This window comes from Eutrigla gurnardus (genome assembly GCF_963514095.1).
Source record: "Eutrigla gurnardus genome assembly, chromosome: 5".
Classification (NCBI taxonomy): domain Eukaryota; kingdom Metazoa; phylum Chordata; class Actinopteri; order Perciformes; family Triglidae; genus Eutrigla; species Eutrigla gurnardus.
The window spans coordinates 27,616,057-27,750,714 of record NC_139919.1 but is presented as its reverse complement, the minus strand read 5'-3'; the positions used below and the strand labels follow the sequence as shown (position 1 = coordinate 27,750,714).

The 134,658-nt window shown below is 44.1% G+C and overlaps 7 protein-coding genes and 1 long non-coding RNA gene across 18 annotated transcripts in view; 5 read left to right on the top strand and 3 right to left on the bottom strand.

Moving 5' to 3' along the window:
- Positions 1-16,380: 16,380 nt before the first annotated feature.
- On the top strand, positions 16,381-58,063 carry LOC311013898 (rho guanine nucleotide exchange factor 9). 9 transcript variants are annotated; one of them, XM_084010183.1, is made up of 16 exons: positions 16,381-16,615; positions 17,912-19,605; positions 20,657-20,995; positions 21,740-21,866; positions 21,958-22,064; positions 40,087-40,266; positions 40,903-40,992; positions 42,093-42,293; positions 44,812-44,991; positions 45,377-45,609; positions 46,666-46,795; positions 48,170-48,301; positions 50,126-50,369; positions 51,167-51,235; positions 52,685-52,752; positions 53,660-53,775. In XM_084010183.1, exons 2-16 carry the CDS (start codon positions 17,989-17,991, stop codon positions 53,663-53,665), a joined length of 3,723 nt encoding a protein of 1,240 aa, XP_083866309.1. In that variant the 5' UTR covers positions 16,381-16,615; positions 17,912-17,988; the 3' UTR covers positions 53,666-53,775. The 9 variants fall into 9 exon arrangements, with proteins under 9 accessions (XP_083866309.1, XP_083866307.1, XP_083866311.1 ...); XM_084010181.1 differs by lacking the exon at positions 52,685-52,752 and having other exon boundaries at positions 16,382-16,615; positions 53,660-58,063; XM_084010184.1 differs by lacking the exon at positions 52,685-52,752 and having other exon boundaries at positions 16,385-16,615; positions 51,167-51,258; positions 53,660-58,063.
- A 522-nt stretch (positions 58,064-58,585) lies between these two features.
- Positions 58,586-61,101, bottom strand: asb12a (ankyrin repeat and SOCS box-containing 12a). Its single transcript, XM_084010194.1, has 4 exons — positions 60,938-61,101; positions 59,771-60,094; positions 58,863-59,391; positions 58,586-58,763 (listed from the first exon to the last, which is right to left on the bottom strand). Exons 2-4 carry the CDS (start codon positions 60,053-60,055, stop codon positions 58,618-58,620), a joined length of 960 nt encoding a protein of 319 aa, XP_083866320.1. The 5' UTR covers positions 60,056-60,094; positions 60,938-61,101; the 3' UTR covers positions 58,586-58,617.
- An 8,122-nt stretch (positions 61,102-69,223) lies between these two features.
- LOC311013881 (uncharacterized protein) lies at positions 69,224-70,245 on the top strand. Of its 2 annotated transcripts, none has more exons than XM_084010164.1 (3): positions 69,224-69,655; positions 69,773-69,927; positions 70,037-70,245. In XM_084010164.1, the coding sequence occupies exons 1-3, from the start codon at positions 69,392-69,394 to the stop codon at positions 70,188-70,190; spliced, it is 573 nt and encodes a 190-aa protein (XP_083866290.1). In that variant the 5' UTR covers positions 69,224-69,391; the 3' UTR covers positions 70,191-70,245. The 2 variants fall into 2 exon arrangements, with proteins under 2 accessions (XP_083866290.1, XP_083866289.1); XM_084010163.1 differs by having other exon boundaries at positions 70,034-70,245.
- A 137-nt stretch (positions 70,246-70,382) lies between these two features.
- On the bottom strand, positions 70,383-76,847 carry zc4h2 (zinc finger, C4H2 domain containing). Its single transcript, XM_084010162.1, has 5 exons — positions 76,691-76,847; positions 75,941-76,112; positions 75,379-75,551; positions 71,593-71,755; positions 70,383-71,318 (listed from the first exon to the last, which is right to left on the bottom strand). The coding sequence occupies exons 1-5, from the start codon at positions 76,741-76,743 to the stop codon at positions 71,205-71,207; spliced, it is 675 nt and encodes a 224-aa protein (XP_083866288.1). The 5' UTR covers positions 76,744-76,847; the 3' UTR covers positions 70,383-71,204.
- Positions 76,848-78,375: 1,528 nt separating this feature from the next.
- LOC311013879 (moesin-like) lies at positions 78,376-85,553 on the top strand. Of its 2 annotated transcripts, XM_084010160.1 has the most exons (15): positions 78,391-78,501; positions 79,078-79,125; positions 79,335-79,418; positions 79,526-79,621; positions 79,739-79,861; positions 80,384-80,535; positions 80,638-80,721; positions 80,815-80,961; positions 81,320-81,416; positions 82,026-82,189; positions 82,323-82,453; positions 82,587-82,747; positions 83,053-83,145; positions 84,134-84,367; positions 85,304-85,553. In XM_084010160.1, the coding sequence occupies exons 1-15, from the start codon at positions 78,418-78,420 to the stop codon at positions 85,466-85,468; spliced, it is 1,863 nt and encodes a 620-aa protein (XP_083866286.1). In that variant the 5' UTR covers positions 78,391-78,417; the 3' UTR covers positions 85,469-85,553. The 2 variants fall into 2 exon arrangements, with proteins under 2 accessions (XP_083866287.1, XP_083866286.1); XM_084010161.1 differs by lacking the exon at positions 79,078-79,125 and having other exon boundaries at positions 78,376-78,501.
- Positions 85,554-86,368: 815 nt separating this feature from the next.
- On the top strand, positions 86,369-95,819 carry LOC311013836 (progesterone receptor-like). Its single transcript, XM_084010075.1, has 9 exons — positions 86,369-87,435; positions 88,079-88,215; positions 88,493-88,609; positions 88,994-89,104; positions 89,188-89,394; positions 91,331-91,475; positions 92,405-92,535; positions 92,691-92,842; positions 94,603-95,819. Exons 1-9 carry the CDS (start codon positions 86,633-86,635, stop codon positions 94,765-94,767), a joined length of 1,968 nt encoding a protein of 655 aa, XP_083866201.1. The 5' UTR covers positions 86,369-86,632; the 3' UTR covers positions 94,768-95,819.
- Positions 95,820-127,587: 31,768 nt separating this feature from the next.
- Positions 127,588-128,908, top strand: LOC311014110. Its single transcript, XR_014597226.1, has 2 exons — positions 127,588-127,878; positions 127,914-128,908. It is a non-coding gene; the product is annotated as an uncharacterized lncRNA (long non-coding RNA).
- Positions 128,909-131,322: 2,414 nt separating this feature from the next.
- Positions 131,323-134,658, bottom strand: part of efnb1 (ephrin-B1) — a 66,843-nt gene continuing 63,507 nt past the window's right edge. Inside the window, exons 4-5 of the mRNA XM_084010510.1 lie at positions 134,603-134,658; positions 131,323-131,726 (exon numbers count right to left, since the gene is read on the bottom strand). The exon at positions 134,603-134,658 is cut by the window's right edge and continues 61 nt beyond it. Coding sequence (XP_083866636.1) covers positions 131,332-131,726; positions 134,603-134,658 — 451 coding nt within the window. The 3' untranslated portion in view covers positions 131,323-131,331. The remainder of the gene's footprint in view (positions 131,727-134,602) is intronic.

Sequence of the window (134,658 nt, the reverse complement as noted above, 5' to 3'; positions counted from 1 at the left end):
TGTGCATTTATATAAAAGTGATGTTATTTATTATTATTATTATTTTAATTTTGCCTGAACTTACTATGTAAGAACTATTTTTTTAAGAATATATTTTATGTAGAAATCAGTGTTGTGACCTGTAGGAAGGAAACTGCGACCACACAGACGAGAAATATCTGTTTATTGTATATTAATGTTATGAATTGTGTCAATTAACATGATAAAGCAGAGAAATCGCAGGGATTTTGCAAAAAATAAAAAATCACGATCCTGAGCTGCACTGATAAAGTACAACTCTTCTTTCTGCACCTGATCATGACACGGATTATATTTTATTTACTGAAAGGGAAAGCGTGCAAAGGCGCGAGGTTAGACGACAACAAGCCAACAGTGGCTGACCTCGGGGTCACTGCCGTGTCGCCGTCGTCGAGGTTACGAGCTTCACTTTCTTTGTCGTGGAACGTCGGCTCGCTGCATGACTCGAGATATCATGAAAATGTGATTCAAGGAGTGAAGACGAGCAACTGTGCTTATTTACCTTTCACCATTTTAACGTGAGAAAGTGGATCATACCATTCCATGACGCGGTTGGGGGTGTGCGTTGTATTTTCTTTGTTGAAATATTACGTTTAAAGTAAAGCATATGGGTTTTTTTTACCATGTTTAAGCTTGTCAAACACATGACTGTTATTTTTGTATTGCATTTATATATGCAATATTTTTTAGGGGTGCTGGGACTCGATTTTGCTAAAGCACCCCTAAAAACATACTAAATAAACAGAACTAGATACACCTATGATGACTTATATGTTTCACTAACAGATGATAAGGGTCCAAACTCATCTGTTCTCCCTCGTGGAGTCTAAGTCAGTCAGATATATATTTTTTTTAATATATTTTTTATATGACATTTGCAGACTGGAACTGGAACACGTCGTTCTGGTTTATCTGGATAATGGATGTGACTGTTTCTTAGAAAATCGTGCAAAAAAAAAAAACTCATGTGAAAATAATCTGCACACCACTGAAGAAAAAGTTTTTGGTGAAATGCCCCTTTAAGCTCTACATCCACAGCATAGCAGAGAGTAGAGCGGTGGCCTGTGTTCCCCTACAGGGGGATCGCCTGTGAAGAAGATAATGAGTAAATCAATAAGGCAGGTTGTAAAACTCGCCTCAGTCATGCCTGCTCGGTTGGGGGTGAGCTGTGTCTGGCCGTCCGCCCTCCTGCAGCAGCTGAAAGCTACTGTAACTGCAATGTGCAAGTGTTTCTCGCCGTGCATCCAAATATATAAACGTGCGAACCGAGGTAGAGGAGGCTTCATGTGAAGATCTCCCCAGGAAACATAATGCAGAACTGTGACTTCAGCGTTTAAAGTTCTACAGTTTGGAAAAACACACACTTCTCCAATGCCCTTTTTTTGTTTGCATATCTTTATGGTAAATAGCCAGCTAGCTTAGCTTAGCATAATGACCAGAAAGAAGCAATAAAATCTGTCTAATTTGTTATTTCAGAGGTCAGAGGCAGCCAGGCTAGCAGTTTCCCCCTGTTTCCAGTCTTTATGCTAAGCTAAGCTAGTTTTATCTTTATTGGACAGATATCAAACTCTTGGGCAAGAGGGCAAACTGTTGATTTAAATGTATATTCATATATGAATATATCAAGATTTTTTCATTGTTTATTTTAATTTTTGTTATTTTTTTACCATGTAATTGCGTTTGTTTACCAGTATTCAAATTCTCGGTGCAAACTCAACTTTTAAAAACACCAGTAAAAGTACAAGAGTCACAAATAAAATTAAATTAAAATAAATAAAATTAAAAAATAAATAACACTACAATTAATAGTAGATTGCAAAGGATAAAAAGGACTGCGTACAGTAACACGTGTCATCGAGCTCAGAATACTCCCGAGCAACGCATGGCAAGCAACGAACGCTGAGCAACAAACGCCAAGCAACGAACGCTGAGCAACAAACGCCGAGCAACACACGCCAAGCAACGCACACCGAGCAACAAACGCTGAGCAACGCACACCGAGCTGCAAATAGAACACAATCATTTGCTCCGAGGCTCATCAGCAGGAGGTCGGCGAGGAGCCGGCGTGTGTGTCTCGTGTTATTTGACCCCAGTTACACTCTGAAAACAATGCATTCATTTAAGCAGATTGACGTTGAACAATTTACCCGCCAAAAAAAAAAAAAAAAACCACAACAATTTGACATAATTGGTCATGTTCCTGCACACACGCCACCTGCGTGTTCCCTGCAGCCGAAGCAATAATTTACTGTGTTAAGCTCTTAATTGCCAGCAAACAAGAGCAGCGAGCGGATGGAAATACATGGAGCAGAATGACTTCAGGTGCTTAAGAGACTGTTCATGCTGCTGGAAACAGAACAAAAAAAAACCTTATAGCTGATACGTTTGATCTATACCTTATATGGTCGCTACGTGAATGTTCGCTTGTGCGTTTAATATTTCGCCGTTTGATCATTAATTCTGTTTCATCATTCACACGATATCTCGTTGTGTGAAACATCGTTCCAATTCACTATTATTGTATTTTTCTGTATTTTTGTTTTCATCCGGGTTTTGTTGTTTATTTTATATGTTTACGTCTTATATCAAAAATATGTCCTGACATCCACATCTCTTTTTCCATCCCCGCTCATAAAGAAAGCCGTAAAAAATAATAAAATTGCATCCCGAATCGTGATTTCCTACTTTTGAGGTGAGAAATGTGAGCGGGCTGCACGAAGCTTGCCAAGGGTTATTCCCGTTATCTGTTCCCCTCAAAGAGACGTCCAGTAAGGATACTATAAGGATGTTAATGTCTCTCTCTCTCTCGTTTCCTATAATGGCCATTGTGCTAGAAGAGAAGAGCAGACCTTGGATGGTTTATATATTCAGGACGGAGCTTCATCTAATCCACATATACTCCAGCTCCGTCCCCCATGTGTGCCCTGCCCTTAAGAAGACAAACAATGGATATCCTTCACTCTCCTCCAGATCACCTCTCCCAACACATTACCCTTCATCTATTGGCCCTTCCTCATCTCTTTCACATACACATTATCTGTATATGTTCATGTCCAACAAAGACATGTCAATATATATTTTTTAAAGAACCACATGAAAAAGATTTTATGCAAAAACAAAAAGAAAGAAGAGGCCCTGGCTCACTTTCTGTTTGTGTAAGAGGGATTTTTTAGTTAAGCCCAATTTAACATTCAGTGAGTTTAAGCAAAGGTGCTCCACACTTTCTATTCTGCAGCATAAACACTCAATATATGCTAAGCCTCATTCTCTTGGTGTGCATAATGCTGCCTGGATCTCACCGAGCTCCCGCGGACCCCGCACACAAGCCGCCGCCCCCACACCCCCCCTTACTCCGTCTGCCAATAGCTGCCAAAGGAAAATCAATATGTCGATACACATCGCAAATGTTGGGTCTTGACTTTGCAAGGTAATGTCTGCTTGTCTCTGCAATTTTGCTCCGCATGTCGGAAGAAGAGGTAGAAGAAGAATATGGATGGATGGATGGATGGATGTTGTTTTCTGGCCTCGAACATGACAGTGACATTCTCTCACGTCGTTGACTGTGCTCAAAACTTCAGTTTGTCTCGGCTGTTTTTCTAAAAGTCTCACACCCACGGAGCTCTTCTTGGGGAATAACATCTATATCAATCTATCCCCCTTTATTTTGCAGATTTCTAACTCTTTTACTACTTTCAAAAAAAAGAGAGAGGATGATTTAAAAATGGGAACTACAACCCTGAAACCACCGTATCCAGGCTTCATCCCGAGGCCCCCCGGTGTTTTAAACGTGGCCGTTGGGAGGAGGGAGGAGGGAGGCTCGGCTCAGCACTAAGAGCCCAGAGACCCCCTCGTCTCTCCGAGAGATCGGTTCTACTCTGAAAACTCTATCGACGCTTAATCCCGTCTCACGAGGACACGCACGCCCGCACGTGCATGCCTGCATGTGCACGCCCACACGTGCACACCTGCAGATGTAAGCACAAAAAAAAAACACAAAGTGCATGCTGAATTATGCATCATCGCGATTATCCCTTAGGTCGGACTTGAAGATGCATTTAAAAGACTAGCTAAATGAAAAATAATGACATTACTCCACGATTGAGACCATTTTACACGATCACAGCCGAGCTGGGGAGCGAGGGAGGGGCTGGTCGCTTGGCAAAAGCACAAAAACAACATGAACCTTCTCACAGAAGAGTGCGACAGATGAGCACAGCCAGAACATTGTGAAACATCTTCAAGAAGTGAGGCTGCCTCACCTTTACATCTGAATATGCATGAGATTTCAAATTGCCCAACGTGCTTTTTTTTTTTTGCATTTCAAATACCCACATTCAGTTGTCACATGCTGTGCTGCTATCTGACAATAAACACACATAAAAACTTTCATCTGGCTCCGGCTTTCACATTTTATTTAGCGATCACCGTGATGCACACGGAGCACTAAGGTGAGTCTGATCTTGAGGGGTTTTTTTTAAAGAAGTTTCATGAATGAGGTTATTAGGCGGAGACCAGACAGCCCTGTCAGACTCCAGCAGTGAAAGCCATCAAAGATGTTTTCTCTCCAGGGATTGTTCCTCACAGCCACTCTCGCTCTCTTGTTGTGTTTTGATCGAGCCCAAAACCCTCAACAGCTTTATTTTTTGGATGATTTTTTTTTTTTTTTTGCTGCAAAAGGTGGTTTCGTGCATATTAATGTTTTCAAGTGAGGTAAATTAATGATTTGGCACTATGTCAATACCTCAGTTGGAATAAACACAACATTGACATGTCTCCAAATTCAGGGTGAAATTAGCATAAAGAAATGTGTTGCTGTTGGAAAATAAAAGTTTGTGAGCTATTCGTACTGACACTGGTGTGACCGCGGAAATATCATTCAATTAAAATAGATGAATAAATCAGTCGTCACAGACCATGTTTAATTATTAATTTGAGCACGTAAGAAGTGTCTGCAGACGTTAGCATCGCACCAGTTCCCGCGGCAAAATATTGCACCAGGATAAACAAGTTAATGAAAGTGTTGTGTTCAGGGAGTAACCTTCACCGGTGACGTTTTTAGGCCTATTTTAGGGGCTGGAGCTACCCTTAATTGTTCCAAAGGTTTTTAAATGTATTTATTTATTATTAGATATACATTTTCAGAATAATCTCGGGTTATACATCGCGTGTTAGGATTATAGCATCATAGTCTGTGGAAAGAATATATTTAGAAAGAAGCATTTCTGTTGTTTTTGATGATTTTACACTTTTTGACACTGTAGTAAATACAGAATAAATACATGCTAAATACATTATATTATTTGTGTAAAGTTCATATGTATGTTGTCAGATTTCACTGTGACCTTTAAAATCAGCCATGGTTTATTCTACTGATTACTTTATAGACATAAAAAATACCAAATCACTCTGATTGAACCAATCAGGACAGTAATTGGTTTAATTAAAGTAATTCTTTAGACATGCAGCTTATCTAATGGAGAGGGATTAGATACGGTATCACTTTAAGACACATTACATAATCAGGTTCTAAGCATGCAGCTTTAATGTGTCTTAAGGTTATTACAGTAACTTGTGTTCAACAGAAGAGATGGAAGAAGACCTTTAACTTGTTACTTGCTTACTTCTTCACTGGTCGTTGTGTCGTTCTAATACATTTTCAGATGTTTTAGCTCTAGTTTGGTCTCTACCAACTTCTAAGAAAGAAATCTTGGTATTTAGCAGGTTGGACGTAACAAAGTACAAATACTTAGTTGCTGTACTTAAGTAGAAGTATTTATTTTTCTGACATTTTTTTTACTTTTACTCCCTACATTTTAAAACAAATATTTATACTTTCTCCTCAAGTCACATTACAGGACTCGAAACTTTATTTTAATGCATTTGAGGGGGATTATTGATTATTTTCTTATTAATGTGACGTGAGATTCAGTTAGCTTTGCCAAAAAAAAAAAATACAGCCAAAAGAAATATCCTAGATACTTACTTTATACACGTACATTTTCAGGGTACTTTTTCACTTTTACACAATGGAACGTAGGTGCGGTTGTTTTTATCAGAGGTTGTGTTGAAAGTTTTTTTTTTTAATTGTTGCTTATTGAGCTGAATGTTGACACCGTTTCAAAATGTTAAATACATAGACATCACATTATCACCTAGATCATGGCTCACCTGGTTAACCTCTACTGTATGTATGACTCTACTGAACACCACAATAAATAGTGTTCAATAGAAACGCCCTGCCTTTCCCAAATGTACATGATTACATTATGCATCACTTGTTTGAATGAGTTGTTTCTTTAGCACCTTTTTTTAAAAGAATCCGAAAACGTCCTGAATTCAGTCGTGGGGTATTTACTTCTGTATTTCAGTCCACAGAACAAGACATAACACAAATCTCTGAAGCTTATGTTAACCACAGACATATTTCAGACACCTAACACAAAAAAAAACCCACTCAAAGAGAGAAAAAAAAGACCCTCATCGACTTTGAGAGTACAGAAACGCAAACTCATTTCAAGGCTTTCAGGACTCGTTCCGTCAGCGCTCTATTCCGGGGATTGTAACGTCAAGACAGACAGAAACTTTCATGGCGAGACTTCAGGTTATTTTTTTTCTTTGTGTAACTGTAATTCAACTTTCGGTGATATAACATCCACAATAATGACATTACAAGGACGTGTCTCTCTCTGCCTCTCTCTCTGTAAAGGCATTGATTCATGAGTCAAAATGCCTCGCATTGTGGCTCAGATAAAACAGACTCCTCACTGAAGGAAACCTTGGCAACTTTTTGCACAATTCGATTCCTGGCGGTGCGAGCTATAACCACGTTGGTGCTCGGCCACATCCAAAGATTTATTCTGGTATTGCAGGGTTATCTTTATGTATATAAGCTGTATGCATGAATACAGATATGTTCCTGCGCAGGAGTATTTTAATTTCAAGTATAATGAAGTCATCTTATTAATTCACATTATACAGAATGCAATCATGTGATGCATAGACCAGCAGTTCTAAACTCTTCCAGTGTGAAAATAAAAAGTAAAATTCTACAATTTCCTCCAGGCTCATTATTTCCCCAAAAAAGTAATTTGGCACTATTTTTATCAGAGATTCTTGGATATTAAATCGGTCTTTTTTTCACCCCTGGATTCCACTCATTGCTCCCAGGTAAGGACAAACTAATTAGTCTTAAATCCACGACGGGCTGTAATTTATTGAGATTAAGTCAAACAACAGTTCGCCTCCTCCACAGTGGCAACTGGAGAGAAACACTGCGATGCAAACAGAATAGAAAAGAAAAACCAACGATGTGCTTTCGGCATCCTTTGTTCCTTTTTTCCGCTCTGAAAATATTTTATAATTGATCATATTTGGGCATTGTTGTCCAATGTTGCCCTTTTATACAGTTTGTTTATACACTTGGCTACCGATGTTTCCCTCACAGCAAGAACACCCGGTTTGATTCAAGCGGTGAACTTCAGAAAGTCCGAAGGTTTTGACTTATGTAGTATGTATTAAAGTTGTAGTCCGTAACATTTTCAGCTATTTAATTGTCTTTTAAGTTCCTATCTATCAGAGTAAAACGATGGTGATTGATCATGTGACCCACTAATGAAAGTGTACCAGAAATAGGATCTCCGTGTCCATGGCGACATTCCCGCGCTAAATTCAAAATGAGTGACGGTTGGTCTGCCAATGCTGCGTTTACTTGTAATGGGAAATCGGTAACTTCCAACTGCTGAGTCAGGCTCCCTCTAGTCTAAAGTGTTTGATACATTTCATTACTGCTGACTAACACTGGAGGATCAACAGGCAATGAAAGGAGGCCATTCAACTTCCGGCCCTGCAGTTCCATCTACCGCCAGAGAGGCCGCTAGAAGCAACGCAGCTTACAGATTTGAGCTTTAAGGGAAATGCACATCAAATTGTTTAGTTTTTGGCGACGCCGGCGGCTAAAAAGATGGCGCACAGGGTAAAGATCACATGCTAAACACCTCAGCATGTTAGCTCAGAGCACAGCGGTCTCACAGAGCCTCTAACATGGCTGTGGATTCTGGGTCTCCTGTTTTATTCCTTAATTAGACGTTAGACAACAGTTAAAGAGCCTCCTGAGCCACAGTAATGTCTCCGTGCACTCCGTGACCAACGATTGAAAACCCGTTTACGATACAGAGCTGTAAATTTGTCGATACGTCCCTCGACGGAATCTAAATCACCATCAACCTCAGGATTTATGAATAATTTAAGTCAATTATGAAGCAAAAAAAAAGCTACTTAAATGTAATTGTTGCTTTTATGATAACAGGAAAATTTGACTGACATTCTTCCATTCCTGACATTAAAGGCTAAAGATTGAATCAGTTAATTGAAATAAATATTGATTCATATTCATCACAAATAAGCAAACATGCCTTTCAGACCTTCAAAATAAGAGACTGATGTTGTGACCCGAGTCACTGAGCCGATGACGGCTAATCCCTTCGCTGTGTAACATGGATGTCCTGCTAATTCCAGATACTTGGTTCCGTCCAATTTGCGCCCATCCAATTAAGAATGGCTGATATGTTCCCACCAAAATCATGAACATGTGGTGATTTATACGCTGTTGTTTTGAAACGTGATGTTTGTTGACTCAAAACGACAAAGTGAAGACATTAGGGCGACGACAACAAGCCGCCCAGATGGGAACTACGTTATTGTGACTGTGTGTATGAAAACATAAAAGGAAGAGTTGTGTGCCTTTCATAGCAGTTTAGAATGGCTCAGAGGGGGGAGGTGTGGGGGAGGGAGGGGGGGATGACACACCAGGGGAGAGGAGACACAAGTGTTTTGATTAGTAATACTAATTATCTTCAGACCGTTAGCAAAGAAGAGAGAGCATTAAGTTAAATGGCCTGCTCCAAATTCTCTTTCTTTCAGCAACATAAATAGCTCGCCGACGAATCGGATCTCCACGTTCTCCCTCCCTCCCCCCTCCCTCCCTTGTTCCTCTCCCTCTTAAAGGAGAGAAAAATGAGTGGAGATCCTTGTTCATTACGTTGACATCAGACAACATTAAATAGTTCTCCTTATTAAATCAGCCCTTTTGTCAGACGAGGAGCGACGTCTTCGAATGCACGGCAACAGTGTGACACACACACACACACACACACACACACACGGGTCTCTGCAGACCAATGAACGGATGCTGTCACACTTTGATGATAATTGTTGTATATATTGTCACAGTGGCTGCATCCCGACAAAACACAAACACGCCATATGCAGATTTGGCCAGTTTAACAGGCTGAGAGTGAATCAACATTTAGTGTGCATGGAGGAAGGAGGGGGGGGGGGGGGGTTTATCCTGGAGGACAAACGATTTGTGTGACAAAGCAGCCATATTGGGAGGAAGTAAATAAGGCGGATTAGGCGGTGTGGTGTTCTGGCGGTGTCGTGTTTCCCCGACATGTACTAGTAGGACAGATGGAGGCAGCGAGACAAAGCAAACCCCCTCGACGCCCTCGCCGGCGTCCCAGGCCGGGATGCGAAGCCGCGTTAGAATTAATCAAATGGAAATAAACTCGTGCGTGAGGATCTGCTTGATTACTTATCGTGCGAGGAACCGAAGAGTGACGAAGAAAAAAAACAGACTTTTCTTTCATTGTGATGCGGTTTGCGACGCCTCGTCTCGGGCGCCATCGCTCTTTGCCATACAGGTGTTTTTTTTGTAACACACACACACAGCCATGGTCTTTGTCAACAAAAATGGCGAGCTCCTCTTTTATTCCCTGTCAGACGAGACAAGTCTGATGTGGATCGGCGAGGTCCTGCCAGTCGAAGGGAAAAAGGTCAGAAAGCAGACTTTTATACTTTTTTTCCAGTAAAGCAGACAGGGTCGCCCACATGTAATCCCCGGGCGCCGCATTATCAATCCTGATGAAAAGACACGATGCAATCTTTCATCTCACCAAACTGAGAAATGTCTTCTTTCACTTGGACCTTGGACTTGGTTTTTAATTTAAAAAAACTTTTTTTTGTGTTTTTCCTCTCCTTGCAAAGCGCCGTGTTCCACCGGTTATTATTATTAACAACCTGGAAGGAGTCGAGCCTTAATCCAACCGATATTTACTCTTTAAGCGTGACTTTGAATGGCTCGGATTGATTTAGCGTTTTATCTTGTTTTCTAAGTGAATATCATATATTTCCCATAAGAAATACTGCGGAACACAATCTTGCAAAAAAACAGCATTTAGCTCATAGCAAAGATCAGAGCGAGACACGGAACAGAGGAGGAGTCTCTGGGGACGACTCTGGATCTTCATCTCTCAATAATAACAATAATGCATGCTCCTCGACTTCAATATACAGATGAAACACAACTTACTTCCTTGTACGCATATATATCTTATATATATATATATATATATATCTTTACAGGCGTGTGTTGTATACATTATCTCTCTGCCTATTTACACTGCATAATCAACGTGGAAAAAGAGCCGGGGACATCGCAATTACAATTATTATTTCCATAAAAACAATCTCCGTGTATATTCTCACACACACACACACACACACACACACACACTAGCAGGACACATCTAATTGAATCTATTTCCCCTTTTGCAGATGATGGATTCACCTTCTGTCATGGTGGATGTTGTCTGATTTCCAATGCTGCGGAAATATGGTTTTATATTTTCTGGCTTATCTCGGGCCGCCTCCACCTCATCCAGCATTACTCTCTCTCTCCCTCTCCCTCTCTGACTATCTCACTATCATTACCACCAGCAGCAGAGAAATGATGGTAATTGGCCATTTTGGGCTTGGACAGCTGCTAACATGAAAGTAAAAGTGGCTTCAGCTTGGAGTGCTGGGCTCTCACCTCTTCAACACTTTTTTCCTCCTAATAACCAGAATGTTTCTATTTTTTTCCTCCTTCCTTCACATATTCTGTCCTCACAGATAGGAAATGTACATTTGGATAAAACCCACAAACGCCGTCTCTCTCTCTCCGCCTGTCTCACCTCGCCGGGACATGATTGGTGGTGAAGATCTGAGCCGGGACGTATACGTTCATAAAGAGCCTCTTATCTCGCCTCTTAAGGCCTTTAAGTAACGGATGATGTGCTTCGCTGAATAATAAATGAGAAAGTTCCACTTAACTTGTAGCTTTCCATTTAAACCAAGCCGTTATTAAACTTGTATCAATTAGGCATCGCTGGTTTCTACGGGAACCGGTCGGCATCAGTGTGAGATCATAGCCCCGTTTTTTGTGTGAAAATGTGCGAATGAAATCATCTCACGGCGTCGTGAAATCGAAACGGAGCGATTTCCCCGCTATCGCGAGGCTTGGGCGCCGCCGCCCCACCTTGTAACGGAGATGGGATCGATGCCTGCAGCTTTAATCACATCTAACTTTAATGCTAGCCCACATCTCCAAGGTCTAATTCTTTACTTTCACACCAAATTACTTTTTAGCCCAAGGCACATTTCTCTCTCTCTCTCTTTCTCAAAAAAAAAAGAAAGTGTATCTGCGGTCACAGCTTCGGCGGCGTGACCATGGTCTCATTGATTGACACGCTGGGCTAAAGGCTGAATTCCAATGGAGTCCTGCACATGTAAGTACACCTTCATTACAGAGAGAGACAGAGAGAGGAGCCTTCAGGGTGCCTCTTCACGTTTTAATACCGCCCAAATGCAGAACCGGTGCAGAGCCACCATCACGGCGCTCTTTATCAGATTTTTGGTAGTTGGGTTTCTTATTGAACCCCGTCTAACAGCAACCAATAATTCAATGAGAGAGCGACTGCACCTCCAGAACTCGGAGCAGTTAATTAAAAATCCTCATGGCAAATTTGCTCAATTTCATTTCATCATTTTAGATCAACTCCTCGGGTTTCACTCTATCAGTTAGATTACCCAACCTCCCTTCCCTTCCCCTCCGAAACGAGGATTTGCCTGCGTGGCATCGCTCCTGAAATAGACAATATTCTCAAATGTACGCTAGATCTGATTTTTTAATAATAAAGGATTGTCTTGCAATTCCACTGGCAAAAAAAAAAAAAAAAAAAAAAGTGATGTTATTGCAAAGAGCTAGAGTGCCATCGTGTGGTGGAAATGCTCAACTGCACCTTTAGTGCACAGGAAGTTTCACACCAGACTTTGTTTTAAATATTAACATGTGGAGAGACGGCATGTTCTTACGCCTTCTCTGCAGAAATGTTTTGTTTTGTTTCTAAAAACACCATCGAATCTGACGTGTAAAATAAAAATAATATATCAATAAATGAAGGGAGGCATTTCAGCTGGTTCCTCTAGATGTCTCTCTTCACTCGAGTGTCTCTCTGCCTTTGAATCTGAATATCTGGCAACTCTAACAACCTCGACATGCAGTTACATCACCCCAACGGAGAAGATCTAAGTGTGTGTGTGTGTTTGAAGGGGCGGAGGGTTGTGAGGATGACCGGGAGGGGCTTTGGTTTTTATTCTCTCATAAAAAACAACCCCACACACACACACTGGGTCACATATTCACACACGAAAGAAAAGAAAAACCAAAAAAGCATCAGTGCAAAAACATGAAAGGAAAAGAAAAATATCCTGCTAATAGAAATTACAATTCTTCAGATTTTTGTTTTGTCTGTTCAAAAAAAAAAAATCAAGACCTCTGGGCTTTCTAAGGAGGGTTACGATGTTTTCAAGAAAAGCTATTCATGATCTGGGATTATGAATAATTTGGTTATGCTCCTACAGTGTAGCCTCTTTCTTTGTCTCCTTGTCTCTGTGATAAGACAGGATGTGCAGGGAAGGAATGGGAAGCTCGCCGTGCACGTCTCTCAGCCTCTAACTAGGACATAGTAGAGGAGCTGAGGCAGAGAGAGAGGGGGAGAGGAGGCGTTATATGCAGCTATAATTGATAGGCCTAATAATCTTCCTATTGCCTCCATTAAAAATGGAGGCAGACCAGCTATTTTCATAAAGAGCCCAGACGACACTGACCAGAGACGAGGACGTGGTCACGGGTCAGCATTCATCAAGGAGATAAAAAAGGGAACTTTCTTAATGACGAATCAGTGAGAGGAATGCCACTTTATCACGCCACTAATTGTCTACTTAGATCCCAGCCTCCTTCCATTGTGGCGAGGAGACGGGATCATCTGTGATGTTTCATGTTAGCTGTCGCTCCTCTACTCCTCCAGCTGCGATCCCTCCCTTCAGCACCCCGTCCCCTGGGGTTTTTTTGGGTTTTTTTTTTCTCCCCCCTCCCTCCAATCAGAAACTTTGCTGTGGAAGCAACCAGATGAGCAGAAATGGTGTTTTTGTCTGCTGCTGACCCACAAACACAGCCAAGGCCAGCCCCCCCTAAAATAAAATAAAATACAGAGCCAAACAATCACACAGATCCAGGATGATAAACATCTGCCTGATCACACTTTTAACAGCAAAAAAAACCCATTTAAAAAAAGATTTCCAAAACAAACAGAAGCCAATAAATAGCTCAACAAGAGCTCTTTTTATTTGCTTTACAGACGGGTCTCTTTTTTTTTTTCCGGGAGTGTCGATTCTGATTTGAATTCCTAAAAAATCTGCAGTTTCCTCCCTTGCTTTAAAACAGGAAGTAGAACTGTGGTTGTCTTCCGCTCCTCTTGTTTAATGGAACCCGCCTTCCTGTTTTCAGATTCATCCTGATTATGGCTGAAAAAAAACAAAAAACGTTCTCCCCCAGCTGAACACAAACACACAAACACACACACATACAAACACACACACACACACACACACTAGTCCTATCCCTCTCGATCTTCCCTTCCCTGTATGTCCCTCTCTCTCTCTTCTAAGACAGCTGCTGATACAAAATCACCAAAAAACGACGTTCAGGCCTTTTTGCACACATTCCGGCTATACGAGTGTGTGTGTGTGTGTGTGTGTGTGTGAGCTGGTATGCGCCCAAACTGATTGATTACCCCAATTGCGGTAAAGATCAAAGTATCTGCAAGGAGGGGGCTCAAATGTGTGTGTGTGTGTGTGTGTGTGTGTGTTTCAGGGGTTAGTGCCATGTGCAGCCAGGCCAGTGAAGTATGCAGGTCAGAGCAGAGGGGAATGTCAGGAATGTCAGGGTAATTCAAACTCTCCTCCACCAACCGGAGGCAACTATGCTACCTGGGCATATTTCAGTATAGTGGGCAGAAAAGTTTAATAAGTGTGTGTGTGTGTGTGTGTGTGTGTGTGTGTGTGTGTGTGTGTGTGCAGGTCAACGATGTGTACGGCATCATCAGCATCTCCACATCTGCACGTTAATGACATCACGCGCTACTTCTTTCTTCTGGGCGGCTGAAAAACACCTGCACTGGAAAACAAAAAAACAAAAAAAAAGTGAGCACAGCTGTCCTCACACGAGTTACACACACCTCCCCGAATCCAGTTCCCAGGCTTTGGTAAAGCCTTTCATTTGATATCACAACATATCTGCCCCCCCCTTCCCTTCCCTTCCCTTCCCTTCCCTTCCCTTCCCTTCCCTCCCTCATCTCCCTCCCCGTCTGGCCAGTTTTTTTTTTTTTTCACGGCCAGCCTGTTTTCACTCAACTGCTTTGACAAAGACTGGCGAAATAATTACAGCCGGGGTCCAAAACTTCAGCCTCCAGTAATCTCTCACCAAAAAACCAGCAGCAGGGACCGTGTCACAGGAAGAGCAGGAAGAGGTTCGATTGTTCCCCCCCTCCTCCCCCCTCCCTGAAAATGAGAAGCCAATGACATCATTTCAAAGAGCTCTGTATCCTTAGTGTTCAACACTCATGTTGAAATTAGGCAACAAAGCAAACTAATGTACACAGCACGCCAACACGTCAACAAGACTTATCATCGCAGACAAGGGCCCAGCTGGTGGAGGGCTCCATAAATCTCTAATCTGTCTCCTTCCATTCGTCACTCTCTTCTCATTTCTCTTTTTTATTTCTCGTCACACACACACACACACACACACACACACACACACACACACACACACACACACACACACACAGGGTTTACTCTCCGCAGATACTCCGCAGTTTTTAGTTAAGTTTTTAATGTTTGAGCCGGATCTGAGCTGAAAACATTTTAGCCTGTTTGAAACCAGGATGTCTTTTTTTTTTTTTCTGACGAGAGAGGGGACAACAGGAAGACTGCTTGGGGTCCTGAGGAAGTGGGTGAGGGAGGGGAGGGAATGCAGTAAGTCAATGCAAAGATTATATATATATATATACATATATATATATATATATATATATATATATATATATATATATATATATATATGCCCATTATAGATGCCACATGGACAGAGGTCACCGTTTGAAGATGAGGTCACTGTAACTCACAGATGTGTTACAGGGGGGAGGATGTGTAGCATGTAAACCACCACCACCACCACCACCACTACTACGACTACTACACTACTGGAAGACTGAAGCCACTCCAGGGAGAGGAGGAGAGCGGCTCCTCCGGGCCAGCGAAGGGAAGCGTGGACACGCTAGAGATATTTACATACAGTCAGACAGACTTCCTGGCATTGTCAGACCCCGAGAGCGTTGATGTCAGATCCACTCCTTCCTGTGCAGAAGGGAGAAACGCCATCGCCGATGACAATGGCCGCCCCCCCCCCCCCCCCCTCATCCATCCACAAAAAAACAGGACAAAGAAGGAAATGTTTAAATTTAGGTTCCCCTTCTTCCACCATCTCCTCTTTCACGGTTATGGAGCTCTGGAGCTGTTTAGTTTTTGTGAATTCCTTCGGTCCCCCCCCCTCCTCCTCCCCTCCTGAGCTCCCTCTCTCCATTGTGCCATTTCAATAGAAGGATTTTCACATTCAATGCAAATCCCAAAGGATCAGCTAGTGAGACCAGAGTTCAGTCAATCACTTGTTTATGATATAAAAACATGAAAAAAAAATGAAAAAAACATTTTTTTAAAGTGGATCCTTATAAATCTATCCAATAGAATAAAGTTAAGAAAAAAAACAGTTATGGAAAAATAGGATTTATATATATAAATCCTATTTTTCCATAACTGTTTTTTTTATATATAAAGCACTTTATATATATATATATATATATATATATATATATATATATATATATATATATATATATATATATATATATATATATATATATAAAGTGCTTTATTTGTTACAACAGACACACACTTATACTTAATAATTACATTGTCATGTGTTTCTCAGTGTGTGTGTGTGTGTGTGTGTGTGTGTGTAGGGGTGTGTATGTGTGTATGGAGGGTGTGTGTGTGTGTGTCTCTCTGTCTAGCGCGAGAGCTTTATCACGAATCAGAGTGTCGGCGTCTGCAGGAGCTTACAGGGCAAGAGTTCACCGGTCTGGAGGTAGTTTCTCTCCGTTTTTGACGGTTTAGCGGAGAAAAACAAACAAAAACACAACCTTCAAACAACACGACATCTGCGAAGGAGTCCGCGACCTTAACTTTTTTTTTTTTTTTTTAACTCACGGACATAAAGTGAAGCAGCCTTGGATGCGTTTTTTTTTTTTTTAGCCGGTGGGACAGCAAACAGCAACGATGCCCGTTTAAACACCGGAGAGGAAAGTAACGTTACAAGTAACGGGTAAGTTGACAGCTTTAACGGATAAAATGTTTTGAAAAACTATGAGAGGAGTTTATTTTTTATTTCGCGTATGTAACTGTGAGTTTAGCTGACTCAAAGTGTCAGTTTAGCTAACTCAAAGTGTCAGTTTAGCTAACTTAAAGTGTCAGTTTAGCTAACTCAAAGTGTAAATTTAGCTAACTAAGTTAACTCTGTTAAACGAAACAATTTTACAAAAGTATTAAATAAATAAAAAAACGACTTCCTGCGACGTTAATGTCCATTTAATTGACGCCATTAAATAAAAAGTCAAACAGTCTACCTGTCGCCGTTGACGTTAGCGTCCAACTGTCAGTTTTTAAAGATAGAAATCCGAGTTGCCAGGTTAGTTCGTTACCGTAAGTTTTCTAATAGTATGGCAGCCCCAAAAAAACTACTTTCTTTTTTTAAAAACATGTATTTATAGCAGCGTATGCCATTCTAGCCACCAAGCAGGCTTTTTATAAACAAATGAGCAAACTCCTATTCATGTTGACTATCAAGTAACTGGATATTAATGGACACGTTTTTAAGACGTCACGTTTTATATTTAAATTCTTAAATATGTACTTTGCTAATACGTGTGAATGGAGACTGTGCTTGTATTTTTTTCTCTCACATATTTTTGGAATGATTGAGTAACATTGCTCTCCTTTTTAAATAATAGTCATAAAAAAAGCTTATCAGTAAAAAGCTTAGGCCCATTAATTAAATTGTGACATTCTAGCGAAAAGGCCAGCTTAAATGAAACACATCGTTGGTGATGATCTCATGTAACAACATAGAGGTATGCTGGAGGCCCCAATTACACAAGATGCTTCCATACATTAAAGGGATTATGAAATGGGGGGGGGGGGGGGGTAATTAACATGTAGTAGTGTAGCCCTCACCGAGCATCCTCCTCCTCAGAAGGAGCTTATCTGAGCTGTGATGATGTCACAGCCGGAGCAGGACTGAAATAACCAGATCTCTGTCGCGAGGGTTTCCATGACAACACAGCCTCCTGGTTTAAATGGTGGAAAGGGGACTGTGTTTCAAATGATTACTTTGAGTAATATGGACTAAATATTTGTGGGCGGGAGGCTGTGATATTTGACTCATTGTACAGAAGCACTTATCTGTGAATCACTAAACGAGACCTGTCATTCTCTCATGGCGTTGTATTTGACCTCCCGACCCTCAACTGACATGTTTCATATAATGTATTTATCACGGTGCATAAGATAAGGGAGTCTAGTTTCATGTCAAACTCAAATAAAATGTGTTTTTGCCCCCCAGGTGTTTGAGAGAGAGAAAGAGGCCCAATACCATGATGTCCATCGGAGCCGATAGCTGACACTGTAGAATGAGAGAGGATGGAACAAACAGACAACGCTGCCCCTGCGAGCAACAACAGCAACCCTAATGGGTTTGTCAACCGAGTGTTTAACGTTTCTCTGGATGTCGAGAATGAGACCAGCAGTGTTTCTATTCAGGAGTCTGGGCCAGCGGAGCCGACAGAGGGGCGCGGAGAGACCCCTGCTGCTGCTATTCAGACCCCTGTCATGGACAGACAGGAGGTCAACCGGAGGCCCCGTGCCACGGGGGGCATCTGGAAGATCCTGAACCGAAAGAGAGCCGTCTCCGAGTTGGAGCGCAGACCCCACTCCATGATCCTCCCGGGGGAGGCTTCCATCCCTAAACTCTCGTTCGCGGATAAAGTTCGTTCCTTCAAGAAGCTTAAATCCCCGTCTGTGTTCAGAGGGAAGACGGGGAAACTGTCCACCGCCAGGTTCGGCAGCTCCCTGGTGGACGAGGAGTCCTTCTGCCGCGACATCGGCACTCCCCAGCAGCCCGGCAGGAGCACGCTCAGACACCGCGGCAAGAGGCACTCCTACGCCGGCTACTCGGCAGAATTCGACTGCTCGTACGAAGACCTCGACCTCACGGTTCCCGCGGACGGCCCCCAGCCCGGCGTCCCGGCAGAGGCTGTGACTCAGAACGGTTGTAAACCATCAGAAAGAGTTTGCTACACTAAAAGAAGCAACAACAATTCAACCCACTGCAACAAAACGGCCGCGGGCTGCGAGGAGCCCTGCGTTAAAGGTAGCCCGAGCTCCCACCAGGCTAGAGGAAGGAAACACAAGGATGTGTGGAGTTACCTGAGGAGGATTTCCCTTCTGGGGAAGGCCAATCCTGTCTACTCGGAGAGGAGCTTTGACTCTGAGCTTCCCTCTCTGGACAAGACCATGGACTCAGATTATGGGTCTGTAGACTTTGAGAGTGTCAGAGACTTTCAGCCGCCGCCGCCGCCACCCCAGAAACATCCTGACACTAAGGGGCACTTTGGCGGTCTGTTCAAGTTTTTCAACAGTGTAGCGGAGTCCGCCAGAAAATGGCGGACGACATCGCACTCCTTCTCTCCTCCGGAGGGAGAGAGGACGCCGATGAGCTCCCCGCTGGCCGCCCATCCCGCGGCGGACAACATTCACAGCGTGTCACTGACGATCCACAACGAAGGACTTCCAAAAACCCGGCCTATCTCATCCCCGCCAGCGACCACTAAATCCTCACACTCCAGTAGCCTTGACAGCGAGGCTCCAGCACCTGTGACAGGTGGACGATCCCCTACGGTGGTCCTGAAGGCCTTTAGGGCATGCCCAGGAGCTCGGGCTGTCAATGGCCTTCACAATATGGAGGTCAAAAACACAGTAGACGGAGAGACAAACCACATAGCCATAGTGGAGAATCACTTCTCCCAGCCAGGTCCCACCACAGAGGCTAAAACAGAAGCAGAGGTTGAAAGGGATCCATTAAACTGTGGCTGTCAGGAGGAAAAGGTAGAGGGACGGACAGGAAATGAGCAGGATTCCAGGGACGCTCCACCTTTCTCCCACCACACACAGGAAGCCAATGTCCAATCACAACACGGTGATAAAGAGAGCACGACCAATAGCGTGCCGGCGTCAGACTCCACGGAGGAAATATTTAAGGTATGTGACTTTAAATACAAAATGAGCCATGCTAATTACCCAGGCCCTGAAATTTTAATAAATATAATTTGTGTGGCTACGCAGCATTCTTGTGTATAATGTCTCTCACATTCATGCCATAACCACATTCCATTGCAGGCTTTTTTTTTTTGCGTGTGTTTTTCTTTCTCCACATCATTAACATCGGCAAAAGCATGCATAAATGCTGAATATGTCATTCACGTAACAGTTTTAACCAGTCATTCTGTTTTTGCTTCTTAAACCCGAGGCTGTAAATAGCACCAAGAGCTGCTAGTTATTTCCTCATGATAGAAGTCCTAGGTGTGGCTCATTAACTGTCAGGGAGAAACAAAAACACTGGAGACACCAGCCTGTGAGGACATGAATTTGGGCTTCTCCACAGTACAGTCCTTTTGCCCCATCTGTTGGAGAGAGGAGGAAACAGTCATTCAATGGCGGACAACAATCATGAGTTTTGTCCTTTTTTTCTGCTTAGTGCAGAAGTAAAAGCGTATTTCCCACGAAGCCGAACGCAGCAGCCCGAGAGCGCTGTGACGTCTGCGCTTCATGACGGCACCCTTCCCTTCTCACTCCAGTGGAGGCATTAGTCACCCCCCCCTTCAAGTCACACCAACGAGTCAGGACGCGTTAGCCCTAACTCCTGATGACAAAATGAGACTTGACATCTGAATACTCAGCACACTTTCATGGGGGTTTATTATGCAAGGAGCCTGTGGGAATCTGTGTTTTGGGTAGGGTGTTAATGTGCAGTCCTACAATAATTTAGGAGAACTGATGGCACCAGGAAAATCCTCCCTAATCAGCAACTGTTCACACAACAAATCCACCTGACTATTATATATATTTTTGAAGTTTAACTGCCATTCAGGCTTTTTTTCTTAGCAATTATCTTTTTTTTTTAGTCTTTTTGAAATGAAATCGGGTATATCTTGTTGAATCTATAGAGACGTTCCTCCCAATTCCCAACACAAGAAATGGATTGTTGCACCTGTATGTCGGCCAAATTGCTGAGTGTCTGTGCCAATCACAGCTGTGTGAGCAGATTGCCAGCCAGACAGGCAGCGGTGTAAGACAGCCGTGCCCAGCCGACTCTAGCACAGAGAGGACCTCTGTGGCTCACAGGGCCCCGCGCCCTCGCCCTCGTCCTCGCCCGGCCTCGGCTGTTCTGGACCCGTGGAGGCCCGGCCCGGACCGAGATCTCTACAGTCATTACGGCGAGGTGGGCTCGCTGTGCCGGCGGAGGCGCGGGCCGGCTCCCACCATGCAACGCTCCCCGGGGCAGAGGCGGACGGCTGCTCGCTCCAGGCCTTGCTCTGTCATAGAGACCAGTGTTACTAGGGAGATGCATCCCGCGGAGCTGCACCACAGAGTAAGATGTCACAGAGCAAACGCAGGCATTCATGCATGATCGTACTGACAGAACACATACAAACACGTGTATACGGTGTGAATGCACTTCTGTGTGGAAGCATTAAGGTGTTGAAACAATGATATTTGGAGGGTATAGTCTTCAATAACTGCTTGATTAATATGCATTCAGCCTGTAATGAATCAACTACAGGCTTTGAAGGGCAGTACTAACCCAGTATTTATACACCACTCACTGTTAGTAACAACAATGAATGCATGCCCTGCCCCATTTATAGAAGCCGGTATTTCTGGATGCAGCTTGTCCCTCAGCTTACCCTCTCCTTCTTCTTTTTCTTTCCCTCCCTCTCTCCCTCTCTCTCTCTCTTTGTGCCTCCTCATTCACCCTCACTCTCAGTCTCTTTCTGTCGCCAATTTTCTGCCTCATCGCTCCCATAAGCTCTACCTCTCATTGCCCTTACCCGGAGTCGGTTCATTCTAACCTGGGCGGCCGCCCCTGTTGGCATGATGTATAGTCTCTCATGGTTTGCTGCAGGGCATGCACACCGATCAAAGCACCAGAATAGACTTCCTGGATGTGAATTACTTTAATTCACTGCAAAAAAAAGAAGAAAAATGGGGGGTGGGGGGCTAGGCAGGAAAGGGTGGGAAATGAACGTGAAAGGTGTGCATTCAACCTTGTGTGTGTGTGCATCGATGTAACTGTATAGAATATAGGACGCCCTAACCACTCAGTACCCTCTAGGCCTTGTCTCGCCCCCCGGGTGTGTCGCCGTTAGAGCCCCCACTAAGGGTATCTCTCCAGAGGTGCCGCTCCCTGCCGCTGCCCCCCAGCACCCTCGCTGCCTTGGCGCTGCTCCCTCCTCAGTCAGGTACCTTTTGCATATTTTCATTTGCCAATTAATATGCAGACTGCTGATTGATGTGTGTTTTGTTAAATTGATCACCTGACCCCCCTCCCAGGCATCGGTCAGTCGTCATCGTCGGTGCGTCTCCGGTCTGGAGGCTCCGGTAGCTGCAGGAGGAGGAGGCTGTTAAGACCTGGTTCAGAACCACTGCAGGTCAACATTGTGAGTCCAACACACACTCATAAACACACAAATACAGATTAATCTAATCCCTTGTTTTACCTCTTCTTTCTGTCAGGCTTTAAAGGCTTTAAGTGTGATTTATAAAAAACACAAACACGCTATCTATACACACACATTCACGTCATGTTGAGTGTGTTCGCCCGTGACACATATGAGCAGATGTAGATGAGATAATACCCTGTATAATAGATTAGCAGTTTGACTGATAAATAACCTCTCACTGATACTGGTAATGTGGAGATGACAGATCACCGGTCGATGTTTCATCAGATAATGAAGGAACTGATCCGCGAAGATAGTGGTCATGTGGATTAATGTCATCCACTACTCTCAGGCCATTACTCATCCTGAATTGTGCAGATGTATTTTTTTATTTTTTAAATCTGAAGAGAGCACATGCAAAAAAAAAACGCAGAAAAGAGGATATCGTTTTCACACGTTCAGGAATCTACAAAAAAAAAAAAGTGTAACACATCTTTGTCGGTTGTGTAAAATTAGGTTCGGAGTACGTCGGAATAATACTACTCGGGAAGTGAAACCAGGCATTTCAGAATCGCTGCTTTGATGTGCAAGTGGCCTCGGGGGATTCTACTGGAAGGAGATGCAGAGTTTCTCTGAAACATCCTGACGGGGTAGTGAACATTTTCTGGGGCTGCGTCCAATATCTATACCTGCATAACTGGAATGCATAGGGCCCCTTAACACGATTTACACCGGCGTTTGATCATGCTAAATTGAATCTCTTCCGAGTCCCACATCTTCTTTTTCTTCTTCTTCTTTCGCTGAATGAAGAGCATCATGCACAGCACGTTTCATTCAAAACCGTTCATTCATATCCATTGCATTAGCGTGTTTTCCATCTTAAATATATAAGAAAGAGAGGAGCCGTGTGGGTAGAGCTCACAGCTTCTACAGTAGACTCAAATTCAGACTATTTTCTAGGAGTCAGTGAGGATTAACCACAACGTTTGTAGTACAATAAGCGGTCCATTTTCATGACAGATGCTGTCTTTCCCAACTGCTGAACACTGAGCCCCGGGCTTTCCGTCCTGGCACGTCTTTGCATTGAAATTTCATAATACAGAGAGGAGGGGGGGGTCTTTGATTCCATTGCATTGGGTCTTTGATTATAACTTTTTTCTCCTTGCCGGTTCTAAATAGTGTTTGTGAGCCGCTGCACGTTGTTGCCATGACACTCGCTGGCTCCTGTTCATCTTCTTGCTTCTATCTTTAGACAGCCCTTTTTAAGTGTGAGCTAAACAGAGAGAGTGTGTGGGTGAGAGAGAGAGGAGAAGAAGAAGAAGGGGGTGGGAGAGGGAAAAAGAGATGCTCCCTTTTGTGTGTGCACTTTTGTGCCGTGGCCCTCCCCCTTGGGGTTGGAAACGTGTGTTTGAATGGCGAGGGCAGTTTCGTTTTGCAGCGGGCCTCAAAATGCCGGGATTTATGGCTGCGTCTTGTGCACGGAGTTGTATATTACTGTGCATGCACGGTATGACATGTGGGAACGCAGCTGCAGTGCATCCACATGGATGGATGGTGCCTCCATGATTAAATCTGTGTGTCGCTGTCTTGTTCCTGGTAAGTCGTGCATCGTTTATAATACGGTGTGGATCTCAGGCTCGGATCAGTTGTTTGTGATACAGTGCAGCGTGTGTGTGTGTGTGTGTGTGTGTGTGTGTGTGTGTGTTACAGTCTTCCTGTTACTTCCTGACTACTGGAGCCTTGAGGCCGCAGGCAGAGAGAAAGCATTCTCACTGCAGTGGATTAACCGCTAATGCTGACGCCTCTCTTCTCCCTTTCATTTAAATGGATTTCTCCCCCCCAGTCACTGCCCTCTTTCTCCTCTCCTCTCCTCTCCTCTCCTCTCCTCTCCTCTCCTCTCCTCTAACACTTAGAAAAGGACCGTCTTTGTTAATTCCTATGCAGATGAGAGGACAGTTTCCTGTGTGTTGCTAATGCTGTGCCCGAAGCTCTGCTGTCAACTTGTCAAAAAATAAGGAGGCTGTCTCATTAAGGGCTTCACGCAGATTAGAGAGTTTGAAGAGAAATCTTTTTATGATTTATATAAAGTTTGGGGCTAACCTAAGTCTGTCTGGTCATAATCACATTATGCAATGCTATCTGTTTATTATGAACGCATGAGTCAGCGGGCAGTGGCTAGTTGGGCAAATAGTAGGGCAGTGATGGAAAAAAAACACTTATGTGCACACACCCACTTTTTTTAATTCACATGTAGGCCGCACCAGTGTTCATATGTTAATTTGACCACGCACGCATCTTTTTTTTTTCCTTCAGCATCTCTGCCTCCGAGGCCCGGAGCCCAGATACACCCTCCTCACTCTGACGCACACTTCACATGCTCTCCCGATGTATTCAGAACTCATCTGTCAGGGTGTCTGAGTCACTGCATTGACGACTTCATTATTTGGCGAGGAATGAATAGCACCGGCCAGCGATGTTTCTTGTCTGACACGCTGTGATTGTGTGGCGTTTCCTCTTCAACCCCCCGGGCTTTATTTTAGAGTCGGGAATAGGTACACTCCTCAAAATAACCCGCGTGTATGTGTGCAGGCGGCTTTTTGAGCCACGGTCGACCCAGAATCCTTTACCGGGCCTTCATTACCTCCCCACGTTACAGGCATGCATCTGCTGTGACTTACATGAGGCCTCCAGCTAACACTTTTTAGTAGGATGCATTGGACTCTGGAGCAGGTGGTTGTGTCGGAGCCTCCTGAAGCTGTCAGGTGTGTTGTTGTTGTGGTTTCATGCATAGGCGTGCGACTCCATGTGCATGTGTGTGTGTTAGAGAGAGAGAGAGAGAGATAGGCTTGGGGCCTTTTTCTTTCTTATATAACCATTGAGAGGGTTTCCTTTGCTCCCTACAAAAGCCATCTCCACTTTTACTTCACATGGCTGCGTGTTCCCGGAGAGCGGATGAGCAGTAGTGTGTTACTCACTGGTATATTCCGTTTTACAGTATCTCCGTGCTCATATTTTTGTCACATCCTTTCGTGTCCGTGCATGTGCAGATTTTGCGCTTTCTCAGAGAACATTCTGTTTTATACCTCATCAGGTCACGGTATTTATATCCTTCCATCAGCACTCCTAACTAACGCCACCGCCACCGCTACAGCAGGACGGTAGGGATATATCTGTGGATGCGATGTCACAACATGCAGTGATTTTTATTTATGGCCCGAGGCGCTCCGGTGCTTGTTAGCCGGCATCAGTTGTATGGTTTGTGAAAGTTTTTCCCAGGCTGCTCCGGTGATTTTACCCACGGTCATCAGCTTCTGCTGTTTGGATAATGCGCTGTGTGTTTTCACGGATATTTGACAGGTTTGTATTGGGGATAAAGACTTTTTTTCTGGTTTCAAGTCAACACACGAAGAATGCCACCTTGTGTTTGCTAATATCCTGATCCCTTATTATGTGACATCTCGGAGCAGACGCCCCGCAGGCTAAACGGTGTAACATGTCTTTCACAGAAAGATTTTTGTTATGTAAGTATTAATTCCACTGATAACTTGTAGCCAATGCGTTCACATATAATACAGTCTTAAACACTAACTGTGATTATGGAAACCATTAACACTTACAGAGTGTGCCAAACCGAACGCACGTTCTCTGCTCTACAGTTATAATTTAATAACACACTGCTCGCAAAACTGTAAACATTGGTGTCTACACTGCTACACTGGTTTGCTAATTGCCTTTCCATGTTGACACGTGAGAAAATCAGAGCATGAGCTCTATAAATAGGCCGCAGGTAAACATTTGGTTTCCCCCTTATTTGTATTCATACTTTTTGTGAGGGTTTGCATGAACTGTATTGATGATAATACTATTTTTTTGCAATCATTTTTTCGCTTTTGCAAGATATGTTTAATGTTTTGCTTGTTTGGCTGAAGGATTTGGGGTTAGTGTGTTGAATTTTGCAGATAGTTCCTAAGCAATCAGAAAACACCCCCCATGTCTGATTACATTCTCCTCTCACCTCTCTAGGATACATTACTTTCTAGAGAGCAGTGACCCAGCAGGAACCGCCAGTGTTTGTTTCTCAACATCGCCCCGGATCCCGGGTCTTGATGTACGTTTGCAATTTGTGGTTCGGGGGTGATACAATTAAATGCTTGCCTTGAGTCTGGTGCAATCTCTAAATGGCCCGTAGGTGTGAATGTGGGCCTGACTATAATGGATTGATGGATGACTTACCTACAAGGAAAAGTAGGAATTTTAAGGAGCACAGAATACATTCTGCATCTGCTCTCTCTTCAGCCAAAAACCTTCCACACAGCGTAGTAACCTAATTGGCAGATTGCCATTACATCTTAAGTAGGCTAATTCAATAAGCAAAGTCGTAGCAGATCATAAATATAGAGAAACAATTGATGGGATACATAAATAAAAATATTATAACAGTTTAATCCTACATACATTAAAAATGAATCTTCCATTAAGTATAATTTGGCTATTATATTCACGGTCAGCTCTCATATTCTCTAAAATTAGCTCCACAAATGTAACCAGCAGCGACATTAGAGGCAGAAAACAGAGCAAACCAGGCAGCCGATACATTATTTAGACCCGATTAGGGGTTGTCATCTTGTTGCTTTGTAAACATACAGGCTGCTGGCTGCTTTGCATAACTTGTCTGTGTCTTTTAAAACGGTGCCGACTCAATCTGCCTGAATTTCCATCAAATCACCTGTTGCTTTGAACATTTTTTTTGCAATATTGAGCAATATTGTCAGCCAGCCAGTCCAACTTCAAATGTCTGTCACATGTGATGACATATATGATGTAACAGAGAGAAGTTTTCAGTCCCTCAAATCTCCATATTTGAGGGACTGAAAACAGCATTTTCTGACATTTCTTTATGAAAAATGACTTTTGATGATGAACAGATGATGAAAATAGTTGGTGATTATATTTCTGTGGATCTGTTAGTGGAATTAGTTTTCCTTTCATTTGTGGTCCTTCTGTAAAAAGCTGTCTCCAAACATCATGTTGGTTGTTTAGAGGACAATAACATCTCATTTAATGTGATGAACAAGTGACATAATAAGTAGACTGAATACTGACCATTGGATTGATACAAATATGGAGTTTACCACAGCTGGAAGGTGCTGGAAGAGCATGGAAATGCACCTTGAAATGCTTGAAAAGTGCTTGAATTTGACTTTTGAATAGATTAGGAACCCTGTATATTGCCTGTTTCAATCGGCAACCTTCACGCATCTCTATCTGGCTTCTGGTGAAGCTGCTAACAAAGTTAGCTTCCATAATTCGAGGTAAACTTTACAGCTAAGTGTTAAATCATCTGAGTAGATAATTGCATCGGTAGTGAGGTCATGGTGGCCACGCCCTCGAGCATACCCTGTGATCTGAATACTTGAGTATTTGTACCTTGAATAGAATTTGTCCCGGTTACTTCGTCCCATGCTCTAAAATAATGAGACAGAAGCTAACTGTTCATTGCTCTGCTAGTTAGAACGTATCCCGCAGGCCTCTGTGAAAGATGGGCTGGATTTTTTTGGCAGCTGCCACTTCTTGTGTACATTATTTAGCTTAACGTTCTGCCTCTGACCTCCCTGGCTTCCTGCTACACCACATGCAGCGTCAGAGTAAAAAACCCTTCATCACATACTCATATTATGCAACCCCCCTCGCCTCCTTGCACTTCCATCCTCCTCCCTTTCTTCCTGACCTCAGTGCTCGTCATCCCTCCCTTCATCACGTCCATCACCCCCCCTCCTCCCCTTCCATCTCTCCTCAGGTCAAGTTTTCTCTCCCCCCACTGTCGTCTTCCTCGCCGCCTCACCTCGTAGTATGAGAGCGTGCAGGTTTCCATGTGTGCAGTCATAGATGGCAGGACACCAAGTCAGGTTATGGCTGGTCTGTGATGGCAGGCGCTGACCTTTCGACAAGAAGCAAGGTGCCAGGAAACACAGAATGCCAAACAAACCCCCCCTTGCACCCGAAATATCGTTTCACTGCAGAGTTTTGCATTTCAATCCGATGTTCTGCTTTTGAACTCTGGTGGCGTGGAGGCAGTGAGAATGTTAAATCCTTTTTTTACTCAGAGGACAGGTGGAGCTGCAGATATTCTTATATTCCCGACTCTATCTGCATTCTCTCTCCGAGTTATAATGGGGCATGATGGCTGATTATTACAAACCATAGCCGTTCCACTGTCTCTCAGATGATGTGACAAAAAAGTCTGAGAAACGGCACAAACATGCTAAAGCAGTTGCCAGAAAGCTCGAGGGGCGGGGGTGAGGGTGGGGAGATGGGAAGACACCGCCGCTCTTACCTCCTGGTGTTTTGGGCCGCAGGTGGCTTGACAGCGCTCTGATGAATGATGACACCAGCGAGCTCGCTCAGTACACCCGGCACGGTAATGCAGTGCCGGCTCAGGCAACCAACCAAATCCAAGCACAGGTCATTCGATTTTTATCCCTCAGCCCACAGCTGGGCTCTCCAACGGGCCGATCGTCGGGTTTTAATTAAGTAGACGCTGTCACCACGCTGAACGGACACATAAATAAATAACTGTATTTTCAACAGTGTGTTCCCTTTATAATGCTTTCTTTTTTTTGTTGCAGTTTCTGAAAAGCTACAATGCTGTCATTGGGGAGCTTGTTATAGTTTCTTTTAAGAGTGGCACTGTTTCCTCACTATGGGACATTTCAGACTGACTACACCTCCACTAAAGAGTGTCGAGCTTTAGGGATTCCAGTTTGTCTTAATGGTTATGTAAAGGAGTAAAGTTCAGCCAACTGGTAAGGCAAAAAGATAGAAATGATGTGAATATGCATCGTCCTTTTTTATTGTTTGACATTTGGGGAGACATGCCTTTTGACTTCCTTTCTGAGTTGCATGAGAAGATCATTCTCATTTGATGCTACAGACGGTAGCTTAGCTTAGCATAAGTCCTGGAAACGGTGTTTTATGCATCGATTTTTGCAGAGTAAAGAAACAAGAAAGCGAATATGTGTGTTTTCCTTTAACCTTTGCCTTAACGCCTCGTAGGAATCGTTGAGTCAAGTGTGCCAACATTGACATTTCCCCCCAGTGGTTCAATGTTTTTAATATATATTACAGTAGCTTAGTAATGAATACATTCCTGTCACAAATGTGTGGAAAACAGGTTTCTGCAAGCTCATCTCCTTTCTTCTGAAGCTGTTAAGCCTAGGAATGTTCATACCACTTGTGATGCCTTCAACCTTTATTTTTCCACCCCGCTTGGCGTGACCTACCTCTCATGTCTCATCTATCTCGCTCTTTTTCTTAAAATCCTGGATGCTCTGACCCACTGACTAACAGCCAAATTGAGCTGAAACGAATAAACAGCTGATGGTCTCAAACAATGGTGACAAAAAAACTGTGCTCAGGAAAAAGTCCAGTGATTTTTGTTTTTTTAAGGGAGCGTTTTGTGGCTGGAAGGCCTGGGAGGAAGCAGGAAGTCAGTGTGGTTGTCGTGGGGACGGGAGGGGGACAAAAGAAGTGGAGCAGACTGGAGGGGAAATGGGTGTGGTGGGCTTCGCCTCCCATTAGCCAAATACCTACTGACCACAAGCAGATCCATTCGCTAGCACTGGAAAACAGTCGTATTCAGGGGGAGACTTTCCAAAAGATGTAGCTCACGGGTTAAAGGTCAGTGGCGTAAACTCATGGCTGACACTCAGCTGTTCTCAGACCAGTAAACTCACACAAGGGAGAGCCGTTGAATTCTTCCAATTCATTACACTCTCCGGTTGTATAATGAGCGGATGTCCAGCAGGATTCATTGCATATGCAGAATTTCAAAGAAAATCTTGCGGAAAAGAAATGAGCTGAATGTGCTGGAACGTAATGTATCGCTTAAAAAAGAAATGAGGGAGGGAGTCTGGGACATTTTTAAAGTCTTTCATCCGAAGGTGAGAGGTGCAAACAGTTTTCCATCGCACGGCTGTCAGTGTGACAATGATGGATGATGTCAATATTGAAGCTTCCTGCCTATATCCTACCAGGAGATGAATAACCATTATGAGTAGATATTGCCCTGAGGCATACATTTAGAAGCAGAGCTGCCTTTTTTTTCTTTTCTTTTTGCAGCATTATCTTATTCAATGGAGGTATTGACGATGAGCAATCACATTCAACATGTGTTTGCATTGACAGGATGCATTCGAAGGCGTGGAGAGGCTCCACTTTGATGACATTAGATGGGAGGGGGGTCTTCTCCCTTTGGCTCAAATGGACCGTGGTATCCAATGTGCACTGGACTGATTCTTTCACGGGGGGGAAAGATGTCCCAATCAAGCGGGCAGCGAGCAGCTGCTCCTGTGGAAGCGGGTTCAGGGTCGTCCTCGAGGGTGTTGATCGTGGAGATTGACAGTTTTCAGTTTGGTGCAGCGGCTGCCGTGGATATTATATATATATATATATATATATTTGTGATCCTAACCTGGTTGTAAGATGAGAGTAGTGACAGAAAGTCATCTGTAAAATTATTTACAGATAATTGAGATTTTTTACTCTCCATATGGCACTGGCATGCCCGTATGTAGCGTGTAATTGTTCCTCTTGTCCACACTGACTGCAAAGCAATTTCAAAGCAAGAGAAATCGGGGACAGAGATGAATTATCAAGCGCAGCTGAAGTTAATGTAATTCTTCAGCAGTCTGAGTTTGACAAATGAAGTGCATATCTTTACAATCTTTTTTTTTTTTTTTTTTTTTTTTTTTACCAAATTACAGCATTGCATTACTCTCTCTGTCACAGCTCGGCAGGGAAACACTAAAAACACTAAGAGAGGGAATTTCATACTAAAAAGAAAAAAGGCACATACTGATTTCGCTCATTCGGCCTCGTTAGCTTCACTTTACAAATGTCAATTTACAGATGGCTAATTGAGAAGAATGATATGTATTCTAAATGATTGTATGGACCTGGAAAGCGTAATAAAAAGAGAGATAAAGACTATTAATATAAAAACTAAAACACAGCAGTAATTGTCCGTATATAGGCGAGTCAGTGTTAAATAATCAGGTGAGGAGGCCGGGGAGGATTGACCAGGTGAGGCGGGTCACCTGGATACAGTTGTGCTGCTGCTGTAAATTCGACATTTGCTTCAACTGTGTGAGAAAAGTGTCGACCCCACGACGACGGTCCTGAAAACAAGTTCTATTGATTAACCACATCTCTGCTCGTTGGGCATGAATGTCACGTACAGTACGTTCAAGTTGAGGCTTATTTAAAACACGATTGTCTGCTGCTGGGAGATACACTCTCTCTCTCCCTCTCTGTCTCTGTCTCTCTCTCTCTCTCTCTCTTGTATATGTATGAGTATATTAGCATTGGTGTCTGTGCAGATTTAGACTTTTAGATGTGACCTTTGTTGTCTAAATGTCAGGGAGATTGGAGAGGGAGCCCACAGAGGTAGGGCAGGCTTATGTAATCTGCTCACACACACACACACACACACACACACACACACACACACACACGCACGCACAGAGCAAGACAAAAAAAAAGCTTTTTTTTGAGGCCGGTTGTCATAACTCATCCGTGATGTCTCATACAGCAACTCAACTGAAAGCCCGGCTTTCAGGTGCCGTGGCTTTTATCGGCATGTATGTGCCTGAAAGTGCACCGGAAATTATTTATTAGCTTTAAAAATACGGTATTCTTTGAAACGTATTCCTCAGGTCTTTTTGATCCATCTGGAAGAAAAGCTCTCAGCCGAATGCGAAGACGAGAGTGTAGTTCTGGGAGATGGCGGTGGCTGGGACTGAGCTGAACTGATTCTCGTGTTTGAAGTCATTTGGCCGTCGTGTTTTATTTTTTATAATAATAGTCTGCAGACAATGGGAAGACGCCGGGACGAACGCCTGCAGGCCCTCGGGGGATGCGCCCGCGTGTAAGACAGTGTTCACCTTAAGTATCACTGTGAAGGCCGAAATAATGACAAACACGTGCATCAGAGTGGACTCCATTTTGTTCTGTCACTCACTTAAGAGCCTTAAAGGAATAGTGCACCAAAATAAATAATAATATAAAAACGCTGGCCTCCTGTAGGTTTGACTCTGTGGAGAAGTCAGCTGGAGTCTGCACACGAGTTACAGTGGATTCCAACAGCACAACACACTTCTCTGATATCCATCCATATGCTCAGTATGTTCCACAGTTTGGGTTTTTTTTGTGTTGCCAAAAGATATCAACAGTTTGGAGCATGCTGAGCATATTAAATGGCAAGCTGCAGGAACAGTTTGCTGCTCAAATGTATTGCAAATAGAGTCATTTCAACTCTGTCCTGCTTAAACTGACCAGGCTGCTCACAACAACACACTATTTCAGTTTGTTTTACTGTGACTGGGACGTTTCCCAGAGAAGAATATCTTCATAAAACTCATTCGTGACCTCTTAAATTAAATTGGGCAGAATTATTATTTGTTGTGGCTGTGTAGGGTGTTTTTTATTTTTATTTTTTTTATGTGTATGACGCTCAGGAAAGTCTTACTCTGCGTTACAGTTGTTTTTGTTCGCTGTGTCATAATGTCTTTCTTGGTACTCGGGGGCGTCACATGATTACCGCAGTACCCGCCCTTTTCCTGTCGACTTGGAAATGAGATTCAGTGGAAGAACGGGGCAGACCTCGGTGCTGGAGGATAGACTTTCCTGCTCCACAAACCAGTGTTTGTTTAGTTTAGAGGACTCCAGATACACACACCCTTGAGTTGAGTGTTTTTTGTACCTTTATTTGTTTATTTCAGATGAGCTCCTGCTCTGCATTTACACAGTGACGTACTTTAACATCTGGAGGTGAACCACATCTATCCGAGCAGCTCCACTAGTGCAGTTTAGGGTTAAACATGTTGTAATTGTGTAAAAACCAGGTTGTGATCTGTCACACACTGGTGAGGACCCTTTATATGTTGGAAGTTTATAAATCCAGGGTTGTGTGATTATACAAATTCAAACAGTATTAATGCATCTACAAAAAGGCTTAAAATGCACTTGATGCTCATTAGAAATGCATAATTAAACGGGAGCTCCACCGATTTCTATGCGAGATCAGTTTACGAGTCTCAGATTGTAAAAGCAGATCCTCTGTGTCTCTGGAGGAGAGTTTTATAAAATGCCTCCGGTGATGTCATTAGGGCGAGGGATTGCCCTTCTTTTTTATTCATTTTTTTCTGTAGCAGACAGCCTGCTGGCGGCGTGGAGCTTGAATGATGTGGGTATTTAACGGTTATGGAGAATCCAGCAAAAGTGACTTTATTATGGGTTTTAAAAACAAAACAATAAGTTGCAGCCACATGCGTCGATGATGTCAGTGAGCTGGAAAACACCTCGCAACCTACTCAGCTACCGTCCCTTTTTGTATTCTCAATGCATAGTATAATGCCTGCTACTTGATTTTTGATATATATATATATATTTATTTTTTTTATTTTTTTTATTTTTTTTTATTTTACTAATTTATTGTGAATTTCAACGTACCCACAGATGTGTATTTTGCCAGGAAAAAAAAGGGAAAAGGTTGACCTGTGAGTCTGAACTCTAGGTTTTATTAATACAAATAAATATGAATTTGAGCACAAACTATTTTATAAATTAAAATAAACTACTTGAACAAGCAAGGATACAGATTTTGGCCTCTCCTGTGCTCCCCTCCAGCATCCCTTTTTATTTCTTACCATACTATTATAATATGATAAATGTAATGTAGGACTTCCCGTTGTATATCATTGATAGTCTGATTTATTTTGACCATGCAGAGATACTTGTGAATGGATGTCACCACTAAGTGACTCATCATTCTGGTGTCAGTAGGGAGGTACATGTGGTTTATTTTATTTATTTATTTATTTTTATTTGTGGGGGGGTGATCAGCTGACATGTGGCCCACACAGACAAACATGACACCAATCAAACAAACAGATCCCATTGAGGAGCTGACGCGTATTCTCCGTTAATGATCACGGATAAATCACCACGGTGATATTTTTAGACGAGGGTGGGGGAGATTAATGAGGTTATGATTCTGGCCTCTGTGGTCGATGTGGTGAGCGAGGGGCTGGCTGTGCCCCTCCTCCTCCTCCCATCCCTCCCCCCCTCCCTCCCTCCCTCCCCGGCTGTAGGTGATGGCTGAAGCCGGTTGTCTCGCAGTGGAGCTCTGATCAGTATTAATACGGGACCGCCTCTCTCTCCGGTCCCCACTCACCGGAAGGCAGCTCGGCAGCTGCGGACCAGCCCTGCGCACAGCCTCTCCTCTTGTTCGCTGTGAGCATCTATTGGCTCGAGAGTCGGTCGGTTTAAAGGGGGGAAGAGGCGAAGCACCGGCAGGTGTTTGACTAGCGGGGAGAAATCGCGGTGCAGACTGATGACGATGATGATGGTGAGGAATGATGCATCTCTTCCCAGTGCCTTTATGAATTACATCGCGTGTTTGTGGAGAGGCGTATAGGGGCTTTTTTTCTTCCTATCTCCTCTTTTTTTTTTTTCTTCCTTTTTTTTTTTCATTTCTCGCCTAACTAACGGTGGATTTCTCCGTGGCTTTTGAGGGCGATACGCGTCTAAAGACGGGGGGAGCGAGCTGATTTCCGAGCCCGCCACCACACGCACCGAGTGCAGCGCATCTCCTTTAAAAAAAAAAAAAAAAAAAAAAAGCAGCAGCATCGGCCCGCAGCGCTGCGCCATCATGGCCTTGGACGTCCAGACTTGCGCGGTGTTCACGGTGATCGCGGTTCTGGTGCTCGTGAACGTGCTGTTGATGTTCATCCTCGGTACCCGTTAGATGGATCCGCGCTTGGGGCCCGGTTCGCAGCGCGCCACGCTTTCGCACAGGAGAGGAGAGAAAGGCAGTGCGCGTTGGTCGAGAGCGGGGACACCCGGCGCTCCATCACGGCTACGCGTTGAAATGAATGACGTTGGTACAACATAATGTATTTCTGTTACCCCTCCCTCCCCCCCCTCTCCCTCCCCAATCCCGTCGTTATGTCTTGTGTTCCTCTCACCGTCTGTGATAGCTATAGTGTTGTCTGGTGGTGGTGGTGGTCTGTGCGGATACAGGTCTGTGATGCTCTCCTTGTCTGTAGTGACTGGAAATCCATACCCCCCCCTCCTCCTCCTCCTCCTCCTCCTCGCATATAAACATGTCTCCCCCCTCCTTATCTCCCCCTCTCTCCTCCATGTTGTTGTATTTTGTGGATTATGCGCATGGATTAATTCTATTCTATGATAATTTGTAGATGGAGGGAAAAAATGAATTTGATGCTCTCGACTTTTTTCTTCTAACAAACAGCCTGCTGCTGCGTCAGCCCCCCCCTCTCATTGTGATCCACTGTAGCCACATCCACAATATGGCAGCTGAGCTGTGATCTCTCTCTCTCTCTACTCTCTCTCTCCTCTGAAGCAAGTGTGATATTTGTAGTGAAATAGCGGCTTGCTGCTGCTGATCGCCAGCCGGATTCATCGTAATCTCAGCTGAGCGGTAACCAATAGCAGGCAGGGCTAGGCCAAATAAAAAGGAGGGCCTCCGTCACACTAGGTTTCCCCCATTTTAGATACTAGCTAACCTCAGCTCCCATTTCATAGCCCACAATATTCACATTTATCAAGAATGTGCACCCCCACCACCCCTGTCTCTGCAGCCTATCACACTAATAGTGACACATGAAAGAAAAATCAGTGAATGCATATTTCTTACAGATGAAAAAGGCATGTCAGGTGGTGATAAATATTCCTTTTTTCCCCCCTCCACCACCCCGCATGCATAATGTCACGGTGAAATCTAATAAAGGATTGGAGGCAGGTGTCATGAATGTTGAATGAATGTCAGAAATAGATATGCTAAAATCCTATCCTCGCCGTCCACGACAGCCCTATAAATAGGTGACGATGGGCTGGCTAGGTTTTTTGAAGATACTGTATTTGCTCTCTCTCTCTCACTCTCTCACACACTCTCAAGGCTGAGTGCAGTGTGTTTTTTGTGTGTCTAGCTAAGTGGCAAATGTTGTACTGTATAGTGTGGAGCGAAGTGATTGGCGGTCATGCATTATGAACACAGATACCCTCCGTCACATGCTGTGGCATGTGGGCTGGATGTGTTTTTTTTTTTCTTTTTGCATTAAGCATCCTCTCCTGGAGGGGGAACCCCACAGGACTGTAAACACAGCATCCTCTAATATCAGCACACTGCAGTCGTTGTTGTGTGGCTCAGGTGGCTCGCGGGTGATAACGGCGCTACACTTGCAGATGTTAGCATGTGAAGTTGCATGTGTGTGTGTGTGTGTGTGATGGGTGGGTGTCATCCGGTAGTTCCCTCTTTCTGAAATCTTGAGTCCATGCACACTTCCCCGAGCGTTCACACATTTGTAATCCCTCCAGGGCAGGTGCCTTCAAATAGAGTACTGTTAACCGCTGTGCAGTCAGAAGTGTCAGTGTAGGGATGGAGTGTGTGTGTGTGTGTGTGTGTGTGTGAGAGACAACAGTTGTGTGAGGATGTGAGTGTATCTTTTAGGCAGAGCTTCTTTGATTGGCTCCCAGACTCGGGGTATAAGAGTATTACATAACAGGGTTGGCAGACACGGGGAGGACGGACCGCGAGACTCGCTCAGTGCGTCGGAAAAAAGAGAAGCCTCTTTCTGGAATCCAGCACCTCGTTACTCGACATCGCAGCAGAGTGGGAGGGAGAGGAGGGGGGGGGCAACCGTCACCTCGACTACTTCCAAAAAGAGATTTAATGATCATGAATGTGTGAGCCGGACTTCTCCATGCATACACTCTCTGAACAGTTTCATGCCACAAACATGGTAAGGCTGGCTAAAGGCATGCATGTGTGTGTGTGTGTGTGTGTGTGTGTGTGTGTGTGTGTGTGTGTGTGCTCAGGAATGCTGTAGGTGCTTCTTTTGGTGCAGATGTGCTATAGCTAGAGATAGAGGAGGACGTTGGAATGCAGTGGAGCTGCCAGTGCAGTGAATGCTGATGTGTTGTGCTGCAAAGATGATACAAGCGAGTGGATCGGCTTTTTTCTGTTTCTCGCACATTTCCACGTCAGTCTCCCATGTTTGTGCTTGAACATCAAGCGTTTTCATAATATATATATATATATGTGTGTGTGTGTGTGTGTGTGTGTTCGTCTCCATGTCTTCGGGATGGATTCCTCTGCATTCATTTGCTCTGACCCAAATACAGGTTTTGCGGTTAAAAGACAGCAGTTTCGCCCTGTGATCTTTGATGGTGTAACTGCAGTGTAACCATGATGATGACATAGGTCATTACAGCTCTTAGACTCACAGGTAAATGATGAGTTCTGTGGCAAGACCTCTCTGTGTGTTCTGTGTGTCTTTGTATACCGTATGCCATTTGATCAAGCTAGGTTGTGCTAAGGCAGGGATTGAAGATTGATTATATAAGGCTTTTTAATTTATTACGCCATGTAGAGGGAGGGGGGGGAAGGATGCGATGTATTGGGGAGAGGGCAGTGCTGATCTCATTAGGGAGATGGAGAGGGGTGGTGGGGGGGTGGATGAGGGGAGCAGGGAGGAACATTGGCTGTGAATGGATCTCTATCTGTCTCCCTCACTCTTTCTGTCTTTTGGCTATATTACAGCAGATTGATGGGGACGGGGGGGGGGGGGGGGGGATTGTGTTTGTAGTGAATGGGGCTGAGAATGGAGCGGTCCTGGAGCAGCAGGGTGGATTAGGGAAAGCAGACATCACAGTGAGGGAGCAAGAAGCAAGAGTGACCTCGGTGCCAGGGCTCATCTGTCGTATGGGTGCTGTTTCAGGCAGAGGTCCTGGTGTCAGATGGTGGCGGTAGAGCCACTTACTGTTCGTGTGTGTGTGTGTGTGTGTGTGTGTGTGTGTGTGTGTTCTCCCAGAAAAAAAAAAGCGATTCCAATTGCATCAGATGTGATTTCAATCAAATCCCCTTTCCTGAATCAATGATTTCTTTTTTAAATTTCTTCTTGAGTACTATTCATTGGCCCTGTTTCCATGGCAGCGTGACACATGTTTTTGCGGTAATCCTCCTCTCTTCCTGTAGTGGAGAGCTTTGAGATATAGGCTGGATCCATTGCTAGGCCAGCTTCCAGCCCCACATGTGATACCTGATTGAATCAAGCCTCTCGGTGACATCTTTGATGTGAAACCTGCACACAGAGGCCCGACAGGACGCACATTTGCATTTTATATTGACATGGAAATGATCACATGGCTGGGTTGCCTAATGTGATTTCATTTTAATATTTAATGATGACATGAGTGATAGCGCACATATATTGAGCGGGCGCTCTTTGTGTGTCTGCTCACACACACATACACACAAACACACTCACCTAAATTTGGAAATATTCTGGTGCCTCCTGAAGTGTCCTTGCCTCATCCCATCATCTTGTCAATACCAGTGAAGCATCCTCATCTGTCGCCATGACGACGGCTGTTCTTTCCCTTCCAGGCATGGACGTCCCTCCCTATGTTCACTCCTCTGCCCTGATTGGCTTATGTCTCCTGTAGCTGTCTCAGTAAGGCATCGGGGGGGGGGGGGGGGGGAAGTAGACTTGTCTACAGGTTGAAGGGGCAACGTTGCTGCTGAGTCTGAGAGCTTAGATCCTCGCGGGGGGGTTCGGTCGAATACAAACAAACACACACAATCTGCTGTTTTTCCCATGGAGCATCTTACAAACACACCGCATCAGCACATAGGTGGAATAGAAATATTTCTGCTGGAGTAATGAGGTGCATTTTAAGAGGTTTTCCCCATCCAGGGATTTCATTTTATTAGAGGCAGAGCAATCTTGCAAGGATGGAAGGGGGGAAAACATTAACGAGGTCCACTGACAAAGTAAGAGTAGCTCAATATTAATATGCAGAAGCCCTTCATGCAAGCGAAGAAGTAACTTAACGTCCGTCAGTGTGACATCCTGGTCTCCGGGCATTTGACAACTCCTCACCTGGAGCCTAAGCAGCTCCTGTCAGGCTTGGTTAGTGCTGGCTGCTCTGCCCACCGCAGCCTCGGGGCCCGGTCGCATGGCTGGCTCTGGACCGGAGCGTGCTGATGAACGCTGCTCTGGAACAATCGGAACAAACAGGGGCTTTAATGCATGTGAAGTTGAGAGTGTGGCTGCACACTGGGTATGTTTGTGTAGCAAAGCTACGTCCTCAGTGTGACGGATGGTTAGGATGTCAGGTCCTTCTCAGGAACATTGTCCTTTAATGAGAACAACCTTTTAGCCTCTCCAAATCCCTTTGAGAATGCTGATCACCTGACAGGCTTCCATGCCCTCTAACAGTAACGCCCGATGCACGCTCACAAAATAATCGCCTCCGCACCCAGTTGTGCAATTTAAACCGTTTATGTCAGCGTTGCATAATGTTCACATTATTTATTCATGACGCTAAAAAAAAAAATCCATAGAGAAGATTTGATGAGTCATCCTTCCATGTTGTCAAAGACGGTGCTGCTGATAACATAACAAGCATGAAGGAAGGGAGATTATCCCTTCACATTTGTTTGCTCCTCAGCATTTATATTACATTAACACATGTAATTATTCTAATGTCATAATGGGCCAATTACCGTCCCTGTGTGGAGACTGGTGCTGTGCTTTCTGAACGCTGTGTGTTGTTTCTCCTCTAATGGCTCTGCCTCTTTTTTTGTGTTGTCATATTTGTGTTGTGTTGTGCCGTGGTCTGTGTCGGCTAGTGTGTATTTGTATTTGCAATCCCCGTGCTGCCAGTGGGGGCCCTGGCTTTGAGGGGTGTGTATTTGCATCCATTAGTAATCTGAGTGGGCTTAACAACAAGGATTCACACAAATCGAGGCCAAAAAAAAAAAAAAAAAAAAACGAGGCTGTGTACTGAATTACAATCCCTTTTCAAATTTGATGTATATGCTGTTTTTAGGGGTCACACGGTTTCACGTTGATCGGTCAGCATCTTTCTTCGTGGTTGCTTCACGTTACGAGAACAAAGCCTAAAGATGTCCCTCCTCTCTGATTTCCCCTAGTTGATAAGTGGAGGTTCAATCGTCAACGCTGAGGCGGTATGGGACCATGTGACCATGGCGGACCGGGAGTTGGCGTTTAAGGCCGGCGACGTCATCAAGGTGCTGGACGCCTCCAACAAGGACTGGTGGTGGGGCCAGATTGACGAGGAGGAAGGATGGTTCCCCGCCAGCTTCGTACGGGTGAGTTAGCTGCAGCCACGGCTGGCCGGCGACCACAGACACAACACGCTCCCACACGCACAAACGGAGGAACATATGCACACGAGCTGATAAACACACACAGAGGGAGGTGCACAAAACACACACAATGATATGCCTGCTCCCTAAACACACACACGGATGTTGAATACTGCTTTATTGTGATAATACTCGAGAGATCAGAGAATAGCTAGCAAGTGCCTTTATCGGGTGTTCAGGGACAATAAAACAAAGATGCTGATGAGCCCCTTTTTTTTTGGCATCAACTTCAAACACCTAACCTTGAAATCCACTTAAATTGACAACGTCCTCACTTTACAAGGCGATTATGTAATCTCACCCATATTTGAGCTGGACTTAACCCCCCAACACTAAGGTCTGCTTGTTGTTCCATACTTCTTATACTTAACTTATTGAAGAAATTGTAGATGGAGGTATCCCCACAGCAGGGCACCACCCTCCCCCCTCCCCAGACCCTCTCACAGACACTCCTCATGGCCATTCCCACCTGTCCACCCTTCCATAATCACTCCTGAGAGGGCAGGCAGACAGGCTGACTGACTGTCAACCAAACAAAAAAAAAAGTATCTTTCTGTTCTGTCATTCTCTCTCTCCAAGGTGGAACCCCACCCTCCTCAGCCCCAAACAAAACAGGTTTTCTATATCAACCCCATAGCAACTCCACGGTTCCAAAACACCACGTCAAAGGTGCGTTTTTCCCCCAGCTTCATCCACCCACCCATCCAGCCTGCCCCCCACCCACCCACCCACCCGCCCGCCCCGCTCCAGTCTGTCCAAGCAACGTCACCCCCCTCCCCCCCGACATCACCAAACATCTAACGTTCCCCATGACGTGTTCACACCATTCTCAACGGGGGGGGTCGACAGAGAGGCAGAACTGATGAGTCAAAAGTAAAAGTAACGGCTAAATGCCTTCTTAATGGCCTGCACTCAAATTCAAGTGTATTCGCTTTGAGATGGATTTTTTTTTTTTTTTTTTTTTTTTGGGGGAATCATCAATCCTGTTAAACACTCCATGGACATTTCTATTTTAAATATTGATTATTTCTTTTTGCAGTAACCCCCATTTACTATTGACTCTGACAATTTCTCAGTCTTTATGCTGCGCTGCTGGTTCTCGTGTGCAGTCAGTGCTCCACCACCACCACCAACCACCACCTCCGTCACTCTGCTTGTCTGTGGCGCTTTACATCTCTCATCTTGTGTTTGGCATACTACCCGTCGGTTCTTTGATGTTCTCTTTGGCAAACTGTGTCATCAGGTGTTGGCTGCTGGGACATCTGAAACCACGCACATTTGGCCCCTTTCAATGAGCGATAGTGGAATACACAATGTATGTGGTCCAGTGTGTGTGTGTGTGTGTGTGTGTGTGTGCATGCATATGTGCAGGGCAGAGATTTTGTTTTTGAGTCACACACAGGGCCAAAGTTGAGCGTTTGATGTCCTCTCAGAAAGAGGCTTATTTTAAACTCACCTTTCTGACACACAACAGTCTCATGTCCAAACTCCCAGAAACCCTCTATATGAAGCTCTGTGTGTGTGAGACGTGTGTGTGAGCCGTGTGTGTGTGCGTGTGTGTGTGTGTGTGTGTGAGTGTGTGCATTCGTGCTCATGAGGAGCGAGTAGCATCAGCTTAAGATTTTGTGACATGAATACGTAAATGTGTTCAACTAATAAAGTTTTTTCATCAGATTTGGACACTCCACCGACTTAACCGAGCACACTTCTTATTCAAGTGCACGTGTGTGTGTGTGACTGTGTGTGTGTGCGAATGCGTTTGCACTCAGCTGTGGGTGAACCAGGAGGACGGGGGAGCGGAGCCGGCCGAGGGGACCAGCGAGGTGCAGAACGGGCACCTGGACCCCACCAACGACTGCCTGTGCCTGGGCTCGCCCCTCCAGAACCGAGACCAGATGAGAGCCAACGTCATCAATGAGATCATGAGCACAGAGAGACACTACATCAAACACCTCAAGGACATCTGTGAGGTAAGAAACGCGTACGCACGCCCACCGGACACACTTTATTGGCGGAGAGACATTGGAGCTTAATGAGAGAAGGAGCAGCTCGTTGATGCTACACGAGGGTCTCGTATGAATCCTTAACACTCCCACATTCACACTTTGATTCAAAGGCATATTGTTCTCTCCCTGTTGTTATCAAAACAGTCAAAAATAGCTCTCCTTATTTGTTTTCTTTATACGAAGACACAATTTGTCAATTGTGCACGGTGGCGGCGGCGGCGGCCATTCTTGGAGCGATCTAGTTCAGATTAAATTTGTCATTATATCATGATTCATGCCGAAGTGACGGGCTGCAATTCACACCTAATTCAATTAAAACGGGAGCTTTGCCATTTGTTACATTTTGGCAAGACTTGTATAAACACTCCCATCATCCTAAAATCTGGATGGATTATTTATGATCACAACATTTAAATATATTCAACCATTCATGAATTATTTGAACTCATGCTGTCATTCTTTTTAAAAGTACGATTTCTCAAGCATAGTTTGTTATGGAGCTGGTTTCTATGGCATAGTATTATTAATGACATCATTCCTATGATGTCATTCTTTAGTGGTTTATTCTGCACACATGATATTTGACACTCGGCTGAGGTTTCTTCCTTTTCCTTCCCTGTTAAACAGGTTTTTTAGGGAGTTTTCTCTTCGTCCATCGTGTCCAGGGTCAGAGGATGTTTCATTCTTTGTGATTTGAGGCTATAAATGAAATTGAGTTACAGTTTTTATTCTATAAATCATTTTATCTAACATGGGACACATTTATCTTTGGGAGTTTGACAAAAGCTAATGATAAACAGTTAAGAGAAACAAACATCTATGGGAATAGAAGATTATTGACGGTTGTAGTATGGTCTGGTCTGTAACAGGTCTGTAGTCTCAGTGGGTCCATCCACTGGTCTGTAACAGGTCTGTAGTCTCAGTGGGTCCCTCCACTGGTCTGTAACAGGTCTGTAGTCTCAGTGGGTCCCTCCACTGGTCTGTAACAGGTCTGTAGTCTCAGTGGGTCCCACCACTGGTCTGTAACAGGTCTGTAGTCTCAGTGGGTCCCTCCACTGGTCTGTAACAGGTCTGTAGTCTCAGTGGGTCCCACCACTGGTCTGTAACAGGTCTGTAGTCCTAGTGGGTCCCACCACTGGTCTGTAACAGGTCTGTAGTCTCAGTGGGTCCCACCACTGGTCTGTTATAGGTCTGTAGTCCTAGTGGGTCCCACCACTGGTCTGTAACAGGTCTGTAGTCCTAGTGGGTCCTGGTCTGTTATAGGTCTGTAGTCTCAGTGGGTCCTGGTCTGTAACAGGTCTGTAGTCTCAGTGGGTCCCACTACTGGTCTGTAACAGGTCTGTAGTCTCAGCGGGTCCATCCACTGGTCTGTAACATGTCTGTAGTCTCAGTGGGTCCTGGTCTGTAACAGGTCTGTAGTCTCAGTGGTTCCATCCACTGGTCTGTAACATGTCTGTAGTCTCAGCGGGTCCTGGTCTGTAACAGGTCTGTAGTCTCAGTGGGTGTGGCCCCCTTTAAATCCATTGGTTCACCATCAGCTGGTCTTCCTGCTGATGCTGTAAAATATAAAGACAAATAAACAAAAGTACAAGTTAACGTAAGATTGCACGTTTGTGTTTGTTTATTTTCCATGTGAAGCCTTGCATGTGTGCCGGTTACTCTGAGGTCATATGGAGGAACACAACACCTGGTCCACATGCTTTGCTTATCTCATCATCTTTCGTTAATCCTCTCGTCTCTATGCCCCCTTTGTCTGGATTCCGGGTAGAAGTGCAATGCTTAAAAATAGTTGCAGTAAAGCGTAGATTTCACCTTCTCACCTCCACACTATCATCGCCTGTGGAAACACCCAGCATGATCCAGTCTGGTGTAAACACACACACACACACACAGGCAGCCATCTTTGATGTGCTTTCTAAAGCAGATGTGGACACGCGAGTCAAAGGGTTGAACGTTCAAATTAAAAGTTAAAATCATTACAGTTATTCAAACTCTGTGTTTCACAAGTTAAAGTCAAGGATTCATTAAAACTAATTACAGTCAAATTACAACTTCTTGATGCTATCATAGCAGAAGCTTTCCAGCTTAATCATAATAATGTTTTTTAATCTCCGTCAATTCTTGTGGAAAGACATATAACACTTTCCTCGGTTTAATTTTGTTTATTATTGAACTTGCCTCTACAAATACAGAAAGGATTATCATGTGTTTTTTTTTAATAAACAGAGGGAATTCTCCGTGGCAGAGTGGGAAATAACAAAAACACACCTCTTGCGGCAAATCTTTTTCCCCAAAGTGCCGAAGCTTCGGGGCAATTTAATTAACCACAAGAAATTGCACCGACTGAAATGAAGAACCAGAGTTGGACCTGCACAACATAGAGGAGCTTCAGAGTCGTAGTTCATGTGTTTATTAACAGAAATCTATATCTATCGTCTTTAAAAGAGTGTATCTTTATATAAATATATATATGTTTTTGCAGGGCTACCTGCGCCAGTGCAGGAAGCGCGTGGACATGTTCAATGACGACCAACTGAAGGTCATCTTCGGGAACATCGAGGACATCTACCGGTTCCAGATGGGCTTCGTTAGAGACTTGGAGAAACAGTACAACACAGAGGACCCCCACCTCTCTGAGATCGGGCCCTGCTTTTTAGAACATGTGAGTTCAAGACTTGTTTCTTTTCTTTTTATAACACACTATTCGTTAAAAATTAAAAAAAAAAACTCGCTGTCCAGCTGAGAGCAGCCATAATTGCTAATAATTTTGTTTGGGCCCGTTATCTCAAGATCGGAACCTAATTATCTCGTTATCTTGAGATAACACTTAAGCCGTGGATATAATTAAGTCACCAGCAAACAGTTTATCTCGAGATAATGAGATAATTAAGTCATGATCTCGAGAAAGCAGCTCAAATAAAAAAGAGCTGTTCTTCTGTACATTGTAGCTCTGGCTCTCCTCTCCAGCGTGTTTTATTAAAAAGATAATCCGTTACGTATCTCTCCCTCTCTCTCATCGGGTCTTTCTCTGCTCCTTCGTTCCACAGCAAGATGGTTTCTGGATCTATTCAGAATACTGTAACAACCACTTGGATGCATGTATGGAGCTGAGCAAGCTGATGAGGGATGGCAGGTACCAGCACTTCTTCGAAGCCTGTCGCCTCCTCCAGCAAATGATTGACATTGCCATAGATGGCTTCTTGCTCACTCCTGTCCAGAAAATCTGCAAATATCCACTCCAGTTGGCCGAGCTTCTAAAATACACCGCGCAGGAGCACAGGTACTGTACGCTCTGGCCAAGGTCGAACTCTAGATCTACTGCTGTTAACGGTTCTTCATTTGTTTTCTTAAAAAACATAAAAAGGAAGCTTGCTGATACATCATTGTGTTGCAGATGCTTTGTGTTGCATTGCAGGTGTTTCTACTGCTGTGATTATCCGTGCTTGAAGCGAAACAAATGTCATTTGGCGCCGTTTTCCAGCTGTCTGTGAATGTTTGTGGAGGAAAACATTTCATCGAGGAATCTTCAGTTAAATCGGAAAAAAATGTCCGCCACAGCACCACCGCGACTCTTAATCACCTCAGATCACTTTCATTTTGAATACCGCGGCCGTAGGATCATCGCACAGAACTCTGAATATAAATAGATGACAGATTAAATATGAATTTAGGCTTTGGCTGGCAAACACACACACACACACACACACACATCAATAATCCCCCGCACGCCGCCGAAAAGCACAGTAAACATTTGCAGATACGCGAGCATCCAGATGTGCAAACTCATGCGTGCAAACAGCGCAGAAACATGGTGTGAGTGATTCAGCGAGTCTCAGCCAGCTCCAGGTCATTCACAAAGCAGGCGTTCTCAGCCAGATAGGGACAGGTGCCAGCTCTGCCGGCTCTGCCTGCCAGATCACAGTGTTTGACTGTTAGGAGCTGTGGAGAATCTGCCAGATATAGACCCCGCTCTCTGTCACAAACACACACACATAACACTTGTCACACACACACACAGAGGCGTTATCTTCCAAAGTGAGGATTGGATCCGTCGCACATCTAAGCCAGAGGGATAAATCCAGCCCAGTTAGAGTCGATGCAGTTGGAGGATGGAGAAAGTGGCTGATTAGTATTAAATAGAAGTATGTTACTTTGACTGTGTTCCAGCTAGACTTACTGCCTCTACTTGAGTTTATCACCAGTCCTTTTATAGGCCATTCACTACTGCAACATAACATGCTTTTTTTTTTTTTTTTTAAGCGTGGCCGAACTCCAGGAGCTATAAATTTCCAGTGTAACACCCCGAGGAGTAATTATATATACACTGTGTCCGTAGTGATTATCGATACGTGGCAGCAGCGCTGGCAGTAATGCGGAACGTCACTCAGCAGATCAACGAGAGGAAGAGGAGGCTGGAGAACATCGACAAGATCGCCCAGTGGCAAGCCTCCGTTCTGGACTGGGAGGTACGTGTGTTTGACTGTCGTTTCATTTTCCAGGGATGGAAGAACTTTAACTCCGTTTATGTCTCACTTGATTTACTTCAATCGGGAGACTTAATTTAGAGTGAACACATATATTTACACATGCTGCACGATGATAGTAGAGGACTATTTGTAGTCTGGACACACTGGTGGTGGAGAAGAGAGTTGGAGGTCTGGATGATGGGTTTTGGAGCTGGACTTCAGATGAGCTCACTGGGAGTAACCGTGGGAACTGGATGTGATGAAGACTGGAGGCGATTCAGGTGGCAGAGAGGCGGGTTAAAAGTTTGACAGCAACGATATGATTGGCTGAGGGAAATAGTGGCTAAATCTGTTTGGCACGAGAGACCAAAATATTTGATATTGATGAGAGCATAGAGAGTGTCTTCCTGACTGAACTTTGGCTCAGCTTCATTTAGTGTTTGCATGTACTTTTAAAATCCCCAAAGTCACTCCTTTAATTACCTTAATGTTACAAACTAAAAATGACATCATCTCAACTTTCTCACTTCCAGTCTTAATAGAGCAGTCCGGTCATTTAGTCTTGCACTTTCACAAAGTTGAACGGACACGAAACTGAGCCAACAGAGGCTGAGATATCCTTGCTTGGAGTCACAAATGCTGGATCCTACATTACCCATAATGCATAGCATTGCACTTTAAAACTACATGACGAATGAAGAACTTTAAATCATGTTGCACCAAACTTTAAAACTAGACTTAAAATTCAGAAAGATTCCATTTAAAACTCTTGAAATGTTAAATTTAGTTCCTTTGCACTAAAACTTTAAACTCCAATTCAAACTGTGATGAACTATAAATTTATACGTGAGGAAGTTTTAACTTTTTACCTTTTTTTTTTAGATGAATTGAGCAAAAACAGTCGAGTTCAAGCTTGAAGAAATTTAAACTGGTTATGAAAAGTCTCATTTTAAAACCGATGCCTCAGTATGACTTACATGAGTGGACAAGACCGTCGTCATGGTAACTGGAGGGACAGCCTCAACCCAATCGGGTTTTAATGATGCTGTTGAGTTTCTGCTTCAGCAAAGAAAATGTTATGGAGCTGAACGGGACGAAATGCAGCTGCACACATACGGAGCAGCCTTTCTGTTTAAAAGCCTTCGATGACATCACACGATGACATCACTATGATATCCTCAGGGTTCATTTCCTCAGACTCGGAAAAAACAAGCTGTTTTTACAGGCTGAGATCTCCTAACCACGATAAGTAAATGATGAGTTTGAAGCGTGAGTATCTCCTTTATAAACACTAATTGTGTGTGTGTGTGTGTGTGTGTGTGTGTGTGTGTGTGTGTGTGTGTGTGTGTGTGTGTGTGTGTGTGTGTGTCTTAGGGGGATGATATCTTGGACAGGAGCTCGGAGCTCATCTACACCGGGGAGTTGTCATGGATCTATCAGCCGTATGGACGCAGCCAGCAGCGAGTCTTCTTCCTCTTTGATCACCAGCTGGTCCTCTGTAAGAAGGTAGCCTCGCACTCTTTGTTCTCTTCCTCCCTTCCTTTGTTTTTTTGTTGTTGTAATGTTTTTTAAGACCTCGTAGGCTGAAAAACAAGCCGATAAGCTAAAACACACCCTCGGCCGGTGACGGGAAGAGGCTCGAGGACGTTGCGACTCGATTACATAAGACCTCATGAGACGCACCAGCCCTCGCTATTCAAATCCTCCGCACCTTCTCACAAAATGGGGCTGCGGCGCTTTTTTTTTGGGCTCTAATGCGCTCTCCTGTCAGACGGATGTTCACGCTCGGCTGGACTCAACAATACATGCCCAGGAAGGCGAACGCGGCGGCCACACGTGTGCACGCCAAGGAGCCTTTGAAACGCACGACGACGCTCTTCTATTTCGGTCCTCGCCTCCTTCGCCAGCGTTGAGATGAACTCTGGCGTTCCTGCAGATCATGTTTGTTGTTCTGCTCCGCTAAATAAAGACACACTGAATTATGAATTCTAGTTCCTTCGCGTTCTTCTTCTGCAGCATCTTAAGTACAGCACGTTTATTGGCGGCCCTCGGGGCGCGTTAGTAACACGTTGCACGTGGGCCTCCATCTTTCCCGCTCATCTCGTCCTTATCGGCACACAGGATGCTGATTAGTCTCAGTTATTAATAGATTTCCTCATCTTGTTTTTTTTCTTTTTAACCTTCCTTGACCTTGTCGTGTGACTGGATTATTCGGTCCCAAGGCGATGGTCACGGGGAAGATTTCTTATTTTGTATCTGCAAATGTTACAGGTTTAGGTTAGTCGTGGGTGATGAACTGCTGAAGGACGGAACATGATATGATGTGATCATATTCATTTGTTTGTCTCTCGTGAGACATTTGGAGACAACCTGGGAAATTAAGCTTTGCATTTTGTAGATCAAAAGTTCAAATCGATGGATGAAAATCTGAGAATATAATATACAAATTGAATATTTATAGCTTTGTTTAGTGTTTTTAGTTTTGTATATTTTTTGGCCTGAAGGAGAACATAAGAATGAGATAACCACTCTTTTGAATCCCACTGTTAGTCCCACCTTTAGCTTCCGTGCTGCGAGTATCAACCGTCCAATCAGATCATCACATCTGATTGGACCTCTAAACGTTAAGATTGACTGACGGACAGATGTTGTGATATAACTGGTTGTTTAGTTGCTACGAGCTCATGTAAACAAACTTCATATTTTGTTTTTTAATGGTTTGATTTTAACACAATACATATACAGTGATGTAATTGAACTTTCTGTGACCTTTAAGTCCTTGAGGGCAGAGGGAGGAGTGGATGTGAGTTCAGACCCAGGTTCTGGTTCGTCGTAGACTAGATGAAGGAGACAGACTCACACAAGCTGTCTTCATAATCGATTCAGGATTTTAAGGCTTTTTTTCATTCTTTTTGTTTCAGCTTCTTAAATGTAAAAATGTGCATGTTTACTGTTCAGAGTGTAAAGTGGGATTTTTTGGGATTTTGAAAAAACATACACTGCTCAAAAAACACCCGCCATAAGCTTCACCGTGAATTATCCCGGTGTGGTTGTGTATCTGACCGTACCGCTCTGCCTAATTAACCAGTAAGTGTCCTCGCCATCGTGGAATTCTACTTTTTGTGATATGGAGTACCAGATTTGCAGAGAAATCTTGGCATCCTGCAGCGTGTTTGTGTGTCTGGGCAGCAGATGGAAAGGGTTGCATAAGGCAGACGCTCAGGATACCGAGGGAAGGATGCTTGTTGACACCTCTAAGGTTCAACACACATATACACTCATTAACAGACGTCCCCCCCCCTCCTCCTCCTCCTCCTCCTCCTTCCCCAGGATCTGATACGCCGGGACATCCTGTACTATAAGGGCCGCATCGACATGGACCGCTACGATGTGCGGGACGCCATAGACGGGCGCGACGACGACTTCAACGTCAGCGTGAAGAACGCCTTCAAACTGTGCAACAAAGACAGCGAGGAGATCCACATCTTCCTGGCCAAGAAGCCGGAGGAGAAGATCCGCTGGCTCAGGGCCTTCCACGAGGAGAGGAAGATGGTGCAGGAGGACGAGAAAATCGGTTAGTCCCGCTCCGCCTTGTTTCACTTGCACAAAAATCACGCTTTCCCTGTGAAATGCACTTAACAGGAGAGCCATAATTGGCTGGTGCATGTTTATCATAGGACACATTGTTTCATTATTAGGATTAAATGGAGGTTTTGTACTTTTCTGCTTCATAGCTGTCAGTAGGGATGGGACGATATGGGGTTATATAAAAGTTGGAGTTGAATTGAATTGTAAATATCATCATGAGATGATGATTTTAATAAGAGATGTGAAAAATAGAGCCTGATTTAATAAATACAGGATACAAACATACAGGTTCACCCATAAGGTTGGAATAATTTGCAAATATCTGGTCTTTTATAGCATCAAACAAATGTTATGAATTAATTAATTCAGGACACATAATGTAATCATCTGGTTAAAAGTGATTACTGATGCATTTATATAGGAATAAACAGAGGATTGTGTCTGAAAAGTATTCAATCTTTATGGGCAACACAGTGTATATTTCTTTATCCTTTACTTATGATGTATAATCACCTTATTTCATATTATTTTATTGTTTGTCCCCGAAAAAAAGATGTGTATCTCATCTGTGATGCAATGAAAATATTTGTTTCTTAACAAAATGGAAAGTGATGATGATGATGATGATGATGATGATGATGATGTTGATGATGATGATGATGATTTTGGCCAGGATCATCGTGATATAAAGTTTTCATGCCTAGCTATAAGTTTCCGTAAAAGGCAACTCCTTCTATATGTATATATATATTTATATAACATGCCATCTTGTGTGTTGCCAAGGCTTCGAGATCTCTGAGTACCAGAAGCGGCAGGCAGCCATGACAGTGAGAAAGGTGACCAAACAGAAAGGTGAGGCAACAAGAAGATATCAGGTGATTTCCCTTTTTCTTTTCCTCGCTGATGTGCTCTGTCTTCTCATCGCTGTTTACTCTTTACTCCTTAACCTGTTCTCTCTCTTTTACTTTTCTACACCTGTTTGTTTTGTTAAAACACGCTTACTTGTGTTTATGAATGGACCGAGACTCTCTGTGTACTGAGTAAGCTAGAAAAGTCCCGCGGATTCACGTCGTCGCGCTACATTACCGGTGAAATGTCTCGTCGGGACGGAGAGCGTACGCCGAGGATGAATTGGTTGACCCGAGTTGTAAAGCAGCTGTTAAGCATCAATGAAAAGACAGAGGGCTGTTTGCATGACGTATTGAGTTTAAAGGGCGATACCGGCGTTGGTGACACGCGGGTCCTGTCTCACGCTTGTCTCGAACACGTTTCACACCTCGGACGGCTGCTTGCATTTGTTCTTTTACCGAGTTAGGGTAGTTGTTGCTGCTGGTTATCGCTATCCACTCACATCAGGAGCCAAAGAATCACACTCTTTGTCTGGTGTTTGATAGTTTATTTTATTACATCATCTAAACCAGAGGTCTTTAACTTCTTGAGGACCCATTGGCTGATAGTGACCCTATTACATATCAAATAAAATTAGGTTAAACTGATAATAATGTGTAGTAGAGCCTATGTACTGTATAAAGGTACTTTGTAATTATGTATGTTTACAATGCTAAGCCATTAAAATAATAATAATATATTTATAGAACATATTTTAATTCTATATTGGCATTTCTACATAACAATTAACAAGGAAGATTTATATTTACTTATTATATGTATTCATGTTTAATTTTTGGAAGAAAACATTTGGGATCATATAATTTCAGGGGCCCCGTGCAGTAACCCTGCGGGACGCCGCCTGTTGAAGTGCTCGGATCTAAATCGTAGAATATGGAGCGTCTTACTTGGATGTATTTTAGCAACATGACACCGTGAAGAAACATCATGGCTGTCGTGTTATTTTGTGATTTTTTGAAGCCAGATGTGTCAGAACGCCGTGAACTCTACCAACTACCTCGGTAACAGAAAAACATGTCAAGCGGGTTATTCAAGATGCCAGTTCCTCACAAAGCATCGGACACAGGACCCACGAGTCCCCCAAACCCTCCGGTATCACCCTTTAAGATTTAGCCATGTTAGCGCCAGGCTAGATGTTTGTACATTTACCATTACTGACGTTCTTGCTATTTTTGCCAGTTTTCACAATAAGCATGACCATCCATTTAAGGTAGTGATTAACCAATGATGCTGGAATGTTCTTTCTGACGTTAGGACCCCCCCCCTCCCTGTAGATGTCTGTCAAACGTACATTGTTGTGTGTTTCTAAGTGCTGTGTATGTGTATGTGTGTGTGTGTGTGTATGTGTGTGTACATGGCTGGCACAAGGTGAAGTACTCTCTTGAATTTCAGATTCATTTATAGATTTCATCTTGAGAAAGAGGGCCATGTTGTATGGACATGGTTTGAGAATGATAAAGGTAGATGCATTAGAGTTCTCCTTAGAGCTAGCACAATAAGATGCCATGGCAACTGCTAAGCAGCATTGGGAGGTGTTGTGATTATCGTTGGCATTGGAGCATGCAGTCATAGTCCAATCTGTTATCTATTATCTTGACTATCCAAGATAAACAGCTTCCTCTTAACACAAATGGATCTAAACCCTTCGAACTGCTAACAAAACAGTGTTTGGCAACAAAAAAGAAATCCCTCAAACAAAAAAAAAGACACTGTTGCTCATCTTTTCATCGTTTTTTTTTTCCTAAGATGCCATGGCAACTTTTGAATATTTCATCTCCAAATAATTGTAATTTCTTTGAACTGCACTAGCATAGTTTGTGCTGCTTGTAGACTGTAGCTAGATGGTAGTTAAATGCATATTAACAGCTTTTCTTGTTGGCTCTATTTTTGTGTTCTCAAGTGTCGAGGGTGCTATCCAAACAAGACGCGCCGTTCGACAAACAATGTCTCTCGTCCAAATGTTTTTTTTTCTTATCATATTTAGTATCGGGGTGTGTAATCTGTTGGGTTCTCATTGTTTGCCCGACACACACTTTGATTGGATAGCACCTTCTGTCTCCCTTGTGTCATCGCTAGAGCTGAATTCCACTTTCCCCCACACCCCCCAATTCAGCCGCCATCGTATGATCATACCGTATCATATCTCCGGTTTAATATGCAGGAATGTCAACACGCCAGGCTCATTCTGTGCGTCTATGTGCCTGTTTGAGAAGCATGACTCGGTGTTGTGTTGTTGTGTCTGTTTAAAGATGCTTTACTGACAGAGTTTCCTGTTTGCTATCCACTTTTTCTCTTGCTTTGTGCCCTGCGCTGCTTCTCCTTCTCCTTCCCCCCCTCCTCTTGCTCTTTTTGCACCTGCCTTCTTAGGTGTAAACAGGTGTGCGCCCCCCTCATACCCGCCCCCCCAGGACCCCTACAGTGCGGGGCAGTATGAGGTAACGGAGGACATGGCACAAGGAGAGGTTTTTGAATTCAGTCAATCCAAAAGAGGCCAGGCTCCTTTCTGGCAGAATTTTAGTAGATTAGCTCCATTTAAGAAATAGAGACACACGGACTCTTCTGAAGGACCAGCTATTTTTCTTAGAAGCACTAAACACTGGATGATCATGACGAAGAAAAATACCAAACACACACACACACACACACACACACACACACACACAAGAGACTTTTGAAATCAAGGACCATTGTTAATATAGCGTGTGACTGGAAGCAGCAACAGGACTGAAGACTTGGATTTAAATCAACTGAGGATAAAAAAAAAAACACAAATAAAACTTTACAATTCATATATGTTAGTAACATTATTAGTTCATCATGCTTCTCCAGCTGAATCGACCGTCATGAACTCTCTTTCCCATCGGATTCTGCATCGTCACGCCATCTGAATGTCCTGGAATGATTTAGATTCTTCTATTTATTGGTTTTGTTTTTTGAACCCACCGTCTGGAGAGAAACACAAGGCCACGACGGGGCATTCCTCGCAGTGTGATTGTGTCAGTCTTGCTGTGCTGCTATGTGAGATTGCTTGTTGCATTCCTCTGAATGTGAGATTGAATAATGACGGAAGTTAGATCCGTTCAGCCGCTGATCCCAGACCAGCTCGGCCGTCCGGACCTCCGCCTCGTTCCTCTCTAGCTGTTCGCCCGTCGTCTGACGCTCAACAGTGTTTCCCTCGCTCTCTCTCTGCATCCCCTCTATCTCTCTCTACCACCGCTCGGCCTCCGTGAGTCACTTCGCTCTCAGAGGACGAGCTTCATTCTCTTGGAAAGCTGCCATTGGCCATGATACGACGGTCAGGGAACAAATCAATAGTCGGGAACATCAGTCGAATATTTCCATCCCTTTTCACCACTTTGACAGGGTATTCATAACCGAGGGGGCTGTGGGGTTGAGGAGAGCCTCGCCGCTCAGATGAAACAGCTGGGAGCAGGAGATAGGCAGGCTACGGTCCACCTGCCCCCCCACCACCCCCAACCACCCTCACCACCACCCCTTACCCCAAACCCAGAGACCACCCCTGTAGCACTGTGCTGGCAGCTCACTGGGTGTTGGAAAGAGAACAGCCGACCTCCAGAAATCCACGAGTTAAAAGTTGAAGTTAAAGCGTCGGCCAAGGTCTGAAATAATATCTCCCTTTTTTTGTTTTACGTCGGCGGGCAAAAAGAAAGACTCCTTCAGTTGGCTTTAATTATTTTATATTGTTCACACTGTAAAAAGCACAGCACTATTCAGTCTGAGGGGTACTTTATATCCCTACTGGTGGGGGGGGGGGGGGGGGGGGGGGGTCATAGAGGATATGTACATGAACAGCCAACACTGGCAGACTAGACAAGGAGGTAGAAAGGCGAATACAATCCGTAGCATGCAGGTGTCCTCCGACAGATTCGTTGTTTTCCAGCTCTGCTTGCCCCCCCTCCCCGATCAGATTGATTGGTTTAATCAATGTCCCCCCTAAAAGCTGCTGTCCCACCATCTGCTCCTACAACCGAGGTGTTAGAGAAGAGACTTTTATTCTTTTCTCCAGCTGGAATGTAAGCGACGCTCGAGTCCGTGTTTTGTTCTCCACCTTTGACCTCAGATACAGAAGTACATTTTGTGTTGGAGTTATATCACCCGATGACCAGTACATATACAGTATGACAAACTTGTGCAATGTGATATATCATTATATATCCTCACTATTCACTACAGACGTGATATGAAAGAGTTATATATCGTTCTATGTCATTTGTTGCCTTCTTATAGGCCTTATAACCTATAATCGGGATGAAAAACAAACAACAACAAACAAAAAAAAAGAGATCTTAGAGTTGCTTTGTATGTTGTGTAATTTATGTTTTTGTTTCAGTAAAAAGAAAAGTTGAGAAACGGGGTGAGTTGGCTGCTGGTGTCTGTAGAGATGAGATCGTTCTGGAAGATTATTCCCTGGTCGCAAAAAAAAACACAACAAGAAAAAAGAAATGTGGTTCCCAGGCCATGATAACCTCAGGTCCCGTGCTACGCCCCCCCACCCTCCCATTCCCCTACACCACCACCACCACCACCACCACCACCACCATACAGACAACAAGCAGGCAAACACACACACATAGCTGGCCCGTTCTGCTGCGGAGAAGAGAGATGCTATCTAACAGTGCCTTCCAGCATTCCACTAGTGATTATCTATTCAGTTTCACAGGCAGATTTGAATTAGTCATGTATTTTCCCTTCAGTGTGGGACTTGCATCTCTCTCTCTTTCTTTCTCTTTATCTCAAACACACTGGGAATCCCCCCCCCCCCCTCCCTCCCCCCCTCCCAGTGCATGAGATCCACTCGGACAGAAACTTTAGAGGCTTTTTTTTTCTCCATATGAGTAGATACTGTGCCGAAACAAACACACCTTATTATATTCTACCACACGTACATAAGCCGTAATTTTATTGCACAAAAAAATAATTTCAGATGTTTAGAAAACATAAGAGTTCTTTTTACCGTTACCTAATTAATGCAATAGGTTTTATTTGAATATATATATATATATATATATATATATATAGTAAGTAGGAAAACAGATTTTCATTAGTCAAGTTTCACTTTTCAGCAAGTATATTATTAAAAGTGAGTTATACGAATCAAAAAACTAAGAAGAATCATCTATTTTATCTTTATCAGCTACACACTGTAAATAATGTAAAAAGAACAGATCATATATTTGGATATTGGTAATTTTGCGTTGGAGACGAATGTTGTTCCAGTTCTAGCGTGCGGTAGACCTCAGTACCAGGTAAATGCATGCTTGTGGCATCCGATATTTTGCATGAGACTTTAGACAAATCTGAGCAAGATTGTTTAGTTTCATTTAACTTCCAAATGGGATTCTTCGTTTCTGTTTCTCCACCCGTTCATGTGTGTGACGCCATGCCATCTCACTGCAGGGAGTTCTTCTCTCTGTCCACCCGTCTCCTGCTCACGGCACATTCAGGTTGTAGCTTCTGGTTTTATTTATTGAAGTATTAAGTAAAGAGGGGGGTGTTTTAGTCTTTCCTCGTGCTCAATCAAAGACTGAACTGTTGATAGCTGGAATTAAACGCACTAATGCTTCTCTTTGCCCAAATATAATGGGTATTATCAACTGTACTCATTTTTTTTTTTATGTTTTATTTTATTTTATTTGAACCTGCACTGTCCACGGTGTTGTGCTGTTTTCTTTAGGGGGGGTAACTTTGAACGCCATTAACCGCTGAGGTCAAACGGGTATAATTGTTTCTATGACCACAGTGAACCAAATAGGAGTTAGCACTGATCATGGGTGTTTGTGTACAGATTTGTAGTCAAACAGAAGAGCTGAATAAATAAATGCGAAACCTCTTGGGATGAGCTAAAAATAAACATAATCCTACACACACACACACACACACACACACACACACACACACACACAACTTCATTGCAATTCATATCGTGCTCTTGCTTGTACTTGAGAAATGATTCTTTGAAGTGCATTGACTTGAGAGTACAAATTAATTCCTCACTTGTATTTATTGAATGCAGTATTAAATAGTACCATTTTGGCCACACCGCTAAAAGGATGCAATTTTTTTTTCCTTCTTATGTAATTATCATTCTGACCTTGTGCTGAGAGCTGAGAGGACAGCGTTCTGTGTGGAAGATTTCTTCTTCTTTTTTTTTATGCCCGGTCATAAACTTAAGACGGCCAATTTAGCGGACTGTCAACTGGATTTTGCTCAGATCTACGTAATTCCTTTTAATCCAGGGTGTCGAGCCACTGACCACATTTACTCACACTTAGCGTTTAGAGACACCTTCGTTTGGAACAGTTTCACAACAGTCAGGGTACAACAGAGTCTTCGACCAGCCATATAATCCATGTGGTGTTCAATGACAACAAGGTGATCAGAAGACTGACATCCCACGTTTAAAAACCTCATTGTATATTACCATCTAGTTTGAGGTCTGGAAAACGAACTCACCAGTAATCCACATCCTTTCTCACCATATGCAAACATTTGTCATTTTCTTTTCTTGCCGGCCTTTTTTGAGTTTTATTATTTGTTGTAGAAATGAAAAAAAAAAAAAAACCTTAAAAAAAAAAAGAATAATGCCTATTCAATCCAGAAACTGTGAATGGGAGAGTGGAGATGTCAACTGTATGTACATTATATGTTTTGATGTAATCAGAAGCACTGGGAATATGTTGTACTTCGCTGTAAAAATAAATCCATATCTGATATAGCTGTACTTTTGTTGAAAATAAAACCTCTACAGAACTGCGTCTCGAGGCGTTGGTGTGTGCGAGTGAGGGCATTGTGCTGGCTTTCCTGTTGTGTGACATCATTTCCTGTTTGTGCGTCCCCCTGTTTCCAACAGCTGACGCATTAAACGCCTGGTATGTAATACAGAAGAAAGATTTACGGAAACATAAGATAATAGCATTATCGGGGTGGTGGTCACAATCACAAAAGAAGGATTTTAACGATGCTGTAATCAGGAAGTAATGAGATATTCTTAGATATGTATCCGATTGTGTGATGTTAGTTGTGAGGAGGACGGAGCTAAAGGTCATCTAAAGAGGGCAATAACAAATTTGGACCAGAGCAATCAGCTGTGTTATTGTGGCCTCTAGTGGTCAACCGTGGTATTACACCCCCGCAAGGACAATGGCAGAGTTTCCAACATGGAAACCTTCAGTAAACTTCATGTTTATCTATTAATTAACCCCAAACTTAACTCTTCACATATAAATAATAAAAACAGTACAGTGATCTACTTTTAGAAAAAAAAAACTATCCAGTCACTGGCCATAGTGATGCTAAGGAGAGCATCATATGAGTTCGCAGGTCTCGTGCTTCAGGTAGTTCCTCAGGATCAGAGGAACGTCCAAACTGTCAATGGCGAGCTCCTTCCTGGCGAAGGGGAGGAACCTCCGGATCGCTAGCCGAGTCTGGGACATCAGCGTTTTGGGGCAAACTGAAGAAGAAGTACAAAAAAACAAAGGTTGGATGAGCATTTTGACACTCTAAACACTTGAATGCTCAACCGAACCCCAAGGTTTGATCGGATTCTCACCCCTCTCTTTGAGCAGCAGGATCAGAGCTTCGTTCTGCTTCGTCGTCTTGTCGATGATCAGCGTGGGCAGAAACACGTCGGCGCCAAAATCGATGAGCAGCTGGATGAACTCCACGCCGCAGCCGTACCGCAGACTCACCTCCAGCACCGTCTTGGGCTGCTTTATCCGGGCCAGCAGCTTCTCGTCCGTGCAGTTGTAGTTGGGGTTGGCCCCGTGGAGGAGCAGCAGCTTGAAGCAGCCCAGGTGTCCGTAAACGGCCGAGATGTAGAGGGGTCCCCTGCAGGCCGAGCCGTTGGAGGCCCACTCGGGGACTTTGGGCTTCACGTCCACCTCGGCCCCGAAGCGCAGCAGCTCCCGGAGCACGTCCACGTCGCCCTCCCGGGCCGCCGTCAGCACCGGGGAGCAGTTGTTGTAGGGGCTGCCGTTGGGGTCGGCGCCGGCCTTCAGCAGGGCGACCGCGCAGTCCAGGTGTTTCCCGCTGACGGCTGTGAAGAGGGGCGTCTGGGCCTTCACGTCCAGGCTGTCGATCTGGATCCAAGCAGGTCCAAAAAAGGTGCATTATGCATCATTAAAGCTCATTGAGCAGAAAAGACCCTGAGCAAAACTTTGCTTTCATTTATTCATCAAGTTCAATATTCACTCTCCTTTTAGCTCTGTTTTGTTCTCCACCAACTCCCGAGATTCATGTAGATATTTATACATTATTTGAGGTGAACCCTTTCACATTACACACTTAGTCATTCGATCCATCGTTCATCTAAAACATTGATCAGTGCAGCTTTAATGCCCTAAATGTAAAATTTGTGAAAATCAAATTTCTTACTCTTAATTTTTAATCGGTGGAAAAAGACCTGAGAACCTTTTTTAGGGGCTTTTAAATGAAATGTGTGATCTCCGTATATCTCACCTCTGCACCGTGCTCCAACAACAACTCCAAGCACCTCAGGTGTCCCAGAGCGGCGGCGGTGCGCAGGGGGGTTACCGCGACCCCCCACCCGCTTCTGGCATTGATAGCCCTCCTGTAAGTCTCCTGAGATAGGAGCTCGGAGAGCAGAGTCACGTCGTCGCTGCTCACGGCGTTGTTCAGGGCCTGACACTGCTCGTTGTCCTCATCCTCCTCCTTCGGCTGCAGCAGCGAGAAGATCTTTGAAATGTCCATCAAACTCATGTTGACAGCTTGGCCCAGAACCATAGTGTAACCGCGGGCTGGCGCGAGTCAAAGCCCTTCCATCTACAAGGATGGCAAAGAATGTCAGAGAAAAGATGGTAATCCATCCAAACACACACAGCTGACAGTTTGGGGTTATTTTTATTCTGCTTCCTCGTAACAAATTCCTACAAGAAAGTAAAAGATTGATGCTTCTTATCATGACCATAAAGTACTACGATAAGACAATGCTGGTTGCCTACATGACACAGTTACTTCATATAAGATGCAATTAGAGCCCGACCGATATATCGGCGGGTCGATATTATCGGCCGATATTAGGCATTTATAATTTATATAATGAATATTTCAAAAATAAAATAACAACGGACGAAACACCCTTATAGAACTTAACAGAATTTGTCTCCAGCCTTGCTTGAAGTTATATTTATGAAGCTTACCAAGTCTTTTAATACTGGTAACTTTGTGTTTGGTTGTTATTGTTGGTGTTTTTTGTTCAAAGGACTTTAAGTTTTATATCTTAAGTTTGTATTTTTATACATTTTATTTATCAGAACTTTAATATATTTTGATGTTCCTCTGTTCCGTTGTGACGATAAAATAAACAACTTTTAAATAACTACAAATAACTAATGTTAGGGAAATCTGTTAATGTTTAGTTACGCGTTTCTGAAATAAAAAAATATCAGCCGATATATCGGAATATCGGATTTTTAAATCAACAAAAATCGGTATGGGCCTTCAAAATCCTTTATAGGTCGGGCTGTAGATGCAATTACAGTAACACAACTTAAATAAAAGCATACATGACTGCATTTTATAATCAGAGATAAAGAAAACCTGCTTAGGAGAAACACATTATCTGGTGTCAACAGATGCAAAATGACTGCATCAAGACACACTTACCTCAACTAGTTGCCCGCTGACATTTCTTCCAAAAACTTGAGAAGAGAAGTTAAACACTTTCAAAACTCCATCATAAGATACGTGGAAGAAGAAACAAATGAAAGAAAAGTCCTCCAAGGAGTGTGTGATGCCTCTGAAGGCGGCTGTGAGTTGTGAAAAGTGCAGTGTGTGTGTGTGTGTGTGTGTGTGTGTGTGTGTGTGTGTGTGTGTGTGTGTGTGTGTTAACTGAGAGGACCTGAGCTCCATTCTAGGGGGGGTTTGTTGGGGGTTGGGGGGGCTAATTTTAGGGTCCACAGATGGGCCTGGCTATAGACTTCCATTCTTGGAGAGTCCAGGCCCAGGTTTATAATTAGAAAGGTGATAGGAGTGTGATTGGTGAGCGTGTCCTGAATAAAAACAAAAATGAAAGTGAGACGTCTGTGTCTCTATGTCACTTCACTTTCCAATTTATGTTTCAGCAAACAGGTGTTAAAGACACAGCAGCCCACATTTTCTTTCAGCACTATTGTCCATAGTAGAGTCTACAGAGAGAATGTTTAGCTGACAAAACCCCACCAGAAGCAGCCAGTCAGCTGTTCTTCTGTCAAACCCACCCATGTCTTCATGCTTCCCCATGTTCAGTAGGGAGGCGGTGACACACCACATTCCCTCAGCAGATGGCACAACAGTCCAGATTCCTAGCATACACACATATTTACATACCAGGAAACTTTATGTATTGATTGACTGGATGAGTAGAGTAGTTTCCTAAATTCTGACACAAGAACAGTGATGACAAATGCAAGTTTGCCCAAAATAAACAGTTTTTATATTAAAATTGTATATTATATAATAATAATAATACCAGATTTCATCCAAATCGGATCAACGGTGTTGGAGAAATGCGCAACATCCGGTTTTTCATCAAATCCAAGATGGCGGAACATTTTGGGAAGCGGACTTTGGTCGGGGGGGAGTTCCTGCCTCAAGTGGAGGAGTTTAAGTATCTTGGGGTCTTGTTCACGAGTGAGGGAAGGATGGAACGTGAGATTGACAGGCGGATCGGTGCAGCGGCTGCAGTAATGCGGTCCCTGTATCGGTCCGTCGTGGTAAAGAGAGAGCTGAGCCGAAAGGCGAAGCTCTCAATTTACCGGTCAATCTACGTTCCTACCCTCACCTATGGTCATGAACTTTGGGTCATGACCGAAAGAATAAGATCCCGGATACAAGCGGCCGAAATGAGCTTCCTCCGCAGGGTGGCGGGGCGCTCCCTTAGAGATAGGGTGAGGAGCTCCGTCACACGGGAGGAGCTCAGAGTAGAGGCGCTGCTCCTCCACATCGAGAGGAGCCAGTTGAGGTGGCTCGGGCATCTGTATCGGATGCCCCCTGGACGCCTCCCTCGGGAGGTGTTCCAGGCATGCCCCACCGGGAGGAGACCCCGAGGAAGACCCAGGACACGCTGGAGTGACTATGTCACCCGGCTGGCCTGGGAACGCCTTGGGGTCCTCCCGGAAGAGCTGGGGGAAGTGTCCGGGGAGAGGGAAGTCTGGGCGTCCCTGCTCAGGCAGCTGCCCCCGCGACCCGGTACCGGATAAGCGGAAGAAAATGGATGGATGGATGGATGGATGGACTTTGGTCCTTTTTGTAGAGGACACTTGTCCGCACATGTGTGCAAAATTTCATGTCAATCAGTTACGGTGCGGTGGGGCTGGTGAATTCTCCATGCGAGGTGGCGCTAGCGAGCAACTTTTTTGTGGCCGACTACGAAACCGCCAAATTCTCAAATTTTTCACCAGGCCGCGTTTTTTTTTTTTATTATTTTTTTTATGCTGAGGACCCCAAAAGACACAAACTCTTAAAAGAATAATAAGAAACATTCGAATAACAATAGGGCTTCGTAGCCTTACGTGCACTCAGGCCCTAATAATAATAATAATAATAATAATATAAAAATCTCCTTATTGCATTTAAACTAGACCCTCAAGGATCCTCTATAATAAATAATGTCACCACTTTTTGGAGAAGCTCCTGGGACATCATCATAATGGGAGTACATTCATATATATATTTAAATAGAAAAATAAGGTAGTGACGTGTCTGGTTCGCGCATGCGCAACTACGGCTCGAGCTGCTTCGACCCTGAGGAACTGTTTCCGGTGGCTTCCGGGTTTGCGTTGCGAAGTGAACAAGCTGATGAGATAAACGTCAGTCTTAACACTACAACTACATACGTTGTGAGTATGCCAATACAAAATCACCACATTTAGTTTTATGTTAATGCTGCTCGCGATGCGGGCTGGGCTGCTAGCTTGTTAGCCATAGCATGTTAGCTTGTAGCATCCTGCAGCGGCCAAACGTAAACATAACACACCAAGGAGTGAATCCAGCAAAGGGGGTATGCTAACAGGGAGAGGGGTCTACACGTCATTTGACTAGCGAAGTCAACAAGTTGACGAAGTACACGCTAACTCCGTTGTTGTAGTTTTAAACAAAATCCGCGAGCGACTGCCAGCTAGTAGCCTCAGCATGTTAGCTTGTAGCATCCTGTAGCTTCCAAACGTAAACATAAACACCGCAGGGAGTGAATCCAGCAAACGGGTTCAAAACGTTGTTTGGCTTACAGCAACATGCAAATAGTGTAGCGTATGATAATGTGCGATATAGAAAGGCTACCTCGTGTTTAGCCTTTGAATTGCAGTTATGCTCAAAGATGCATCAAACTATTGATGGACCATCACACTTTCCTTATCATGTGTATTTATTTACAGGCTCCCACCATATGTCAGATTTGAAATACGCTCCAGGGTGGATTTGACTTGTGTTTCATTGTAGAACATTGCTCATGCTCTATTGAAATAGTTAATTAACTGTAGACCGTGTCACGTGGCTTCCTTTGACCTTTAAGTGGAATCTGTTGATGTGCTAGTATGGGATATAATGACATAAAAAAATCACAATCTATTATGTCTTAAAAATGTCAGCGTATAAAATAGCATAGCTATGTCATAAAATCTCATATTGTGTTATGTCATCAAAAAGTCAGAGTTTAGTATGCCATACAGATCTAGGGATTTAACTGTGTAGTATGCCCCAAAAGTGTCATAATACTATAATAAATGCAAGGTTTATTCATAGCAGGAAAATGTATGAGCTGCCTGATTGATTGATTTTTTTAAAGCATTGCATTAATAAGATGATAGCATAATACGACACAATATCATAATAAAGTATGACAAATATTTTTGCAAAAATGTCATAGTATAGTGAAAAAGTAAAATCATGAAAAATATCATATTTATGCCATAAGTGTCAGAAAAAGTCATAGCATGTAATTGAAAGGTATTCAGAATATCAATTATAGCATGTTGTAAAAAAAAAAAAGTCAAAGAATGCAATAAATTATAGTATGCAAGTACAATGTTATAGAAAATATAGTAATATAGTTTAGCATGTCATAAATTAAAAACAAATAAGTTTAGAATATCACAGAAGGGTCATTCTGTGTAATTTCATCAAATTTCTGAAAATCTTCTCACCTGACCATCTCAGAATGTCCCGAAAAAAATTCAAGTACAAAGACACACTTGTTAATAGGACAAATCCAAAATATTAGGTCTCTACTGTCAACAGTTTTCTCATGAAACATCATTGAATGAAGGGTAGTTTAGACGGTTTTTGGCATCATGCTCTGAAAAGCCATTTTTAAACAGCAATATCTGGAAAACTATCTCACCTGTGGCCTTCAAATTTGTTCTGTTACTAATAGCCTCCAGACATGGAATATCAGGGGTGTAGCTCAATGATAACCTAGTATGGTAGGTACTTAAAATGTGGCTTGTTGAAATAAAGTAGTACATTTGAATAGTGGTTGAGCTCCCATTTTTGCAGATAAAAGACTTCTATCACTTCTGCCTCTATCTCTGGTGTTAGCTTAAACATTCTACAAAATATGGTCTCTCTCAGATCATTAGTTTCACAGATATTAAGGCTCAAAAATGGAAGTAAACACATCTTTGCCCAACTTCAGAGTCATATTCCAAAAAACTGACAACAAATATCAGGTCCAAACTCCAACTCCAAACGGTTTTGGTACTGCATGTCCTAATATTCTACTAGTAAACATCACAGGAGGGCAATTCAATTGTGTTTTTTACCATTTTCTTGAGACAAACTGTTATTCAATATCAAACTTTGGAGACTTTATTGTAATGTAAAATCTTTATGCTCAAATTAAGATTATTATTTGATTTAGTTGTGTAATTTATATACTTAAAGTATGACAAAATGTACACTCTTCAATATTATGCTATGTTTGTTCATGGTTTAAGACATTAAAAGCTGCTTTCACCATGTTTAACTCACATTCAAGGACTTATTGCCTCTACAACTGTGCTACATTTGAATGTTTTCATAAGGCTAAATTTATCAGTAGCATTTAGTCACATATAAGTCTTTGGTAAATGGTAAAAAACACAATTGAATTGCCCTCCTGTGATGTTTAGTAGGCTGTTAGGACATGCAGTACCAAAACTGACCACAAAAACCCCACCAATATCAGGATTTTAAAAAATCACTGCGACAAATTGAGGCAAAACACCCTCCCAATTTTTTAATATGATTTTGACAAGAATATGATCTTTCAAAAAAGTAAGTTTGGACCTGATATTTGTTGTCAGTTTTTTGGAATATGACTCTGAAGTTGGGAAAAAATGTGTTAACTTCCATTTTTGAGCCTTAATATCTGTGAAACTAATCATCTGAGAGAGACTATATTTTGTAGAATGTTTAAGCTAACACGAGAGATAGAGGCAGAAATGATAGAAGTCTTTTATCTGCAAAAATGGGAGCTCAACCACTATTCAAATGTACTACTTTATTTCAACAAGCCACATTTTAAGTACCTACCATACTAGGTTATCATTGAGCTACACCCCTGAGATTCCATGTCTAGAGGCTATTAGTAACAGATATACACTGTAGAAAATTTGAAGGCCACAGGTGAGATAGTTTTCCAGATATTGCTGTTTAAAAATGGCTTTTCAGAGCATGATGCCAAAAACCGTCTAAACTACCCTTCATTCAATGATGTTTCATAAGAAAACTGTTGACAGTAGAGACCTAATATTTTGGTGTCTTTGTACTTGAATTTTTTCAGGACATTCTGAGATGGTCAGGTGGGAGGCATTTGATGAAATGACACGGAATGACCCAGAAGATATAAAATCTCATACTATAGTATGAAAAATCATAAATAGTATTAATATAGGTGCCATAAAAATGTTAATGTTTATATTTGAAATAAAACTAATTGGAAAGTATGCCAAAAAAAAAGTGATAAAAAGTTATTACAAAAAAGCATAGCAAGCAAAATGTCATAATACAGTATGCCAAAAAGTGAAATAATATAGTGTGCCATAAAAAATGGAAAGCTATTCCAAATATCACAAAAATATATAGTAGTGTATAAAAATGGCATTGTGATGATGTCATACTAGCTATACCATGTCTGACGGGGGTGGGGTGGGTTGTAGCACTTTTTTAAAAGGGCGTGGAGCCTTATGGCAACTCAGAACCAAAACATCGTCACCATTGTGATTCAGATTAAGTACACACACACACATTGATATAGTTTTTATTAGCCCTATAAAAAGACGTTCTTTACCATGGGCACATGTTAATATTCTTGTTCTTATGTCGTCCTCTTCTTCTTTTCTCCCCAGACAAGTGACTGAACTGTGGACGAGTTTCTTCAAGTCGACGTCATCTCAAACAGGTTGGGTTTGCCCTCAGAAAATGATGCCACATTTTAAATTTTTTAAAAAGAAATGTTATATTTGGTAGTTTTCTGATGATGAATTGGTCGTATTCTCTTGCTAATGACGAGATATATTGAATTTAATCCCTCACATCCTTTTATGTTCTTTGATTGAGCCATTGACCTTCTCTAATCTCTCAGCCATCGGTTCCCAGTACCCATCCTTAAGGTAAAACTGAAACTTACCTCTTTCTTATCCGCAGTGTAAGTATTTAGGCCAGTGCAGAAGTCGGTTTGTAGCTGTCGAGTGCTAAATCAAAACTATAAAAACGTGTCAGTCATCCAGTGAGTAACAATTTGCAGTTGTTCTTACTACCCAATAGAAATATATTTCAAGTGATAATTTAACACTAATTTAACACTACAATACTGTTATAAGAAACAAACTCACTACAGCTGCAGCTCATTTTATTGTTGTGTTATTTCTGTGTCACATGCTGCCTTTTAAATGACTATTTGTACACGTTCTTTACTGTGCATATGATAATAAACTCTTTGAATCTCTTGAAGATGTGTTGAGTTTCTGCTTTTGTGATATCAATGGGGAGCTCAAGCTGCAGCAATAAGAACAATGATTTTTATTATTATAGCTCTTAACTGGGTCACAATGTGCTTTTCAGAAACAGAATCTAATGCAAACTGTCTGATCGCAATGGGTACAGTGTAGTATGTCTAAAAAAGTCATAGTATAGCATTTCAAAAAATGAATAGTACAGTATGTTGAAAAAAAAGTCATGACAAAACTCATAGCATTTTAAAAAAGTAATGAAAAATCGTAGTATGTAGCATATTTGAAAAAAAAGTTATAGTATAGTATGTTGATAAAAGTCAGTATAGCTATCAAAGAAAAAGTCATAGCATTTCGAAAAAAGTCATAGTATAAAAAAAAGTCAGTTTAGTATGTCGGAAAAACTCATAAAATAAGTCATAGATTAGCATTTTGAAAAAAAATTATGAAAAAAGTAATAGAATAGCATTTCGAAAAAAGTCATGAAAAAGTCCTGCAAAATAGTCATAAAAAGGCGTAGTCATACCCCCCCCCCCCCCCCCAAAAAGTCATACTTTAGCATGTCGAAAATTCACGAAAAAGTCAGTCCGCATATATTCATAAAAAAATATTTAAAATTGTTAAAAAGTCATAAAAATCGCTCATATCGCTTGACATGCCAAGTCTCAGTGTAGTGAGTCCAAAACAGCCATAAAAAGCCATGGTCAATTTTTTCAGGGGAAAAAAAAGTCATACTATAGCATGTCGAAAAAAAAGTGAAAAATCGACAAAATTCATAAAATGTTGTAAAAATGATTGAAAAGTCCTAACATATGCTTCTATATCGCATGTCAATCAAAGTCAGTTTAGCATTTTGAAAAAAGTATGAAAAAAGTCATCGTATAGCATTTCTAAATAAAAAACATGAAAAAAAGTCATAGTATAGCATTTTGAAAAAATCATGAAAAACTGTCATGAAAAAAGTCATAGTATAGCATTTTGAAAAAATCATGAAAAAAGTCATAGTATAGCATTTTGAACAAAATCATAGTATAGCATTTTGAAAAAAATCATGAAAAAAAGTCATAGTTTAGCATTTTGAAAAAAAATCATGAAAAAGTCATAGTTTAGCATTTTTTAAAAAATGAAAAAAGTCAGTATAGTATTTTTAAAAAGTAATGAAAAAAGTCATCCATCCATCCATCCATCCATCCATTTTCTTCCGCTTATCCGGTACCGGGTCGCGGGGGCAGCTGCCTGAGCAGGGACGCCCAGACTTCCCTCTCCCCGGACACTTCCCCTAGCTCCTCCGGGAGGACCCCAAGGCGTTCCCAGGCCAGCCGGGAGACATAGTCACTCCAGCGTGTCCTGGGTCTTCCTCGGGGTCTCCTCCCGGTGGGGCATGCCTGGAACACCTCCCGAGGGAGGCTTCCAGGGGGCATCCGATACAGATGCCCGAGCCACCTCAACTGGCTCCTCTCGATGTGGAGGAGCAGCGGCTCTACTCCGAGCTCCCCCCGTGTGACGGAGCTCCTCACCCTATCTCTAAGGGAGCGCCCCGCCACCCTGCGGAGGAAGCTCATTTCGGCTGCTTGTATCCGGGATCTTATTCTTTCGGTCATGACCCAAAGTTCATGACCATAGAAAAAAGTCATAGTATAGCATTTTGAAAAGTCATGAATAAAGTCAATATAGCATTTCTGAAAAAAGATGAAAAACATCAGTTTAGCATTTTGAAAAAAGTCATGAAAAAAGTAATAGTATGTAAAAAAAAAAAGTCAAATTATATTATGATAAAACATGTTTTGTGTGTTTCACTACACATCCTCTGGTTTACATGTTATGAATATTTTTTTTTAAAAATAAATACATAATACAATACATGCCATTTGATTAAAAAAATATTAAAATCTCCTTCGACCACCAGATGGCGCTAGTGGTTCACTGACCGCAGGAAGCGCAGCTGTAGCGAACAGCCAAAGAAGAGAACGTGTAAACACTTTGGTGGAGCCGTGGTGCTGACCTTTAGCTTCGATTCCAGTCTGTTAATATTTCACCACCGACGGTCTGGTGTTCAACTGTGCTGGGGCTTAATTTACAGGTTAGCCACACGTCACTGAAACGGTGCAGTTGATATATAATATATATATATATTTAAACGTGTTTGTACAAAATGGAGGAGGAAGCGCTCAGAAACTACTGCGACAGAATGATTTCCCGCGTCGGGAACAAACGGCAGCGCCGGAGGAGCGACTGTGATAAACAAGTCGTAGCCGGGGAAGAGTGTCGGGATCGCGGCGAGCCTGACCTCCCTCTCCGGGGCAGCGCAGACCCAACCTCCCCCTGTCTCACATATCAAGGACCCGGCGTCCAGACCGTGCCCCCTCAACTCATCTCACTGCTGAGATTCAAAACTTTCAAGGAGGTGCTGACACGGGTCAGTTGACACACTCTTCTCTGGTGACTCATATTTTCCACGGGGGGAGGGAGGGAGGAGGGGGGGTTGTTGTAACAGCGATAGGAACACCGCTTCGTTTCTCGTGTTCGTATCCAGGCTGCGGAGGCGGAGCTCCACGACCCCGCTGCCTGCGCCGTCTGCGAGCAGGAACGCGCTTCTCTGGCCTTGAGAAGTTTTATCAGGAGGAAGGAGACGCAACTGCGCTTCCAAAACACCGACGGGCAGACTAAACACAGACGCGGGCTGTCGCAGTGAGTGACGAACTAAGCGCCTCTTAAACTAAACTAGAATCATTGTGTCAATCCGCGGGATTGAAACTAGTAATGTGTCCCCCTTCCCTTATTCATTATTTTACAGGAGTGTGCACGCTGGAGGAGTTCTGGGCAACATCTCGCAAAGTCCTTCGGTGCCCCTCGCAGGATTCGGGAGGAACTACTTGCTTGGAGATGTGCCAGGTCACGGCAACCCAGGGTTGCCTTGGCAACCACTTAGGAACGTGGAGTTGCCCTGGTAACAGATGAACTGAGGGGTTACCCTGACAAAAAAAAAAAAAAAAGCTACAGGAACTAATTTAGAAAGAGCTCGCTGTCCTTTTCCAGACAGCCGAGCTGCAGCGAGATGGGCCCCGGCGTTAATACAATGAAAGGGACAATGTTGTGCCGGAGTCAAACATACCCCCCCATCTCTTTATTTTCACACACACACACACACACACACACACACACACACACACACACACACAGGAGAAACCTCCTTTTGGTCAACACACTAATCCATATGTCTATGACGCCTCCTCGGTTAGCCACAGCTGTGTTTATGTTCACACCACTAAACGCTTAATAACAGAAATAAAAGTCCAGCCTTTTGTTTTGAGTAAACAATGAGATGCAAGTTTCGTACAAAACAGCCATTTATTTTCTTAACACTGTATTAAAGTTAAACACACAACACTGTTCAGAGCAAATGAGTCTGGCCTTTTTTTTTCTCTCTCTTTCATTTTCTCCTATTTGTGGTCACTTGATCACTGTAAACATAACATTGTGTTTTATTTAACTTCAATTAAACCTATGCAATTTTTTTTAATATTGGCACAAACATAAGAATACAGGACAGACAGCCATGGAAGCATGCATTGCAAAAAATAAAATAAGTACAGTACAATATCTAAGGCAAAATAACAGCAACATGAGCAAAATTATTTGGACATCAAGTTCCGTTTTGCATTATTGCAGTTACATAGTTAGGGACGAGTAAACCTACTATATAAGTCATACAATTACATATAAACATCCAAAGTACTGATAAAACAAACAACATAACACCAGATCCTCCATCAACTTCAGTTGACGGTTTATGAAAAAGGTACTAAGACGATTTGTACAGCGGGGGGCTGTTTGTGTGGAAACTGTCCTGCAAGCACAGATCTCTTATTTCAGCCATATACATGCGATGTACGTGGCTGATCTTAGATCAGCGTCTTGGACCCAGGTCCCTTTAAACACTACGGAAGATGAACGCAGAGGAGGACCTACTCATCGGGCTTCCTCTTGGGCTTCTTCGGGTTACGGGAGCGGCTCTTGGCCTTGCACAACGGGCAGATGGGAGCGTTGCGGTGAATCTGCTGGTGGCAGGACAGGCAAGCCTGGAGAGAGAGGGAGGGGGGGAAGAGACATTTTTTATAAACTTCTTGTTGTGTTGTAGATAAGCAACTTTGTACGGTGGTATCCGGGTGTGTCTGACTAAGCTTATTCTTTGCTTTATTCAACTTTAGGATGGTGTCCAACTTTGTTTTCTTCCCATTTCTCCATATACGACTTCTAGGAGCCAAATACATCTGAGAAATTCACTTTTTCTTTTAAATATCTGCCTTTTTTTTTTTAAATATCGACTATTCAAATACTTGAGGTCAGGATTACCTTCATGGGTGGGGGTTGCTGTCTGAAGGTGGCCGTCTGGCGTGCATCTTGCTTCCTGGAAACCTGAAGCTGCTGTGCCGCGGCTGCAGCAGCGGCGAGGGATTCTGGGATGGCGGGCTCGTGCGGCTCCTTCTGCCACTCTGCTTTCTGCTTCTCAAAGTAACTGTTCAAAAGCGGGAGAAAAAAGGGAGAAACCTGGCTAGCTGCGATTCTTATTTAGAGCCTGTGAATCACATCACAGTTGAGATTATCTCATCTACTCCAAGTATCAAGGGATGTGGAGTCCTAATAGCAAATACAAAAGGAGACTGAAATTGGAGAATATTATATTTTCAATCTCACACATCCTCTTTATATGTGCAACTCTTGAGCAAAAGTACATTCATTGTGAGAATGTTTGTCCGCTTGCATGCGTGTGTGTCCGTGAGTGTGAAGGGCTGGGAAAGAAATTTGGCCTTGGACTTTATGCCTCACTGGCCCATTTTCAAAATAAAAAAGTGATATCCCATTTCTTTTCGCTCTCTGGTTTCTCTCAAAATAGGTTTGTGATAGAGGAGAGCATTAGCTGAATACATGGAATGGGCCGTGTTGCCTCCAACCATGAGTACACATTAAAACATTTCACAGGGAAAGACAAGTTAAATGGATTCTGTCATTCTTGTCATCAGGTAATAAAACTTTGTTTTGCCATTTAGCTGCCGACATGCCAGTCTCACAGCGTTTCTTAAAATTTACCCAGATTCAAACCATTATTACTTTTCTGCCACCAACATGTGCAAGTGATAGTTTAAACATCTGCGAGATGTCATCGCATAAATCTCTCTCTGTAATGAGTTCTGTCTCTAAGCAAAAAGCACTGAAGGTTACCATTAGTCAGAACCTTCTAAGTATCTCATAAAGTCAGGGAGGGAAAAAAAAAAAAATCAAGGCGCAGACGCCGGAGAAGGAAAAAGGAGATGGCTACCACCTGGCCAAATGAACTCATCATCTGAGCTTCCTAACAGTGGTGGTCCAGCACACTTCCACAAAGCTCTTTATTTGTGAAGAAGATTTCATTTTGCAGTGTGGAAAATATCCTCAGCGACCAACGTGAGAAATTAGAAATCATTTTGAAATGACAGGCGTAGCTGTAAGTAAAGGTCCGAACGCACAACAGGCACTTTGGTCCCCTGAGAACACACACTAGAAAACACAAACGTTATACTTGATTGCATTAAACGGCCGCCGATCACAAATGAGCTAGTCGCCACAATAATATCACACGCTGTTGGTGGATGTCAGCCTGCACTTTGTCTGGCAGTCGCCCTTGATGTGCCTGCAATGTTGTAGATAACAGGGACATTCTGAAGCTTTAAAATGGATTTATCGCTCACCAGTTACTGAAGCCAGAATAAAAAGACATGGAGGGTAGATTTAGTTGGACCTGAATAGGTTGACAGACCTCAGGAGAACACCTATCAGATACTTATCTTGAAGCGTTAAATAATTCAGATTCAGCCCTAAAGAATGTAAAATACAGAGACTCAAACATCTTGCAAGTAAAAAATATAGATTGTTTTTTGAGGGAGAGAGAGCATTGGGCTTGTTTTGTTGTTTTTAATAGCCATGATTGCATGATCCACCATGTGCAGATGTTTATAGATGTCTGCTTTCAAGGTTTTTTTGTAGCCACCAAAATACAACAGGAGTGAATGGAAGTTTGGTTTGTTCAAAGTGTGGCACAACATTTACTTGAGAAAATCCTGAGATCTTGCGGTCAATAGTTTACAGGCTCAATCATCACTTATGACCCACTAGAAGTGTGTGATCTACATAGACCCTGCACTCTGCCAGCACTCTTCTGATTTTGCTGTGTTTCAGGATATCTCCGGGTCTCAGCAGAGAGCATTTGGGCCCCCGGCCGATAAACATCCCGTTTTTATTCGCCAGCACAAACCTGCAAATGTCACGAGCCTCTTCTCATCGAGGCTAAGGTATGCGACACACAAAGCGGTGGCGCTTGTGTATTTGTTTCAGTCTCTCTGTGGCGCTACGTCAGACCGCATCAGTGACCGAATCCGGAGACACACAGATAGGCACGGAGAGAGCAGACAGGCCACAGCAGGATGAGGCTGTTTTCATCCTCAATCCGGCACCTTCCCTCCTCGTTTCCACTCCCGTGTGGGGTCAAGGCCGTGCCCACATTGCAGTCCACAACTCGCTGACTTCTAAACTCGAGCCGAAGAAGATCGGCTTTTAAAGCGCGCCGACTTGACAGTGCGATCCTAAATCACAATGCCTCCGGTCACAGCTGTCGCCGGTGCAGTCGCATTAAAAAAAAAGACAAAAATACACAAGATACCATGGTGACTAAGGGGCAGGGAAGTGCTATTTGTCCTTGACTTCTGAGAAATGTGATCCCAACTTCTCTACTGGACAGATAGTCCCATGGCCTCCGACTGCCTGTCATTTTTAACATTTGCCTTCAAAGACTTTTGTCACACAATTAATCCCGCCAAAAGAAAATACTTCACCACCCAACAGCACTGTCAGTTAGATGAAATTGATAGTCCTGTTTGCAATTACTTGTGTACTATTTCACAATGTTGCACCATTTTGGTCAAAGTGCATTTTCACTTGAAGGCAGAATGGACTGAATTCTCTGCTATTTACCTAATTCATGCTGGAAAGGAGCTCCTCTAAAACAATTGGTTTATTGATTTTAATATCCACAGTGATGATGCATCGAATGGTTTCACTATTGCATTGTAAATGTTTTTGAGATTATACTCTTGATTCAGTTTTTTTTGACCAATTACTCTGTTAAAATCAACTTTTTAAGTACACACTCACCCATATTCCTTTCTATGGATTATGGAACTGCATCAATGGCATTTAATCCTCAACCACAGAGACGGTCGTCCAAGAAAAATACAGGATTAAAACGGGCGCTCGCACCTTCACTCAGCAAAGCACAATAAATACTCTGCAAGAGAAATGCAGACTCACAGAAGAGTCTACGAGCCTACAACAAACTGTTCATGTGTCATGGAAGGGGCGGGGGATGACCTGCTGAATGGAAAGATGCCTCACTACAACAAGCGGTTCATGTGTAATGGGAGTGGGCGGAGCTAGAGTCACATTCAATTCAAAATGACTGACTTCCTGTTAGGTTTACAGTATACGACCAACCAAATTTCATACGTGGACATCAAAGTTAAGGCAGTGGGCTTTCATTTTATGTTAAGGGGCGCTACAGAGCCAAACATAGCGACTAACGCAACGCCACAGCAACAGATACGCCGGGAAACCAAACATCATCCTGTATGGGTCCATAAAATCCTCCAGAGGTGATCTGTGAGTTTCACCAATAGATGGAATAATTACATAATGATGCCAATTTGTCAAAAGTCTGCAGTGATTATCCATTAGGTCTGTCCGCAAGATGACGAGCAACAAGCTTACACTCAAAATAACGTAATCTAGGCATAAATACAGCCTGTTGTTTCAACAATAGACAGTTGATGGTATAAACACATAGTTTCGTCTGTCTGATCTCAGTACAGATATGAGGTACTATCATGATTTTGACCGTTCATCTGTGAAAAGGAACACAACCCTGTTCATCGTACGCTCATACAAATGTTGAAAAATGTATGTTAGACGTTTTCTGATCTACAGTGTGTCAATAATTGGCTGTAAATCCACTATGGTATTGGAAATTACCTAAAGATGACATAAACAAGCATCGTAAATGCAAGTGCAAAATAATTTTGTGTGTGTGTGTGTTTTTGTGTGTATACTGACTCCAGTGAGAGCTTCTCTTCTTCTTCGTTCAGGTTCGGCAGTCTGTGTAGACCCAAAGTCATCCTGAGGGCGTCGACGTGCTCCTTCAGAGGTTTGTACTCGTCATGCAGGCGCCGAGTTGTTTCTAGCAGCTTATTCAGGTCGTTCTCCGACTGCTTGATGGTGCTCTCCATCTGAGAGGACAGGAACGGGGGATTTCAGGACCACATTTATAATTTAATGTTCTGTTGTTCCAATATTTTTAAAGTATATTGCTTTGACAAGCAATTATATTATGTACACACCCCTGTTTTTTTAATATATGTGTTTGTATATGCTACTGGATGTCTTAAATTTCCCTCAGTATGAATAAAGTTTCTATCTATCTATCTATCTATCTATCTATCTATCTATCTATCTATTACACGTGTAATAAGCATAAGCTATTCATGGATGTGCCCAATCATTACATATATTTTATACTGAAAACAATGCAGGCACTGAAATAAACTCATCCAAATAGCTGAATTGAGATGTCAGATGTCTCACGTCCTCCTCATCTCTGCATGCAGGACTCACTCACCACATTAATATCTGCGTGGATGAGCCGCAGCTCCTCCACATGTGCCATTTTCTCCTGTAGGAGCAGGTCCATCTCCTGTTTGTACTCCTTCAGGTGTTTCTCCTCCGACTCCAGAGCCTCGAACTCGGCCTTGAGACGCGACTTGATCTTCTGCATCTGGACGGTCTTGTTCCTGCAAACAGCGGCCAGACAACAGACAACAGATGTCAGGTTATTTTACTCACTTATGCCACAAAAAATAAAGATTTTCTCACAAAAATCAATAAAAAGCATCTGTGTAAAATGATGATTCACCTCGTGAATTGATGTGAAGCTATTGTAAGGTTTTAGTCAGCTGTGAAGAAGCTAACAAACACCATTGTGCCTGCGGTGTTTATATACGAGATGACAACCGACAGGCTGGCTAGCTAAGCAGCTAGCTTTCCCGTAGAAATATTTAGCGTGGCACGTATCGGCATTTTATTAGATGCACATCTGGAATGCTAATATACGGATAATCCCGAACAGGCACCCTAACTATCTTCCTCACGTCCATGTTTCACTCAGTCTGTAGTCTTCCTAAAACCTGTCGGAAACTAGAATAGCAAAAAAAAAAAAAAAACCTAATAGACATGGGGGGTTCGCAGCAGACTGGCTAATGTTAGCTAGCTCGGCAACAAAAGCGAAGCCAGGAGAGCTAACGTTAGCTTAAAATAACGTTTATCGATACGCGTCAAAATGTGACAACAGCTGGATTTAATCCCTTCTTACCGTATTTCCAGGATGTTTTCCAACTTGCACATTATCTCTTGTTCGTCCCCCATGGTGGAGCAGTCCCGTTCCCGTTCAGCTGGCTCAGTTATACCCCCGTAAGGCCACGGTGGTCTCCTTGTTGATAAAAACACAATAGCCGGTGTGAGCGCGCACGGGAGCACGCGCCCGCAATGTGAAACCGTGGCTACGTGTGACGAGCGGCGCGCGCGCACAGAGACAGACAGCCTGGCTGTGATTTACCTCTTTTATATATGGAGGACTGAGGAAGGAAACAAATAAAATCATAAAAATAAAATACAATTTTACAAAACATGTTAAAATAAAATAATATATATATATATATATTTTAAATTTTTATTTTTTTTGACTGGCCTCCGAAATACCGGGCTATTTTCAGCTGGTTTGCCACAGCTGTATGAAACTACATAATTCTCTCCTAATGAAATTGCAATAAACGGATTAAAAAGGATGCCGAAATAACTACATAATGATGGCAAATAAATCATGTGATGTCAGGGCTGTTTGCAAGACGACCAACAACAACTTTTGAAATGTTACTGAATTGAAAAAAGAAAATCTTTCCAAAATGTTTTTAAAAAATCCCCAAATACCAAATGATTACACCAATGCCTTGAGAAACGCAGAGGAAAAGACAGGCTGCAACTAGTGGAGATTTCAGCACTTCTGTTTGTCAAAACGGCTCAGAAAAGCCCTTATTGTCAATATAGCTGTGAGAGCCATCCATCCTCTGAAAGCCCAGAGTCTCTAGTTTGTGCTTGTAAAGTTTCAAGAGGCTGTGATTATCCTCCAGTTCACAACGGTTTGTTTTACACAGTGAGGTCAAATAAAAAAAAATAAAAAAAAGAAGGTCTCATTATGTGAGATGGCTACTATGGGGACCAACAACATCACACATGAAAATTAGGCTCACTGGAGTCTCGGCTTTCCAGTCAGACCCAAGTATTCAGAAATATTCTAATACTCAATTTTAGAATAGGCGAAACTAATATGTCTATATTAAAAAAGCATGGTTTTTAGCCCAAAAATGTATGAAAATGGGTTCTAACAAAGAGCCTTCTCTTCATGGATGTGCCCCAAACTGCATGAGATTAGCGATAAGTGGGCATGTCTGTGAAAGGGAGACTCGAGGGGACCCATAAAGCCCATTTTCTTTCACACAGGGACGTCTTTGCCAGTTTTCTTGCCAGTTTGGAGCGTTAATCCTGACATGCCATCACGACACGGTTGATAGAAGTCGATTATTTAGGTTCTTCTTGTTTCATTTGATACCAGCAGCATCATTAGCTTCAGGACTGAGCCCGCTACGGCCTCTTTCACAGACAGTATGTTGGAGAGGAGATCCCCGGGCCTCACAGGGTTCAGATTATTAGATTAACAGAGTGTGCTGGCGCTTTCACCGCCACCGGAACACCCGGTGCCGCCGAGTCCGGCCGGCTCCCCATTTATGTTCCTCCATAAAATAGTTTCGGGAAGCTAAGAGCACGTCTAGGTTTCTAGATAAGTGATACTCAAAACCTGACTGATTTAAGGGGAAAAGTCCACAGTAGATGAAGGCCGCCTGCATTAAAAGAAAAAAGGAAAAAAAAGATGTGGGCCTGGAGCTGCCATCGGATTAAGTCGGAGAGAAGTAGCCTACTTGGGAGCAACACAATGGTCCATTCTCATTCAGTAATAATCCCTGTAGGTATTGCAAGCAGTTTCATATGACTCCAAAGAAAAAAGGCTACTACAGGCACCTCGCTGAAGAAGTGTTTTGGCTACATAATAAAACCACACAAATGTCAACTGTAAGTAAGCTTTCATTTCATACGACCTTATTTTCACTGTTTCATATATTTTGTAGTCCAATTTGCAACTGTAAGTGGTTCGACTGGAATTATGTGAAGCTACAAGAAGGAGCTAAGTCTGATTTTTCAATGTAAAACGTGTGATATCTTGCAAAGCAGCCAGATGTTTCCAATTGGTTGCGTTTGTTGTTTTATTGAGTATTGGCACATAGATGAGCTAAAGTTAAGTGGTCTCTTCCTGATGTAATAAATGCTTATTGAAGCAGTCGAGTCTCCCGAGGAGGATTGGCCAGGTTTACAACTGCAGTACTTTATTATTGTTACCGTATTATTATTATATAGGTACTAATTAAAACCTACCTTGCTTTATTAAAGTTTATGAGGAATGGAGCCATCCGTTTCTCCCTTTTCTTTCTTGTAAGTCAGCCTCCACAAACTGCAGATATGTGTATATTGATACTAACATGCTAAATGGGTCATTGTTTTGACTGCGGTCGGTCAACACTTGCATGCATCATGGAAGGTGTTCTCAGTTAAAGTCTAAAATATACTGTGGGCTTCATTTTTTGATTGTAGTCCCCACCAACCTCTTGCGATTGGATGCTCCTGGTTGAACAGAAGAATGTAAGGAACACTTTTTTTTTTTTGGTCATTTTTCTGTTTTCAAAAGAGCAAAACTCTATTATGACAGAATTGAAAGTGCTATTTTTTTTTAAGCCAGCTGTTGTTCTGCATGCTGCTTGATGCTTCTCCAGTGAGACGGATGAAGGAGCAGCAGGGATGTTGTTTTTTCCTCCTCCTGTGTGGCTCAGTGTGACTCTTCTCTCCGCCAGATAAATGTGCGAGTTACGACCATGGACGCGGAGCTGGAGTTCGCCATCCTGCCCAGCACGACTGGCAAACAGCTCTTTGACCAGGTACGCCGTCGCGTTACGATCGAGCCACTGCTTCGATCGAGCCGCTGCTTCGATCGAGCCGCTGCTTCGACAGACCATGTGACCTGTTGCTTGTTTGGCATGTTTAGATCGTGAAGACCATCGGGCTGAGGGAGACCTGGTTCTTTGGCCTCCAGTATCAGGACAGCAAAGGCTTCTCCACGTGGCTCAAGCTGAACAAGAGGGTGAGAGGACAATGTCTGTGACATGGTGTTGGTGATCCTACCGTCACCCCATTGAGGCTAATTAGTATGTGTTTCTTTATTCTGGCATCTCTCCGCTCTGGGTTCGCTGATCCCCAGGTGACAGCTCAAGATGTGAAGAGGGACAACCCTTTGTTGATCAAGTTCAGGGCCAAGTTTTACCCTGAGGATGTCACGGATGAACTGATCCAGGAGGCAACACAGCGCCTCTTCTTTCTGCAGGTTAGAGACGAGCTCATGCTCGAAACATTGTTTTTACAAGTCTGGAATCCATGGGATGGAAATGATGGGCTTTCCTCGTCACTCATTGATTGAATTAATGATTAGATGGCACCATTTGTATTTGTATGCAACAGTAAGCACCTTTATTTACTGTGAACTTAAAAGGAGAGTAAAATTCATATAAAACACTCACTTTAACGCAAATTAAGAACATGGACAAACATATGCAAGCGTGGTACCCTGCGGATGCATGATTAAGAATCTCAATCAAAACAACAACCAGCCGGGAGTTCCATGATGACTCACGCGGATCTCCTAAACCCTTGTGGGTCTTCCATCGGGGAGTAGATGCACACCAAAGAGGATCCAGGTGCACAAAATAAACACGTCAGGCTTCTCTCTCTGTAAATAGCTTTAACACTAGCACCATGGTGTGTGTGCGTGTGTGTGTGTGTGTGTGTATGTGTGTGTGCGTGTGTGATATCTTCAGGCCGACAGCATCATCTTTTTTCTGTGTTTTAGGTAAAAGAGTGCATCCTAAACGATGACATATACTGTCCACCTGAGACCGCGGTGCTCCTGGCCTCGTATGCGGTTCAGGTCAAACAAGGAGACTACAGGAAAGACTATCACGTACCGGGATACCTCGCAAGAGAGAAGCTGCTGCCACAGAGGTACTGACTCCTGTGGTGAGAAGTGTCAAACAAAGTTCGACTTAATTCCAGCTGTAGACATCTGAATTGTAACTAATGTGTCGGCTTTATAAAAAAAAACAGGGTTTTGGAGCAGCACAAGCTGAATAAAAATCAGTGGGAAGAAAGAATCCAGGTGTGGCATAAAGAACACAAGGGAATGCTGAGGTACTGCAGTCTCACTGCAAAAAAGCCAAGAATGCAGTTTTATTTAATAAAAACCAGGTGTTGTGTAGCTCATTAAATGTCTCCACGCCGCAGAGAGAACGCCATGGTGGAGTACCTGAAGATAGCCCAGGATCTGGAGATGTATGGGGTCAACTACTTCAACATCAAGAACAAGAAGGGGTCGGAGCTGTGGCTGGGAGTGGACGCACTGGGGCTCAACATCTACGACAAGAAGGACAAGTAAGTCACAACTCAAAGAAAAGTCTACTGACAAACAAAGTTGGCGTTGTTTTTATGAAACACCACAACAATAATAGGATGGACTGTGATCAATTAACACTGGTGTTCATGGTCCCCAGAGGAAAAAGCCTAATAAGCACCACCAGGATGATAACTAATGGATGTGTTGCCATTATGAAAGTTGGTCCAGACATTTATGTTCCCCACAGTATGAATTTAAATGACTAAAATCAGCATGTCGTCACTGTGAGCATGTTAGCATTTAGCTTAGCCTCACAGAGCTTCTTGCTTGGCTGTGGACCTCTCTTTTCTGAGGGTCATAAACATGTTTTAACTAAACATGGTGAATGTTTTACAGGATGACCCCAAAGATCGGCTTCCCCTGGAGTGAGATCAGAAACATCTCCTTCAACGACAAGAAGTTTGTCATCAAACCCATTGACAAGAAAGCTCCGGTAGGCCAAAAAAACATCATGAATAGTGATTAATCTGCAGCAGCTACAAATCCCATGAAGCATTTCCTTACATGAAGTACAGCAAACGCCACGTTGAGGGGAGATTTAGCTTGTGGGGAAACTTTTCTACATACCTAGGGTCAGACTTTGTGCAGGTATGTTGATCCGTGAGCTTATCTTAACCAAGGATGTTTGTGGATGGGATTAAATAGCTGCTCCTTCTCCACTGCTCGGGGATTAATACATAGTACTCCTAATTATTGCATTAACCGCTTTTATGATGACATTTTCACATACAAGTACCTCTTCAGCGATACGCGTATTCATATTTCTTTGGTCTATTCATTATCTTTAATGGTGAAATCATCAATTTTGCAAGTTAATACATTACAGCAAGTAGTATAATGAGAGAAGATGCCACTTCATCTCACTCACAAACATGCATTTAGCCTCCCACTTCAATGTGCCTGTGTGCAGAGACTCCACAAGCATCCAATAGACTAGCAAAATGAAATCAATCCTCCCAACTCATTGTGAAATATAAAAACCAGATCTAGATGCCAACGACGTGTCCCAAAATCACTGATAGCAGATTTTCTCGTTTAAAAGGACTTTGTTTTCTACGTCCCTCGTCTTCGCATCAACAAACGCATCCTGGCGCTGTGCATGGGGAATCATGACCTGTACATGCGTAGACGCAAACCCGACACCATCGAGGTGCAGCAGATGAAGGCGCAGGCCAGGGAGGAGAAGAACAAGAGGCAGATGGAGAGGTGAGGAAGGAGGACATAATGACGGCTCTTTTATTATGATCATACACAGTTTACACTGTGTTCTCTCAGCTTTTGAGAAAGAACTGTCAGGAGATTTTTTCAGATGCGTATTTATGCACAATTCTCCTGTCAGGGCTCTGCTGGAGAGTGAGAAAAAAAAGCGAGAAAACGCCGAGAAGGAAACAGAGAAGATTGCTCGGGAGACCATGGAGCTGATGGGGAGATTGAGACAGATTGAAGAGCAGACAAAAAGAGCTCAAGAGGGTCTGACATCTTTCAGAATTATTAGTTTTTTTCCCAGTTAAGAACATTAATAAAACGGTGCAGTTTATTGAGATATACGTCTATAAAGCTTAAGCAGGCATGTCCGAGTTGATGTGATTTTTGTGCGTTTCAGAGCTGGAGGAGCAGACTCGTAGGGCTCTGGAGTTGGAGAAAGAGAGGACACTGGCACAGGAGGAGGCCGAGCGCCTGGACAAGGACCGCAGAGCTGCAGTGGAGGCCAAAGCAGCCCTGCTACACCAGTCTGAAAGTCAGATCAAGAGCCAGGAATGCCTGGTACTGAAAAAACACACTTGGGATCGATTTAATTACAAGGTAGATTCATTCTAAACCTAAAAAAAGCAGGAAAAAGCTGTTGTAAAGTGACCGTTCCAATATACTTCCTTCACTCGCTCAATGGCTCATTGATCACATATCGATCAACTCCACTACTAAGTTAATCATCAAATTATTTCCATTTTAGCCGATTGAACAGAAAAGGAAATTAACCCGAGCTGCACATTGGCAGACGCACCACAATGGCCTGAGAACAGCAGCCCCTCCCAACCCTCTCCCCCATTTGTGTGCCTGTGTGTGTGTAGGCCACTGAGCTGGCAGAGCTTACCTCTAAGATCTCCCAGCTGGAAGACGCCAAGAAGAAAAAGGACGAGGAGGCGAATAGATGGCAGAAAAGGGTGAGAATTCATCAAAAGGACCATGAGAGAGATAAAGGAATGAATCAAACATGAGCAAAAAAAAAAGGGATGTGTGACACTTCAGTCTTCTGTCCTCTGTGAAGTAGAAGCAAGGCATCAAACACACACACACACACACACACACACACACACACACACACACACACACACACACACACACACACACACACACACACACACACACACACACACACACACACACACACACACACACACACACACACACACACACACACGTATATCAGGAGATTTTCAAATTGTGACTGTATGAATTTTAGGGGTGTCACTTCAAGAAAACCTCAGCTACGGGATGCCAAATATGATACTATATGCAAATTTTACCCAATCGCATACACGTATACAAATAAGACGTGCTATAATACTGCAGTGTTTACTCTTTGCACCAATAAGAAGAAAGCTGGGATTCAACAGGAAATGGGCAGGTTACTTATATTTTTAGTTGAAGAAGTCACTACAAGGGGTTTCAACTGGTTATGATACGGATGCCTCTACATGACCTACACAAGCAAATTAGACCATCGTACAGTTATTCTTAAGGCCCGTCATTGGGTCGCCAAATTAGGAATGCTCCCGCCCCGCTCTGCCTCTGATTGGTTAGTGCTTGCTGTCTTTGTTGATTGGGTTGGTTTGGGGTATGATGAAGGAAACCGGCTGGGATAACAATATCAGGGTAAGCCAATCCACACACTCTGAAAGCTCCTTGTAGTTGCTTTAATGTTTAGAGTGAAAGAAAAATACAATTTCTGTGTATTTTGGGTTAAATGCCTATTTCAAATCCTATTAAAAAAGTAGCGACTTGTTGTTGTCTTCTATTTGCGTAGAGCTGCTTCAGTGTTGACAAATCAAATCTCAGAGAATGGGAGCTGCACGATTTCAAACATCACATTTTGCCGTTCCGGCAAATGAATATCCGACCACAAAGCTTCACTTCACTGTGTGTTGGCAGGCGACGGTGGTCGAAGCTGATCTGGAGCGCACCAAGGAGGAGCTGAAGACTAAAATCATGGGCGTCCACATCCAGGACTCGGTCCACCCTCACATGCACGAGCACGACGAGACGGACGAGAGCAGCGCGGAGGCGAGCGCCGAGCTGACCTCCCCGGGCATGGTTCGAGACCGCAGCGAGGAAGAGCGAGTCACGGAGGCCCAGAAGAACCAGCGGCTGCAGAAGAACCTCAAAGTAAGCGGATATAGACAAATTTTCTTATTCAGTCGATTTGCAAATTTGCGTTCTCTTCCCTGGCGTCGGGTCAGAGGTCATGTTCAGATAGAGATTAGCGATCCCCTGGCGGTCCCGGAGCTATTCGATGGATTGACCTGAAATTTTGTAGAAGCACTAATAGTCCTCAGAGGATGAGTCTTTGATGGATTACTTAAATCAATGATTTTTCCTCCAGTGCATCTACGAGGTCAACATTTTGGGATGTTAAGTGAAATATCTGGACAAATATTGGAAAGATTGCTTTAATCCTCTGATCCTCTCATCTAGCTACATCACCGGGTCAAATTTCAATTCTTTGGTTTATGAATAAATGCAAAAACATGCAAAACTAATGGAATTTCCGTCATCCTCCGTCGCACTCTCGGTTGAGTCCTGATTAGCAAATAGCAATTAGCATGGTCTCAGTCAGTGTGCAGGTATTAGCATTTAGCTGCAGACTGTTGTGTTTACAGAATGTCTCAATCACTCTGATAGCAACTGTTGACGGTCATATAGAGGTTGTGACTCTGCTGTAAAGATGGCAGCTTAATTGCCACCGAAGAGCTTGTCTCACCTAGAACTAGTGCACTCTGCATAATAGAGCAATGTTGCAGTTACATTGTCATTCTATTGGTTTCATGCAAATCGCAAATCTCATCCAGACAAATGAAATAAGGAAATAAAATCTCATCCAGACATATCAAAAATAACAAATAACAAAAAATAACAGCCAAAAAGAGATATATTGGGGGACTCAACAAAAAACTGGCCTTAATAACTATGGACAATAGAGTGTTTTCAGATGGGCATTGAGTGGAGGACAGGGGTGACGGGCGAGAGGGGCAGAGCTTCTGAATAGTCTCCCAGAGAGTCTTGGGGAAAAGAGGATCTGATTCTCTTTTTGTTCCCTTTCAGTTCCTGAGCACGGAGCTGGCTGGAGCCGTGGACGAGAGCAAGAAGACCCCCAACGACCTGATCCACGCCGACAACGTGAAGGCGGGCCGAGACAAATACAAGACCCTGCGCCAGATTCGGCAGGGCAACACCAAGCAACGCATTGACGAGTTTGAGTCCATGTGAGCGGCGGCTGCTGCAGGTCCGCCCATGATGAAACGGGACACACGGAGAGATTTTAGATAGGCTGCAGATTATTGCATGTAGGTAGGAAATGTGACGGGCAAATTATATTGTTGCTGCCTTTAATGTTCTTTAGTTTTAAATGTCTTTCCACTGCTGAAAATATTTCTAATGTCACGCAGGGACAAAAACAAATGAATTGGTTTACATGGAAACCCCATCAAGGCTGTGAAACAATGAAAAGTGCATTCATGTTGATCAATGAGAGCAATGACATGTGAGATACAGTACTTCCATCCACACACAAAAACACCTTAAAGCTCGTCCACATGAGGATGCATCACCTTCACCGTGCCTAACGAGGCACACTGTTCAAAATAATGAAAAAAATAATGAGCAATTATCCAACCGCAAATACATGTTTGTCTTTCCATTGTGAATAAACGGAATATTGCATCACCACTGATGTAGCCTGTATAACATCCCCAACTCCCACCGCTGTTCCAATGTTCCCAGACAACCGATGGACGTGTGCCCACAAATAATGGACATTTGATAGGTTTCTGCACCTGTTAGTCTGTTGCCTTCACGTCCTCATCCATCACATGCAGCTGACAATTAGACCCTCCATCCATCATCCCAATCAAACATGTCCCACTTTGTCTGTGATTGTGCAGGGAAACTGTTATTTTTTTTGTGTTGAATTCAACCACCTGAAACAAACCAGCCCACACAGCCTAATTTACATACTCCAGAGTGCAACACGCACCGAAATAAAACCATATTTCAAAGAACACGGCAGCATATCAGTGAGTGTGGAGCTGTGGCGGGATAATGGGGCGTTTCATTATTGTTTTAGTATTGAATCTATTCTCGCGAGACCTGTCAACACACCAGAGTACAAAGTCAAGTTACAGAAAGTTGCAGCCGTTACTTATGCCGTGGGTGCTTGTTGACGCTGCTGGGCGATGAAAACGGAAACTTAAAGAGAAAAGAAAAGAAAAGTTAGTCGCAGGTCGACGGGACGTTTCCTTTTCCCCGCAACAAACTACGTCGACTCCGAATCTCACATCCGCTGAGACGCAGGACGGGAGGCTCGCAGGGTGGAGGAGTGTTGTTTTAGTCGTGCAACCAGACGCACGACGCGCCGCGCACAAGGAGACGGACATGGCCTTTCGCACAAGCCCGTTAACGATTAATGACGCCGCGGACACCTTCCCGTGCGGGGCTTCTGCCGAGCTCAGCAAGGCGGTGTCGGTTTCCTTGGGTCTGGACTCGGTGTGTTGCTCTCCCCTCGGCGGCATGCAGCCGTGCTCCAGCGGCGGCGGTTCTTTCGCGGACTTCGGCTCCTCCGCGGAGCGCGCTTCCCTGGGAGGAGGAGGAGGAGGAGGAGGAGGAGTGTCGGAGTTAGGAGCTGCGACTATGCAGAGGGAGGACGACTTCGCAGAGGTGTGCCACGGCATACGGCAGGTGAGCTGCATGGATCTGCTCCAATCGGGCGACGCGGAGAGCGCGCAGAGCGTTACGCGCGGAGAGCCGGGGATCTCCAGATACGTCTGCAGGGAGTCAAACTTGTTCACGGAGGCAGAGTTGCCCGCGACCTCTCGGCTCGGTGACCTCCTGCCCCTGAAACCGTACTCTGCCCACCCGGGCCCCTACAGAGAGACGCCGGGTGTGTGGTGCGCGTTCAGCAGCCGTGCCGAGCCGGAGAGAGGCGGATCCAGCGGACATAATTTGTTGTGTAAATATAGTAATTGTGGCCAAGCCTCTCGTGGACCCATGCAGGAATACCCTTGTATCTGGTACAACAAGGGCGAGCAGGGAGGCAGAGGTGGCGTGGGATCAGCGATGGAGCGAGGGTATAGCCAAGTGGAAAGTTACCATGGTGTAAATCCCCAGGAGCACGCCACTTTATCCACGATCAAGACGGAACCTTCGGTCTGGCTGGATTGCTCAGAGCGCAGTTTCAGGTAAAAACAGATATTAATCATTGCATTGTTGGATTTCACATTGTTACTGTAAAGCTGCACTGTGTGGTATTTCTTGATATTTGTGCAGATGATACTCCCTGTAAACCTGGTTCTCCACCAGTGTTGTGTTTTTCCCCTACATCGTAGAACAAACATGCCAGTCCAGCTGCAGAGGCAGCTGCTTGTCTTTATTAAATCACGGCCTTGGCCAAGTTGTGTTTCAGCTACGCAGCAGCTACACCATCAAAGTTCACCCCCATCCCTTGCATGTGCGGATGTGTCCTGGTCTGTGCTGTGACTAACTGTGGAAGACAAAAAGAAAACACCACCCGTGATGTATCAGCGTCCCTATAAACAAGAGATACAGAACCTGTTGCTGATTCGGTTCTCGGGAATGGAAAAGACAAAAAGTCCTGTTTTGACTTCTCGATTAGTAATTAACAAAAAAAAGTTATTTAATCACAGGTGTGCTCGTCGTTTAGATCCCTTCTTTTCTGACATAATCAACCCCGGAATAGAGAAATCCCCTTTAATTCGATTGGATAAAGGGGATTAGTGCAACACATGTTCCTCCTGTCCGCTGTATCAGTGTTCGCCTCGTTGAATCCTATAAAAACACACACTTGTGTACCTGTGTGTCCAGGCACGAGGATTTGTTTCCAGGTGTGTATCTGTCGGACAGGAGGATGTGTCAGGTGTGTGGCGATGACGCCTCGGGCTGTCACTACGGAGCCGTCACCTGCGGGAGCTGCAAAGTATTCTTTAAGAGGGCCGCTGCAGGTGGGCATGACACACACACACACACACACACACACACACAGATTCACACACACACACACACACACACACACACACAGATGCACACAAGCACTCAATTACCGCTGATTTCATTCATTACACCCACTCGTTCATGCAGGCGGGACACAGTGACCTGACATTATGAGAGCATGTTACTTGTTATCAGTAAACACCCACATGTCTTTGCTATGAGCCCATTGTTCAGCCCGCTGCCTTAAACCCCCCCACCCCCCTCCCCTGGACTTTTCTGTGCCACCAGGTAAGCAGAACCATCTGTGTGCCAGCCGGAACGACTGCACCATCGACAAGCTGAGGAGGAAAAACTGCGCGTCGTGCCGTTTAAAGAGATGCTTCATGTCCGGAATGAGCCTTAAAGGTGAGCGACCGCTCATTTTAGGGACGGAACGAGAGGTGTGTTTGGAAAATGGGGTCAGGGTGGGTTAAGATACCTTACATCCATTGGATCAGAACTGACTAATCAAATGTTCCAGCTTGAATACAGTGTGACAAATGCATTTCAGCAAAAAAGGCCAAAAGAGCACTTTTTCTTGGCCAATGATGGAGGACATTGCCACATGGTTTGTGATAAGGAACAGCTCCCTTGGCTGAGTATTAGCCCCCCTATTTACATTATTCCCAGTTTCTTTTCCTGATTTTTTTTCCGACAACGTATTGTGTAATAAAACAGGCACAATGGAAGCTGGATTTCCTTTTTTTCCCCCTCCTTTCTCATCTTCTACCCGTCTGTGTTGGACTCTAGGTCGCCGGCTGAAGGGAGCCGGACAAACAAGGAATGTAGAGATGGAGCAAGGGACCGGAGGGAGGAGGGACGTGATCTTGGAGCCCGGAATTGCAGCTGCCAGGGCTCAAAGTAAGAATTATCGTCCTGCTAACTCATGTAATAATATCTCTCAATTTTTATAATGTCTGGTCTTGTGTGTAAATCATGAGCAGCATCCCGGACCCCGGCTTTAGGCATCCCCCCGACCCTGCGCTCCTGCCTCTCCCTGCTCAGCGTCTTGCAGGCCATCGAGCCGGCCGTGGTCAACGCGGGACACGACCACGCTCAGCCGGACAGCCCCACGTCTTTGCTCACCAGCCTCAACGAGCTGGGGGAGAGACAGCTGGTAACCGTGGTGCGCTGGGCCAAGGCAATACCAGGTAAACCAGTAAAACTAGACCACGTCTCCGAAGTTGTTTCAGGTTCAGCACAAAGCCAGATAAACCTTTGAGACTGAGAGGAGCCTCGGTCGCTTGATGGTCGCTGTGGCAATATAGAATTTTAAAACACTCACAATAAGCTGATTGTGGTGAGTTTCCATATCAAGGTGATAATAAATATCGTCACGAGTGACTTAAAGGCTGTCTAGCTCGCCACCGTGGTAGATAAGTGAAAAAACATTTGCCTGATATAAAAATACATTTGCAGGGAGGTCTTATGATTTATGATAATCACACACAAAAAAGTGTCTTCATTGTGACGTAATAAAAATGTAAGTTTCTCGTATGTTTTGTGCAATTTTAAGAGTTTTGAGTACATTTTGGTGATTATCGGGATAACATCGTGAATTTAATTATTTTGGCTACGATGATCGTGACGTGAGATTTTCATATCATCCCATGCATATCCACAAGGTTGGCAGTTCAATCCCTGGCTTCAAGTGTCCTTGAGCGAGACACTGAAGCCAAAGTTGCTCCCCGGGCTCTTTCCCAAACGCTTTACTTAGGTAGCTTCAATGCAGACGTCAAATTTGTGTGCGTAGACAAGTCCAAAGTCTGATCTGATCTAGTCTTACAAGTTGGGCACGGCCTCAACATCTTGCCCACCAGAGGGCAATTTCACAAAACCTAGACAGCTGATTAAGCCGGGAATTTTCGCTAAATTTAGTTTGACGAAAGCGGTGGCACGGCTTGATTAATCCTGGTGCCTCATCTGTTAAATCAGCAATCACTCCCATTGGTTAGTTATTCCATGTTCAAGTATTTTGCCTTATTTTTTTTATCAAACTGTATTAAAATACCATAGGTAAGCGACATACTGCCATTCAGTTAAGTAGGCCTACCGTTTTGTTGTTTTAACATTGTGGTTATTGTTTCCAAAGGTGTTTTCAATTAAGTCATAAGGGCAACATATAAAAGTCCTAAACACGTGTTGCTTCCTTTACAACGTGATCGATGATGAAGTTCTCGAACTGAGTCTTCCCAAAGACTACCTGCATGAGTGATGCAGGTTTTCTAGGGATGGCAAAGCTACCTGTGCAGACTACCGGGTCCCAAGATCCAGCACGGCACAACACAGGGCCATACAATCCCTCAGATGGTGCCATGTTCCTATATGTTGTAGGAGATGCTGGACATTTTTTTTTTTAATTAAATACAAAAAAAGTATAATTAATTTGACATAGAGCTAAACATTCTAGCGTTGTGGATAACAAGGGAAAGTTTACAACTGTAAATTTGTGGAAATAAGTAACTCCTTGAATGGTATAATCATGACAGTTTCAGTTAAGAGCTGTGGTTAGTAACTGTAAAAAGTTGGCCCACTATTATTGTCTGTTTTTTCGCTGCTTACAGCGGCAGCGTTTCCTTTTTATTTTCGTATATTATATGCTTTACTTCCTCGTACATTTGCATTAGAAGCTGCTGCTCACTGAGTGAGGTATGCTGCGTCAGTAAATCTGTGATCGACACCTTGGTCTATTTTAAGAAAGGCATGAATGCGCATTTATCTGAATTTCTTACACCTGGCTTGACAGTTCTCACCCTGGTTGGCCGACGTGAAGCGTCTAAAACCAGGACGCACTGACGAGATGAGGTCACGCCTCGCCCTTTTCTGTAATCCTGGATTTCTGAATTCTACTTTTTGTGAAATATCAGTCCTTTCTTTGCCAGTTTGAGCAGCCGATCCCATTCAAACTAAACTAGCCTGTTCATGCATTAACCACTAGAGGGGGGTGTGTTCATGTTCAAGCCATGAATGGCAAGCTGGGGGAAAAAAAGGGGCAGCAATGTATCCCCACTGTTTCTAGCCTGAACCTGTGAAGTGTTACCTCACCATGACCTGACGTGTGATAAGAACAACACGTGTTTTCGACAGGCTTCCGCGACCTTCACGTAGACGATCAGATGTCCGTGATTCAGTTGTCATGGATGGGGGTGATGGTGTTCGCTATGGGCTGGAGGTCCTACACGCTGACTAACAGCTCCATGCTCTTCTTTGCTCCAGACTTGGTCTTCAATGAGTAAGTGGCTTAAACACACTTCACACGGCATATTAGAATTCTTACATTGTGTTTGAATTAAACAGAAAAGGAAAAGAAACCTGAAACTTTTGTCAAACAAAGAAAAGTTTGTTTGGATGTAATCGGGCGAAATAATCGTCGTGACATTGGGTTTGTTTGAATAGTAAGAGATGTCAGCTGTCACGGTGATGGAAAAAGAAAGGCACAGTGGAATACGAGCTTTACAAATCACACAATGAACGGCAGATTTTTTTTTTAGGCAAGGCGGTAAACAAGTCTGTTCTGTTTTTACCTTTTTGATACACATGGCCGCAGAGGGATCACCTCAGATGATTTATTCAGTTTCATCTTCAAGAAACTGTCATTAGTCCCCAACAAAGTTGTTTCTTTTTCTCCCGTTTTGATGTTGATTTGCACCACAACTTCCTTAAACCTCTACAAAAAAAAACCTGTTTCTGACACCTCGTCTTTTTGTCTTTTCGTTGTACTTTAAGAAACAAAATCACCACACTAGATTTACATAAACAACATCAGTAAATTGTTTCCTGCGTTGAAGGAGGGGTGTTGCTCTGAATGCTAACGTTAGCCACGGGGCCTCCCAGCAGCTCTTTAGCTGGTGTCTTAGCGAAACACTCATTCCGTCTGCATTAGACCTCCGTCACTCTGTTGCGCTGCCTCTGACCTGCATGGTAATGGATACGCCTGCCCTTGTTGCTGACCCTCATTTTTCTCTCCCCTCCACCGTCGTTCTCATTTTCCATTATCCACCTCACTCATTTCTTCTCACCTCTGCTGCTGCTTCCTCCTTTTCACTCCTGCCTCCATTAACTGTCCTCATCTCTTTTCTATATTTCCTCTCTTCCCTCCTCCTCATGTGCTCCTTCATCTCCTCTCATGGGTTTATTCCCCCCCTCCCCTCCTCCACAAAGCCAACGGATGCAAGTGTCCAGCATGTATGAAGACTGTGTGAGGATGAAGCTGCTCTCCCAACGGTTCTGCATGCTGAAGGTCACTCAGGAGGAGTTCCTCTGCATGAAGGCCCTGGTTCTCTTCAGCATCAGTGAGTCCGCTGGGAACACGTCTGAAATAATAAGTTGAATGTCAACTGGGCGAGTGAAATATGACTATAATAGAGTTTCGGCCGTACTTCAGAGAATTGATGGGATGGATAAAGTCTGTTAGAGTTATTGTTGTGTTCTGGCTTTGTGGTCACAGTGCCAGTGGAGGGCCTGAAGAACCAGCGTTGTTTTGATGAACTGCGGACCTCCTACATCAAGGAGCTGGACCGCTTGGCCAGTCACTGCGGAGAGACCACCCGTACACAGAGACTGTTTCAGCTCACACAGCTGCTGGACTACCTCCAGTCGGTAATGGACACAACTCCACTTCATATATGAAAAACACACCACGCTGTGACTTTGTGAACTATTACGCGATTGTAATCTAGTTGGCGTCGCAACTGCTTGAGCAGGAAATGGCTCCAAAGTACGCTTAAAATCTCCATTTGGCTCCGGATGCGTGGTTACGTCTGAACTCACTAGGAGAGAGATTTACTGTTCACTTCATAGCTGGATTACTTCAGTTGACGTTATCAGTTATTGCGTTTAAAATTTAAACGCCAGCCCATTTCAATTTAGTTACAGATTTCAAATGTCTTGTCCAATCTGGTTCCCAGGCAACATCATCCAGTAGCTGCAGACTCCACTTCTGTTCTAACGTACATAACGTATCAGCAGGAAGCAGCAGTTCAGGTCTGCAGATGCAAACATGTCGATGCAACAGCTGCACTGCACCGACATGTCATCTCCGTCCTGATTGCTTTGGAGAGGGAAGGACAGGATGTTATCTCTCAAAATAAAATAGAGAGCAAATCACAGCAATACACGGAAATTGAAGATTAATCTCCAAGTTTTGCGGTTGTTTTTTTTAGTATGAATCATTTGCACGTCTGTTCTTACTGGTGCACCAGTGTGCCAGAACTAGTTGACCATCTCTAGGGACAATTAACATAATATAAACTCGGGTGTCTGAAGGTCAAGTGCCTTTAAAAAAAAGCCTAAAGTTAAGCCTGAGGCACAAAAAATTGGTATGAATGAAATTTTTATCTGATCATTTAATATTCAGAGGAAGATTCAATGATACAAATTTTAGCCTCGGTGTATTTTTTCATATTTGTGTGAATATCAGACCTACAAACTCTGGAGAAGTGAAAAAGGTGACAACATGCAAAACTAAAACCCTCTTCATTCACTTCTACTACCCTGGTTGACATAAAAAAGGTGACTGTAGCCAAAAGGTGACCAGTTTGCAGGTGTGGAATATATATTTAATATGCTTAGGTGTGGATGAAATATTTTTCCTTATTTAGTTAAATTTAAAACTACAATTAAAATACTTCATATGGTTTCTATCATCATGGACTGCATCATTTTATTTTTTACATCCCCCTGCTTCATGCACGGATGTTTACACTGTAAATAAAGTCAGTAAAACCATAAAAGTACGCATGCTTTAAGACACATATTGTTCAAACTATGCTTACATGCATTTGAAATATTTCTTAATGGAGATGAATGTGAGTGAAGCAACCACTAGAGGGTGCAGATTGACTGCTTTCCTTCTTAGTATTATGACAACATTTAATACTAATTGCTAAAAAATAATCAAAGAGAAAAACAAACCCATTAGTGACATCAGTGGTTGACAGAAGAGCTGGAAATGTTCCTCCCAATGAGAGCCGGGCTGCAGCAGCTCCAGCCTCGTGTCTTTCACTGTGGATTTACCGTTAAAGGCTCAGCTTTGTCAGTGTCCCACTCACGTCTCAGATCTTCTAATGCCTTATGAGCTGGAGGGCAGCCAGGGATCGTCTGGCGGGGGCCCTTTAGGCAGAAAAACCTGAGTTGATCAAGACTTTGCAGTGCAGACCCCTTCGGCTTTACCCTGCCTGTGAGGGCTTAGAGCGTCACAATGAGTGTCGTCTTTTTAAATCACCTCTTAAAGCGTGTGTCAAAAGACAAGCTCCAATGTCATTTGCCATTTCCTCTTTTTTCCCTCCCTTCAGGCTTCGGTTCCTTCTCAGGGCTGCGTGGATGTAGGTGTTACATTTTTGTCCCTTTCTTCTTCTCAGGTTGTGAGGAAGTTACACCAGTTCACCTACGATCTGTTCATCCAGGCTCAGTCCCTGCAGACGCGGGTCAACTTCCCCGAGATGATCTCGGAGATTGTGAGCGTCCACGTGCCCAAGATCCTCTCTGGCATGGTGAAGCCCATACTTTTCCACAACACGGCCTAGAGGGGGCGTCCCTGTGATTGTCCTATACGGCACCCCCAGTCCTTCCACTGTTCTCTGGGAAAGCTGAAAATGCCTAGGGAGTGTTTATGATTTCATGGAGGTGAAAGAAGTGTAAACTGATTTTTTTTTTACCTACAGGGTGACGGTGAAAAAGCATACAAGCGCGTCCTTCCAAACTATTTACATCCACGCTCTTCTTCTCACTGCCTGCTATCTGTATCGCACACTACAAAATGTGTTCTAGAGCTGATTTTAAAAAACTTTTTTTTTTTGCATGCATTCCTGCACACAGGCTCATGAAAAGCCAACCACCTGGCATGTAGACATCTTCATATTTAACTGACAACAGGCAATATTTTATTTCAGAGGGGGGCGAGGCGGCGGCGAGAAAAAACACGTTTGCAGATTTCCCATCACCAAAGCTCGTCTGTGTTCAGTGGTATGACATTTGCACTAGTTTTTTTTTTTTTTTTGAACAATGAATGTTATTGTGTGCGCCTGAGATGAACAAAGTTGATTGGCAGTTAATAAGCAGTTGTGGCATGCATGCAAAGACGTAAGATCCGTCCCGTCTGAACACGAGCATCTCTGAAAGCTGTAATCCATAGAAATTAAAGTTTACAGCGACGACAAAACAAAAATACACTTTTTAAACCGGCAAACGTCTGCATCGCTGCAAATTCCAAATGTATATTTATGCATTTTTGGCATATAAAAAGGTCACACTGAAGAAAATAATTGGACAAAGTACTCGAATGACTCATTAGTCAACTAACTATTTGTGACTTTTTTTTTTTTAAAGCTTGCTTGTTTTTGAATGTCAACTGTTATTCAAGTACTTTTGTTTTCTTTCCCAGAATGGACATTTCATACGGTTGTAACTTTTTCTTCAATTTCATAAAAAAAAAAAAAGTGTTTTTTGCAAGTGCTTAGTTGTGTGTCATCCCACACTCATTGTAGCTTCTGACATTTTTGCTAAACGTGAAAGGTCAAGCAAAGAATCTGCTCATTTGTTGCAACACTTACGGCTCAACGTGTAATAAAAAAAATTGAAGCATGAATGTGTATCCGTTTTGTTGCACGCTGTCACATTACAGCACATTAATGCGTGGTCTCATGGTAATAATGGTAATATAAATGTTACCCTGATGGATATATTCGCTGTCTATGCAGTCAAGTGGATAAACGGGCCTTTAGAAAAACATCTGACAGACAAGTCTTTCCTACTGCATTTACACACCCTCAGGATTATCAGCCTCCACCAGACAGGTAATGGATCACAGCAGGAATCCAGAACATGTCACAGTCAAACGAGAAAGACTGGCTGATTTATTTCGTGTCTGTGGGTTCCTGCGAGAAAACAGCCGTTGTCTGCCAATCTGACATCAGAGACCGCTGCCTGTATTTTAATACCATCTAGTGGCTGCCGTCGAACCTGCAGCCGTAAACCGAAACTCTGCAGTAGTGCAGTAGGGCCAACATCTGCTGGATCCATTGACATTTGCTTCGTAATGTAATTGGACACGGATTCACTCAATGTTTGAACAGGGTTACCAATAAATGGTAGGAGTCACGAGAGAGGAGGTCATAGCACTGAAGGGGGACGAGTCAATAAAAAGGGGTCTTTTAATTATAAGCTTTATGAAGGATTAATGAGTGAAAACCTAACAGATCATTTGGAAGTAAAATATTTATAATGTAAACTATCAGATTGTGTTTTTGTCATTTTAATCATCCTTGAAAATAGGTTTTTTTTTTGTAGATTTCTATTTTTTTCACAATGTCTGTTGGGCTGAAGAGGAAAATCTGTTTGAGAGCTGGTTTATTTTTACATGTTGCATTTAAAAGTGCAAAAAGCAGTCTGCCTGGGTAACCTCCACCGCCATTTTAACTCCCATTTCCTGAACAACCTCTCTCAACAAGTATTTGTCCCTCTCATAAATGAATTGGAGCTGAACGAAGTTGGGGAGGGGGGGTTGAAAGACACGCCGAAATATCACTTATTTCTAAATATATTCCCCACTACACATGCACCCCACGGCTTCCCCTTAAAAGGGATGGCGTCTCGTAGGTTTGCAATGATCAAAAATGTATGTGTTGATGTCGACATTTGAACTCGGTTCGGATTCCATTTGATTTCTCTGTTTTCTCCGAGTCTGCTCTGCATCAATATTACATGCCAACTCCAGCAGAAGAGGGATTTTTTCCTGTTGGGTAACGGGCGACCGCAGAAAGCGCAAACACACAGGCCACAAACAACAAAAAGTCGAAACTATTTCCTCATGTGGAGATTAAGGCGAGACTAACAGGAGGAGAGAGCGGGTTTGAGAGGATGACACAAAAATAAAAAGTAGTTAAAAGTTAACGCTTAAGTAACCGAACGCCCACAACACCGAGCTCACATGGAAATGTGGTTGCAGGACCTTTACATTAAAAAAACTCCAGCAATGCTGTCTTTTACACCAGGTTACCGCAACTCACGGCTACAGTGACCGGAAAACAATTAGATGGTGGAGGTGGTAAGAGGACACCCCTGAATGGGTTGTTTCTGTGGCCTATCTAATGGAGGGGCCATTCCTACCCAAGCACCAGTCCATTAACAACCAATTAACTTCCTATTAATATTTTACCAGACAGGGCCTCTCTTCCTGACGTGTTTTAAGGAGCTTTTCCCAGGGGTGTTTGAACATGAGCAGCTTTTAGCGCAGCATAAAGAGGCCTGTGTAATGGGCTGGAGGAGGAGGAGAGGCAACCTGATAGCACTGAGAGGCAGAGGAGGGGAGAGCGGAGAGGAGACAGACTTCTGCAGCTGGCCTGCCCTGCGTCCTGAGTCGGGACGCAAACACACACACAAGCATGGACACACACACACACACACGGGGAGTTAGGAAATCCATGATTTTATGGCCGCGACACGAGATCCGACATGAGTAACGACCCTGCGCCATGCGTTGAGTGTAATTATGTGTGTGTTGTTTATTTTTGAGATTTTTGGGGGGAGTATGGAGGGAGGCATTTGCGCCTTTATTTGACAGGGGATAGTGTAGAAATGTGGGCGAGAGACAGAGAGAGAGAGAGGGGGGGAATACAACATGCAACAAAAAGGTCCCAAGGCCAGATTCAAACCCGGGACGCTGCGGTTACACAACAAGCCTTGTAAACATTCTGCTACCGAGGCGTTCCAGTGTAATTGTATTTTGATAGTCAAGGATGTGCCAGAATTCGCCCCTTGTTTGCTTGAAAAGTTGTAGCCGAGTGGCAGTTTTGCCTCCAGGTTCGCCGTAAACTAAGTCTTAAAAAATAGGGAAATATCCACCTTGCTGCCTGATCTGCCCCGAGCTACACATTTGTGCTGTGTAAGGCTGGTTTGGGTGGACATTTAAAAACTAGTTTAGGGAAACTCCCTGCCCTGAGACGAAAAGAAGCGGAGAGAGCGCGAGCGAGAGGGGGAGGCAGAAAGAAAAGAAAGAGAGCGAGAGAGAGACCATTATGACTGTAGCCCGAGGCTACTCCCAACGGATAAGGCATTTGTCTTCACTTGAAAGTATGATTTATTTTTCCACCAGTCAGAAGGGTTAGGTTTGTCACCGCACACTGAAACGACTTTTGGAAATAGCAGCACGGGCAGAAATGGAAAAAAAAAGGAAACAAAAAGAATGTCCAGTGTTTTTCTAATGCACCCTTCATGGTTTCAAAGACTTCCCTTCTATGGTTACCTTGTTTGAGATCACTTTCAGTCTTCATTAACTTTAGTTAATCATACTGAACCTTGTGTCTAATTTATCAGCAGGGGGAGTGTGTGTGTGTAGGTGTGTGTGTGTGTGTGTGTGCGTTGATGATTAAGAGAAAGAGGGGAATGTGGGAGGTGTGGGGGGGAGGAGATGTGGTTGTATCAGGTTCCCTCCACTGGGTGTAGATGTGGTCTTAGATTTCTCTCTGGGCTGCTGATTAACCGAGTGTGTGTGCACGAGTGAGAGTGTGTGTGTGTGTGTGTGTGTGTGTGTGTGTGTGTGTGTGATGGGAGTGCACTGAGGAGGAGAAGGAACTTCAGGTTTAATTTCCCCGAGCTCCAGATATTACACCCCCGCGCTCTCTTGTTTTTATTGGAACAGAGACCAAAAAACACCAAGTGTTTACGATGCATTAAAACGTGGCGGAGAAACTCGGGTGTGGAATTGTAAATCTATACATTTTGGGCTCCGTCTCTCACCAGAATTCTTTTATAGGAGGATTTTGCGTGCGTTTTTTCTTAACGAAAGACCGATGATCGTAACGTCGTGTTTATCATCCCGATGTGGAGGAGAGAGAGGCCGGAGGAAATTCTCCCGTCGAGGGGAAAGAGAGGGAAATGGAGGCAGGGCTTTAGGGAGAGAGAGAGAAAAAAAGAAAAGATGGAGGGCACACGGGGGAGGTGGGAGGGAGTCATTTTTGGGGTTGAAGCACAGGAGGAAGAAATTATTCGGCGTTACCCTAATGACCATTTGAACAAACGGATGGGTGAGGAGACCGCATTACATTCTATTAACTCCGCTTTTGTTGCCGGTGAACTGTTAATGATGTACAAAAGGGAGCTCGGCACCGCTCTCCTGGACAATACACGCTCTGTGCTTCTAATTATTCTCAGGAAAAAGTGCCGACAGCTTTCACACCTGGAGACACATTTCCCCGCCTCTAATTAGAGTAAATATTCCTCTGGTATAACATATTGCCTCACCAATCCGACTGCGATTAGCACCGTGCTTATGCGTTTCCCCGGCCCTTCTCATTCTCCTTCTGTCCCTTCCCCGTCCTGATCATTGCCTTTGCCTCTTCCTCGCTCTGCACTCAATTTACTTCCTCTCCTCCCTTCCTCCCTTTCTTTCTTGTGTTGTTGCAGCAGTAGAACACCTCTAGCTGTGACAGAATCACAGTATCTGCCTCTATTCTCCAGCCATCTCCCAAGTTCATTATATCAGTAAACAGCGTCCGTGGCCTCCCGCCCCTCGCAGCTCCCGCGTCTCCGGCCCAAACGCAATGTGACAGCGCCGCCACAGCCCTCATTTACAGCCATCACAGGACAGATTTCCCCCGTCTTCAGCCTGATCGATGGCACCCCGGCTTTTTCTTTCCCTGCGTACGTGCAAACTGTGTGTGTGTGTGTGTGTTTCATTCCCGTCCATTCATCTAAGTCTGCATTGCCTTTGAGCCGGAGCAGGGAACGGAGAGTGGGAACAGCAACATTTACTCTGTCAGTAGTGATCCTCGAAACAATGTATTACGATATTACCGACTTTGTTTCCGCTCTCTCACATACTGCGTTTTCATATTTAATGCACTCTGCATACATCGCTCCTCGCTTCCAGAGTGCCGCTCGGTTTTTAAAGTGCGTGGTTGGAGCGAGGCCTTACATTTCTCTGGCGTGCTTATTGGGGCACCCTCGGGGTTGGGGGGGTGCACATCTTAAGTTCAGTAAAAAACGCTGCAGCACACACACACACACTTTATGATATCTTGTCTCTCCACTCCTTTCCTCTAAATATTATACTTGTAGTTGTAGCCTCAGGCATTAGTTCTGTGTCATGCTGGGAAGGTCAAAACAGACACACACACACACCCATACCACACACACACACACCCATAGATTTCAAATATCTCTATCAGCCCTCGGAGGATCAGATTGTTTTACGGGAAATCATGTCACGGGTCAAATGATTGAATTATTAATGGAAGTGCGGTGCAATAACAATCGTCTCTTGTCTTTTGTGATTTCAGCGTGATATTCACAGGCCCTTCTCCTCCCCAACTTGATACTACCATGTTACAATCCAAATCCAATAATGCAGACTCGGCAAAAGAACAAACCCCCCCTTCCCTTCCTTCTATTGTTTCATCAGTCGAAGAGCGTCTTTAGTCTGTAGCCTTCACAGTGGAGAGTAGTCTGAGAGTAGAATCATATCGACTGCTGTGCCACATTTCCAAGGACAAGGCAATACATTTTCATCAAAACAGTCATGGTAAAGTAATTCACAATCATGGGAGTCTTTCATATGCACCGCTCTATGAAAAAGTGTGTGTGTGTGTTTCCTGTTTCGGCGAGTCTACGTGGTTTGTGTGTGTAATCTGGCATTCCTGACAAAAACTCTAATCTTTGTTCCTTTTTACAGCGCCAAATATGGATTCCGAGCATAACTGCGAATCAAACCGAGCAAATCTAAAAAAGGCGCATTCGTGGCTCGCGTTATGGAAAGCGGCGCCTTATACTCCGTCTTCTCACATTTGCATCTGCAAAAGAACCACACACTTCGGAGAGGCGCAAGTATTTTAATCGGATTTGACACTTTGAGATCCAGTCAAAAGTAATAGGTTGCTTTATGATCTTCTGAGAGGAGTTGGCCGCGACCAGGAGGCGTTCCCCCCCTCCCCTGTTTTCGTTCCCTCGGGCTCGTTTCTCACAGAGCCGGTATGGAAATGTGTGTTATTGTTTAAATAAAAAAAAAAAAACAACTGTGATGGATTCTTGACCTGGGAATTATCGCGGTCTGTTTTGAGAATGACCGTAGAGCAACACAGGGGGGGAAAGACACGTAAGGTCAACCCCCTTTAGCGTTTTTTTTATTACCGGCCGGTGCCAGAAAACACAACTCTTTTAGACATCCTAAACATAGCACACTGGACACATGGGCTGACAACTTCACTTAGGAGACGGAAATCAAACGGGCTTGTTAATGCAGCTGCTGAAAACAGCCCCATTAGGAGCAGTCACTCCTATTCTTTGTTTTTCTATCATTTGTACTTGCCTTTTCATCGTCCCTCCCCGTTGGGCACGGCTGGGGAAAAAAAGAAAAATTTTTAAAAATGAAAAAGACATGAAACATGTTCGCTTAAACATTTAATGAAGGCATTTCTCTTGCACTTAGCTCGGCATGGATATCATAGAGAATAAAACAAGGAAAAAGTTGTAATAGGTTTTTTTTTTTAGGGTTTCATATTCCTGAACGAAGGCGCTGCCATGTCTAGCTACGTCGAGCTCGTTTGCGTCATTATGCATTCTCATTACAGCTTAGCAGAAGTTTCCCATCTGGAGAAGCAAAGTCCACTCTTCCCCTCCTCTACTCCCGTTTCAAACCCCATAGACGTCCTCCGAGGCCTAAATGAGCTTGAACACAAAAAGCACCATGCAGTATCTTTTTTTCTCTCTTTTTTTTCTCCTCAACTTGCTTTTCCCCTCATTATGTTCCCCCACTTTATGGGAAGTAGAAAACAAAAGACGACATGTGTAATTACTGCATGACTAAAGCGTAAACATGCCTTATACGATGAGGCTACGCTCTCGGCGGCAGGCTAATTGTAACTCCCCCCCCCACTCCTTTTGGTGCCTGAGTTATACGATAGCTCACAGTCAGACATGTGAACACGCATATGTGCTTACATGCGAGCACACACCCACACAGATGCGCCCATGCTGTGTGTGCATGCGATAGCGTTCAGTTTCGCTTTCTGTCTCTAAAAAAGCAGGACAGCGATTATGCTCTTTGTAGCTTCACCGAGGGAGGTACGTGACGAGAAGCTGCAGCTCTCTCTCACACACACACACGGCACTCATTCTACTTCCTGGATTTTGTTCAAAACTGACACAAATATTTCTAAATACACAAAAGGCCCTCGAGTTTGCAAGCAGGCTGTGTGTTAACGCCGATGCCGGCTATAGAACTCGCCAGCCGCAGCCTTGCAGCCTCCTCCGGCAGTTAAAACCACAACACTACAACCATGAATGGCATCCCGGCCTTGGTCTGCGCACACATCATTCCACACATTACTCCCCTCAGCTCTCCTTTTGATGTGTCAGAGAGAGAACTAGCCACTGTTCCACTGTTTTTTATTGCTCACACAGCAATGTGTGAGTATATATATGTGTGTGTGTGTGTGTGTGTGTGCAGGCGAGAGTAGTGTTTGCTCTTCAAAGGCAGCAAAAGGGGGTGCGCTACTTAAGGCCTATTAAACCTGGAGCTCTGTTCATTGTGGCCGGGAGAGAGAGAGAGAGAGAGAGAGAGAGAGAGAGAGAGAGAGAGAGAGAGAGAGAGAGAGAGAGAGAGAGAGAGAGAGAGAGAGAGCGCTGCGTGCTGAGGCAGACAAAACGGCGAAGGCATACCTTTGAACTGGAATCATGTGGGAGCTCACATTTTCACAAGTGCTGCAGAACTGAAAACAATGTTTTGGCGAGTCCCCTGATATGTGTGTGTGTTTTTTTGCTGCTAAGGGCCAGCTAACAGAGAATCTGTTATGGCTTTGCCCTGACGGTGTGATATTACAAGCCCACAGTACATAATCCAACATACTGTGAGTTATTAAAATATGGCCATAGCAGCTCCCCGGGGCTATATAACTCACACATGCACTGTCTCTCGCTCTCTCACGCACACAGACACACACACACACACACACTCTTGGCACACATTCCTGTGGCATGCACACTGTCCATACCACTCTCTTTCCCCCCCCTCTCTCTCTCGCTCTAATGCAGATGCCCAGACATGAACACGCAGTTTTATTTAAAGCTACACAGTGGAAAGGGGTAAACTTCACCCACAAATCAATACTTTAATGGAGTTTCAAACATTCATTACATATCCCCCCCTAACACCACCACCACCACCACCACCACACTGCGGTCAGTTGCACTGCAAGGTGAAAGAACGCGTGTCTCTGGGAAGAAAGACTACCAGTCTATAGGTTACTCTATATCATCCGGGCTTTCGGCAGATGAGCAAAGCAGAAGGCGATCTCTCAGGAAGCAGGAAGGAAGGAAGCCACTAAAGCTGATCAATGCCACAGACTGCCGTTTATGTATCTGGAAAAAAAGAGGAATTTTCATAACCTGCAGGGCGATTGTATGCCTGGATTGATTTCCAAATATTCAGTCCAAATAAAGAAGAGTGCAGGTTGCAATGATAGATATGCCAGTATTGGATTCATTTATAGAGTGGAACACTATTGTTGGATCATAATTCAAACAACCTGCTTCTTTCAACTATAGTAGATGAGACTCTCCCGGGAGGACGGCCGCTCCACAGTCATCTGCATTATGTGTGTTCACACGCTCGCTCCCCCCCCTACTCCGCACGCACATGCACAAGCGCGTTCTTGTAGATTCGCGCAGACTCGCACAATTCTGGCGTTTGTGCAGTCCCCGGGGCCGCGGAGCCGGACAGGAGATTTATGTTCTCTGTCGTCCAGACACAGTTCTCCTGGCTAGCTCCCCGCTCATTAGGGCTCCTACATGGTCATACGTGTTACTCTAACAAGCTGCTACAGAGCCCCCCCTTATAAAGCCTGATGGATTCGAGGGGTGGAATGAGTACACCCCCTCCTCCACCACCACCACCACCACCACCACCCCACGGCGAGAAACCCAGAGGAGACGTCACAATGCATGAAGCATCGCAGGAACAACTTATCTCCAACGAGGCAGGAAAGAGGACTATGAAGTCGCTCAGCCATCCATCATGGTTAGCTGCATTTATTAGGCCTCGGTTTAATGATCCCCGCACAGACGCACTGAAATTGAAATGTTTGGTTTGCGTGTTTGTGTAGAAGCGAAGGCGTGGGAGCGGCGCCCGTTATCAGTGATGCGATGGCAACCGGAGCGGAGAGGGTTTGTTTGCTAATCTCTCTAGTTACCTGATATGAAATGAGTGTCATTCTCATTCTCTGACGGTTATGGGGGGACCAGGGCAAATATGAAGGGGGGGGTAAATGAACAAACAACATGCGTTTGTTTGTGAGCCGCTTTAGCTCACAGTGTTTATCAGTTATGCTCCCTAATCCGCTCGCTAATGCATCCAGAATCTATTTTGCAACTCGTGTCTGGCCCGTGCGTTCGTGTTTACAGACTTCAGCAGCGATATATATATAATAGGTTTCTTTTTTTGGGGTTTCTTGGCTACCGTTACCGTGTGAAGGCTCAGGTAATAAATGGTAATATCGCCGCCAAATGAAGCTCATTTCGTCTCAAGTCTGCACCTTGGGATTTAATCAAAAAAAACCCGTGGCTGTTCACTTACAACTGCTCCGGCCGAGCCATCAACTACGGAGGAGTTCGTTATAATGATTTCCGTAACGAAGACATATTGCACATTGTCAAGGCTCCCAATCAGAAGAATAACTGACCTAACCGCCAGCTAATGATCTCCCACTGGCCTTGTTCTATTCTTCTTCTCTCTTTTCTTTTTTAGGGCGAAGGCCACAAAGTTACACTCAGGTGAAGGTTGCAATGAAGTAACTAAACGGTGTGTAAAGAGAGAGACGGGAGGCCGATGAGCGTTATTTACAACCTGAGCCGGTGTGAGATAAGCTGGCGTTTGGAGAGCGAGACAGATGCACCTACATGCTCCACACTGCCCCATATTTCAAGTGTAGCTATCAAGAAGTGGCAAATAAAATGTCTGCAGTCAAATTTTACAGACCAGTAAAGTGTAACTTAATAAAAGGCGGTGAAATGCCGTGCCGTATTGACTGCTTGCGCAACAACAGATTCGGGGAATGATGGAGGACGCCATTAACGGCATCATTAATGAGCCAATTCGATGCCTTAGTGATCAAATGGTTCCGTTCGGCGGTTTGGCTTATTCCAACGCACAGTGGGAAGTGAAAACAGTGGTGATAGCACATGCACAGCCAGCGGTGAGCGCTCCTCCCCCAAAAAATAAGCCTCCGCTGATTAATAGCACAGCAATTTTTACGCGCTAGGTCATTCACCTCGGCAGCTTTGGCAACAGACGACGGGGTCTGATGGTTCTTGGAAAGTGCCGTTTTATCATCGCACCAAGTGCAGGCATTTTAAGTGTAGGACAGGTCAAATCACTCAATCTAAAGCTGTTTGAGTTGGCATGCCTGTAGGTTTTTAAAAAGATATTTGGGGGCGATCTGGAGAGGGTTTCACTTTTCTAACACAACATCCAAAGTAAACCGTTTCATTTCCAATGATACATAAGCGGGGGCCCGGGCTGAGACAGAGAGCGCTGCCATTGTAAATTAATCAGCCTCGTGGAGGAGAAACAGGGAGAGGGAGAAAAAAAAAAAAAGAGAGAAGCATTCCTCAAATGAGACAAACCCCAGCCCCAGCTTGAAGCGGGCAAGCCCTGGCTGTGATATGGCCAGCTTCCACGCTTCATACAGTGCCAAGGCAAATCTAGAGCTGATAAACCTCAGTCAGGTCTGGTACAGTTCACCTCCGTGTTTTCAGGGCCGCGGCCAACTATCTTTTCAGATGCCTCCACTTGTGCATTGTCTATCGCTGCAGTGCACGACTATTGTTCATTTAGGGAGATAACCACAAGCTCAAGCTGTGTCTTTGGGTTTCTGTCCAGACACATTTCCAACCGTTGGGTCCCCGTCAGGTTTGTGTGCCTTTTTCCTCTGATCCGGGAACACAGTGAGTGGGGGTGGGGGGGGCGCTGTGGTGGTAGTCAAGTCCTGATCCAAGCCGACTCTGTCTGAGGGGACACCAGACCGGCTTGGCTGCGCGGCCCCTTCATGGAGACGGTGCTGGGTTTAATTATCCCCAGCTGTGCTTCATCTCCCTCCCCAGCTGGGCTCTGTGTCCCAGTGTCCTCTGCAAGTCCACCACATTCACACTGAAGTCAAGGTGAGACACACACACACACACACACACACACACACACACACACACACACACACACACACACACACACACACACACACACACACACACACACACACACACACACACACACACACACACACACACACACTGATGCTGCACAGACTGACGTGCAGTCATACAGAGAGAATGAGCATGTCTGGATGAATACAGGTAATGGACACAATAATAGGAACACTTAATACAGCATTTTAATCACCCTGCAAACACATATTAGCACTCAGGCTTTCATTTTTGTTGTATTGGATTACATCACATTATATTGTGTTTGTATTATTTTGTTCCTCCTGAAAGCTGTACATACACACAGGGGGTACAAAATAGGGCTGGGCGATATGGCCTCTAAATGATATCGCGATATTTTTTTGCTATATCGCGATACACGATATATATCTCGATATTTTGACATTTCCTCTAAAGCACTTAAAAATGCTTAATTTAACCCTTTGATGCATAGTCACGCCAGTATGATGATTCTAGTAGTCCCTGCAACATATGTCTGCATTAAACCATTCTTATTTATACTGTATTCATTAGTGGTTTCTATTAGAACAATTTTAAACTTGTGTGCAAAAGGGGTAAATCACAACGAAGTTAAATTTAACAAAACAGTTTTTATTCAAGGCAATTGCAAAATGCACATAAGCTTTTAGCAGCTGGTAAATGAAAATAAATAATGCCACATGATGTAGGCCTACATACTGTAGCCTATTTCTATAGAGTTCAAGCTCAATGACCCGTAACAAAAACAGAGCTCAATGGAAAAAGTGCAGAAACCCCATTACATTTCAAAACATAAATTAAAGTGCACTCTTTGTGCATGTCACTAGATATTTTAAAATAAATTAAATTAAAGTGCAATCTTTGCGCATGTCACTAGACATTTTAAATTAAAGTGCACTTTTCAAATCAACATAAGTTAAAATGCACTTTTTGTGCATGATGTCAAACAACAGGTCTGGTCAAAAACAGTAAACTAAAAATAGCTGCATTTTGTGCATGATTTTGTCCTGTGTGTTTGTGACAACCAGTCAGTACCAACAGGTTATCTAGAGGTTTTGTGCCAAAAACACAAGCCTATCAACGGCGTTCCTTGCGGTAACCAAACCACCGGCTCGAGAGCCCAGAGAGCCACGTCATTACGTCACTGTATACGTCTGAGGTTTCCCCGCAGCGCTAATTTCAGGCATAGCAGACATGTCTCTTCAGAAAAAGTGTTTATTTGGGCAAATAATACAATAACAATAAAATACACAAAATACTAAAATCACAACATTTTTTAAAGTGTAGAACAGTGTGTGATCAATAGATCGGAGTGTTTGATGTTTAGTCATCTGCAGGTTGGACCTCCGTTCAATATCACCGATGTCCGACAGCTCTACAAACACAAACCAGAGAACAGCGGTTTAATAACAAACGTGTCCACGACGCTGTGAACACAGATGTTATGTTACGTTGGTAGTTGGTAACGTTTAGTGAGCCAACGGCAGTCAGAAAGTGGCATGCTAACGTTGTTATTAGCAATATCCCGCTAGCTGGCTAGCTAGCCGGTCAGCTTACATTACCCGAGGAAGCAAAGCCACTAGTTGCTGCTGTTACGAACGTAATCACTAGCTTGGTAAACTAAACAGAAATGTGTCGTTGGTTTGCAACGAGGTGAAACATTTTAAAAATGAAACTTACCGGGAACAGTAACGTTAGTAAAACTCTGCACTCCGCAGCGGCGTATTTTCCCCCGTTGCCTTGAGCGTTAACCCCGCCTCCAGCCCCTAACGTAAGCCGGGGCCGGTGTGTGTGGGCGCGTGTATGTGACCTAAGTTGAGCTAGTGTGTGTGTGACTTTTTTTCTGTTTTCTGTGAGCGGGACAGAGGAAAGCGCTGCGCTAAAGCAAGTCACACTCGGCCGCGGCGGCTTAGAAACTGACGTAACAACATACACTCGATGTTCACGATATAGTCATTTACTACATCTCATGTAGAACAAGCCGCGATACATCGAGTATACTCGATATATCGCCCACCCCTAGTACAAAATACTGATAAAAACACCTTCCATGTTATTTATGAATAATAATACATTTATATTTACATAAACTTTAACATTCAATGCTCTCCCGGGCAGTCAAGGCTAAATGTTGTCTTTGCATCCTGCTTTATAATCAGGAAAATAATTTCCTTAGGTTAACCTCAATTTACTTGGGCTCTGTCTAGGGATGGGAAGCATCAGGATAAAAAAATAATAATCATTTTATTTTAATATCGTATAGCTGGGAGAGAAGTGAAAACAAGAGAAAATGCAGTATAAAAATATATTTATTTATTTATCCTATTGATTATTTTGGCTGGGATAATCATGATTGACACATTTTCATATCGTCATATCTCTGTCTATATACAGCAGCCACATATTGTGAGACTGCCAAGAGGAGCTCATTATCTCTGCCCACACCTGAATAAATGGGCTTGTTTAAAAACAGTTTTTGTGTCATTTCTGTTGCATTAAATAAACAACACAAGCCTTCCAATGAAATCCTTAAAAGCAGGTGAGGACACTGAGGTGGAGTTGAGATTTTCTCTGCAGGTGTAACTTCAGCATCCTGGTGGAAGTTTCAATTTAAAAACAAAATCATTTTTTTCTTAGATATCTTATTTTTGTTTTTAGGATTCATTATTTCACCACTATATCACTGGCTAAACACAGGGATTTGGTAAGCAAATTCATTATATTTGGAAAGTTGACTCAATAAGTAGAAAACACAAACATTTAAAAGGATAATTCAAAATTCCAGTCGACATTATTCTTGGTGACAAAATGTTCTCAGAGTGAGGTGTATATTTTTTACTTTTGACCTCAGTGCTGCTCACATCCCAGCTGCTGCCCTGCCTAAATGTCATGATAAAAAGATGCAACATATTGTGTACATTTGTTCAAGTTGTACACTGTATTCATGCATAAACACACACACACACGCATTTACAGTCTCTTAAAACAGATGTGACTGTTAAGATAACAGACGACCACCGCCCCACGCTGCTTTCCCAACGAGACAAATGCTTATGAAAGCTGTCCCTGCGTGAAGCTTTTGCATGACCACCGCTCTGGCAGTTTTGATTGAATCCCGATCCGACCGGGTTTGACTCGGTCCATCTGTGCGACTGTCCTTGGCCTCGGTTTAGGGTCTGGGGTAGCGGGGGCCGCGGCGTTATCACACTGAGAGGCTGTTAGGGTCATTACAACCCTCTGCTTCGATATTTCCACTTTTTTTTTTTTTTTTTTTTTTTTTGATGGGAGCCAAATGTTGTGCTGGAATCCCTGTGTCTGTCTGTCTTTGTTCCCCGTCTCTCACCATCCTGTCCGGGCCTATGCCAGCACAGCTGTGAGCGGCAGCGTGTAATAAAAGTCTAATGTGAGCAGCTGCTGGGGGTTTAAACTGTAATGAGATGGTGTGTGAGATTACCACACTTCGCTAGTCGCTGAGAGAAAGCTTGGCACCCCGACAACACTGCCCCCCCCACCCCAACGGTACAATTACACTTTAGATATGGCTAATAGAATATCCACACAATGCCTGTAAGCAAGCAGCATAATGAGCTTTAGCTTAGGCTCTTCCTTCTCTTTTCTTGTGTCTATCCATCTCCCACTCACATGCCCACAGCTGCACGGAGCGTCCACCCTAAGGAGTTGCTGTAAACTGCGAGGAGCTGATGTAGGAAACAGACAGTGTTTCTGAAATCAAAGGCACGCCTAGTCAGGAGATTCCCACAGAGGGGGACAGCTTCTTTTTTTCCCCCCCTGCTCCTCCTTCTCCTTCTCAGGCCACTGAAAACACAGTTTGCCTGCTTGCATCAACCCTGCAAATCATTCAGGCCTCGAGTCATGAATAGTTGAAAGCCCTGTGTCAACTTCATTAGTCATCATGGGGAGTTTGTGGTACAGGATGTATGCATACCCACATGGTGCCCACACATTCAATCCGAGGGTTACAATGGGAAGGAGGCTTGCTCCGGAGTTGCTTTAGGCCTGCTGTGGAGCTTTTGTTACGCGCCACTTTATCATGCTAAATCTTTTCTTTTTAACCCGCTCCACCCCTTCGTATTGTCTTGCGTATTTTCCCATTATCATCTCTTTTTGTGTTGGAGTTTCATTTGTTTTTTTACTCCTTTTCTTTTCCTTCCCTCTGTTCCGCGTCTGTCTCGTGCTATTATTGGAGTTCCATCCCAGGAATGACAGGACGGATGTAGCAACATAAAAAGTCCTTGTTATGATTCCGCCGCCTCCTCAGAGGTGCTCTGTAATGAAAGTTCAGGGTCTAAGGGGCGTGAAGCGTCCGTACCTGTCACAGCGGCGTTGCGATAATAGGCCCAAAGGTGCCACTGCCTCATCAAGGGGCGGAGGAGGAAATTCTCCTGAATGCGTGCGGGTTTTCATTACCTCATGCAGAAAGGCTCAGCTCCGTGGAGCTGGATATTGTGAATGTGACCTCAGGGAGCAGAGCAGCGGAATTTCAATACGCCACCCGGGTCAGTATTATTCCACACCTGAATGCAAAGCCTTCCAGACAATTAGTGGAGAATTATAGAAGGCGAAGGTGTTGGGTAATTTGCGGAGTCCGTCTCGCCTCAGCCCCAGCCTTGGCCTTGCCTTGCCTGCCAGCCGGGATATTTCACATTCTCACAGCGGGGGGTTAGTGTTGCTGCTGGCAGGGAGACAGAAAATGGATGCTCTTAGAGAACCTAAATGGGTGCAAACTCAATTTCTTCAGGTATTTAGGAGATGTCGAGTGAGGCAGCTCGGGCCATTCAATTTATAAACGTTATTTCTAAGTGTCTTCGTGTCAGGCTGATGTCTGCTTCTGTCGCGGCGGCGGCTGTTCTGGCATCGCAGCGCGTCACAGGTACAGACACAAGATTTTTATGTTTCGCAAATCGCCTGTCACTGTTGCACTGTGTAAACGCTTTATCAACCCGCCCGCAGATGAGCCCCGTCCCATTAGGAATGCAAAGGACGATCAAGTCATTAAAGCAATATTTGAGTCTGGATTGTGGCTCGGCAGCCTTATCAGCGTACTCCACCAACCCTTTCATTAGCCCACCTCATCGGCAGCAGATGTAGTCTGCTGGAGATAACAGTTGTCATTTAACTACACCACAGCCCTTGATTAAAGTGCTCTATTCGGTAACACCCCGCTATTACTCCGCCACGGATCCATCTCGCCGTCTGCACTGAAGTTTGGTGGGGCGGTTACGAGACGACGCGAAAAGTAATGGAAAGTTGAGCGGATTTCGTTTTTCTTTTTTTTTGGATTGGCGAGTTGATAACATCAAATTACATAACATCGAAAACAAATGATTTTGTTAATGCATCAGTCAGCTCGCCCCTGTTCTCCTTGTCATCTGCTTGTCATGCGATGCCACTGCGCCGCAGCTCACCGCTCAACGTGGAATGCCTATTGCCACATGAGATCTTGGTAGTATCCCAGCGCTCTCCCTCTGAAACGTGTGTTCCAGCTGTTACCACTCTATGGAGTTGTGAGGTTATAATGAGCATGGAAGCAGCTGCTTCCTCCTACAGTAGAGGCCCCAGCCTCTCTAATCCTGATCATTAAGAAAGGGAAGGGTGTGGGGTGCCGGAGTGCACAGACTTGTGGGCCTCAGCACCCCGGGACACGGTGCGTAGACTTGGGTTACCCGACCGTTTTATTAGTTGGACCAGCAGGTATAGAACCTTATTGATCTGCCTGAAAAAAAAATTAACTTATGCAAGACAGCTGGAGCAAAGACTACAAAGGAGGGCAGTGGTCCCATTTAAATCCGTCATTGTCCAAACTCTTTGGACATTCAGCAAAAAAAAAAATGTTTTTGTGATTTTCCTGCCCTCAAAGTGTGAACTTGCTGAGCTGGGATAAAGACACAGTAGCCTCACATTTCTGTATTCTCACAGCCTTAAACGTGACACCATGCACAAACTCAATCGTACACAGAAAATATCAGATTATTAAATATTTATGCTCTGACCTTTCCCAGTAATGATTTCATGATTTAATTTTCTCCAGCTTTACCTTAAAGTGCTGTGAGAATACAAAACAGACCCAAGCACCAGGCACAAGGGGGGGAAAAGATGATCTATGGAGACGATGACATTTGCATTCAGCTTGTAAATATCAACAACACTCAGGCAGATTATTCATCGGTCTAGCCCTCGCCAGTTCCACTACCGCCTCTCAATAAGCCCTCAGACATTGGCAACGACACATCTCCCTGTCTCTCAATTTCCCTCTTTAATACTTTGAGCCGAAACAGTTGAGTGAGTGAAGTTTAAAATTGACTGATATCCAATACAAAGCACTGTAACCCACAGACCATGAACGCAGCGTCATTTGAACGGAATATACGCAAGCATACACCATGGAATGTACCCGTGTAAAGTTAATAGCGTTACATTTAGAATAACAAGCCCACTCAACCTTGTCACGGTTTTAGTCGACGTGAAACTGCACCCAGAGCTGCGACTCTAACAAGACTGTCTTTGGAGCAATTTTATGTAGATTAGTAATATGCTAATTTGAAGCATGACCTCGCTGTTTGCCAGAAAAAAAAAAAATCTGTCTCCTTTTTGATCTGCATATTAATGCCCAAAGAATAGATGGAAGTTGAGACATGAAAAGGTTTAATAAAATCAGCAGGTAAAAAGGCAGCATCATAATTAATCTGGCAAAGAGGAAGGCTTCAACAGACAATGGACACACCTCAAATTCATAATTGGGCCCTTTATTGATATTCCACAGCCTCTCCAGCGCATCTCCTGAACCAGTGATTAATGTTTCACAGTGGGGAAAAAAAGGAATAAACTGGCGAGATGTGTTAAACTACCTCCTGCATCTGTGCACAACTGCCTCAGCCAATCCAAGCGCAGAATTAACAAAGCCAAACTCCTCACCCCCCCCACCCCACACACCAAGGTTATAAATACACAAACTAGCAAAATTACTAACCAAACTCATTTTTCAACAAGAAACACAAATGTAGGTGCAGTTCAGGGGACAGGCCATGGCTTTATGTGTGATGGTCTGTCATTGCGTTTGCTCTACCTAACCTCTCCTGACACCTGGAGTCAGGGACCCCCCTCTGAATGTGTAATATTCAATCTTCCTGACAGCTCTACTAATGACCAGGAGGAACCAAAACAGAGGTAATAGGTGAGCCTCAAAATTGCTTTCAAATTATCCCCGATAATGATTCCCTTCCAAGTAATAAACTCTGTGGTGTGTGTGTGTGTGTGTGTGTGTGTGTGTGTGTGTGTGTGTGTGTGTGTGTGTGTGTGTGTAGGGGTGGCGGTGTGTTTACGTCGGGCGAATATAGAATGGCAGGGCTAATTATCAGCACTATTAAAGGTAAGTACATCCAGCTGCATCCCGGACAAGTCCTAATGAAGGACAGCAGACAAGGCTGGACTCTTTCATCTGTCGTCTGGTGTTGGTCAATATCCAGAGGTGGAAAGAGCACCAGAAGATTGGATTTAAGTAAAAAACCACTGGTACTCAAGTGAGAGTACTTGTGTAAAAATGTACTTAAGTGTGGTTTACGTAAAAGGGAAAAATTGGTCCGTTAGTATGTACTCTGATTACAATCGTAAAAGGGGTAATGTTGATTATAACATATGACACTACTGTTAAATTAAAGAGTAGTCTACATGTGCAAACCAACAGACCGACGCGCTGCAGTCTGTGCAGACAGCTGATTGTCAATTAGAAACACACAACCGCCTTCCTCAGTGTTGATTAACCAGAAGAGACAAAACTCACTGATGAAGAAACAGAAATATATATATATCGAGCTGTGGACAAACGTCTTTCAAGTATCAATCCGCTAACAGCGAAGGAGAGACTGGACGGCTTTTTACACGCTCCGTTGCCTGGCAACGAAGTGGATGCCCGTTCTCGTCAGCGTGTTGTTGTACTCACCTGTCTGAAAGGCGGCGTAGTCCTCCACAGTCTTCTCCTGGTCCATCCTCAAAGCCTCTCTGGTCCCAGTAAAACCACATCAGATTCACCAGTCCACTCCACTTCTCTGGTTCCAGAAAAACCAGTCCGCCTCACCTCTCTGGTCCCAGTAAAACCAGTCCGCTCGACCTCTCATGTCCCAGTAAAACCAGTCCGCCCCACCTCTCTGGTCCCAGTAAAACCAGTACGCTCGACATCTCTGGTCGCAGTAAAACCAGTCCGCTCGACCTCTCTGGTCCGGAGGCGCTCCTCAAATTCAAAACGTTAGCATTTAGCATGCTAACTGCTAGCAGGACAGAACGTAGCCATACTGTTCAGGGCACGTTAGCATTTAGCATGCTAGCATAGCCGTAGCCTACTGGTTAGCATCGCGTTCCCGGGCGGGCCACTCGGTCACTAATTAACTATTCTTTTTTGTTGTTGTTGTAACTGTGCTAAGGTACATTAATTAACACACCAAAGATGTTTGTTCCTTAATTTGACTGTACCTGAAGTGGCCTCGGCCGTGAACTCGGCGGCACTGAACGTCAATATTAATAAGGCGTCATTTCCGGAGCGTCATCTGTCTGGACCCGGAGGTCCACCCACGCGTCCTGCGCAGTTTATAACGACTTTTTCACGTGAATTTTTTAATTTATTTATTTACTGTAACAGATGCCACTTGGAATGTAGTAATGTATAAAAGTCTACTTATGATAAATAGTTAACTACCAAATTAAAAGTCATTTTAAAGTGTTTTTTAAATAGCGTAGTCAAGTAGCTGACACAAAAAAACATAACAAGTAAATGTAATTCCTTCTTCTACTTCCACCCGTCAGTATCCTGCTCTGGTTTTGCTTCTGCTCCGACTTGGCTATGAAGGGGGGAAAAAGTGAAAAATCTCACAGATATATTGGTATTATTCTCCAGACAGTTGGAGTAAATAAAATCAACTTTACCCACCTTCAGGGGCACAAACTTGCCGCAGGACGATATGAATATAAATGATGAACTTTCACACCACAGAAAGAGAAATTCCCCAAAAAGTTAGCAGTACAGGATGATTAAATCTTTAATTTGTTTTCCCGCACAAGATGAATAATCTTGTCAAGCACCATTTGCGGTGAATTATCAACATAACACAACTGTTTCTAATTTGTCTTAGTGAGATATCCAATCCATTGTTCAGCTGGGGTTGTCAAGCAATACGCCTGAAAAAAAAGTTCCTCTCATGGTTGTCACACTGATATCCCAGACATCTGTTATCGTAAGAGAAAACTAGACGGCTTTGCCTCATTTACTACATTTAATCCACGTTTTTTTTTCTTTCTTTTCTCAGATGTGTACCCACATAAATTATACTCCTTAGGTCCTGGACAGGAACATGAAATATGAAAGAAATAAGTAGAAAAGTTAAGAACATTTGAAACATAATATAGGCTCTATATATATATATATATATATAGGGTCACTTTTTGTGTAACATCGCATGCTGTTTCCAGAAACCTTACCAGCTTTTTATGCCCCATTGCAAATTGTTTAGTCTGATGCCAGCATTTTCTTTCCGATTATGCGTTATTAAGGAGATTTTGCACAAGTCAATGTCAAACCCACACACACACACACACACACACACACACACACACACACACACACACACACACATGAGTAATATACCACTGCAGGAAGACGGCAGAAACTTTTCCCTGGATCTTCTTATACACCATGTTTAATGCCAAACACTGCAGACATTGGCTAATTTAATAGAGGCCACGCTCCTGGATTACAGTTCAGTGTATTTCAACACCTCGGTGTTCGGCCGGCTGTATGCCAACGTGCAATATATCAGTCTCCGTTTCTCCTCTAATGCATGTTACACATCAATTTGTACATTTCTAATCAGTGCTGCTTAAATACATCACTGTCACCGGGCAGCGGCATCGACTTCTTTCTCCTCTCAAATTACAACCATTGTAAGTGCTCTTAATTTTTTTTTTTTTTCCACCGCTGGTGAATTATGAATGATATAAAATATTTAAAAAACCGGCGTAGTGCAACAGCAGAGCGAGTTTCATAATCAGGCTAAGTACGTGGTGGTCCCGTACTTAGCTAAATGAGCCCAGAGCTGTGCAACCGCGTAACTGTTTGACCTCTATGCGGCACATTCATTTTTCCGAACATATGTTGGCTATTTCGGCAGCTCTGGACTGTGAAACTGAGACAGGAGAGGAGAGGGTTCTGTCGTGCATGTGAGCATGATCTAACTGGCTGTGAATACGGGGAACGGATCAGCGGTTAGCGGTCGGAGAGGGAAAAGTCAGCAAACTGAATGACATGTTTGTGTGATCTGATGCAGATTTTTTTTTTTCTGAGGCGCTCTGAAGGAATGGAAGGCCTCTGGGCTATGAACCCCAAATCATTTCCAAACATGCATGAGCACACACACACACACACACACACACACACCCAGAGAGAGAGAGAGAGAGAGAGAGAGAGCTATAAGTAATTATGCCACCAGCATAAACACACGTAAGGTACAGCTGTTATAGTGTGTCTGATATGAAATGACAAGGTGACTTGGTGTCCTGGAGGCCACCTGAGAGGTAGACCTCCACGGGACTGGTGGGGGGGGGGGGGGGGGGGGGGGGGGGGGGGGCGGCCGGGGGGGACACACAGCAATCTATTCTCCTCAGTGCTGAGAGGAACTTATTCAAGCAGCGCAGCAGTTATTTCCCCCACTCTGCCCTGCTCCATGCTGCTCCCTTTCCCTCCCCGTTTGCCTTCAAGTCAGCACCAGTTAGTAGTTCCTTCTGTGTGTGTGTGTGTGTGTGTGTGTGTGACTGTACTGCCAGGCTAATTTCCACTGCGATGCACTGCAGTGTGCTACGAGCGTTCTCCGGGATATTGATGTGCTGCATATTAGGCAGCGGGAGTGCATCAGCTCTGTGTGCTGTAAATATTCTATTGTCACTTTTATGTGTCTGTCAATGGCTTTGTCCAGGGTAATTCAGTCCGCCGGTGTTTCTGTCCCCCCGTCGTTTCTCAGCGGCGAAGCGTCTCGACACACACATCTGCACACACTTCACGCCGCACACATGCAGATGCAGAGAGACTGTGAAGAGAGAAAATGAGAGGAGAGAGGGGGGGGGGGGGGGGGGGGGGGTGAGAGATAGGGAGGACGAGCACGCGCACACACTTTGCCTGGGGTTTTTTTTCTTGCCGTCACAGATGATCAGGCCCAGTTTTGGCTTTAGCTCAGCTCTGACCAACCCCTGGTCCTGGAGCCAAACTGTTAAAAGACATTAAGTCAGCACAGAGACACGCCACTGCCTCCTCTCTGCTAACCACAGGACACTAAAAAAAAAACGTGTGTGTGCATGCATACGTACGTACGTGCATGTGTGTGTGTGATGGAAAGATCTGCACACACACACACGTGTATCCTTAATGAGTCTTTGCATGTTCTGGTGCATGCATACGGCCTTCTCCTTGGTGAGGTCAGGGAAGGAGAGGAGGGGGGGGGGGGGGGGGGGGGAGAATATTTGGAGCAGCCTTTTCCGGTCTCTCCGGGGGCACCACATGCCTGTCGCAGCTCACTGAGCAGACTGTGAAAAGCTTATGTAAATGACGAGCCGCTCAGATGTGAAATCAGCCCTGTATTAAATTGTTTTGTTCCACTTGTCAGAGCTGATTAGTCCAAAAGCTGCACAGGTATTGTGTTGATTGTATTCATATAGAGAGAGAGGGAGGGGGGGGGAGGGGTGGGTATATCCATAGATCACCTCTGGAAAAGAGCATCTGTGTAGGTAGCGGGGTGCAATTGCTTTCCGAGGTGTGATCATGAGTCAGTTATCCCGTGACAGATTAGTCGGTTGTTTTTGAAGATGCTGGATGGCCTTCACAGATGCATGCTGATTCCCCCCCCCCCCCCCCCCCCCCCCATATGTACACAGACACAATCCACCTGTCTCTTCAAAGGAGGCCGTTCTCGCTCCATTACAAAGACCAGATCACAGGTCCCATTAGTCTCAACTTCATCCCCCCCGTCTACTCTCATATACACCTCTGGGAGGCAGCACAGGTGGTCATGGTGTCTTTTCTGTGCCCGGATGGTGGAAGGAGAGAGGGATGGGAGGAAAAAGGGGACGAGGATGTAAAAGAAAAAAGCGAGGACGCAAGTTATGGGAGATGTGTGGGCAGAGAGAGAGAGATAGAGAGAAAGAAAGAGTGAGAGAGGGGCAGCGAGGAGATTGCTGCACAACGGCTGGAGGGCTCCCAGCATAAAGCAGGTCTTTGAAAAGGGCAGACAAAGAGAAAAAGGTCTCGGCCAAAATACCTGAAAGAATGTTGAGAGGAAAGAGGAGCGCGGCCAGAGGGAGATAAGGCAGTTAGCCGCACACTGAGGCAGCTCCTGTGTCATTGGATCAGGTTACTTCTGTGTGTGTGTGTGTGTGTGTGTGTGTGTGTGTGTGTGTGTGTGCGTGCGTTTACCATGGGCTCATCTGCACCATCGTCCATCCGAGCAGCCGAGGTCGATACCGGCCCCGCCGACATTCCGGAACAGTCTGTCTGAGTTCACGGTCCAGTGAGGTCGCTGACAAAGCCGCGATGGAGGCGAGGCCGCGCGTGGCGCCGCCGTGGCGAGCCCCAGGTTGGGACCGGGGAAGGGGACCACAGACCTTGAACCGCAGCGTCAATCATACAGGATGTATATATATATGAAAAAAAAAAAAGTTAGAACAAAGTCTTAATATTTCTATTAGACTCGGGAGAATTCTGGTTCCCATGCGTCGTTTTTTCCCCTTCTTCCTCTTTTTCAAGCTCTTCTCCTGGGCTTCAAAGCATCTAAGAGGGAAAAAAGGCTTTGAAAGTGATTTTCAAGTCTGGGCTTTATCTGTGTGTGGGAAATCACCCTCTAGCTATTTTGTAAGCTTAGCTACCTTTGAATAGACTAACAGAGCCTTAGGATAAAGGGGATCTACTGAGCTACCGTAGCAACAAACCAAGATGAGGCGCAAACCAGCTTCTCGCCGCGTTGGTGTGGAAACGACAACAACCCCGTCAGGATATTAGAAGTGGATAATACGGGTATCGAAACAAATCTAAGCACTTATTAGTTGTGATTGAGGTCTGATAGCAATTAGTTTCGCTCCGGCGCACGGACTGACTCCTGTCTAATGATGTCATTGACCTTGTCACCCCCCCAGAGGTCAAAGTGTCCATGTTAAACCATGCGTAATGGTTCCGTGTTTAGACTACAACGGCCTGTCCGGACTAAATGGTGATGGATCGCTTCTTTTCGCCGCCGGTGGTGTGCGTTGCATCAGATGATACGGGTCTCAACATGATATGCAATTGATTAAATCAATACTCCCAGGAAATGTGCGGTGGGCTCCATTTCAATCCAATAATACAGGGGGGCTTAAGGTGTGTGTGTGTGTGTGTGTGTGGGCATGAGTAGTGTGTACCCTTGAGGGGCGTTTCAGCACACAAAATAAAAGGACAAGGACATTGTGTTTGTTTGCAATACTCTTTTGAAATGAGGTCATCAACAGTGAATGCACGCCTTTAAAAGGCATCATGATCATCTGGAACACATGAAAGCAGAATCTCTCCTCCCTATCAGCGATGACAGACTAGATGATCGTGGTCATTTACTGCCCCCGGTTCCTAAATCATAAGGGAGGGGACGGGGGGAAAAATGACAGCCCGCCAGGCTCAGGCAAAAAAAAAATAAAAAAATACAGAGGGACATTTTTCTACTTTCCCTGGCTTGTTTATTAGATTTGTTGGTAGAGAAGGAGGCCAGCTGCTGCCGAGCCTGGCTGGTGGAGATCTGGATATAGAAGAGTGGATATGAAGGAATTTCCAGCCATATGGCCACTGCCTTACGCGTTATGTCAGGGATTGTTAGCAGGACAGGTGCTGCCCCGAGGCTGCGCACATTAGCGAATGCATGCACGCTGTTCATCACACTGTTTTTTGTTCACACACAAACACGGCGCGGCACCGCGGAGCTCGAGACAGGGGGAAATCATTTGTGCTGTTTTACTGCCTACCTGCTTTCTCTCCTTTCTCCCCTTTTTCTTTCTTTCTGTCTCACCCCCAGCGGTGACCCGTGGCAACCCCCAGTCTAATGACCGCCACAGTTTGACACTCATTAAAGGTGGTCAATTAACCAGAGGGCCCGGAGTCACTTTCATTAGACGACTTGTAAAGGTCTATTTTAGTCTGGCTTTAAACAAGACGAGGGGAGGGAGGGGGGGCAGACAGGTCGGGTGCCGGGTACCTGGACCTCGGGTGGTTGTAGATTCAGAAAGGGGAGGGGGGAGGACTGGTTTAAAACCTACCAGAAGAAGAAAAAGAACCTCTCGAGAGTCATTTGTTTTGTTTGTTATTTGTTTTGTTGAACTGGATTCTGTTGGTGTTTTATGGAAACAAACTCAAATGGTGAAAAAAAAAACAGTGAAACTGCTGAACAGAGCACAGAAAATTAGATCTCATGAGAGGGAAGATGAAAAACAGAGCCATCTGCTCTGAGGGCTGGCTCTCTAAAGACGATCTGGTCTCATTTCAGTCCTTTGTATCACTCCTTTACAGTAAATCAAGGGAGAGATTTTGTATTTATTTATTTTTTTTCCTTCTCTACGTTTTAAGCTTGTGTGCGTGTGTGCGTGTACTTAAGGCTGCATGTGCATGTGTGCAAATATAGTACACAGAGGGGAATGTTTTTCCCATTGTGCATGCCTCCTGCTGTAGCATATCTTAGTGTGTGTGTGTGTGTGTGTGTGTGTGTGTGTGTGTGTGTGTGTGTGTGTGTCTGGTTTTAGGCAGAAACTGTCTCCCGGTCCCAGGCCTCTGGAGTCGTCGGCCTGTGAAGGTCAAGTCTGATTCAGAAAGAGACAAGGCAGATTGGCATGGAAATGGAATCTGCTGTCTCTGTGCCAAACGTCCAGACTGACTGACTGCCCTCAGCCTCTCATCACATCCAAGTCTATCCTCTCATCGCACCGTCCACTCCTCCTCCTCCTCCTCCTCCTCCTCCTGCTCTCAGCCGCCGCCGCCTCTGCATACCAATATCAAAATAACATACAAGGAACCGGCCTGTTTAATAATCACAATGTCAAACAATGTCTGCATGAACGGGAAACATGAATCCAGCTGTTAGTTGCAGCTCGGAACCATCTGCTTGAAGCAGAGCTGTCTCATCTCATTGATTTTTTTAACATTTTTTTTTATATAATCTTTTTTTTTTTTTTTTCTTCTTGCATATGGCACATGTAGCCTAAAGCCATTTCTAGGCAGTTATTTTATAATGAAGCAAGAAGTGCACTTATTGAGGTAGTGGATTCATAAGCAGCCGCTGCTAAGAGATATTGCTTAAATGTTTATTATATCTTTATGAGGGAAGTCAAGTTAGATGAGTTGCATGAGGCCTAATGCGTGTGTGTGTGTGTGTGTGTGTGTGTGTGTGTGTGTGTGTGTGTGTGTGAGTTCTGCTGTTGTATGTAATGAGCATGCGCTTTTGATATGAATGAGTGCAGTGAGGCGTGAGATGAGTATGTGGCTGCTGGTATGGAACAAGTCCTTGCTCTTCCTGTGTGTATGATTTTGTGACTGGGACGTGTGTGTGTGTGTGTGTGTGTGTGTGTGTGTGTGTGTGTGTGTGCGTGTGTGTGCATGCATGTGAGCAAGAGGGAGGGAGGGAGTGTTCACTGGGCTGAAATGGGTCCCTGCCCTTCATGAATATTCAGTTAACCCCCCCAGTTCCACTGATGTCTCACTGATGGCAGCTTGCGTGTGGGAAAAGTAGTTGCCCCGGTTACCATGCTCCCCCAAAGCTGTTCTTACTGCCGCAAAAGAAAAAGAAAAACTGCGGATGCATACTGAAGTTCCTCTCCTCCCCCCCTCCCCAAAAAAATAAACTCAAATAGCAGCCAGTAATGAAATACAGCTGAGTGAAATCTTCTTGATCTCATGTGGCACCGTCAAAAAAAAGTAGGGCAGCACTTAGGTCACATGTTTAGGTCAGTCACCCTTCACTGGGGATTCTCTAATGCATCCTGTCAACCGCTGTGCAGCCGCGGCATCGCAGGGAGCACAAAGGCATGTCTGCGCCCGCTCATGATGCCTCCTGACTGCTCCCCTCACTTTTAATTTCTCAGCTGGGTATTTCGCTGCACATTTTGTCTGTTAAGCTGAAAAGCCCCCCCCCCCCCCCCCCCCCCCCCCCAATATAAAAGGTCTGTTTAGCTCCCTTTCCGAGGTGAGTGACATTGAGAGATCCTTCGCTGCTGCCACTGAATGAGAGATATTATTATTCTGCCACCGTCATTGTTAAACAGACTTGCAGGCAAACACACACACACACACACACACGCTCTGTATCCGTCAGCATCCACCATCTCTGCCCCCACAGATGTTCCCTCGTATTTAGGTCAGTTCGTTTGCAGATGGGTGGTCAGCAACGCTCGTATTAGCTTGGGTTTCCAGGAACTGATACAATAGGCCAGTCAGCTCTGGGGCGGCCACCCCGGAGAGGCCGGAAGTGCAGCTCTCTGTAATCATAACGGACAGTGTTTCGCGTACGGATCCCAAACGGCATCAAGGTCCCGACTAATGGCTGTGGCTACGAGATTAAGACCGCTGTGAAAATCCACTGTGCTGATGAATGCCTCCACTGTAGCGATGGAGATAAGATTTCTCATATGACTCGCAGCTACTTGGGCGCCCCCCCTGTATGCAACCGCCATTATCAAGCACCCTGCTGTTAACAGTTTGTGCACATTGTGGTTTTAAGTTGCATTTTAGGAGATATGCATGCATGTGTATCAGCTATTCTATCAATACTTTAAAGGCAAGCGTGCATTTTGGGGTTTCTACTAGCGTGTTTACATGCTTTAATGCTCAATAAACCTGCATGTGACCAAAGGAGGGGGAGCAACAATCTGATTGGCTTGTTGAATCACATGTTTTTTGATCTCCACGACCCACAAAAAAGGGACTAGGTTGTGTTATGTCACAGGGTGTGAGTTGGTTTGTGCTCCAGTTTGTTCACAAGCACTGAAATAGTGAGTTTTTCATCATATTGTAGACTGAATCTCTACTACAGATGCCAGAAACCGCGTCATGTTTATTTAAGAGGCTCTATCCTTTATCTAATATTCTCGGGTTTTTGGTACATGTCAGATTTCCATTCAATATCCATGTTCCAAATCAATATTCATCTGTAATTTCGTCTTCCTTTTTATTCTTTGAATATTTTCCACGTTTTCAGTCAGTATTCTCAAGACTTCCTTCTACATCCTTGGGATTATGTTCAATATTCACAGGCTCTCATTCAATATTCACACGTTTCTACTCCTACTCCATGTCCTCGGGTTTTATTTCAATATATATTTTTTAATTATATAACGTTTTAATCAAATAGCTTCACGTTTAATTTACGGTAATATACTCACGTTCTCAGTCAATGTTTTTTTTTTATATTTCAGATTTTCAGTTAGTAAAGCCATGTAATAATTCGTAAATGGTTTTGCCAGTGACTCCTTTCATCTACTTCCTGGGCTTTCCCAGGTGTACCTCCAGAGTATCTCACCTGTCAGTCAGCCAAGAGCAGGACACCAAGCCTCGATAAACGCTGTGTCTTTAAAAACAGGCTTGAAAACACATTTTCATAAACGTTAACAATCCACAAAGAAGAAGAAAAGAAAGACTTTAAAGTACATTTGTGTCTGTATTTGTCAGGGTGACTCTTTTAATGTTAAACATCAAGACCAGTTTGAGTGAAGGGGGAGAGGGGCGGGGGTGGAGGGTGAATGAGAGACAGAAGGAACCGAAGCTTCAAGGCATAATACTGTAATTGGAAAATTGTGCAAATGCGTTTTTGGAGTCATGTTATATAAATGGCCAGGAGAGATAATGCCTGAGATTCCAGGCATTGGCCTAATTGAGAGTAGGGAGACGGGGAGGAAGGAGAGGGGTGGCGACGCTGAGGGGGCGAATGAAGTGTGGGTTTTAAATTGGGTGAAAGAAATGTGGATGGAAATGGGATGTTTTCAAATACGTGGGAGGGAGGGAGGGAGAGTGAGCTGTCTCTCTTAAAAGGGGAGGAGGGAAGGAAGAAAGGGAATAATTCTCACTTTCTTCCTCGGTCTCCACACCTGTGACCCAGCAGCCAGCCGCAACAGCTATTTCCCCCCATGCGTGCATGTGTGTGTGTGTGTGTGTGTGTGTGAGTCTCTCAGGTTTTTCAGGCTCTCCGTATGATTGATGAGTCTCGGGCAGACCTGGATCCTTGCCATAGCCCGGGTCTGATCAGGCATGTTCTGGTCATAACAATGCCATCAATATGTGGCTGACGGCTGTGTGTGTGTGTGTGTGTGTGTGTGTGTGTGTGTGTGTGTGTGTGTAATGAAACATAAAAATGAAGCATACTGTAACCCAAGAGAACCAAGATGTTTTGGTGGAATTTCCATTTCCTGCCCTCTGAAGGATTAAAGAGAAACGTTGTTTAGCTATAGTTTCCGCCCCCCCCCCCCCCCCCCCCACCACTCAAATTGATTGGAATTCAAATCACATTAATTAGCCCTTTCATGAACGATCCATATGTTACTGTTTCTCCCTTTCATGTTTTTTTTTTTGCTTCCCTGAGTTTCCATTTCTTTGCGGCCGTCTCAGGTTTCTCCGAGTGACCAAAAAGAAAAAAAGAAAAAAATCCTGCTTGATATTTGATGAGCGGCGTTTGATGAAAGGCATTAGTTATCCTGCATTATTTATGACGGGGGCGAGCGATGCATTAACTCATTAAATATGCATATGTACATTACATGAGAAAGAACATGTCCCATAGCATGTCATATCGATTCCGGTGTGAATTACGAGTCTCCTGCTCGATCCATACGGGGGAAGAAAAAAAAACACATTAAGAGGATGGCACACTGAACCGTTTAAGAGCTGCTATCGATGGACTCTTTTCGGATCCGGATGCGTCGTCACAGTTGAGGAGAGTTCGAAGTTGCAGGATTACGGCGGCGTCTGCACATGCAGCAGATTCTGTGCGAGAGAGGGCGGGAAACTAACTTTCACCGTCGAAGGAATCACACCGGTGCATTCTTTCCCCCCTCATCTGGTGAGCTATCGCTTTACATCTCCTGCTGACATCTTCATTTTTTCCATACATGGCTTCTGTCGACGTGAGAGAACGACTCGCCTTGCAGGCGGTGATGTAAGCAGAAAACAGCGTTTTCTTTTTTAAGTAAACTATGCTAATGCACAACCGGATTGGTGATCATCTTAAGCATAAAAGGAAATAAGAAAGAAACACTGGCGCAATTTAAAATGAATTACTCAACTCAAAAGAACATTAATCTACGCTTTGTCACCTTAAAAGACCCTTTGCTCATTTAGTTTACATCAGTTTGATGGTAATCACCACAAAGGACGCACGCTATGAATTTAAATGATGTGATTTTTTTTGTCAGTCGAAGATGAAAGATCATTTCACACATAAAAATGCAAGTTTGCTTCCCACCTCGTAGGTCTCGACACCTCAAAGGTGACTCTATGATAATCTCCGGTGATTTACTTCTTTTTCCACAGTATGAACTGTAAAAAAAAAAAAAAGAAAGTCTTCCTCAGTTATTTTTCACAATTAGTATTCATAGTCATGGATTTGAAAAATGAGTGTAAGTTGAATCGTTCCCAAGCCACCTCAAAACTGCTGGCAGCTGTTGCTTTCCCAGGTGACTTGTTCCATCTATAAAGACATGTGAGCCAGCAAATGTTACACAATCAGGAAAAAAAAAAAAAAAACATTGTGGGGGGATTACACATGCTCACATCCAAAACTCACGAGGGTGTTTCAGCAGCAATTTAAAAATGCACTGGTGTTTAAATATGCAAATGAAGTGGAGCCTCGGAGCACAAATGCCAAAAATACTGACAGTTAAAGAGACAACCATTGATAAAAACGGGTAAGCTGCTGAAAAGGATGCATCTATCTATCTATCTATCTATCTATCTATCTATCTATCTATCTATCTATCTATCTATCTATCTATCTATCTATCCATCCATCTATATAGTCGAGTATTAAAAATATCCACTGGGTGGACGACTGAACATCAGGTCGATATTGAATTAAATATGGATCTAGTTGCGATTTGTCCCCAAAAATGAGGAGTAACGTGCTGCAGCGTGTGCTGGAACAGTAATATTTCCTTATTTTGGAATGTTGACTCTGTTGTAAAATAACAGAAGAGCCCTTTGGCAAACGCACACAGACACACACACACACACACACACACACACACACACAGTAAAACATGCAGTCACACACAGTAGCTCAGTGGGGGGAAGGTTTTAATAAACCCACAGTAACGTGGATCTATGGGGGCGTCTCGGGACCGAGCCAGGAAACCAGATGAACGTACCTGCCCCGGGGCGGAGAGAAGCAGCGAGGGTGGGGGTGGGAGCCAGCGAAAGCCACAGGCACATTATGTCTCTCATTTTGCCCTGACTTTTTCTCTCTCCTGCCATCAGTCTCTTCAACTCGCCCACTCCGTCTCTGCTCACATCATCAGCCACATGAAAAAAAAAAAAAAGAAAAAAAAAGAAAAGCCGTGCCCATAAACACTGATGTGTTTGTCAGGGAAAATGCCCAATCACTTTAATAGCATTTCATGCCATCTCCCCTTTCAGCGGGCGACTTGGAAGGTTTTTTTTTGTGCGTCTCAAACGCAAAAGACTGTAATTTCAGACCGAAAAAAAAAAAAACACGCAATGGAAATGTCGAGTGCAGCCAATCAGATTTAATCACGTATGAAGAAATGTAATTTTGGAGGACACCAGGGCAGAGCGGGGTTGATGCGGGTGTTAGTTACTATGCAAAAAGGCGTGTCCGTGCTCCCCGAATATGAATTTATGAAGCCTGCTTGTGATTTCAATCTGACTAATGTATCAGAACAAACCCATCTGTGCAGCACTGACCCCCGAGGTGAGGGTTTTTTTGGGTGGGGAGGGGCTGCGAGGGAAGTGTAGGGAGCGTGGGCGGGTGCTTTCTGCTCCCACCATGAACCCAGGTGGTCAGTGAGATGGCGAATTAAATCTTTTAACCACATTTCGCAGAAGCTTGAAGAAGAAAAGGAAGGAAGGAAGGAAGAAAGAAGATCTCTTCAGAACAAGTTCCATGGGAAAAATTTTATTTATCAATATGCGGTAGTTTCCAAACTGGTGGAACGTTATTTCCATTGTAGCTGGTGCCAATAGGTTACGCTGAGAAGCGGCTAAAGAAGTGAATGGCAAAAAAAAAATAAAAATAAAAATTGACAGTTATGATTCAAACAAAAGGGAAACAAATTCAACAGGTTTTTTTTTTGCTTACACATGCACATTGAAAAATAATACTGTGGCTTCGAACAATAGCAGAAATCAACCTACAGTGAGGCTCATACCACGAGCAACCGACATCCTTGTGCTAAATTAGGAAAAAAAAAAAGAAAAAAAAAGGAAGGAGAGAGAGAGAGAGAGCAACTTTAAAACAAAGACCGCCTGGGAGATAATGAGCGGTGTAAACCGGATGATTTATGGCGAAGCGCAGAGCGGTCACACTTTTATACGTGGCCCCCCTTCTCTCTCTCTCTACGTCTCCCTCCGTCTAGCCCCATACACTTATTAAAACTGAGAAAAAGATTAATCTTCCCGGGACCAAGATGCTTTTTTTGTTACATGTAATAATGGAGTGGAAGGTGTAGGTAACTCAAAGGCAGTGGAATCACACAGTCTTCATATGCAGAGTTAAGTGCCGCCTCCAACAGGAAACCTTATCATTCATAGTTTCAGTGACGAAGCTTCAGTCCTGAACCTTCCTGTTGAGTGGCAAACGTTAGAAAACAACTCTGAACTCTCACTTGTTTTATTTTTAACACGTGTGGTAACAAAGACTTTTTCTTTTTAACAATACTGGACGCTGCAAAAAAACAAAAAAAACAAAAAAGACAGCTCATGTGTTGCAATATTCAGTTTAACTCTAAAAGAAAAGAAAAAATAAAGACATATTGCAAACAGAGACCAAAAAAAAAAAATGCAAGGATTCATACAAAACACACTTTAAAAAGACAGCTATTTACAAACATCCTCCATTACAAAAATCTAATCTTAAATTTTTCTTATGAGCAGTGTTCAGGTGAAATTACATCTTAAATTGGGCTCTATCCATATATTTACATTACTCTGTTATCTCCTTTTTAATTTTCTTCCCCCCTCCCAAATATTTCAAAAAACATTAAGTGGTCACTAGGATGAATAAAGATGAGATATGGTGTGTGGTAATTTGATGATGACTCCCTTGGCTGGTGTAGGTGAATGGATGCGCACCGATCCGAAACAAAAACATTCGATTTAAATGTGTTTCACAGAAGGGGGCTGCATGCTGAGTTAAAACACAGGACCAAAAAAAAAAAGCACGAGCAGCTGTTTAGGTTGTTAACTCCGAGGTTAACGACACGCCAAAAAAAAAAAAAAAAAAAAAAAAAATCCACCGGAGTCATCCCCGAGTCTTTCGAAGCTGGATATCCGTGGATGGCGGCGGTTTGTGGCGGCGGATGATAGCGCGGCGAATAAACATTCACCTGGCAGTCTGACCGTTCGACTGGAGATAAACCTGGACCCGTCAGTCTCGGCGTGTGTGTGCAGGTATGTGTGTGTGTGTGTGTGTGTGTGTGCTGAGGAAGAGCTGTCCTTATCTGCTCCCCTCTTCCTCTCACACATCATTAACTGGGACTGCAGCGCTCTGTACTTTTTTGGCAGCCAGTTCCACTCCGCCTAAAACAAGTTCTGTTCGGCTGCTGGAACCAAGAAGCATCCGTGCACGTGCAACTGACGAAAAACTGCAAATATAAGCACAAAAAAAAAAGAAAAAAAGACAAAACTGCACGCTATGACACACACACACACACACCTAGCGGCGTGCGACAGCCCAGCTGCAGTAAATCCTGTGTCGGCTGCCGCTGCCCTGGGCTGTGTGATAGGCGAGCTGCAGTGTCCTCGCCAGGCTGAACACCTTGACTGAGGAATATTCTGCACAGCATTTTTTATTCACAGCACAACCGGGGCGAGAGGATGGGGAAAAAAAGTGAATGCTTAAACTACCTTCAACACCTGCTCCCCCTCACCTCGCCACCATCTTCCTCTCAGGTCGAAGCCAAGTCACAGGGACGCTTTCTGCTTCATCCCTCCCTCCCTCCCTCCCTCCCTCCCTCCCCCTCGCTCGTCCCCGGCTGGCGAGTGTGGGCACGGAGATGGCACACAGATTAGTCACACGCTGGCGACACCCCTGACTGCGCACGCCACTGACTCATACACAGATGGCGGCCAATTGGCACCGAACAATACTGTATCCCCAATGTTCAGTAGCCCCGGAGTTCGCCATCCAACTTATATATAGGGCAGCCCGCCCCAATGTAGGCCAGCCAATCGAACCACAAAACCCACGGCCCACCCGTCGTTTGATGGTTTACACCCGCGACACACATAGGGAACAAAAAAAACCAGCAACCTGCCTGCTGTGTTCAAAACCATCGAACCCCCCAGAAAGCTCATCAGAGAGATTTGAACCTTAACATACAGTCACCAGGTATTCTACACCGAAGCCAGTTCAACCTGCCCAGATACAAGACTGGTCCAGACATGCCTTAACACGCCTGGACACACACACACACACACACACACACACACACACACACACACACACACACACACACACACACACACACACACACACACACACACACACACACACACACACACACACACACACACACACACACACACACACACACACACAGACACACACACACACACACACAGACGACACACCCTCAAATACACATAAGTAGGTCATAAATACCAGAGTTATGGTAAAGCTCTTATCAAACCAGCGGAGAGGGGAATTTTCCATGACACACACACACACACACACACACACCTCGACATCAACAGTCCAGGTCAAAGGTACGTTCTCGAGAAGAAGGAGAAGAGAAAATAAAAAGATAACGAGCCCGATGGATGACATGGGTGGTGAGAAAAAGGAGATGGAGTCATAGGTGAATCTACTCAACTCTATACATTGTGCACTTGTAGGAAAAAGTCTAACAAAATACAACTGCTTTGTGAACTGAATCAGGGTTTTTTTTTTTTTGTTTTTTTTCTTCTTCGAGGGAAATCCTCCATCAAAAATAGTAAGTAAGGCAAACATCAGAGGTGCGAAAGGGAGAGGAACACATCATTTCACACATTGTGTCTGATACCTGAGCTATCTGGAGAGTTTCCTGGCCCATCGGCGCCGAGGGCCCTGACTAACACACTAACACACACACACACACACCTTATTTTATATGCTTGCACACAAACGGCAGGCTGTCTGCCTGTTCCTGGCTAGTGTACTGGGATGGTGTGTTTAATTGGGTGTAGCACAGACTGTACTTCAGGGAGCCGAGATAAGTTATATCCCGCCCGTTAAAGGGGACAGCAAACCAGGAAGCTAAGAGTTCCATCTGTTGGTTCGCTCCCCCCCTCCCCTCCTTCCTCCCACTGTGGGGGAGATGTAGAAGTCGGGCAGGTGAGGTGGGGGGGGAGGAGGAGGAGGAGGGAGGGGCGGGTGGGGGATTGTCAGACAACCCAAACAAACAGAATAAACCTCTCATCCGTCAGCTCGCAGCCCGCCGGGTGACTGGTCAGTGCGTGTCTCTCCAGATTGGTGCAGCAGGTGGTAGAAATAATACGGGCTTGAAGACGCATCAAGTTCCCCAAAAAAAATGCAAAGGAAAGTGTTCTTCCCAAGAACATAAAAATCAAGCGCTCCTCTCGTTCTCTCGCTCTCTCTCTCCCGGCGACTGTGTCACTGGTTTTTTCGGGGGGGCGGAGCTCGTCAGACTTTGTAGTAGATGTTGGCGGGGCTCTGCGGCGGCATCTCCTGGACGATGTAGACAGGGTGGCCATAGTCGCCGCTCACCTTCTCATAGTGAGGGCAGTAGTTGTTCTCTGTCCGCAGAGGAATGATGATGTCGCTGGGCTCCGTGCCCGCCGTGCCGCCGGGCATCTTGGGGTTGGAGAGCGTGCTGAGCGACAGCGCCGAGGGGCGCGGCTGCGAGTGGGCGTTTTTCCGGGAGCGCTTGCGCATCTTGATGAGCAGGATGACGAGGAGGAGGATGAGCACGAGGAAGATGATGCAGCCGGCCCCGATGGCGGAGAACACGGCCACTTTGGAGCCCAGGATGCCGTCCGAGTTCGAGGAGGAGCCGGACTGGTCCTGATTCATGTGGTCTAGAGAGGGAGACATAAAAAAGAGAGGGGCTTAGGGGACGGGGCATAAATCATGAGGGAGGAAGGGGGGAGGAAGGGGGGCATCAGAAAGACGGCTTCCATGTGAGCCATTAAGGTGCATTTTGCCATATGTGGAGGAAATATTCCTGTTTTACATATTTAGTGACTAATAATTTATTTAGCAGAGAGCGTCTGCTTTTCCACTATTTCTGTAAAGTTTGCTCATACGGTCCCCGTTCATAATGTCTGTTCAGAGCCGAGCGCTCGTGCCACTGCTCGCAACTTTCTCAGGAAAACCGCCGAAACACAAACAACGTCCGACTCAGCACAAACGCCTCCTCGGATCCTCGGTAACATCCAGGAGTCGCGGCTGCTCGCCGTCCCAAACCGGGCTGATATTCAATCATGTTCTTGCTCCTCAAAAGGCCCTCAAAAACATGCAACCTATCAGTATTCTGCTGACGGTGTACTTCTACTTCAGACGTTGTACTACTACATTAACCTGACGAGAGATATGTTAGTGGTTAGGCTGCAGTTACAAATAAAATATAAGAGGCGTCATTCAACCACAGCATCATATTAGAACCAGCCAATTTAAGATTGTGCTGATAATGCACCGTTCACTTTTATTGTACGGTATTCATAGTTTTACTATTAATAGGAAGAAGAAGAAAGGTAAAACATTTCTTTAAGTAAGACAGTGCTTGTGGGCCTAAAATCCCTAATAATGAAATCTCATATCACAGTAACTCGCAGTCAGAAACGAGTGAATTAAACGTAGCGGATGTAATATTCCTTCCTATTCATGCTTTATGCTCATATATCCAGTAATCGTGTGACATTAGTGAGTTCTGTCCAACATCCGGCAGCAAAGAAAAGGAAGCACAGTTAATGTAAGCCAGGTCCGCTGGGCACAGCGAGCTGGACCCGACGAGCCGGACCCTGCAGGTCCTGCAGGGACCCCGAAGCTCTGCAGCCTGTCCTCGTTTATCTGCTTGTTTAGAAGTTTATTAATATTGAATGTATTTGCGTGTCCAAATAGCGCCTAAATTCGCCACGGGACTCCTTCGGGTGCCCAGGAATGCATCCGCCAAGTGTGAAGCAGATGGGCCGAACGGTTGGATCCAAAAAAAGAACATACAGGCGTAGATCGTCCCTTTTTTTTGCTTTTATAATTAGATTTAATGTTTTGAGGTATTTTTAACAGAAGGGGAGATTTAATTTTTTATTTTTAAAATCAGAGGAGTAACACAATTTACAGGAATCTAACTGCTCCGTCCCCGAATCAACTGTGATCACATCCCTGTTTGTTGTTCTGCAGGACTAACAGCCCGGCTGATGTGATCTAACTGAATCAGCTCATTCAAAATAGACTCCTAATGAAATCTGGGGAAACCTAACCAAAGATTCCCGCTTTGATAAGAGCGACATGTCGGGGTAAAAAATAATGAAGAGGGGGCAAATCTGAACATCTGATTGTATTTTATCCTTTTGTCTGAAGGCTTCAGGGGGGGGGGGGGGGGGTCACTGAGACCGGCTCCTCTAGTGACTGAAACCTGAGAAGAACCAAATCTGTTTTCCATGTATGCATGCAGCTGCTCACCTCCTCCTCCTCCCACCACCTCCTCTTTACTGTCCATGACCCCTCACACACACACACACACACACACACACACACACACACACACACACACACACACACACACACACACACACACACACACACACACACACACACACACACACACACACACACACACACACACACACAAGCCTTGTTCCTCCAGAGAGACGACCATCCCAACCTAATGACTGCGCACTTAACCATTTATTGAGGGGGGGGGGGGGGGGGGGATAATGACCGCCCCGCGCCTCCTTATCACGGCCGAATGAAAGCTACGATTCCCGGCGTTATCGGGGAAATCAGAGGCGTGAGGAATTTTCGTAACATTTATTCTGGAGAGAGAGAGAGAGAGAGAGGCTGTCAGACAGCTTCATTCCTGAAATATCAGCCCGCTCAAAAAAAAAAAAAAAAAGCCGCAGTGACACGTCCTTCAATCCACCCTCCACTTCTTCACTTGACATAATCACTGATCTAACAATGGCGGACAGGTAAAAGCCCGGGTAAGAGGGAAATCTTTTTATAGAGCGACTAATGTCAAATAAGCAATTATTAAATGAGGGCAGCTTATCACGTCGGGACAGGGAGAACAGTACGTACTTTTTTTTTTTGTTGGGAGGGGGCGTACAAAGTTGTGGAGTAAGTCAAAAAAAAAGTTGAGGAATGGTGGAAGGAAGTTATGAAAGGTGCTGTGGGATAAAAACAGAAAGGAGGAGCCGCCGCCACCGCCACCGCCGCCACCACCGAGGAGGAGGAGGAGGCTCCAGTGACTCCTTCGATTATCTCGGCTTTTAATCTTCATGTATTTGCAATTCAAATGAGGTTTTTAAAAAAGAGATATATAATAAAGAGGTTTGTCTTTTCAGTCTCGACACGCTTTGCATACAGTGGGAATGAGACAGTGACTCAGCTGTATTTATTCTGGGTGTGGTTTTCTTATTGTTCATATTTTATTCCGTATAACGTTTTTACATGTTGGTTTTTTTGCTTGTTGACCACCCAGATATGAAAAGAAAAGCCCGCGGGCGTAACACAGAAAGCCATAGGAGAGAATACTTACTTCAGGAGACTCAAGTATGACTTTTATTTTCTCTTTTCAGGCTAAATGTGATTAATTATTAGAGGAACCCTCGAGGCTGTGAATATTCTTACTTATTATTTTACTAAAATATTTGCACTCCAGAAACTAGAGAGCATTCAGTAAAGAGTCTGAGGCCTCATGTGCTGCGTAACGTCGGTCTGTCAGTCTGCTCACCAGAGTTTCCTGGCTGCTCGGGTCTATTCCGATCCTGGTCTGGCGGACTGGGACTG

Coding starts and splice junctions, on each gene's coding strand:
- LOC311013898 (XM_084010181.1), top strand. CDS start 17,989: ATGGAACAAACAGACAACGCTGCCCCTGCGAGCAACAACAGCAACCCT. Junction 20,996..21,739: donor CCGCGGAGCTGCACCACAGA/GTAAGATGTCAC, acceptor AGTACCCTCTAG/GCCTTGTCTCGCCCCCCGGG. Junction 40,993..42,092: donor TCCAAAACACCACGTCAAAG/GTGCGTTTTTCC, acceptor GTTTGCACTCAG/CTGTGGGTGAACCAGGAGGA.
- LOC311013879 (XM_084010160.1), top strand. CDS start 78,418: ATGACTCCAAAGAAAAAAGGCTACTACAGGCACCTCGCTGAAGAAGTG. Junction 78,502..79,077: donor AAACCACACAAATGTCAACT/GTAAGTAAGCTT, acceptor TTTTGATTGTAG/TCCCCACCAACCTCTTGCGA. Junction 82,454..82,586: donor GACAAAAAGAGCTCAAGAGG/GTCTGACATCTT, acceptor TGTGCGTTTCAG/AGCTGGAGGAGCAGACTCGT.
- asb12a (XM_084010194.1), bottom strand. CDS start 60,055: ATGGTTCTGGGCCAAGCTGTCAACATGAGTTTGATGGACATTTCAAAG. Junction 59,392..59,770: donor TGTTGGAGCACGGTGCAGAG/GTGAGATATACG, acceptor GCTTGGATCCAG/ATCGACAGCCTGGACGTGAA. Junction 58,764..58,862: donor CCTGCTGCTCAAAGAGAGGG/GTGAGAATCCGA, acceptor CTTCTTCTTCAG/TTTGCCCCAAAACGCTGATG.
- LOC311013836 (XM_084010075.1), top strand. CDS start 86,633: ATGGCCTTTCGCACAAGCCCGTTAACGATTAATGACGCCGCGGACACC. Junction 89,395..91,330: donor CTGGGCCAAGGCAATACCAG/GTAAACCAGTAA, acceptor TGTTTTCGACAG/GCTTCCGCGACCTTCACGTA. Junction 91,476..92,404: donor CCAGACTTGGTCTTCAATGA/GTAAGTGGCTTA, acceptor TCCTCCACAAAG/CCAACGGATGCAAGTGTCCA.
- zc4h2 (XM_084010162.1), bottom strand. CDS start 76,743: ATGGGGGACGAACAAGAGATAATGTGCAAGTTGGAAAACATCCTGGAA. Junction 76,113..76,690: donor GAAAACATCCTGGAAATACG/GTAAGAAGGGAT, acceptor CGCTGTTTGCAG/GAACAAGACCGTCCAGATGC. Junction 71,756..75,378: donor GAAGAGAAGCTCTCACTGGA/GTCAGTATACAC, acceptor GCTTTTGAACAG/TTACTTTGAGAAGCAGAAAG.
- LOC311013881 (XM_084010163.1), top strand. CDS start 69,392: ATGGAGGAGGAAGCGCTCAGAAACTACTGCGACAGAATGATTTCCCGC. Junction 69,656..69,772: donor TCAAGGAGGTGCTGACACGG/GTCAGTTGACAC, acceptor GTTCGTATCCAG/GCTGCGGAGGCGGAGCTCCA. Junction 69,928..70,033: donor CACAGACGCGGGCTGTCGCA/GTGAGTGACGAA, acceptor ATTATTTTACAG/GAGTGTGCACGCTGGAGGAG.